Source organism: Callospermophilus lateralis, unplaced genomic scaffold, assembly GCF_048772815.1.
Source record: "Callospermophilus lateralis isolate mCalLat2 unplaced genomic scaffold, mCalLat2.hap1 Scaffold_43, whole genome shotgun sequence".
Taxonomy (NCBI): Eukaryota; Metazoa; Chordata; class Mammalia; order Rodentia; family Sciuridae; genus Callospermophilus; species Callospermophilus lateralis.
In genome coordinates, this window is record NW_027514380.1 from 13,706,893 (window position 1) to 13,851,071 (window position 144,179).

Consider the following 144,179-nt stretch of genomic DNA (forward strand, 5'->3'; position numbering starts at 1 on the left):
TTAGGGACCTTACTCAGAGTGTGGCCCACAGGCCAACAGCATCAGTTATACTTAGGAGCTTGTTAGAAGTGCAGGACCTGATCATCAGGAATTATCTGCAATGTAACAATAACCAGGGGCTTGCATGCCCATAGAAGCACTAATGTAGTATCAGCCTTTTTCTGTCCTTCAATTTTTGTGGGTGTTGACAAAGCCTGTGTTGACTGAACAGCAATCAAGTGTTGTAGCAGTAGGGGGAACAGGTGAGCATGGCTCAGTGAGACAGCAAACCCAGCAGCTCCGGGAGCATTGAGCACCACACTCATACCAACCATCATTGTGTGGCAGTTTCCTTGCATCATGGAGTAGTCAAATCAGAAGAGTGAAGATCTGCAGCTGCATCATCCATATGCTGTCTAAAGCACCTCAGGAAAATATGGCCTGGCCAAGCAAATCTGGTGTTGGGCTCTGTCCCTGACTGGCCCACCTCGGACAATCAGCTCATTTGTCCTCCCATATGTTTGTGATTTTGGTAACACAATGGGCAGAAAAGGGTGAAGCCAACATACTGTGATGTCATTTTGTTGATCACCTGTGGGGACTTGCATCTGGGCCTGCTGTGATGCCCGTCCTATTAAGCAGCATATGGTTTTCATTACTGTTTCAAGCCAGGAAAATGTCCAACCTCGAGTATCACCTGGAAGGAAAAACTAAGAATTTGCAGAGGAAAAGAATCAATTTAAAATAAGCTGCAGATACAATTAATATAAATACGATAAATAGAGAGATAGTAGGGCCTTTGAGATCAGATATTCCTATACTGTGATACAGTGAGAAAGGGCATAGACTCCTCTGTACCTGGGTTCAAATATTAGGTAGCCAGGTAAGATGTCTTCAACTGCAAGTAGTAAAACTCACAATGCAACCAGATTAAATAAGGAGGGCACTGATTCTCTCAAATAACACCTGTTCAGAGGGAGGGCTACTGTAGCCATTGGATGTCTGGGCTCCATGTCCATCTTCCTAAAATTTGTTTTGATTCTACCTCCCTCTATATGTGTTGGTTTTGAGGGACAGCAAAATGGCCACAGGTGTCCCAGGTCATCAGTTCTCATATTTCCTGGGCCCGAATTAGATCACATGCCCATGTCTGCACCAGAAGTAAATAGGTACACCTAATTGGCTTAGACAAATAAAGATATACTTTCTGTTTCAAAGATAAAGCTAGCTTCCCTAGGAGAATAGGATGCTCACAGAAGGAGGAATAAAAATAAAAATACAATTCTATTAGGAAAGAGGACATGGGGGTATGGAGTATAGGGTTAGTGTTAGGCAAACAACAGTGCTACAAGATGTAAGAGCAGCATCTATAGTCTAGAATTTGGGAAGTGACAGTATTATGTAGCTCTAGAGAGGATTTAAGAAGGAACAGTCACCCTGACAACATTCTCCACATTAGCAAAAATGTTCTGCAATGGATTTTCTTGTACAACAAATACAAATATTACCAGAGTGAAAGTTATAACAGAGACACAACAAGGTATTTCAGCGAATGGATCTCACCACATTTTCCTTCTAATTCTTAAGAGGGAGGTAGCACTCTGGGGATCTTTCAGACTAAAGGTGGGATGGATGGATGATGCCAGAGCAGGTGGGGATTACAGGAGTGAATTTAGAGGTTCAGAAGTATTTATAAAAGAAGAACATGAGAAATGTTTGTGATCATGAAAATCTTTTGTATCTTGATTTATTAATATTTATATCCTCATTGTGATATTAGACTATGGTTTTACAAAGTGTCATTGTTGGAATAAACTAAGAAAAAGGAAGCTAGTATTAGAAGAAAAAGTAGGTCCAACCCTATATCACGTCAGCTTAGCAACTGACTTCCTTAGGAACTCGGAAAACACAAGAAGTACAATAAAGAACCAGTAAATGATACAGTATCAAACTAAAAACCTTCTTCACAGCAAAGGAAAAAATCAAGAACGTGAACATAGAGCCTGAAGAATGGAGAAAACTTCTACCACTTGCACCTCAGACAGAGCATTAATCTTCAGGTTATACAAAAACTCAAAAAACTATAACACCAAACCAAACAGAAAAAAACTCATAAAAACAACAACAAAAGAAAAACAACCCAATCAATAAATGGGCAAAGGAACTGAACAGTCACTTCAGAGAAGAAATACAAATGGTCAAAAAATATTTGAAAAATGTTCAATATTAGAGAAATGCAAATTAAAATTACACTGAGATTCCATCTCATTCCAGTCAGAATAGCAATTATTAAAAATACGATTAACAATAAATGTTGGTGAGGATGTGGGGATAACATTCATACATTGCTGGTAAGACCACAAATTGGTGCAACCACTATGGAAAGCAGTATGAGATTCCTCAGAAAACTTAGAATGAAACCACCATTTGACTCAGTTATTCCACTCATTGGAATATACCCAAAAGACTTAAAATCAGCATACTACAGTGATGTGGCCACACGAATGTATATAGAAGCTCAATTCACAATAGCCAAGCTATGGAACCAACCTAGTGCCCTTCAACACATGAATGGATAAAGAATATATGGTATATATACACAATGGAATATTCCTCAGTCATAAAGAAGAATGAAATTATGGTATTTCCATGTAAATGGATGGAACAGGAGACTATCATGCTAAGTGAATTAAGCCAATCTCAAAGAACCAAAAGTTGGATGTTCTCTCTGATATGTGGATGCTAAAACACAATACATGGGGTGGGGAAGAGAAGTTCATTGGATTAGTTGAAGGGGAATGAAGGGAAGGGAGGGGGATGAAAATAGGAAATACAGTAGAATTAATTTCTCATAGCTTTCCTAGCCTTGTATTTGAATACACACACTAGGTATACAACCTAGTTTAATAAATAAAGGAAACACAGGTGACATTGTGTACACATTGTGTACGACCACAAGAATAGTATCCTTTTATTATTATTATTATTCATTAAGTCATTTATTAGCCATATCTTTTATATAATACCAGTTGTAAGACTTAAAAAACCACATAGAGACCCATTAACTTTAGGAGGTTAATACATAAGAGGGAAGCTAGATGTTTTATACAAATATGACTAAAGATGGATACAAAAACTAGGAATTTAAGCATATCTGGCTTGGGGATATAGCACAGTGGCAGAACACTTGTCTAGCATGCATGAGATCTTGGGTTCCATCTCCAACACTGCAAAAACAAAACAAAAAAAGTTTGTCAGGGGCTGGGGATATAGCTCAGTTGGTAAGAGTGCTGGCTTTGCATGCACAAGGCCCTGCGTTCAATCCCAAGCACTGCAAAAAAATAAAATAAAATTTTACAATCAATCAACAAGTACATGAAAAAATGCTCACCATCTCTAGCAGTCAGAGAAATGCAAATCAAAACCACCCTAAGATACCATCTTACTCCAGTAAGATTGGCAGCCATTATGAAATCAAACAACAATAAGTGCTGGCGAGGATGTGGGGAAAAGGGTACACTTGTACATTGCTGGCGGGACTGCAAATTGATGAGGCCAATTTGGAAAGCAGTATGGAGATTCCTGGGAAAGCTGGGAATGGATCCACCATTTGACCCAGCTATCGCCCTTCTCGCTCTATTCCCTGAGGATCTTAAAAGAGCGTACTATAGGGATACTGCCACATCAATGATCATAGCAGCACAATTCACAATAGCTAGACTGTGGAACCAACCTAGATGCCCTTCATAGATGAATGGATAAAAAAATGTGGCATTTATACACAATGGAGTATTATGTAGCACTAAAAATGACAAAATCATGGAATTTGCAGGGAAATGGATGGCATTAGAGCAGATTATGCTAAGCGAAGATAGCCAATCCTTAAAAAACAAATGCCAAATGTCTTCCTTGATATAAAGAGAGCAACTAAGAACAGAACAGGGAGGAAGAGCATGAGGAAAAGATTAACATTAAACAGAGACGAGGGGGAGAGAAAGGGAGAGAGAAGGGAAATCATATGGAAATGGTAGGAGACCCTCAATGTTACACAAAATTACATATAAGAGGTTGTGAGGGGAAAGGTGGGGGGAAACAAGGGAGAGAATTGAACAACAGCAGATGAGGTAGAGAGGGAAGATGGGAGGGGAGGGGAGGGGGGATAGTTGGGGATAGGAAAGGTAGCAGAATACAACAGTCACTAATATGCCATTATGGAAAAATGTGAATGTGTAACCGATGTGATTCTGCAATTTGTATTTGGGGTAAAAATGGGAGTTCATAACCCACTTGAGTCAAATGTATGAAAGATGATGTGTCGTGAGCTTTGTAATGTTTTGAACAACCAATCAAAAAAAAAGTTTGTCAATGTAAGAGAGGAAGTGATTTGTTAGCACCAATTAAAGCAAAAAAAAAAAAAAAAAAAAACCTCAGCATAACCAAGTGAAATGAGAAATTGTGGAAATGTAACATTTTTGTCCTGATTACCTTTCCTCATAATCTAATCTAGGATCCTAAGGCAAATTTAACCAATAGGACATAGGAGTTGGGGCTGGTGAAATAAGCGGTTATAGGTAGTTACCAATATAGACTCAATTACCAATACAGGCTTTTCCAAAATGTCTGTCATTATCTGTTGGTGCTGCCTCAGTTTACCTGAAATTATTGTTTACCTAGTAAAACTAAAAATTAATTGCTTGCTTTAAAGGAATGTAGGTATCTTGAATTTTCTGATGTGCCCTGCCTTCCAAATGGAATTGGAAAGGGGTAGGTTTCCCAAAACAAAGCAAGAATGAAGCCTAGCAGGGACTATAAGGACAAAAGATGGCTAAACAGAAAAGAATAAAACAAAAAGGGGAAATCCTGAAAAATCTATGTATATGAAAACCAATCCAAACAATCTAAACATATACAAGTGTAAAGCTTTATCATTTAAATACCCAAATGATGGACCAATTCATGCTGTCCTCTTCAGAACAAAATACAAGATACTGTACTAATTTCAACCACTAGTTGAAAATGCATGGTTAAGAAGAGGATTTTGGATTCAAAGTCATCAAAGTACCAATTTAAAAATAACTTTTATAAACATATTTTGATAAGGGCCATAGAAACACTTGTCACATTATTCAAATGCTCCATGGCAAGACTTCTGATGAGACTAAATAGGTCTCATGATATCAAGAGAATATCAAAGAAATAAAGCCAGTATGACTAAATCCAAATCAAGTCACATGAAGTGCCTCATGTACAATACAAACCTAGTTTAATAAATAAAGGAAACACAGGTGACTGTTCTCTGGGAGAACCTTCAGTTCTTCATGGCGGGTTCATAATCTTGTCTGAGACTCTGCTGCCACTTGAGTAAGTCTAAGTACGGCCATGAAGATTGTCGCCATCTTGCCTTGCTGATGCCACTGTGCCAGGCTGTACCCAGACACCAGCTGGCACATGATGAGTTCATGCTCATGAGGATTGTGTGTATCACCAATGGAGTCATCTTCTCCAGGCCAAGCTGGAAAACCCACTTCTCAGCTTTGCTTCTCAAAGTAACAGTAGTCCAAAAACTTTCTCCAGAGTGAACTTCGGGTCCTCAGGTTTTGTTTCTTCAGAAATGCACTCAGTTGTTTTTGCCAGAATGTCTCCTCCTCCCACCAAGTCCTTACAGAAACTCTGGATTCCAAATATTGTGGCGTCTTCCACACATCTCTGGGTTCTTCTTACGTTTTCACAATCAGCTACAGCTGTCTGGTATCTCAGTGTTAAATCCTGGACTTCCTTCTCCTGTTTAACAGCTTTTAGCTTTAAGGTTTGTTCAGCAAGAGAGAGCCCAAGCTCATCAGGAGGGTCCTCAGAACTGCAGTCTTCACCAGCAGTTCTCTGGGTGGCAGTGCTGATTGGGTGTGGCCATACCCAGAAAGGTTTTTTTCTTCCTGATCATTTCTTTACCTCACCAACAAACTGCCAAAAGAACTGCTATGCGAGGCCAGGAGGCCAAGAACAGGATCCTGATTAGAATAAGTTATACTCTGCATAATATGCCAAAATACATTCTACTGTCACGTATAACTAAAAAGAACAAATAAAAAAAGAAAAAAGGTAGTTATCATTTCTTTCAATTGCAAGCGAACTCACAGTCAACTCAACATAAAAAGTTTAAAACATTGTATTAAATCAGTATTTTTCTTGATCACTGAGTTGTTTTGTTTTTTTGTACCCACTTTTTTTTTCCTGTGACAGGTGTCTCCTCTCACTTAGGCTGAGTGCCACTTTCTAGTAAATTATCTTAGGCAAATAAGATATCCTCCCTAAGTTTCGGTGTCTTCATATCATATGCAAAATGGGAATGACAGAAGTTCTTATTTGGGGGGTTTTGTCAGGATTTAATGATAACACATTTAAAATAACTAGTTAGTTATATAATTATATCGGAATATGGCAACCAGAGTGTGTAAAAATGGGCACACATGATTATAGGGCTTGGGTTAGAAGAAGAGTTCATTTTGTTTAATGACAAGTGACAGGGCCAGTGTGGGTCCCCAAAATGTAGCCCTCTATGCTTGTTTTAATGCTCTGCTGTCACCACCTTGAAATTCTTATTAATTTTTCAACAAGAGGCCACGTGTGTGTTCACACACACACACATGCTCTTTTCTTTGTTTTTCTTGTTAGTATTTGTTCTGCATCACTCCACAGATAGGTAACTAGTTCTGTTCTCTCCACCACCTTGACTTTTTCAGCACTGGGAAATGAACTCAGGGCCTCAGACATGCTAGGCAAGTGCTCTTCTCTTTGATCTACACTCCCAATTCTTTTTCTCTTTGAGACAGGGTCTCATTAATTTGCCCAGGCTGGCCTTGAACTTATGATCCTCCTGCCTCAGCCTTCAGAGTTACTGAGATTAGAGTCACGCACCACAGCACCCAGCTCAACCCTGTCTCTCTTTATTCAGCAGCCAGGGCTGTTGGTTCACCCTGAGAGGTAGTTATGCTCTCAAATCTGTTCTACATAACTCAGTCCCTTTGTGACAGCTCCTCATTCCGTGATGTTCTTCAGATCCTACCAAAATAACATTTATCTGCAGGTGGAAACCTCACTGGCTTTGTGAGTGTATGGCAAGCGGTGGCCTTGTGTGGGCTTTCCCTCCAATTTTGTGGGTTTGAGTACTTTTGCCTGATCATTTTTCATTAGGTTAAAGAATATTGTGGACAAGATCGGGGCTTTGCTTAGCCACAGTGAAAATAACAGTCTATGGGTCTTGAAGAAACAGAGGAGGCTCAAGAAGAAAAACACAGAAAATCACTAAATTATCACTTTAGTAATATTTCCAAATTGTCAAAACCACTCTGAAGGCTGTCATGCTCATGAGAGGCATTCCTGGGGTTTTACAGACAGCGTGGGGAAGGAATTACTCTGTCAGATGACTGAGGATGTAACTAGTAAAATGATCCGGCAGAGCAATATTGTCTTTGGAGCTGACAAGGGTGAGTAGAGTCCTATTTATCCAGGTGCAGTGCTCATGTGCAAATGTGTCCACTCAGCCCTCGGCCTGTAGGCCCTGCCAAGATGGCCAGGTGTTGCCCTGGGCTAGCAGGTTTTTTGTTGGGAAGGTTGCACCTCGCCTGAAGCTGGGGGAGCCAGGAAGGGCGTCAGTGGCGCCTCATGGTGAAATGATGTGCCTGCGATAACAAAGGAAAGAACTCTAAACCAAAGGAGCTCACAGTAGAGGAGTTCCAACCAAGCTTAGAAGTGATGAAAGTGAAAAGAAAACTTAGCTGGGGTTGGAACTGTGGCAACGGTTGTGACAGTTCATAAATCAGTGGGTCTGGAAAATGTTAAGTCCCAACAATAAAATTGAGAAGTTGCAATACTGTCATTAAACTCGTATTATTTTAAAAATAGTAATTGTTAACATGTGTGTGTGTCTTCCCTCTGCAGATATGTCTTACTTATTCATAGGAAAGCCTGCATTCTCCAGGAGTGTAGTGTATTGGCTCATGAAATGGTTTCTGCCACTGCCAGCCATGTGATCATGGGTGGGCTCGTTAAGATCTCTGAACATCAGACTATGCATGGGTAAACCAGGTTTAATAATAATCGTCTCTATAGATGTGGTTTTCAAATATTTCTTGGAATAAGAAAGACAATTTAATATCACAATACAATATGCTAGACACAAACATATATCCACACAGGTATAATTAAAACAGAGTTTTTATTAAATGATGTGTCCCATTATTATATTTGGTTCACTCTTTTCCTTTTCATTTTATTTAAGAAATACTGGTTGTGACCCACTAATGTGATTTCATAACTTAATGTTTCAAAAATACTGTGGAAGATTAATCTGCATACTAAAAAATGCACTTACATAAAGTGCTTAATTCACAATACTTGGTCAATATGTATAAATTTCTGTTTGACCTTCTTGACCTATCAGACTCAACATTCACTACAATTTGTTTATGTATAATGTTTATGGAGTTGTCGTAATACAGCTAATACAGTAAATTAAAGATGTTAGGTTTCGCATATCAGTTCTGAGTTGATGTGGCTGATGATAAGCTGTTAGACACCTTGACTATTCAGCAAGGATTTATGTGATCCTGGGTTATATTTAGTTTACAACAAAACTAATCAACAATCCAAGAAATAAGCTTTTCAAAATTGCTATAAATGGATTGTTAGGGATAATACTTGTGTTTTCAACTCAGGCTTCAGATTAGGACAATTTGGAGAACTTTTAAAATATGGCCAACGACATTCTTCTAATAGTCTGCATAGAGCCTGAACATTAGGATTTTCCAACATGGCATCAGGTTAACCCAACGTGCAGTCAGGGTTAAGAGCTGCTGCGTTTTACAGTGTTGAGACTAAGACACCAGTAGGATAAAGAAAAGTAGATATAACATAGTGAGAACTTTTCACCACTCCTCTAACACCCTAATCCCATCAAATATTATCTCTGCTGGAAGACAAGTTCTGGCAATTTGTTTGAATCATGGTATGCATTTACCAGATTTAAAGTGAAATTTCCTTGCACATATTCTCAATGCAGATTTCTTGCTAATTCCAACCAGCTGGTGTCTGGGTTGGTGTAAATTATGGGGTCTGTTTGTCATTCTATCTTCCTGAGCCACCTCAGGAGCATAGAGACTGTCCAGCTGCCTCAAGTCTGCTATCTATCACAGTTTATAATAAGTATCTTCTTCCTCTTTGTTCCCATCACCTTGGTCCACTCCCCTGTTGTGATGCCCTGCAGATTATGTTATACTCCATCTTTTTCTAAGCTTTCATCCCTCATAGGCTGTGAGTCTTTAGATCATACTCTGTGTTTTGGATGCCTTTATGTTTTCCCCACCTAACACAGGGCCTGAGTTTTTGCAGGGGTTCAGAACATTTTCTTGAATAAATAAATGAATAACTTTATTCAGAGAAGTGTGTGGCTGTCTGGGAGGCTGGGGCAGAGTTTGGCATTACAGCTTCTCTTGACCTGTTCTTTGGATCACTCCAATCCTTTTACTGGAAATGGGGTTTTCTTTATTGTAATATCAAAGAGAAGCAAGTCAAAACCTGGTGTCATTTGCTCACAATTAAAAATCCATAAATTGGAAAGCCCTGTGCCAGGGACCTCAAACTCTGTGATGGATTTCTGGTTTCTGAGCACTAAGAGCCCTAGTAATGTGGCCAGTTGTCTCCTGTTTTTGAAGCCAATATGATACAGCAGAGAAATTAAATCTCCTGAGAACTAAACGTTTTCAAGTGCATGCTACCCTCCTAGCTGGGGCTGGAGTTCCTTAGCCCAGAGCCTGGACTTCTGGCCATTGGCAATGATCATGATCTAATACATCAGACTGGTGAAGAAGCAGTATAAAAAGTATATTTTTTCAAATCAACCAAGAAAGCTGGTTAATTTTTCTTGGAAGGAATAGATGAGTCTGGGTGATCCTGGTCCTTGCAGGGAAGTAAAGGAGATCATAAGTTACAAACATGAAATGCCTGTGTTTGATCTGTCACCCTTCTCAGAACATTTTTTTTGTGGGGGAGGGGGATGGGGGAGGTATTAGGGATTGGACTCAGAGGCACTCAGCCAACGAGTCACATCCCCAGCCCTATTTTGTATTTTATTTAGAGACAGGGCCTCACTGAGTTGCTTAACACCTCACTTTTGCTGAAGCTGGCTTTGAACTTGAGATCCTCCTACCTCAGCCTCCCAAGTAGCTGGGATCACAGGCATATGCCACTGTGCCTGGTTCAGAACATTTTTATACACCATAGATTATTTACTTCTAATCTTAACATAAGGCTTATATGTACATGTAGCAAATATCAAAAATATTAAGTCTTTGGACGACACTAAAAACTAATCATAATCTCATTCTACAGAGGAAACATTGGTGGTATTTTTGCATGTACATTTGCTCTCTTTTTATTAGGTGTGTGTTTATATTTGTGTTTGTATATAACAATATTATATTTAACTTCATAACCAAGCTTTTCACATAAAATACACTATAAGGGCTAGGAGTATAGTTCAATGGTAAAGTACCTGCCTAGCATGCATAAAGTTCTAGGTTCAATTCCCACTACTGCAAATAAATAAATAAATAAATAAATAAATAAATAAATAAATAAATATCTGTGCTTCTAAACTGTTTATCTCTGCTTTTTTAGCTACTGAAATTTTTCTTAAATAGACCTTGAGAAGTACAGTCTTTACCTAGTCTAACAATCTGGTACCAGGAATTACTTATGATTGTTGGTGCATCTGTGGAAGGACATTCAGGTCATTCTGGGTTAAATCTCTTTCTCTGTTTATAGAAATCAAACTATGTTCTAAGCACAGTAAGTGCTTGATGAACTCAGGAGGTGTTCAGTTATGTGAATGGGATTGAGCAACTCAGGTATATCCACAATTAGGTGTGGGTTTGAAGGTTATATCAAAGAATCTTGTAGAAGCTAAAGTTCATCTCAGGCACCCTTTCATGAGACAGCCTGTCACCCTGGAGTTTGAGGGACATAACAGATATACATGATCCACTGACTCCTGATCTATATAGAATCACAAGGTCTGTTCTTAAGACCTTCAACTCTCTGGGTCTTTATTTCTTCATCCACAATAATGGTGATCCTGACACTTACCTCACAGGGAGGTGACGTAAAGGTCGTGAGAGTTCATGGGAAGGGTTGTGAAAATGAGCTCTCCATGGACCCTCAATTGAGTAGTATTTCTGCCCTTTTTAGACCATATGTCAAATCATGGTTATTTCTAATTCCCTCTGATGAAGAAATATGACTGAATAGGTATCCTGAAAAAGCTCTTGTTTTTCCAGTTTCAAACTGGGGTTTCACATATAAGTGTTTCTATTTATTTTCATGACATATGTAACCAGTGCACCTTTTGGTCTCTTGGAATCTGGTTTGTTTAATAACGTCATTTTCCAGTTGTGCTTGATTTGCTTTTGATGAGCACTCACTCTAAACACTATGCAAACATCAGGTTTAGGTTATGTTTACAGGAAAGGAAATACTGGAGGCCCATGTGGCTTCTTCATTTATTTGTCTGTGTATTGAGTCATTCAACAAACACTGAACATTCACTTTGTATATGCTGCAATAAATGTTGGATACAGAGGTGAAAGGGACCATCTTTGACCCTCAGAAACTCACATTCCCGTGAAAATGGAAGACCTGTCAAGAAATTATGTTGCAATCTGATAGAGTTATAGTAATTTGCTAAATATTCTTGAGCTCCTTCTCTGTGCCAGAGAGTTTTCTGAGGCTGAGATATAATTGTGCATGCACAGCACTTGGCTCCCCAAAGATAATTCACTGGTTGAAAGAAAGTTAAAATTTTGCTGTCCTGAATGCTGAGATGAAGGCATTGAACTTTATGTTTGTGTTTTGAATAAGTTTTCAATGGCAACGAGGAAAATGGATTTCTTGGTGAGGGGAGTGGGCGTGAACATTGTCAGGGAGAAAGGTTAGGAGTCTTATCCAGTTATCTAAGAAAAAAATGAGCCTGGCACACCTATAATCCCAGTAACTCTGGAGGCTGAGGCAGGAGGATTGCAAGTGTGAGACCAGTTTGGGAAACTTAGTGAGACCCTTTCTCAAAAGTTAAATTAAATTAAATTAAATTAAATTAAAAAGTCTAGGAATGTAGCTCAGTTATAGTGTGCCCCTGGGTTCAACACCCACCATCACTATAACATAACATAAAATAAAATTAAAATGATAAGTGCTTGAATTAAAAGCAGCAGTAGTGATTAAAGAGGCAAAGGGATGGATGGAATAGAAACTAAGGAGACAGGATCTATAGATCTATAAAATATAAATTGGAACATTGGATGAGAACTATTGAAGGGGTTGGATTCAGGGATGGCTAGGTTTTGGTTTTAGGGACTTAAGTGATTGATGTGTTGCGATGCAATGGGACCATACAAAATTATCCTGCATGTTCCTTCATTAATTTTTAGGTTGCCGTGTAAAGAAGGCACCACTGTCCATGGTACAGAGAGATGGCTTGCTGACTTGTGCAAGTCCTTTCAGGTTAGGAATACAGTTTTAGTATATATGTGTGTGTATATATATATGCATATTTAGGGTGTGTATATAGATACACAAGTAAGTTTGACATAAACACTGACCTCCACGTGGCTAAGTGATCACCCATGTGTTTACGGACATCACTTTCTTTTATTTTTTATTTTTTTTAATGACATGTTATTGTAGTAGGACAGTACTGAAGTCATGTTCATGGGTTCTAAAGGCAGACTACCTGGGCACAAGCCCTGGCTCCATCTCTCACTTGCAAAGAGACCTGGTGTGCATAAAGTAACCATATCTTTTCTGTGTGTCTGATCTCTATAAAACCACCATTACAATTGCACCTGCCACACAAGAATGTGTGGGGGATTAAATTAGTTGATTCATGGCAATTCATTTAGAATTCAGGCTACCTGGTACATGGCAAGTGCTCTCTGATGGTTATCTCTTATCATTTCCTATTATCTCTTTTTGCCAAAAACATCTCCATGAGAACAAATCCTCTAAGGGTCCCTATTGCTTGAAGCGTGTCTCTGTTGCTGACACACAGGACCCTAGCTCCATGCCAGACTCTGTATCATGGCTATGCATATATTACCTCCTTCAGTGTCACAGCAGAGTTATGTGCACCTGCCTGTAGATCATATCCCGGTATTATGGATGCAGTAATTGGAGATATTATGCAACTTGTCCCAAATAATTACACAGCTGGCAGGTAGAGGAAGCAAGAACAAAAGTGGACCACCTGACTAATGCACATAGTCATAATCCAGGCTGCTGTGAGGGTAACCAGGGACCAGAGAACCTGCTATTTCCAGCAGGACACTGGTAGGAAGGGCCTCATTATTCCAACCTCAGAGCCACATTGCTTCTCTGAGTTGAAGAGCTGAAGCTGTGCCACACACAATGATGAAGTGCCACCTGGGAGGTCTTCCATCATTTAAATGACAGATGGTGTTTCTTCCTTTATCTGGCTCCCAGCCATCCAGCCTGCCACAATCAAGTGCCCCTCTCCTGTTACTCTTTCTGAGATTTAGACTATTTATAGAATCTTTGAAACAAAAGATATAAATGCAAGTGGCAAAACATTGTAACAATGTGATATGAAAAAGATTATTTTAAATGCCAACCAACTCAACTGGGTTGTCTGAATGGGAAGAGCCACTTGGAAGAGAATATGCTTTGAATATACAATGGCCTGAGTGATCCGTTTATCCATTTCCATACCAACACCTTCATCTTGTTGGAACTTGGTAAACATCAGGCCCCATCTTTCATTTTGCCTTTCAATTAGATTCCTTTCCTGCACAGGCTGTTGATGTGAGTTGCCATCTTTCCTGAAGCTAGCCCTGGTGCACAAATGGCACAGGCCATTTGATACAATGTGAAATATGAATAACTCCCTTGTCTTTTTCAATTTCAAGCTGGGACACTCTTGGGAATTTAGGAATAAGCTATTGATGTAGGTTCTTTCCCTGGTTCTGAAACATGGGAACTTTGTCCCATATCCCAGGTCACATATTTTAATCTTAATTCAGGCTTCTATTTCTTAGGGTCCATTTCAGCCTAAAATGTCTTCCACAGACAGCTTTGAGAAGGCTGTGGAAATATTTGAATCTGATTCTGAAAATAAACACATCTTCCCTTTCCCCACCACCCTCTGCAGTCTCTCATGTCATTCTCTGCTGGAGAAAGAAATCTCTTGCTTTCATGCAAGTCAGATGTGCTGTTTTATTTTATTTTATTTTTTTTAGGTGTGCTGTTTTAGCTCAGCTGAATATTTGAGAATCTATATGCTAAAAGCAGATAAAATAGATAAGCTGCACGAATCTAGTAACAATCCATTGCTTTTATTAAAGATTCATTCCTGATATTCTTTATGTTGAGAGCTTCTCTTGAACCACTAAGATGATCTACAAAACCCAATTCACAACTCTTATCTATATTTCAAAAATATGGCCTTTAATTACTACAAAGATTAGAAGTAAATGAGAAGTTCACTAAATTATTGGTTTGGTAAGGATGCATTCTCAGCGACTCAGGTGTGGCTTCCGTATTTCATCTCTGAATACACTGATGCAAGAATGGTGATTTGGAAAGTGACTAGGAGGCTAAAACCTATACAGTGAAACCTTAAAATATTACTGAGAGAAATGAAAGAAGACTTGGTTAAAACTACCATTGTATTCTGTATTTAAAATTTACCAGTTGGATATTTCTCATGGACCAAATGATTTACAAAATACTTACTATACATCATCTCATTTAATTTTCGCATGAAATTTAAATGGCTAAAATTAATTATCTTCACCTTGCCCATGGGAAAACTGAGGTTCTGGGAGATGAAGTCACTTGTCCAGAGTCATACAATTAACGAGTAGTTTTTGATTGAAGTACAGGGCTAACATTTATTGAACTTTTACTATGAACTCAGCCACTATTCTAAATACTTTACATTTAACCCATTTAATCTTTACCAAGCTCTGTGCTTGAAGAAATGAAGGTCTCAAGAGGTGAAGATTACTTGCCTAAGAGCATTCAATTAGACAATTGGAGAGATAAACTAAGAACCTAGGTCTTCTGGCTCCAAAATTTCTCCCCTGACCATTGTGCCTTTGGGGTTCTCTATAAAACCCTGGCTCCCCATTTCTTTCACCTCAACTACACTGCTGAACCCCCTTCCTACTTTTTTTTTTACTGTTACACTTCTTATAGTTGAAATACTTCATGTTTGCTTGAGTGTGTTTCTTGGCTTTTCTTTTGGGGTCATCTCCTCACACAAAAATGTAGCTCCAGGACAAACATCATTATCCTACATACATGCATGATTGCACAAATGTACAACCAAAGAAGTGAAAAATTAGCTCCATTTGTGTACAATGAATCAAAGAGCTTTCTACTGTCATGTATAACTGGTTAGAACTAAAGAAAGAAAAGAAAAGAAAAGAAAAGAAAGAAAGAAAGAAAGAAAGAAAGAAAAGAAAGAAAGAAAGAAAGAAATAAAGAAAGAAAGAAAGAAAGAAAGAAAGAAAGAAATTGTTGCTCCAAGAGAGCAGAGATGTCTGGCTTCCTACTTCACAGCTGTATCCTGGTGTAGTTCCATTTCCTGACTCAGCCATGAACTGATAAATGTGGACCAGTACAGGGCACATAGTAAGCGACAACCAGCTCAATGAGAATGAATGAATCATGGGCATATGGGTAAGCTCCTCAGAACTGGCAGCTACTCAAGGTCTTCCCTGTTCTCATTCTGCTTGCAGTGGTGATTTTGAATCCAATTGAGTATAATGGTAGGTATATAAGACCAATTACTCTGGGCCAAGGAGTGAATCAGAAGTCAAGAAGTAATTCAGATGAAGGAAGGGAAGATGGGGGATGTGGGATGGTTGCTGGTGGGAGTGTATATCTGTGCAAGAAAAGGCTTGAAAACTAAGAGGAAAGAGAAAGAGAAAGGAAGAACTGAGTGGAGATGATTGATAGCTCAGCAAGGGAGACAGGAATTGGGTTAAGCACTCTAGCAGGGCTGGGGGGCAAGCTTCTGAAGCAGAGCAAAGGGAAGGGATGGCTGCTAATTATGAGGAGAAACTTGATGTGAAGAGAAACTGGGAGAGTGCCTATTAATGCCCTTTATCACCCTAGCATAATAGCAGGGTAAAGCTTTCCACAGATCACATTGCAGAAAATTCTGTTTTTTATTTTTTATTTTTAATGATGTCAGATAAAATGATGGTTTGCCATTCCTGAAAGAAGGAACGGCCTGAACTTCACCTCATCAAAGACATAAATTTCTTGTAGGCAATCAGTAACAATGACAGGAAATGAAGACGGGGCTGTAATTAGTGTGAAATTGCTCTCTGTAAAACGGTTAGTAAAAGAGACCGTGGTGATGGAGGAGCCCTGGCTTGAGCTGTTTCATGGACTCTGCTTTTACAGGAAGGAAGCAATTACTTCATGTCGTGATGTTCTCATGAGGTCTAGCAAAGGTTTATATCAGTAGCAAAAAGGGAGAGCCTCCCTGCCCAAGTGACATGGTCCCTTGCTTTCTTAGATGGCAGAACCCCCAGGGGTTCTGGCCACCATGACAATCATTCTGTTTCATTTAGATCTCAGATGGCACTGGTTCAGTCAACATGAGACCTGCATCTGGTCTGCTGCCTAGAACTTGGCCATGACCTTACTGTCTTCCCAGTGCTCTCCAGGGCATTAATCTTTCCTCTTTTTCTCTTACTGATAACTATTTTCATTCTCCAGAAATCCTTCCACTCAGAAACTCAGTCCTTCCATTCATTGTCTATTGCTGAGCAACAAAATCATCCCCAATTTGGTGACTTAAAACAGAAAACATTTACTACCTCACAGTTTCTGTGTCAGGAGTTTGGGAACAGACTAGCTGGTTTTTCTGCCTGGGGGTTGCTCACCAGACTGCAGCAGCGGTTTGTCTTGGGCTGCAGTCTCAGCAGAAGGCTCTCCTGGAGGCAGACCAACTTCCAAGTTGGACCTCGTCCTGGGAAAGCTCACACTATGAAGGCTGCTGCCCTTAGAGTCAGCAAGAGAAGTTAGGCAAAATTAAAGTCAGGGTGTCTTTGTAACATAATCTCAGAAGTGAAATCCTGTCACTTTTTCCAGATTCTATTCATTAGAAGTAAGTTACAAGGTCCAGGCCACACTCAAGTAGAGAGAAAGGCCGACTATCAGGAGGTGAGGATGTGAGGACAAGGTTAGAAACCACCTTCCATGCTCACATTGGCTGCTTCCCCTATTCCATCCTCCTAACTTTCCTAAAAATAATAAGTAAAGGATAACCATGCCCAGATACCTCCTTGTGTCTAATTGTAATCACTGTGCCTAGATGGCATGGACTCTTCTCTCCCCTAAATTTTGTTCACATATTTGAAACCAGTGACACTACTACAATGCACCAAGAGGACATGAAAATGTTTATTTTTCCAACAATGAGGTCTGGGGAGAGCAGGGCTGGCTCCTGAGCTGATCCAAAATGACTTGAGAGAGAACAAGGGAAAAAGAACAGTTTAGGGGTATTGTGGTGGTTAGGGGCTGGGGCTGGGGCTGGGATAGATGTGTAGAGCAGAGCTTGTGTGGTTTAATTGCTGCTGGGGACACTGGAGAACATATGTAGACTTTCCTTTTTTACAATTATTTTTCTTGTGGTGCCAAGGACCAAGCCCAGCGCTCTCACATGCCAGGTGAGTACTCTACCACGGAGCTACATCTCCGGCTTATGTAGGTTTTCCTAACTGATTTTTCCGATGTGGAGCAGAAGGTGAAAGGGAAGTGATGGGATGTGAAAACTGTCCACAGTCAAACATCAAAAGTGGAGTCAGAGTCTTAATTACATGATTGAACTTGGAATTTGGTGGATAAGGTTGGGTGTTGACATTCTCAAACCTGATTCTTCAGTGGATCTGATGAGTGAGGTACTTATCCACATGTGGATACATATACCCCAAATGGGCTTTACATCCTCAGTAAGGAGGAACTATGAATAAATGTGGATGACCTCACTTACATGTGGAATCTAAAGGAGTTGAATTTATCAAAGCAAAGGGTAGAGTGGTGGTTACTATGGACTGGGATATTTGGAGATGGTCAAAGAATACAAAGTTTCAGACAGAAATAATAAGTTAAAAGACATCTGTTGTGCAGTATAGTGATTATAGTTAATAATTAAGTATTACATTCTTGGAAATTATTAAGAGAGTAGATGTTAAGTGTTCTCATTACTAGTAAAGCATAAGTATATGAGGTAATGCAGATGTTAATAGCTTGATTTAGCCATTCTGCAATGTCTACATATTTCAAAACATGTTGTACGCCTTTATGTATGTAAAGATATGTACATTTTTTAAAAGTGTGCCTGATATTTCTATATACATACCCAAACCTTTGAGTACTTGTGTCTTCAAAATAGATATCCTCAAGAATTTTTCTCTACACCCTTGCAGGTGACAATGTTAGGGTTTTTCCATTGTAAATAATTTAGCATTTGGTCAATCCCCCTCAGAAATTTGCATTTTTATAAAAGCAACATAAGTATACAACTTCTTTTTTTTTTATTTTAAGGCTACTTTTTAGAAACAATAGTCTGCTAAGAATCTATTCCTTTATAAAAAATAAGCTTTATTGAGAAATATACATACAGTGAGGTCTATGGAAAGTATACACTTTGAAGAGTTATGACAAGTTATGCACTTATTAAATCACTGCCCAAATAAAGGTACAGAGGATTTCTGTTAAAAGGTTCCCTGTGTCCTGTTGCAGTTTATCCCTTCCTTTGTCACCAGACCCAGGTAACAACTTGTCTGCTTTTTGTCACTGAAGGATGGTTAACATTCTGTAAATTTTTATGTAAATGGAATCATGCAGTGCATACTCATGTGTCATTCTTCATGTAACATAATGATTTCAAGATTCATCAGTGTTGTCTTGTGTCTCAGTCATTAGTTTCTCTCTCTTGCTGAATGGTATCGCATTGCATGGATATACCAAAATTTGTTGATCCACTCAGCTCTTGGGGGACATTGGGGACTTTTCTAAAAAAAATCTAATCATTTTTATTTCACTTTAAATATTTCCATATGTATCTTTAAAAAGTAAAGAGAAAGTTTTACCTAACAAATATAAGTTATCAATACCATAATTATTCAATGCCATTTAGACTCAGTTCACATTTAGATTCACCCATTTGTCTCATGTTTTTTTTTTTAATATTTTTTAATTGTTGAGGGACCTTTATTTTGTGGTGCTGAGAATTGAACCCAGTGCCTCACACGTGCTAGGCAAGCACTCTACCACTGAGCCACAATCCCAGCCCTCACGTGTCTTTTTGTGTTTATATTTGTTTTATTTAGAGCAGCAGGATTTTTTTGTTTTATCCCATAAGTTTTTAGTGTAGAACAATCTTATTTTTTCCCCCTGGTTGAAGAAATCAGGTCAGTTTTCTTGTAGAAATGCCACATAGCCTATAGATACGCACCTACTTTCTCATGGTGTTATGTAACTTACTTCTCTGTCTTTTGGTATTTCCTGTGAATTAGAATATCTTGAAATTTTTTAAATACCTGTATTTTTGTAAAATGTTAAAAGTCCACAATTTTGATTTCAATCATGTGATTTCTTTAGTATTAATTTATTCAACAAACATTTGAGCACCTCCTTTGTGTCAGGTGCAGTTCTTTCTTAAATTTTTTTTTCTAATTTGTTTTATGTGACAGTAGAATGCATTACAATTCATATTACACACATAGAGCACAATTTTTTATTTCTCTGGTTGTATATAAAGGATATTCATACCATTCATGTCTTCATACGTGTACTTAGGGTAGTGATATCCATCTCATTCCACCATCTTCTTTACCCCTATGATCCTTCCCTTTCCCTCCCACTCCTTTGCCCTATCTAGAGTTCATCTAATCCTCCCATGTTCCCCTTCCCAACTTTACTATGAAGTAGCCTCCTTATATCAGAGAAAACACTCAGTATTTGGTTTATTTGAGATGGGCTAACTTCATTTAGCATTATATTCTCCAACTCCATCCATTTACCTGCAAATGCCATGGTTTAAATGTCTTTTAATGCTGAGTAATATTCCATTGTGTCTATATGCCACATTTTCTTTATCCATTCATCTACTGAAGGGCATCTAGGTTGGTTCCACAGTTTAGCTATTATTAATTGCCTGCTATAAACATTAATGTGGCTGCCTCACTGTAGTATGCTGTTTTTAAGTCCTTTGGGTATAGACCGGGGAGAGGATATCTGGGTCAAAAGGTGGTTTCATTCCCAGCTTTCCAAGGAATCTCCATACTGCTTTCCATATTGGCTGCACCAATGTGCAGTCCTACCAGCAATATATGAGTGTGCCTTTTCCCTCCGCATCTTTACCAACACTTATTATTGTTTGTGTTCTTAATAGCTGCCATTCTGACTGGAGAGAGATGAAATCTTAGAGTAGTTTTAATTTGCATTTCTCTAATTAATAGAGCTGTTGGACATTTTTTCAAATATTTGTTGATTGATTGTATATCATCTTCTGAGAGGTTTCTGTTCAGTTGCTTGGCCTATTTATTGGTTGGACTATACAATTTTAGTGCTTAGCTTTTTGAGTTCTTTATATATCCTAGAGATTAGTGCTCTATCTGATGTGCGGGTGGTAAAAATTTGCTCCCAAGCTGTAGACTCTCTATTCACCTCTCTGATTGTTTCTTTTGCCAAGAAGATTTCTAGTTTGAATTCATCCCATTTATTGATTCTTGATTTTAATTCTTGTGCTATAGAAATCTTATTAAGGAAGTTGGGGCCTAATCTGACATGATAGAAATTTGGGCCTACTTTTTTTTCTAATAGGCACAGTGTCTCTGGTTTAATTCCTGGGTCTTTGATTCACTTTGAGTTGAGTTTTGTGCATAGTGAGAGATAGGGGTTTAATTTCATTTTGTTGCATTTGAATTTCCAGTTTTCCCAGCACCATTTGTTGAAGAGGCTATCTTTTCTCCAATGTATGTTTTTGGTGCCTTTGTATAATATAAGATAGCTGTAACTATGTGGGTTAGTCTCTGTGTCCTCTATGCTATACCATTGGCCTACCAGTCTATTTTGGTGCCAATACTATGCAGTTTGTGTTACTATTGCTCTATAGTATAGTTTGAGGTCTGGTATAGTGATGCCCCCTTCTTCACTCTTCTTGCTAAGGATTGCTTTAGCTACTCTGGGTCTCTTATTTTTCCAGATGAATTACATGACTGCTTCTTCTATTTCTATAAGAAATGTCATTGGGATTTTGATGAAATTGAATTAAATCTGTATAGGCTTTTGGTAGTATGGTCATTTGGCAATATTAATTCTGTCTATCCAAGAACAAGAAAGATCTTTCCATCTTCTAAGATCTTCTTGAATTTATTTCTTTAGTGTTCTGTAGTTTTTTGTTGTAGATGTTTTCCCACCTCTTTCATTAAGTTAATTCCCAAGTATTTTATTTTATTTTTTGAGATTATTTTAAATGGGGTAGTTTTCCTCATTTCCCTTTCTGAGGATTTGTCACTGATATACAGAATGCCTTTGGTTTATGGATGTTGATTCTGTATCCTGCTACTTTGCTGAATTTATTTACTGGTTCTAGAAGTTTTGGGGTGGGATATTTTGGGTCTTCTCAGTATAGAATTATATCATTGGCAAATATTGCTAATTTGAGTTCTTTTTTTTTCCTATCCAAATACCTTTAATTTCTTCTGTCTGTCTAATTTCTCTGGCCAGTGTTTCAAGAACTATGTTAAATAGAAGTGGTGAAAGAGGGCATCCCTGTCTTGTTCCAGTTTTTAGAGGGAATACTTTCAATTTTTCTCCATTTAAAATGATGTTGGCCTGGGACTTAGCCTAGATAGCTTTTATGATGTTGAGATATGTTCCTTTTATGCCTGGTTTTTCTAGTGTTTTAAACATGCACGGGTGCTGTATTTTGTTGAATGCTTTTTCTGCATCAATTGAGATGATTATATGATTCTTATCTTTAAGTCTATTGATGTGATGAATTACATTTATTGATTTCCATATGTTGAGCAAACCTTGCATCCCTGTGATGAACCCCACTTGATCGTGACATTGGGGATTTCTTTTTTTTTCAGTCTAAATCCATTGTTCAGTAACCTTCTGTGAATATTTCTATATAAGTTTACCTATGACCGTATGATTTCTTTTCTCTTTGGGAGATACTTAGAAGTAGAAAGACTTAGACATAAGGTAAGTTTTTTTTTTTTTTTTTAAAGAAATCGTTAACTCATTTTCTGAAGTGTGGTTGTACCAATTTGCATCCCCATCAACAGTGAATAAAAAGTTCATTTCCTCCACATCTTTCCCAACACTGTGTACAGGCAACATTTTGATTTTAGCCATTTCAGATGGTACCTATTGTGGCATATTATGATGGTTTTAATTGGTGTTTCTCTAATGACTAAGCATGTTGAACAATTTTTCATATGCAAAATTTATTCTCTACATCTTTTCTTTGATAATGTATCTATTTCAATCTTTTATTCAATTTTTATTAGGTTGTTTGTTTTCTTATTGTGATGTAAGTGTTCTTTATATATTCTACATACAATTATGAGTGTGTGTATGTAAAATCTTTTCCCCTACCCTATTGTTTGCCTTTTCATTTAAAAAGGGACTCTTAAAGACCAAAAGTTTATAATGTTGATGAAATCCAATGCGTTGATTTTTGTCTTTAATAGTTTATGCTTTTTGTACTTAAGAAAACTTTGCTAAACTCAAGATCATTAAATTTTTTCTCTTCTTCCTTTTGAAATTTTATAGTTTTCGATTACGCACTTTGATCTATGATCCATTTTAATTTTTTGTGTATGATATGAGGTAAATGTAAAGGTTAATTTTTTTTGCAAATGTCTAATTATTCCAAAACCTTTTACGAAAAAGATTATTCTTTCCCCACTGAATTATTCTAGCATCTTTTCAAAAAAAAATTAATTGACCATGTATGTATTAGTCTATTTCTGTGCTCTCTATTCCATTCCCTTGACTTATTTGTCTATTCTGATACCAAAATGACATGGTATTGATCATCTTGACTTCATAGTAATGCTTGACATCAAAATTCTTTAACTTTGTTATTCTTTTTCAAGTTATTTTAGCCATACTTTTTTTCCTTTGCATTTCCATACCTTGCTGGGCTTTTGATTGGGTTTATAATGAATTTATAAATCCAATTGGGGATAACTGACATATTTACTATGAGAAGTTCTCCGAGTGTCCTGCAACCTTGCTAAAGCATTTAAAAATGTATTTCTCAGGAGTTTTACATAGACAATCATGTTCTCTCTGAAAATAACTGTAGGGTTTGATAGATGCCATTTATTAGGTTGAGGAAGTTTCCTTCTTGGTTTGCTGAGAATTTTATCAAGAAATATTTTTAGATTTTATCTAATAAATGCTTTTATGCATCTATTGGGAAAATCATATACTTTTTATAATTTTAGTATTATTGGCATATAGTTTCCTTTTCTGGTTAATTTTTCTCTCTTCTACTTAATTTCTCTTTGATTTTATTTTTATTATTTTCTTTCCTATGTTTGTCCTAAGTTTTTTTTTTTAATTTTTTTTTATTTATTTTTTTTTCATCTTTCATACATTTGATTCATGTGAGTTATGCTTTTCCATTTTTACCCCAAATACAAATTGCAGAATCACATCAGTTATACATTCACAATGTTTACATAATGCCATATTAGTGACTGTTGTATTCTGCTGTCTTTCCTATCCCCTACTAATGTGCTCTTCTTGTCCCAGTTTCTTAAGGTAAAAGCTTCAGTCATCAATCAGACATTTATTCTTCAATGATATAAACTTCTTTTTATGTACTTCTTTAACTGAATTTTATACATTTTAGGTGTTTGTGTTTGATTTCTACTCATTTAATGTCATTTACAATTTCTCTTTTGCTTTCTTTGTTGACCCATGGAGTATTATGAAGTCTGTTATTTAGGTTTTAGAGGCTTCTGCACATTTTTGGTTGATTTTGGTTAGTTCCATTTTGATCAGAGAATAAAATTCAATTGCTTTTAATCCTTTAAAAATTTTGAATTTTGTTTTGTGGCCCAGACATGGTGTATCCTGATAAATGTTTTGTGTATTTTAAAAGCATGTGTATTCTGCTATTGTGGGTAGTAGAGTTCTATAACTGTCATTTAGGTCTAGTTGATTGATAGCCTTATTCAAGCTGTTCATATCCTTATTGGTCTTCTGTCTACTTTTTCCTCACAGTTTTCACAAAAGGGATAATGAAGTCTTCAATTCTAATTATGGATTTGCTTATTTCTCTTTGAACTCTATCAGATTTACTTTTTTGATGTTGAAGTTGTGTTATTAGGTGTATAAATATGTAGAATTCTCTATCTTCTGAATGAACTGACCAATTTGTTATTATGAAATAACCCTGAAAATATTTTTTGCTCTGAAGTCAACATTGTCTGATATTAATACCGTTACTCTAGTTTTTGTTTGTTTGGTGTCTGCAGCTTTTATTTGTCTCCATCTCTGTATCTTTAACTTATTTGTATCCTCATAGTGAAAATAGACTTCTGTAGGCTCCAATAAATTTGACTTGCTATATTTTTGATGAGAATTCTACTGCCATTTTTATCCCCATTCCCTTGGGTATAATGTATCTTTATTTTTGGTTGCTCCTTTATCAGTGGTTTTAAATGATTGGCTATGATGTATCTTTGTGTACAATTCATCATGTTTGTTGTATTGGGAGCTTATTGCTTCTTTATGGTTTTCATTACATTTGGGAAATTTTGGATCACTGTTTTCTCACATACACTATGCTCTCTCTTCTTCAGGGACTCTGTTTATATATTAAACTGCCTGAATTTGCTCCAGAGCTCACTGAATCTCTGTTCAATTGTTTTCAGTCTTTTTCTCCATGTATTTTATTTTGGATATTCCAATTGTTGTTTTGAATTTGTTAATTTTTTCTCCTATAGTGCTTAATAGTTTATTAATCCTGTTCACTGATTTTTTCATTTTAGTTTTATATATATATAGTCCATTTTGGTCTTTTAAAGAATATCTTATTTGTTTTTATTTAATATGTTCAATCTTTATTTTCTTCAACATGCATAATATGCTTTTTTTTTGTACCAGGCATTAAGCTTCAGGGGTGCTTAACCATTGAGCCACATTCCTAGCCCTTTTTAATGTCTTTATGTTGAGACAGGATCTCAATAAATTGCTGAGAGTCTCTTGCTAGGTTGCTGAGGCTAGCTTTGAACTTGTGATCCTCCTGTCTCAGGCTCATGAGCTGTTGGGATTATAGGCATGAGATATCAGGCCTGGATGGAATATACTTATAATAACCTTTATTGTAGTTTTAAACTAATTCTATAATCAGTGTCGTTTTTTGGCTCATTATACATTGAATTTCTTTACTCTAGGCATGTCTGGAATTTTTGGATCAACTCTTAGAACATATGAATTTTACCCTATTGGGACTGAATATTTTCAAATCCCCATATTCTTTTTTTTAAAAAAAATCTTTATTTTATTTGCTCATTTATTTTTATGTGGTTCTGGAGATTGAACCCAGGGCCTCACATATGTGAGGCAAGTGCTCTATTCCTGAGCTACAACCCCTGCCCCAAATCCCCATATTCTTGAGCTTTTTTTTTTTTTTACAGGATCCATTATATTCCTTAGAATATAATTTGCCAGTTTCAAGACTTGCTTTGAAGCTTTATTAGGCAAATGCAAAACAATCTTTAGTCTAAGGCTAACTTTTTTCCACTATTGAGGCAACAACCTTTTCGGGACTCTACTCAGTCTCCCTTGATTGTTAAGATTTTCACTGTGGGTGAGAGACCACAGAGTGCCCCCATTTCCTGTGACCCTTGGTTTGACCTGCTGCCCTCTTGGCAAGGTTCCTTGCCCGGGGTTGGGCAGTTTGCTCCCAGGTGGGCACTGATTAGTATGCTACTGTAAGTTGAGGTGGGCTGAGTTCTTTCTTTGCACATTTTTCTTTCTGAAGGTGGTCCTGTGAACCTTAGTCACCTTGACTTTGTTGGGCTCCCAGGTCCATTTCTGATTCAGGGAGACTTTGAGGTTTCACTTTTGTTCCTCTTCTCTGCACTGAAACTGGGAAACTTTTTCTAGTTGATAAGCCAAGTTTGGACAAGCAGAGGCCATATCATTTTGTTTCCTTTCTCTTGAGGATCACTGTCCTGAACTGCCTGATGATCAATATCTGAAGACCACTGCATAATGTATTTTCTCTCTTGTTTTTAGTTTAATGTAGGAGGGTGACTCTAAGTCCTATGCTGCATATTGTCTGGAAGGGAGCATCTCTCTTAAAGATGTTTTAATTTGTAATTGTCTGTTATGTGTGAGATTAAGAATTTTGACAGGGCACGATGACACACGCTTATACTCCCAGCAGCTCAGAAAGCTAAGGCAGGAGGACCACAAGTTTAAAACCAGCCTCAGCAATTTAGCGAAGCCCTAAGAAACTTAGCAAGACCCTGTCTCAAAAACAACAACAACAACCCCCACAAAAAACTTTGAACTATGTTTACAAGCCATTTTAATTTATTTTAATAAAAGTCCTTTCATCCCATTGGGGTTGTTGGGATAAAATGGTCTTTTTCATTTCTAGGACTTCTTCATGAATTATGGAGGTTAGTCTATTTTGGGGGAAATCTTTGTCTCTAATTTGTGTTTTTACTTTGCTTAAGATTATGACAAATTCCCAGGCTGATAGGGAGAAACAACAAGAATGACTCATATGAGGTTTCTTACGATCTTGGTTGTATGGAATCTTGAATTTAAAATTAAATCATTTATAAAAAATAAAGATATAAATTGAGATAAAATCCACTTGCTTTAAAAATATTTTGATCAATGGTTAACAAAGATTTTAGCTTCCTAAAGTGAGGGCTTTGAAGTGTTATATAATTTGTCTCCATGCTGAGGGAATGGGATGGGGATGGTAGAAATGAAGTCAACCAAATTCGTTTCTTTTGTCCCATCATAGGAATTTTTAATTTGAAGTCCACAGGCTTCCAAGGGATATCTGTACTTGAAGGCAAAAAAAGATTGAATCTTTACTAACTTCCAATTGAAATGTATCATTTCCTTCCATAAGAGACACAGGCCACAAACCACAAAAATATTAAAAACTGTAAATTTGTCAACAACTTTTTGTATGATAATGTAGTTATTATAAATATATGAAGGGTTATTTACTTCATACATTATGTTATAGTCATCGTTAATGTTCATTACTATTCATCACTAATTCAAAATTATGTAGTTTTAGATTTGGTGCTATATCTTGTTATTTAAAACGAAGCACTATTATTACCTTATGAATATGTTTTAAAATATTTGGGAAACTATTTTAATATAATTTATTTTCTTTGTAATCATGTGTTTTATTTTCTGTTTAAACATCATTCTGACTAGAAGCCTGTAGACTTTTATAGATGGGCTGAGGGTAAAATAGATGAGGAGTCCATGTTTTAGTTACATGTAATAAAATTCCTGGCTGGAGTCACCTCAAGAAGAGAAGAGGTAGCAATAAGGCAGTCCCTAGCTTTTCATTTGCAGCTCCTCCTCAGCTGGATGATTTGAGGATGTAACCTGACTCTGAGAGAATTTGACCTTCCGCACTCATTTCAGGCCCAGTGAACTGCAGGAGCTCAGCAGTTTGCTTATCTGATGTGATTGTTTCCATCAGGAGCAGGGCTCTCTAGGTCTGGAGGCTGAGACTTCTCTGCAAGGTTTAGCTGATGACAGAATTGCCTCCCATCTCTCCTGATGAGCTAATGTCTAGATGACTTTCCACATCAATGAAATAGCTTTAAATCTGACATTCTTGCCTGGGGCCTTTTTTTTCATTTAATCAGCACCAATTCCATCTCCAGTCTTGGAATCCATCACACTCAGGACACAGGGCTTGTATCATCTCCCTGGTCTCCATCTCCACCTCTGCCCTCGAGGTCCTCCTCCTCCTCCTCAGTCCATATTCTTTCCAGCTGTGGCAGATGATGATGCCAGGAGACTGGAGGCTTCCAGCATCCTAGCCCTGCAAGACCCTGCTGAGACAAGCTGTCAGCTTCCACTCTTTGACAAAAAGAGAATGGTAACAAAATGAAGCCCAAAGCAAAGGGCATGCAGAGTTGGAGTCTCTGATCTTGTCATTCTTTGAGCACAAAATTCTCTGACCCAGAATGCTCTTTTTCTAAGACTAACCAAAGACAAAACTTTTTTTTTGTCTCTGTTATCTGAAAACATTTTATTGCATGCATCTCTGTTTTCTGTTTAACCATAGTTAGGAGAACTAACGTTTCACAGTTTGTGAAGTGCTTTTTTTAAGTTATGAATTCATTTAATAATCAGAGCAATTGTGTATCTCAAGTTTTCTTGTTTGAAAAATAGGATGTCTATCTAGGCCCAGAAAGGTTCAAGGCTAATTCTGTAAATGTTCTAGAACTCGGAGCTAACCTGGGACCCCTGCCTCCAGGAGCAATATTAGTTCTACTGCCCTGTGTTAGTTCTACTTCCCTATAGGAAGAGGTAAATAGGCCAACACATAGGAGAGCTCTCAGTCTGGTGGCTTATATGCATTTTGTGTTCTGCATGTAAGTTTTGTTTCTTTCAAACAGTGTTTTTAAATAATTTGTATAAGTTCTCAGGGTTTAAATATTTGAAAGTTTTTGCAAAATCTAGATGTCTGGTCTTTCTCCCCCTTCAAATGAAGCAGGCATCCATGACCACAAAGCAGCCATTCACTCGTGCTGAGGGTTGGTTCTCCTTTTAGATGGAGTGTGATTTTCTGACTCTGTAGTCCCCACCATTCTTTATTGCTCCCCATGTGGAGGCTGAGTGTTAGTTATCATTTGTTATTGTCTCTGTTCTGTTGTTTTTCTTGTAGCAAAGTTAAAAGAGAAAAAAAAATAAAAACATGGAATATATTTCCATCTTCAAAGTGGGAAAATATCTAAACCTTATGATGGTTAATCTTAGGTGTCTACTTGACTTGAATGAGAAATCTTTAGAAACCTGGAAAAGCATTACTTTGGGTGTGTCTGTGAAGGTGTTGCCAGAGGAGATTAGAACACGAGTCTCAGTGAAGTAGGAGAGAAAGATTCTCCCTCAAAGTGGGTGGGCATCATCCAGTTGGCCAGGCAACAGAATAAATACAGAAAGTAAATCAGTACCTCCCCCTGAGAGCAGGGAATTTTCATGCCTTGCCTTGGAAAGGAGAACTCCAGGCTTACTGGTCTTTGGACTCTGGGTTTTATACCAGCACCATCCTACTCTCCCAGGTGCTTGGAGTTTTGGCCTCAAATTGAGTTATGCCATTAGTTTTCCTGGTTTTGTAGCCTATTTAGACTGGGACTGAGCCATGCCACTGGCATTCCAGGGTCTCCAACCTGTAGATGATCTGTTATGGACTTCTCAGATGCCATAATTCTATAAACCAATGTCTCCCTCCTACATCTGGATACATATTTGATTGGTTCTATCTCCCTGGAGAACCCTATGACTAATTCAGACCTAGAGAACTTTGTGTTTATTATTTTTAGCCTGATTTGCCAGAGACCTGTAGCAATCTGAATTTGTCCTTTCTTACAGAAGCAATTGTTCTCTAATCTGGATGTTCACTGTTACCATTTGGGAAACTTGGAAAAATACAAGTCTCTGGGTTGTTACACAGACCCATTGAGTGATACTTTTCAGAAGTGGGCCCTAGTAATCTGTAATTTGAAAAACTTCCCAATTTATTCTGATCAGACAACCATTGATTTAACTTTCTTGGCTTCTTCTTTGGGATGTCTCTTATGAAAAGCAGATTTAACTTTCCCCTGAACCTCCTTCAACACTCTGTGGTAGAAAACCCAAGTAAGCAGAAATTGACTGAAGGATGGAGACGGTCTGGTGGAAACAGCCCATCTGGAGTTTGTAATGGGTAGAACCTCAGTTACTTCACTGATTTGCCTCTTTGGTCACTAAGAAAAAAGGCATCAGGAGATCATATCAGTTCTGAATCTCTTTAAGGAACATGCTTACTTACAGAAGCATGCAGAAAGGGCTATGGCTTTATGGTGCCCTCCAAAATTTATAAAGGTGGAAAATTAACCCATGATGCAGCATAAAGGGAGGTGGGGCATAAAGAGAGGTGTTTAGGTCACGCCCTCAGCAAGGATTAAAGCTACTGTAAAAAGGGTTTTTCAGGCCAGGCGTGGTGAGGGCTTGCAGGAGTAGGTTTGCCCCTCCTGCCTTCTGCCATCTGAGGGCACAGACTTCCTCCCACTCAGAAGACAAACGTACAAGGCACCATCTTGGATCCAGAGACCAAACTTGCCAGTATCTTAATCTTAGACATCCCAGCAATCAGAAATGGGAAAATTAAATTTCTATTCTTTGTGAATTGCCCAATCTATGCAGTATTCTGTTGTAGCATCCCACAGTGGATTAAGACAGGGACCTAAAAAAGCATTCTGCACTTTGAAATATTACTTCTACTTACTGCCTTTAGCTTCTTCATCTGAAAAACTGAAGTGTAGGAAGAGATAGAAACAGTTAAACAAAGTCAGGACTTGAACAGTGTTTTCCTAAGCCCTAGACATTATTCTTCCAATATGGATTTAATCTCATAGAACTGACCTTTTTTCTCTGAGATTTTTTTAAACAAGATCATGGCTTAGGGGTGTGTGTGTGTGTGTGTGTGTGTGTGTGTGTGTGTGTGTGTGTTTCTGTGTGATTCTCCTCAAAGCAAAAAATAAAAAGTGGTTCTTTCTTGTAATTTACTTGCTACCACTTTTTTACGTTAAAGATGAATTTGCTATAATGTTAAATATTTTGTTATCTGGGCCAACTGTTCAAGGGAATCAGAAATATTCTTTCTTTCAGCCTTTTTTAGGGAAATAAAATTGGTGTTAGTAGCTGTGGATATGCTTTATTGAGCATTAATTTTGTATCAGGCACTCTTATTCACTTTCTAGTTATTACCTTATTTAATATTTATAATGCCTTCTGCAGTAAGTCTTTACTCCCATAATTTACTTATGAGAAGTTAGTATGGAAGCTCTGAAAATAAAGTCAGTTTGTTTGCTATTTATTACTATTTATTGGGCAACTATCATGCCATAGCCACCTCGTCGTAAGAGCTAGGGTTTGAATCTCATATTCTGATTTGCAAACCCATGAAAACTTTGTTTTTCAGGGCATTTTACCATCTTTTCATTGAGACCCAAATTGTTCTTTATTTCAATTTTGGTTCTCATAACATTTATTTTCTTCATATTAATTTCTCTGATTCAATACTGTATATATTCCATCTAGGTCAGGTCTCCTGAGGTTGGAACCAGTGTGTGTGGTGAGGTGAATTGGAAGAGGATGTGACCTGAGAACACTTGCCAGGAACAGTCAAAGGGAGGCTGCTGTGCTGGAGCCAGTGCCCCCGAGATGTCTTCACACTACCTAGATTTACCTCTTGAGAACAGTTAGGTGGGACCATGATGCTATAAATCTAGCAGGTCACTAGACAAGAAATACTTCCATTACTTGGAAACAAACTATAATGAGTGAAAAAATAAAGGTAAATATTAATCTATAATTAATATTTTCATTATATTTTGGAGTTACTTTTTGAAGCATTTTCACATATGTGATTTTATTGCATGCTCAGATAAATCCAGTAGCATAAGCAGAGTCTGTACTTACAAAGTCAGTCACATCACATTGGTAACTACCAAAGCTATGTTCCCCTTATTGCCCAAGAATTGTGTTATCTCTGAGTAAGCAAGACAAATAAACCATGTTCATACTAGCACAATTCCTAAAACCAGTTGAGAAGAATACTTAAATTATGTATTCATCATAGTAGAAATGTTTTCTGGGTGGGAACAAGAGTGTTGTATTTGACAAGAGACAAATTATGGAACCAGCCTCGTTGTTCACCAATAGATGAATGGATTTAAAAAGTCATATATACACAATTAAGTTTTTATTTTCTTCTATTTTGAATTTTGAATTAATTAATTAGTTCTAATCAGTTATACATGACAGTAGAAAGTTGTTCAATCTATTGCATACAAACGGAGCAAATATTTTTACTTCTCCGGTTGTACATGAAGTAGAGTCACACCATTCCTGCAAACATACATGTACCTAGAGTAATGATGTCCATCTTATTCCACTGTCTTTTCTACCTGCTTTCCTTCACTCTTCTCCTTTGCCTCATCCAAAGTTTCTTCATTTATCCCATGCACCCCCCCATATGGATTAGTATCCACTAATCAGAGAAAAATTTTGGCCCCTGTTTTTTCTTTTTTTTTGAGATTGGCTTACACAATAAAGTTTTATTCAGCTATAAAGAAAAATGAAATTATGTCATTGCAGGAAAATAGAAGGAACTTGACACCATTGTGTTGAGTGAAATGAACCAAACTCAGAAGGTCAAGGGTCATATGTTTTCTCTCATGTGGAAGATAGAGAGAAAAAAAGGAAAAGAAAGGGAGTGATCTCTCCCATGAAAATTGAAGGGAGATCAGTAGAGTCAAAAAAATAAAGGGACCAGGGAGAGGGAGGAAGGGGCAGGAATGAGAAATACTGGGGGATGATATTGGCCAAATTGTACTGTTATAAGTTTGCATATACAAATATGTAACAACAAATCCCACCATTATGTACAACCATCATGCACCAATAAAAAAGGAGTGCTGAACTTAAAAATACAAATTTGGGCTGTCACTAGTTGGTGTAAGAATGGAAAGGCACTGAAATCATGGGAGACATTGCTAAACAAATGTAAAAAATAGTTGGAGCAAAAATTTTCAGTGATGTTGGAAAGAAAATAGTTGAAAAGGGATTTATTTATATGCCAAAGGAACAGGTTATTGGAAATAATCACCCAGATTATATTTCACAATATGATCCTTTGGGAAAACTTCATGTAATATAGCTTCTGTAGATGTGGATAAACCTGAATCATTTTAATGGATTTTTGATAGAATACCAAGCTTAGAAGTGTCATGGCTGCGCTTCTAGAAGAAGTAATTCTCTTTCCAATCCGTTTTTCATTTTAATGTGCAATATGGTGGCTTGCTTATCACTCTTTTCTTTTTCATGTTCATCTTAAGTGCATTTTTCCAAAAACAAACCCCCCAAAGAACAACAAACAAACAAACAAACAAAACTTAAAAACATAAAAACAGTCGATGGCAACTCCAAAGCCACTGAGCTGATCTCTTACCCTGCAAGTGTTTTAGGTGATGCCGTCCTTAGTATTCTATATCATCTTTCTTATGCTTTCATTTACTTTCTTGGCTGCCAAAAGTCTCCCATTTATCTGTCTCTTTCCTCTTCTGTCAGACCATTCTGAGAGGTAATTTTTCATCTTGTCTCTTTCCTTATCCCAATGGTCCATTCATTTTCTTCGACCTCCTTTTCCTTCTTCCTCTATACCCCCTTATGACAGCACTTTCTCTTGTAAAGTTTTAAAGCATTCAAAAGTTGACACCTGAAGGTGGTAATTAGACTAGAAAGCAAAAGTGAGCTGACTTAACTATTCCAGGGTTTCAAATCTGTCAGTGCTCTTGGTTGCCAATGGTGGGGACTCAAGTGAGCTTAAGGAAAGGAGAACACATTGGTTCCTCACCAGAAAAGGACATTGGGATAAAGCAGAACTGAAGGTAGAAAATAGGACCTCAGAAACTGAACCAAGATTCAGTGCTACCAGGTCACTGCCTCACTTTTCTCCAAGTTTCTTCCTGATTCTTTTCAAGCTTATGGCCATGGACTTTCAGCTCCAGATTCAGAGCCTCTAGAAGGCAAAGGCCTTCCCACATCCCACTTTGTAGATTACTCCAAGGAAGGGCATCTGATTGGTTTTGCCAGTCATGGTCATATGTTCTCTTCTGTGTCTTAGCCAGACCTGAATCATGAATTGGAATGGAAAGGATTAAGACATGGCACCATGTCTGACAATCCCACTGGAGCCATTGATTAGAGTGGCTTTCCCTAGGAAAGGATGCTAGAGAGACAAAAACAATGTGTAAGTACTGCAGAATTTTTTAAAAATATATTTTTCCCCAAAAGTACACAGGAAGAAGTCTCTTTCTCAGGTGTTACACTGAATTATAGTGAAAAATTACTTTGAGGAAAATTATAATATAGGGGGTTCCCAAATATCTTTTTAAAACCATAAAATTGTATCAGATTCTTTTTTAAATGTCCACTATTATCCCCTTCCGTGAATCCATTATAACTACTCCTTAAGTAGTTGCCTTTCATATTTTTTCTGGGCTTGGAAATTGAATTTGCTTTGGCCATTGGGACAAATATGATGTAAAACAGTTGTGAAACGTGCTTGTGCATTGGATCTTGTTCTCTCCTGCTGCTCTTGACAACCTGGGCACACCTGTGTTAGACTGCTAGATTTTAAGTGGCTCGTTGTCTGGTTATATCCATTGTCCTTGACAATAGTCACCCCAAACCAGGCATGTTAGTGAGGCCAGCAGCTGACAGCTGACCACAAACACAAGTGAGGGCTTAACTGTTTTTATATAAACATGGGTGGCGCATTGTTGCTAAGTTCAAGGAGCCTTGGAGTGTGGTGTGATTGGAGGATCTAGGGAAAGTATTTAACGTTAGCCATAGAAAGTACAAGGACTAGTCAAGGGATTGACCATATATATACACAATATATATTTACATATACAAACTGTGTTCAGAAAGGTGTTGAGTGTTCATGGATTTGAGCAAGGGAAAAAATGAATATTTGATTAAATGTTATATATTGTGTATATATATGTGTGTGTGTGTGTGTGTGTGTGTGTGTGTGTGTGTATACACACACAAAAAAAAATATATAGTAGTTGTAGAACATTCATTCAATTCATCCATTCAGGATAAAAACCAATTATTTACTTTGGTTTAGGTTTTTTTTGTTTGTTTGTTTGTTTAGGTCTTAGAGATACAGACATGAATTAATGAAACAATCCCCAGTCCTCTATGGTTACTTTAGTTATGGCTATGGAGAAAAATAAAGCAGAAGAGGGAGGGAGGAAATGCTGAGACTCTTTTGATTTTTTCTTATGGTGGTCAGGCAAAGCATCTTTGAGAAAGTTGGTGTAAGTGAAGATTTGAAGCAGGTAAAGAGTGAAATTTATGATTATCTGAGAGAAGTCCATTGCAGGTAAAGGAAGTAGCTCATAGAATATATTGGAAGTAGAATGGCCTTGGTTCATTCCAAGCATAACAAAGAGGCCAGAGTGAGTGGAGTGAGCAAGAGGGAGGGAAGGAGGAAATGTGTTCAAAGTGGTAATGGTGGGTAAGGGTAGAATGGGTAGCCTGGGACTTTACAGGCCTTGGTCATGATGTGGCTTACTGTGAGTGAGGTGGGAAGCAACTAGAAGATTTTGAACAGAGGAGTGATGTGATCTGATGAAGGTTTTAACTCGATCACTCTGGCTTCCATATTGGGACAAGTTAAATGGGGAGGAGTGGGCTGGTGGAAAGGGAGACCAGTTGGGAATTATTGCAGTGATCTAAAGAAAGAGATGGAGAGATGGGGACTTGAACTTGGATAGTAGCAAATAAGGGTGGTAAAAGTGGCTGAATTCTGACTATATTTTGGAGGCAAGCACCAGGATATGTTCAAAAGTATGAAACGCTCTGTGTGAGAGAAATTGAGTCAAGAATGATTTGGTGTTTGTGAGTCTGAGCAACTAGTAGCATGGAGTCTCACTCTGACAGTGAAGCTGAAGGACCCATTTGTGGGTGAGCTCTAGTCAAAGCTATTAGACATCCCAGTCTAACAGACAAACTGGCAGCCAGGGGTTCAAGAGAAAACCACAGCTGGAGGGAGACATAATGTTGAGAGTCGTCAACATGTAGATGGTATTCAAAGTCATGAGACCAGAAGACCTTATCATGGAATGTAGAAATAGAAAAGGGAAAGTTCATGGACAAGCCTCAGAGGCATACTAATATTAAATAGTGGGAGAGGAAGAGGATTCACAGAGGGTATCTTGGGAATGAGTTTCTAGTAAGGTAGGAAAAAGAAACATCAGAGAGTAAGACCAAGATCTGCTGCCAGACGCCACATTAAAAATTGGTTTCAAAGATGAATAAGAGGTCAGTTGTATTAACCAAAAATATGCTAATTAGGACAATAAAATTATTATGGCTCATGTGACAATCATAGTTATTATTATATATTAATAAATAAGATTTGTAATGTAAGTCTTCTGTGGGCTAGACCCAGAGAAATGAATCTGCTTTGGGCTTGTTGACCAAATTGGCCAAGCTTGAGCACCTGGACCAAAGTTAATTCATGTCACCCCATGAAGCTGTTTGGCGACTACTCTGTGCTCTGGTTTTAGTGACATTTAGGGTTTGTCACATGCATAGTCTGAGTGGGAATACAGTCTGTACATCTGCCTGTAACCAGCCTGCCTTGTTAGAGCTAATCCATCAGCTATCTTAAGAGTCATCCCCTCTTGGATTGATCTTTCATGGATTCACCATTGTAGATGGTGCAGTACAGACTATGATCTTTGTCCCAGAATTGAATTTGTGTAGCATAAAGAAGGCTTGCCTAGGAACTGGAGCATTTTGTTCTTGGTCCAGGTCACTTAACTGAATCTATAACTTAGGGCAAATTATTAAACTTCTCAAGGCTTCTATATGTTATCAGGGTAGGGTAGGTAACACAGAAGTCATAAAAATTCACACTGAAATCTTAGGGCTTAACACAGTGCACAGTACACAATCTCTTGGTGCTGGTGTAGCTACCCCAGGCCTGATCCTGGCAGTCACTCAGGGACCCAGCCTGAAGGAGGTTGTGCTATCTGGTAGTTTCTATGGCACCCTTATCATCCTTTATTACTGGAGGTGAGAGAGAGAGAGAGAGAGAGAGAGAGAGAGAGACTTACACCTGGGCTTTTCACTACCTTGATTCAGAAAACTGTGCTTCATGGCCTCATCTAATTATAGTCCATTGGTGAGATGTAGAGGAACAAATTGTCATCTTCAATGACAATTATACTCTAGGTCATATGAAATTTCCACATTAATAAAGTTACTGCTGCTGATGCTAATAATAATAATAATAATAATAATAATAATAATAATAATAATAATAAAAAGTTACCTCATAGAGATGTTGGGAGGATTAAATGAGAAAATGTATGTGACGTGCTTAATTTTAAAGCCTGGTCTATACCAAATTTGATAGGGAAAAAAAATCCAGAAATACTTAAAAAACAGGCATAAAATAGATAATAAAATCAGAAGACAAAATATGGATGCTTATTTAATTTACCTTAATGGGACAGGCTGAACATCAAATGAAAATTCTTTATTATATGTGAGAATATTCTTTAGGACTAGAATAAAGACATAGACAAACATTAGTCTTATATCTTATATCTTAGTCTTACATGTTATGTAAGTCTTATATATTAGTTAGTCTTATATGTTATATCTTAAATTGATACTTTTAATCGTATTTTATAGTGTATTAACCACACATTAATATATGTATTTTAAATTCCGAGCTTCACTATCATTTCAAGACTATGCAATTGACTACTGAGTGTCTTAGCAAAATAAAAATGTCCATAGTGGACTGCAGGTACCAGTATTTTCAGAGTACTGTAAGATCTCCAATGAAAATCTCAGAGCCCTCATAGAAAATGAACCATAAAATAGTTCTCCAATGTACAAGGTCCTAGGTGATATGGGGTGAAAAAGAATACCTCTTCTCCTGAAGTATTTTAATTAAAAGATTGATACTGAAGATGACTAATTAAAGAGAAATAGATAATCACATCTTATTCTTTATCCTAAGTAGATTTCCCTCATTACTTTTCACACTGGTAAGGTTTGTAGCAGCAAGGTTATAATTCTAATATTCCTTTTATGATGAAATTTATTATACATGTGTACACACACACACACACACACACACAGCAGACTCTCTCCTCAGGGAAGTCATCAAACAACATAATGCTATCACCTCTTGTGTCCTGGTTGATTACTTTCTGGCATGTAAGCCTACAGACAGATGTTATACAATTCTATCTGTATCTGGAAAAGTATTTTATGAAATTTATTGTTTCATTTCCCAATTTATGGGTTCCTAGTGACTACCTGCAATTGTTTCAAGATGAATATTTAGCATTATTAATTGGACAATGCATGATTTTTACTCTAATTACTCAGACTTTAATTTTGGAGTCTTGCAGATTTGAGGTAAAAGGAGTATGGCATATTGGATTCCTAAATAAAGAAATTCAAAAAGAACAGGTTGTAATTACATTACTTATTCCAATAGGAGTCAATCATCCAGTGAGAAAGAAGTTGGAAACTTGTACCTAGATTCTCATTACTCACTCTTAATTCTCTCTCCCTTTAGCTCTTCCTCATCCTTTATCTCTTTCTTCTTCTCAACAAATGCATACCGAGTACTCACAATGTTCCAATCACTGCTTTAGGTGTTAAAGATACACAGTAATCAAGAACTCATATTTGGACCTTAGACTTTACTAAGGAAAAGTAGACAATAAATATGCCAATAAATAAACAAGATAATGTAAGATGTGATTAGTGGTATGAAGGATACAAACAGGATGCTGTGTAAAAGCAGAGAGAACTTGGTAGAGTAGCTAAGGTAGACAGGGTGCCTTTTGAAACTAAACTGTAAGAAGACATTTGAGCCAAGACCTGAGATGAGAGGAATCATCCACAAGTGGCTCTAGCATAAGGGCTTCCCAGGTATTAGAGAACAGGCTGGAGCAACAACAAAGGTTCCAAGTAGGAAACAGTTTGCCTTATTCAAGGCATAGAAAGGACTGTGGGAACTTAAGTCTGACAAGCAAAGGGGAAGCAGCAGGAGATCAAAGTAGAAGGTTTAAATCAAAACCTAGCCCTACAATTACAACAATAACTTGAACATTTACATAAATACTCTAATCTCCCCAGTTCTAAAATGAGAATGCTACTTCCTTTACAGGCTATTGAGAGAATTACAGCCTAAATAAATGTATACAAAATGGCAAGGGAAAATCTAAAATGGACATTCACTCTCTCCATGACCTTTTTGATCTAGTTGACTAGAATCCTAATATTTCTTATCTTACTAAGAAGTACTGTTTATTTTTTAATACAAGAACATCTTTTCTATACTTCTGCATGATCATTGTTACTAAACTATTAAATCAACTCAATATTAATAAGTACTATTAATAAATATTGATCACTTACACAACAATGGAATAGATACCCAAGAATGGGGAGCAGGTAACAAAAAGATCATGTCTCACTCATATCAGAAACAAAAACACAGAAATGATCATATTGTAATAAGAGTTAAATGAAATGGGCAAAAAAATCAACCATTAAAAAATGTATATAACAATAATTTTTAAAAGTTGATCCTGTTATGGTGGCATGTGTCTGTAATCCTAGGTACCAAAAGCCTGAGTCAGGAGGACTAGAAGTTCATCTGCCTAAACAATAGGGAGACCCTGTCTCAAAATAAAAATAAAACAATAAAAGGGCTGGGGTTGTAGTTCAGTGGTAGAGTGCTTGCCTTGCACATGTGGCACTGGGTTCAATCCTTAGCACTACATGAAATGAATAAATAAAATAAAGGTATTGTGTCCATCTACAACTAAAAAAGTTTTAAAAAATAAAAAGGACTGGAAATATAGCTCATTGGTAGAGCACCCCTGGGTTCAATCTCCAGTACGTCAAAAACAAACAAAAAAGTTGAAAAATATCTTGGTTATTAAGAATATCTTGGCTGAGTGTGGTAGTGCACACCTGTAACCCCAGAGGCTTAGGAGGATTAAGAATTCAAAGCCAGCCTCAGCAAAAGTGAGGCATAAGCAACTCAGTGAGACCCTGTCTCTAAATACAATACAAAATAGGGCTGGGAATGTTGCTCAGTGGTTATCTTGCATATTGTAACAGAATAATTAAATAGTATTTTCTTTTCTTTAGTATCAAAGCTCTGAAGAGGAAGTATTTGCTTTAGAATAATAGCTTTGTTATATTATTTTTACAAGTTAAAGTATTTTGAAAACATTTCATGTGCACTTGAAAAAAATTTATTCTGAAGTTATTGGATGCAGTGTTTTACAAATATCTCAAGTAAATACAGTTGGTTAGTCATTTTGCTCAAATATTCTGTACAATTTTTCATGTTTGTTATCAAGTTTTTTCTCTTGTGTCTAGTATCAGACTTAGGTGTATTAAACTACCATTGGAGATTTGTCAATTTCTGATTTACTTCTATCAATGTTTGCTCATATTATTTGAAACTGTTATTACAGATATAAAAATTTAGGACTAGTGTAATTTCCTGGTGAATTGGCCTCTTTATCTTTATGAAATGCCACTATTTATCTCTAGTATGTTTCCTGCCTTTAAGTTTACTTTCTTTGATATTAATATGGTAACATAGAATTACTTTAAGTTAGTGTTTTCATGATAATATTTTTTTCATTCTTAGGATTTTAATTACTTTATGTATTTATTTTTAAAGCATAAGAGAATACACTTGGGTTGTTTTTTTAAAAAATTGGTCTAGTAATCATGGCCTTTTAGATGGGGTATTCAGTATATTTGCATTTCATGTAATTACTCATGTAATTGACTTTACCATCATGCTTATTTTATTTTTGATTTATCTTATCTGCCCCCCCTTTTTTCCTATTTTGGGGAGATTGTTTAATTATTCCATATTAATTCTTCCATTAGTTTTTCTTAAATCCAGGTTTATTGAGATATGATCTCAATAAATAATCTCTACAGTTGAAGATTTGCCATTTTAACTATATAGTTCTATGAGTTTTGGCAACTTCACAAAATTACATACTACCACTATGATCAAGATATAGAGCAGTTCTATTATTCCTCCAAATTTGTATACCCCCCTGAGTGATCCACCCTTTTCCATCCCCTCAGACCCTGGCAACTACAGATCTTTTTTTATGTCCCTCTAGTTTTGCCTTTTAAAAAATGTCATATAATGTCAGTGAAATTACATAGTATACAGAGTCGTGTGCTTAGATTCTTTTATTTAGCATTATGCATTTTAGTCACTTATCATTCATTTGTGCTATTTACTGCTGAGTATTGAATCATCACATGAATTATGAGTTACTTATTCATTCACCAGTTGAAAGCCATATGAATTGGATCCACTTTTTGCTACCATGATAATACATTTGACTTACTATGAGTTTTTGGTGATTTTGAATAGAGGGGGTGTAAAAATAATCATGGTGAGATTTTTAAAACATTGTTTTAATTAGTTATACATGAGAGTAGAATGCATTTTGACACATTGTACACAAATGGAGCACAACTTCTTCCTCTGGATGAATATGGTGCAGAGTCATACCAGTAGTGTAATCATACATGTATATAGGGAAGGATAGTGCAATGAGATGAACATTATCACCCTATATGCATGGTCAGGTTTTTATGTGGAAACATATTTCTCTTTTTCTTGGGTAAATATCTAGAAATTAAATTGCTGTGCCATATAATATGTTTATTTAAATTTGAATTTGAATTAAAAATTGAGAATTTATTTTCAAAATGCATACCATTTTAAAATTCTTACCAATAATGCATAAGGATTCCACTTTGCTTCATATCTTCACAGGCATTGTTATTAACTAGTTTTGTTTGTTTTGAGGGGGTTTCTTTTTTGGTCATTCTAATAGTTGTGTAGTAGAATCATGTTATGTTTTAATTTGAATTTATCTTAGCACTACTGATGTAGAACATCTTTTTATGTGCCTATTTATTATCCATGTTTCCTTTTTTATATGTAAAACAAATATTCACATCTTTCACAAAACTTTTTTTTCTGAGTTGTTTGTTTCTTCTTATTGAGTTTTTAGAATTCTTTATATATGCAGAACATGAGATCTTTTTAATAATATATAACTTTCAAATACTTTCTCCCAGTCTATTGCTTATTTGTTGTTGTTTTTTAATGTTCTCACCTTAGTCTTTTGAAATGTTGACGTTTAAATTTTTTTTAATTTGATGGTAAATTTTTGTCAATTTTTTCTCTTATGGTACATGAAATTATTGATGAAGATATCCGAGTATGAGATACTTGCATAAACTAAAGTCACAAAACAGTATCTTTATAGATTTAGATTTTTCATATGTATTTATTATCCATTTTGACCTAATATTTTTGTTTATGGTGTGAAGTATAAGTTGAGATTTTGTTTTGATTTTGAAATGTATCTGCAGCTTTTCCACATTATTTGTTGAAAAAATGATGACTCTTTTGTCTGTTGAATTGCTTTTCTATTATTATTGAAAATAAGTGGACTGTGTTATCCAAGGACTTTTTTTGTAGTGTTGATTCCATTGATGTATATGTCTATATTTCAAGCAATAATATACTATCTTGATTACCTGAGTATTTATAGTACTCTCAAAATCTTGTAGCAAGACTAACACCAGACAATGCATCTGGGACAGGATCTGTTCTTTACTCAGTAAAATCCTACATTTCTGTTCACTGACCCATTTTAGTTTAGTAAACTATACAACTGTTGTTTGATTTTAGTAGACGTGCTGCCAAAGCAAGTACAACAAAGATAATTGGTGTAATTCTCACTTCTTTGGGAGTAAAGAACACTCTCATTTTATTTTTGTGGTGCTAGCGAGATGAGCCTGGGATCATCTACCACTGATCTATACCCCCATTTCTCCACCCCCTTTTTAATGATAGGGTCTTGCTAAGTTATTGAGGGTGGCCTCAGATTTGAGATCCCCTGCCTCAGACTCTCCAGTTGCTGAATTACAGGCATGCACCACCCCACTGGACTTGACTCTTCTATTAACACAACATGCTTTTTTCCACCTTGATACATTAATATTAATGGGAATACCCTGAACTTGAAACCTTTTTTTTTTATTTCTTACATACATGACAATAGTGGAATGCATTACACTTTATATTCTCTAAAATAACACTTTAATGCTCTCTAAAATTACACAAAATCTAATTCCAAATAAGCAGAACCACTTTGTGAGAAAGTATCAGTGACCATCACTAAAAAAACAATTCTTTGTTTCTTAATGCACCTTCTGAAGCTTGGGTTCCATTATTTTACCTCCCCATCAGTCCCCAGATGAAGTTGGAGGAAGTGAAGATCTCCTAACTTGACACTTCTGCCTTTTCTTTTTTGATAATTCTAGTCTTTCATATCCAGTCTTTCATATCTTTGATTCCTAGGAGGGTATATTCCCTAATCCCAAATTGAGCTTTTTACTAAGATAAATATAAAACACTGGCTTTGCTTCATTTGTGCATGTGAAAATCAAGGTGTTACAATGACAACACTCTAGTAAATTTATTTAGGCCCTCTTTCTCTTTCAGAACATTCCTGGAAAGTCTCTGCAATTTAGGTGAAATTTTGGTGTATGGTAAATAAAATGCCACAATCTCTCTGGTAACTTGCCATGGTTCCCAAAGTTCTTTTATAGGACAGAATTATCAAACAAAGGGATGGGTAACAAAGTTGTGGCTCAGCGGTAGAGTGCGCGTCTAACACATGTGAGGTGCTGGGTTCAATCCTCAGCACCACATAAAAATAAATGAATGAATGAATGAATGAATGAATAGAAATAAAGATATTGCGTCCAACTACAACATTAAAAAATGAAATAAAATAAATATAACAGGGAAAGGGGGTGAGAGTTTCCAAAGCAGAGCATCCTAATTAATAAGAATTCAGTTCTTAGAACTCTATTCTTTTTTATGTCTATACTTCTTGTAGCAAGTGATTTAAAAAAAAAAACAAACAAGAACTGTTAGAACATGTTAAAGAGTTAAAGAGAAAACATAGTGTTGCATACAGTAGTTCTCTATGTCCAAGGTTTCACTTACCCTGGCAAACTACAATTTCAAAAATAGTAAATGGAAAATTATACAATAAACAATTAATTAACTTTTAATAACTTTTATTACAAGTATATCTATTATAATTGCTCTATTTTATTATTGGTTACTGTAATCTCTCACTGTGCTCAACTTAAAAATTCAACCCTCTCACAGGTTTTATGTATATGGAAAATAAGTGTGTACAGAATTTGGCCTTGGAATAATGTATACTCTGTAGATAAAGGTGATATGTGTATAGATAATATTCCTGGTACAATTTTAAGTGAACCAGAATATTTGAAAACAGAAATTATGCATAAAAATTTAGAATGTTCTGTTCATTCTGGGAGAAAATTTCTTATTAAAGTTTCAAATTTTAAGAAAGCATCTGCTAACTTGGAAAGTGTCATGTAAAAAACACTTTGTGATCATCTTTCCAGTATCACCGATTACCTATGAACTATGTACCAAACATTTTCTGTGCAACCAACACTACAGAGTGGCAGACAGAATTCCTATAAGACCCAATCAAAAAACAAAAGCTTCTATTTACCTACAAAACTATTCACCTACATTATAATGGTACATGAAACTGCAACTAATTTCATGAAAATTATATGCAAAAATACCACACTTTCATTGATTGTATAATGAAAACTTATTTTGATCAGTCCCATTCTAATGAAAACAATCAGACACAATTGATTCTTTGTATGACTGAATTTTCTCATAGCATGATTAATATATTTGACTTCCACGTTATGTTAAATACATTTTGTAAAAGAAAATACAGAAAAGATGGGTGCTAGCGACAGATAAATCTCAGGCAAAATTTAAAAGATATGAAATTCTCTGAAATCATATACTCTGTTTATTAAGTGGCGCTAATTCCTTCCACAGAGAAACATGAACATTAATTAAATAAAATAGTTATTAATTAGGTAATTGAGCCAACAGCTAAAGAACACTACATATCACTGCTCTTGGATGTGGCAAAGGGCTTAAAGGATGCTATAAAATAACAAAGATCTGGCTAGGTTTTAAAGTCAGAACTCTGTACTTTTATTGTTAACATTCAGACTCCAAGTAAATGGTCGTGGCTGGCACTGACAAAGACGCGAGTCATTTTTTTGTATCAATGACTCTTTTTTACTGAAGACAATAGATTTATAAACACAGAAATATGACATGAATAATAAAGCGTTGAAAGCTTTAGCCTAAGACCAAGGTAAGTAGAAGAAAGAAACTGAACATAGAAGATGAACTTCTTAACACAGATATTATACAAATCAGTCAAAATCTAATAAACAAGTAAATACACCACAATTACAAAACAGTGATGAGGAGGGGCAACATTTCTGTTAAGATATATCTGAAAATATATCATTCCCATGTATTTTATTTCATTGTCATGTCTAGTACAGACATGTAAATTAAATAATTTTGGAGAAGTTAGCTCCTTTACAGACTTAAATAACAGATTTAAGAGAAGGCTAAGGCTTAGAAATAACTGAATGATAGACATAATTAGAGTATTGTTAGAGCTTTCTGGTAAGTTAATCTGTCCTGTTTCTTTTCTAAAGGATAATCAAGAATTTATATACAAATTTAAATATTCCTTTCCTTTTAAAATCTTTTACATAGAGAATCTCTTAGTACCTGCCTTTCTGAATAAAACCAATTTAAACAAAACCTAATATGTTTTATTTCACATGCTTCATTTTTAAAAAAAACATGCTTACTTTTATTTTGTATTTTCCAATAAAGAACAAACATGGGATTTGAGGCTTCATTTTTTAAAACAATGATTTGTGAATTTTATGAAAGCAATCTGCCTCCTTTAGTAATTAAAAGCAAACCAGAAACTATAAACATACCAATATTTCTCTCAGAGGTTGGGAGAAGGAACAAAAAGTCAAAACTGCATTTTCTAGATATCAGAAAGTGGGCTAGAACTCTAGCTCAACAGTAGAGTGCTAGCCTATCATGTGTGAGGCACTGGATTCAATCTTCAGCACCACATATAAATAAATAAACAAAATAAAGGTATTTGCCCACCTATAACTAAAAATATTAAAAAGATGTCAGAAAGTAATATTCTTTGAGGACCAGATAGTCTTTATGTAGCATTAAATTACTCCCTTTTCAATTAAAAAAAACTCAGATACAGTCTACCTGCTTCTCTTTCACTGCCATCACCACCACTACCACCATTTGTTTTTGAATGAGGACTCTATCTACAGTCAATCATAAAATCATCTCTCAGCTTCAAAACCATTTTTTCCCCCTCATGGTGCTAAAACAGAGTCCTTCCTAAAGGCTTTTCTAGGTTTTCATCCATCACCAAAAACTGGAAACAGATTCCTTTTAAGGGAAATGATTTTTGTATGCCCTAAACAACTGCTTTTTCCCCAGAGGCCCTACAAACAAAGATTATCAACACTACAGAATTTAAAGCACTTCAGGGAGACATCACTCAAGATGCAAACAGGTTCAGACAAGACCCACCTAGAGGTAAAAAGGTTTGAAAAAATGTGCAAAGCTGTTGACACAACAACCCGTTTTCTTCTACTACTTTTCCCTAGAAAACCGAACACTAGGGAAAACAGAGAAGGAAGACTGGAATTGGGAGAGTTTACCAAGCTGAGGAACAATGAAAGGAAGAAAGAGGGACATAAAAAAGAACAAAGAAAGGAAAGTGGTACATCCCTACAGCAAAGGCAGTGAGAATAGCAAGCCAATATGGCCACAATGCTTAGGCACCATGCATTAGACTCCAGCCCTGTGGAAGAGATACATATGGAGTTGGAAGGAAGAGCATAGGGGTGCCTATACAACTCAATCTCCTCAAACACTGTCTTTTCCAGCAATAAAATTGAGTTTTTTATTCTAGCAAGTAAAACATATTTGAAAAATTGTAAACTCCAGCACTGTCACAAATAAGTGAAAAGTAATATACATTGCAGGATTATCATCTGCTATAGGGAGATTCAATAAATGATTTGATGAAAGAAAACTGATTGGAGATAACTGTATCTGATAAACAAAGCTATGAAAGTGTCTGTCTTTGACAGATTCTTTATTCAATTGTTCATTTAGTAAGATATTCCTTTACATAAGATTCAAAGGTTGCAATCAACTTATGTAATATGCATTTAAAAACCTACCACCAATATTTTTTATTGTAGTTTTCAGATTTTAAATACACGTGAAATAATCTATCAATTTGTTCTTCCTGAATTTCACTGCAACACAGGATAAATTAGAATAGCAGGTTCTTTGTTATTATGCTACAATTATTAAAAAAAAAAACAAAAGGGGAAAAGGCTAGGGAAATATTAATGTCATAGAGGAATTTAAAGATATGCTGCCTCATCTAAGGTATAAAATGTGTTATAAAGTTTTTGTTTTTATTTACAAGAGATTCTGTGCAATAGACTGTCAAATAAAACAATCTAATTTAAAAACAAAACACATGTGAGATATTAAGTCTGTAAAAAGATTAGAAGGAATCATCCTTTCAGGTCACCTTTTAAAATTCAAGCACATTTTTTGTTTGGCATTGTTGAAAACAAAGATTTACAAATACAGATTCATCGTAAAGTCTTTAGTGACAATATACAGTGGAATATCATACCAAATGTCTCATCAACATCATGGCCAATTTTGAAAATAATCTCCAAAGATATGCTATTGTTAATAACCACATTATTCTGACATAAAGGCCACATAAAGATTTAACTAAACATGAAAATCTAGTGATTTAATTAATAATAATAAAAAAAGAGGTAAGATGCAGGGCAGTAAGGAAATGTTGAGTCTCTAAGAAAAAAAATAGAAACCATCTGATGGACAACAATTGAAATTAACAAGTTCTCAGAAGACAACTTGAGGATTTTTTTTAATATTTATTTTTTTAGTTGTTTTTAGATGGACACAATACCTTTATTTTTACATCGATGTGGTGTTGAGGATCAAACCCAGTGCTTCATGCTTTGGGGAGCACTCTACCACTGAGCCACAACCCCATCCCCTAATTTGGGGATTTTTTAATGAAAACCATCTAGTGATCTGGTAGAGATTTGCTCCATCCAAAAAGATATAAAATTACTGAACTATCTCTGAATCTCTTCTTGAAATAGCAGTCGAGTTTCTGGTAAAAACGAAGGGCTTTTCCACTGCACCTGAGAAGCAAGTATAACACTGGGTCAAATCCATTCATTCCTCATTTGTAATTCTCTGCTACTCCAGGAATGATATCCACACTCCAGAGCATGGTCTCAATCTACATTTTCAGCTTTAGTACTTATTATACCCCTTCACAAACTCAATGCTCCATCCTCAAGACATTAACCGAATATTCCCTAAACATGTGAAGACTGATCATATATTTATATTCTCCACTAATTCCTTGCCCTAGAAATCCACCCTAATCTTTCTCCTACCTATTGAATTTCTGTAATTCAAGCTAAAATTAAATACCCTTACCCTAAAGCGTTCTATATTAATTAATTCTAAATCAGAAATTAATTTGCATTTATTTTGTCTTAAACACAAATGACTCTTTTCGTGTATATCACATCAACAAAACTTTATAGCATGTAACATACTTATTCATCTCTACATTCTTCTGGTACCTAGTAGAAATGTGCTACTCTGCATTCAGATGACTACTGCATAATAAAGGAAATGTAAAATTAGTGCATTCACATGACAATCTGTCATAAAAATTTAGAAACAAAAAAGAAAGCTTAAAAAAAAGAAATCAGCCAGGCACAGTGGCGCACACCTGTAATCCCAAAGGCTGGGGCAGCGAAGACAAAAGGATTGGGAGTTCAAAGCCAGCCTCAGCAACAGAAAGGCGCTAAGCAACTTAGTGAGATCCTGTCTTTAAATAAAATACAAAATCGGTCAGGGGATGTGGCTCAGTGGTGCCCCTAAATTCAATCCCTGTTACCCACCCCCCAAAATATCTAAAATAAAACAATGATGGCAAGCAATCTAAGTAAATTTTTAAGAATGAGTGAAATAATTATTATTATTTTTAAAAAAAGTATTATCTTTAAGGGCAGACTACAAAGATGTAGGGGAAATCCTAAAAGTGACGAGAAGAACTCTGCTTTCAATATGGTACAGAAAGCTCCTACAAATAGCTTCAATAAATCCTGGAGGGCAGGGAAGGGGGAGAGGGAGGGAAGGAGGGAAGGAGGGAGGAAGGGAGGAACACAGTTAATCCTCAGTATATATGGGGTACCAGGATGAGTGAGTTGCTCTTTTTAATAGGTCTTAGAGACCAGAACAGTTGAGTTTCCCATTCCAAAAACTTTCTCCTGCAGGCAAGCATCCATAACCTCAAGCTATTACAATTACAACAGAAAACCCATTGTCTTCCTGGCCTGAAGAAAAAGAGGACCCAGCCAGGACAGCCACAATCACCAAAAAGTCAGGACAGAATTCCAAAAGGAAAAAGACATCCCCCACCAAAAAGGAAGCCAAATTTCTGGCATATATTTGCCCCAGTCTTTAAGCCCACATTAAAGGACAGTCCCAAGCCAGTTTGCAGCTTAGGACAGACAAACAGAGATCTGAGCAGCTGCTATCTTCAGCCAAGTTAGAATTTGAGTTTAACAAAATTAAAGGCTCACTAAAACAAAGAAATAAAAAAAAACCTTGAAAAAAACCTTTGAAAAAAACCAAAATTTCCACAAATAACATTGATAATATTTTAAATTCCTTGGTAAAAAATGTGATTCAATCTCAAGGGAAAAGATAGTCAACAGAGGGTAAGTTCAAAATGATAGGTTAAGATTTTTAAACAAGGACATAAAAACAGATACTATAAATGTGCTCAATGAGGAAAGGATACATGAAGGTAATGAATGAAAAGAACAGTAATCTAAAAGAAAACAAAAACATTTTTTAAACAGCAAATTAAATATCTAAAATAAAATTTCCTAGAAGAGACACAACAGGGAAAAGAATAAGTGAATTTGATGACAGATGAACAGAAATTATTCAACTTAAGTTAAGATTAAAATAACCAGGGCTTCAGAGACCTAAAGGGAAGATATTAAAAGGCTAGCCACAGATAATAATGACATAACAGAGAAAAGAGAGTAGGAAAAATGTTTTCATAATGACCCCCCAGAAAATTTACAAATGTGACAAACTTGCCCATTAAAGACTCTACTCAGTCCAACTCATACAGGTCAAATACAAAGAAAACCAAACACAGGCATATCATAACCAAATTGCTGACAACCAAAATTAAAGAGAAAACCTCAAAAATTACTAGGAAGGGATATATTTCATAGAGAGGAACAATTCAAATTACTGTAGACTTGTCTTCAGAAACTATGGATGCTAACAGATGTGGCAAAACCATCCTTAAAGTGCTTGGAGATCGGGTTGGGCATGGACAGAAGAACAGGGAGAGCAAAAGTATCCTACAAGAATAAAGGTGAAATAATGACAATTTCAAGTAAAAGAATATTTAAGAATTAATTCCCAAGTAACTTCAGTACAAAAAACACTAAAAGAAGTTCTTCAGGCTGACAGAAAATGTAATCGGAGGGAAACCTGGATCTTGAGTAAGGAAAAAAAAAAGCATCAATATAATAAGTAAAAAGACTTTCTCCTTTTAATGTCTTTAAAACACAGCTGTTTAAAGGGAAAATAACATTATCTCATAGGAGTCACAGTGATTTTAAATATAATACACAAGGTAATAACAGCATAGAGATGAGCAACTGGACCCATAAGGTAAACAGACACGTAGGTCAAAAGATTTCTGCATTTTATGTGAAGTTGCACAATATTAACTCTCAATAGTCTGTGAAAAGTTAATGATGTATTTTAAAATTTAGAGAAGCTAACCAAAACAAAAGACAGAGGCATTGTTAAAAAGTCAGTAAAAAACCTAAAATGGAGTCCAAAGAAAATCCAAATGTCAGAAAAAGGATGGAAATAGAGTCAAACAAAATACACTTACATGAAACAAACAAAAAACAAATAAATTAGAAAGACCTAAATCCAGTCACACAAATAAAATATTCCATTTTTATCTAGAAGAAAGACAGAAAAGCAATCAAACGTATTCCTCCTTTCAGTAAGAGTACACCTCATTGCTCTGTGAGCTCATAAAGTTCTTGCTGCTGCTCTTCTTGAACAAGGCAATTATATTTGGGTTTGGTGGTAAGAAAAAAGGTGAAAATATTACAATTGCACTTACACATTAAACAAAAAAGATACAATGCTATACCAGTGTGAAAACTGCATACAAAGGGTTTTTGTTTGTTTGTTTGTTTTTATAATACCCATTACAACCATAAGTCAGTACCAGTTTCTGTATAACTATCAAGTACATTTTAGTGAATTTTTGCTGATTACCTAACACAATTTGCTATTTAAAAACAGCTGTGTGAGCAATTACTATTCTTAACTTAATTCCACAAACAATTCTATTCATTTCCCGTAATGAGGTCCATGTACTCCCTGTGTTCAAGTCTTAGACCATTAATTCCTATAATGGCAACACACTCTGCCTCTCCAGAGGAACTCTGTAAAAATATTCCTTTCATATTTTTCCTATATTTAAAAAATTTCTTCCTTATATACACTTTGAATTACTAATAATTTATTTCTGGATTCATAAAATAAAATTCTACATTCACCATTTCCATTTTTGACCATTTACATACTGGTTAATTAATTTCCTGCTACCCAGCCTCTTCCTAGATTATACCAGCAAAACCCAGTGTCAGACACAAAGCAGGTTCTCAGTGGATATTTGTCCACAGGATAAAACTGAAATATTTCCGGTTACCAAAAGCATTTATATATATATATATATATATATATATATATATATATATATATATATATATATATATATATATATATATAATAAAGGCTATGCTCTTGTTCTTCATTTCTTACATTTCTATAGCAGAGGTCAGCAAACTTTTGCTGTAAAGGACCAGAGAGCAAATATTTTAAGCAATCAGAATCCAATTGCTCTCCATACCAACTCCTCAATTCTACTACTATACCACAAAAGCAACCATAGACAATATGTAAACAAGTAGGAGTGGCAGTGTTCAATAAGTTTTATTTATGAAAATAGACAATGAACCATGGGCTATATTTCCCCCATCCCTTCACTAAGGCATCAAACCTTATTAAAAACTGTCATACTTTGGGGATTTATTGTATTTTGTGTTATTTCTGTATTTGAACTTGCCTGCAGTACTCCTCATGAAATCTAGAGGAGCTCAGAGTGCCTCTTTGTATTTATATAGTCATGTTTCTTTGTGCTAATTTGATTTGAGAAATGGCATTAGCTTTCAGAGCACAGGCTTTCAGCCTCTCCTCTTTTAGTCTTATTCCACTTGCCACCAGCTATTTCTGTGAGGAACTATACAGCCCCATTTCTTAGAAAGATATCAAAACAGAGATGACATTTTTTGGTTGACAATTAAGAGAAAATAAGACAAAGCTAATACTGTTCTACATACAGAAAGTTCAAAGATTAGAACCTTTTTTACAGAAACAAACAGAAATCTCAAAAAAAAGGAAAATAAAAAATTAGATCAAAGAATTGCAATGAAATTATGCACTATGTTCCCAGACTCACTTGTAAACTGGTGAGTTTAAGAGATAATTTCCCAAAAGGCCATATTTAAATGAATAATGAACTATTTCTTACTTCTCTCAGAATTAACCAAGAGAAGATAAACAGGCATAAAATTTATCAGTTCTTAGCCCTTGAAGTGAATTGGTTTAAATAGAAGTAAAACTGAATGTGTGATTGGAGTTCATAGTCTCAGAATGGATTATAGCCTTTTGCATTGAAAATGCTCTGTTAAAGTACTTCTTAAAATAATGAGGTTTTGCTGTTGTATTTGGTCATAGTATGTTTTATTTAAACACTTTGTGAAGAACTGGATTAGTTATGTGGAATCTTAGAGATGGCAAAACATAGGATTTTAAGTTTTTCCTTTGGGAATCAGTGGCTGAGAAATCTACACTGCAGTGTAAAGAGTCCTGTGCTGCCTATCTGAAGACTTGGATTTTACTGTTGACATCACTATTAACTAATGAAAATTTAATCTTGGACACATTATTATTATTGGGGATTGTTAACCAGATGGATATACACATTTCTTTCCACCTTTAAAAGTTTATGATACTTTGAATAATATTGTGAATAATATTATTATATTTAGATTTTGGAAATAACAGCTTTATTGGTGGGGAATTGACAATATGCTATTTATTAATATTAGAATATTTTCTTTTAAAGGCTTGAGTTACTATGTAATAATAGGTTATTTCTTAGAGTGCTTTAAATGGTGCATTTGTATTTGATATTCATTTCCTCCTCAAAGTTTTTTGTTTTCCTACCTGAGCACTATATAGGATTTTAAAAGAACATAATAATGTATCTAAACATTTATGTAACTTGTGATCCTGGAATTAAGTTTGGCTTCAGAGATGGGATCCAGAGAAAACTCTGCCTTTCTTCTTGCTATTTGATTTATAGGTTAGATGTGTAATGCTGTCTTTTATTCCTACTTTATTTTTTTTGAGTATAGGTTATTTGCAGTGCAATGTTAGAATTGATTATATAGTGAAGTAGTTTTCTATTTAAAAAAAAAAAAAAGATTAGTCTCTAGGTATTCCCAGCCTACTGTACAACCTTATTTGTATTTCACCTTGTTTATTTGAGTGATCAAATAGGATGATGATCCAGTGCTATCCTTCTTTATTTTTGTTCCTACTGAAATCCACTTTTCCACCAATTTCCTTCCTTTTATTGTGGTCATAGTCTGACCCTAAAATGATTTATTGAGCTAATGAAAGAGCCATGTTGTTTGTTTGCTTGTTTTTGTTTTCTGAATCCAATTTTAAACTTTCATCCCCCTTTAGCTCTTCTCCCTCAGAGAGATACTCATGGTTACTTTTGAAGCTTCCCTCAGGACTAATTTTTATAGGAAGATTATCAACTTTTAGTGTTTCATCATTAGATACTGTTTACTGTCTTCACCATGTTTTTCATAATTTTAAGAATAAATGGTTATAATCGTGTTAATAAAACTCTAATTTGTCCAAAGTAATTCATTCTTCTGCCTATTTTATCATGTTGAGGTTTTTAAATTCCTGTTTTATATTTTAGTACATTTGGGTTTTTAAATTCAGAAATAAATATTTGAGGTTGGCTAAAATCAAATTTTGATATACTACTAGTAAAATAGTTAACTCAATGTAAATGTTAACAAAATTACAAATACTTCTATAAAAATCATGTGAAAAATTAATTTAGACTTCATTATATTGTATTGACTGTACATTCCATTACAGAAAGTTCAAAATTGATTTGATTTTTATTAACATCACTGAATAGAAAATTTTGTTATTTTAGTTTTCAAAAAATTTGAAGGGCCTGGTATACAAAAATAATACTGAAAAAACTACAGAGTACTTGGATGGAGTTATGAAACACACACTTTTGATTTACATGGGTTAAACTATATAAGCTGCTGTTTTCCCCCCTTTGGGCCCAATTCAATGCTATAAGAGAAAAAGAATGATTTTTTTTTTTGCAGTAATGTAAAACTGTATTTGGCACATGAGCCCTATTAATACTGTATGTCATATACATAGTTGTATAGAAGGGGCTATGTAGGTTGAATTTAACATTTATTTAACAACTTTTCAAAGGAAATCTTTGTGTGCACCATACATGGGTCCTAAATTTACCATATAGATACTAAATTTAAATCTGATTCTAAGGTATTTTTCTAGAATAGTAGACTTGTGCACATGAGCTCCAGAAAAGTCAAGTAGTGAAGAGGCACAGATTTTTCTTTAGTATATTAGTCTTACATCCCTTCTTTGAGCATGAAAATGTCACTTAAGCAGCTCTCCAGTTAGCTGTGGCTATCCCTCTTTTTACCAAATGCACCAGAAATAGCCTCACAGTGTAGATGTAGAGGTAGTTAAATATCTGGTCATTAGAAATATCCACACAGAACCATTTAGTGAAGAGATTTTATGAGGTAGACAAGAAATATAAAGTGTTTTTAGAAGAAATAATAGACATATTCAGCTTTTTTGGGAAATATGGATTTGAAACAGGACATGTTTGAGGCAGTCAGAGGAAAAGAGCACTGCATTTTACCCTTAAATCTTTCTACCCTTGAGTCTTGGTTTCTGTACTTTTAAATGCCTGCTTACTTGTGCAGAATAAAAATACACACATAAAAAAAGAAAAAAAGCATCATAATGTGAAAGATACTTTCAATTTTTAGAAATTTTATAAAATTCATGATCAAGGTACACTTGAACTTAGCCAAAAGGCCGAGAAGCGATCATGATCAAGGTAAAGCATCAGAGACAAATGAAGGATTTAAGTCTAAGGTAGTATAGACAGGGCAAAAAGAAATTTATTTGATGAGTTTGTCCCCTCCCTTTCTTATCCTTTAGTGCAAAGAAATGCTTTCTATATTTGCTATTGTACCAGGTATAAAAGCCAAATATAGCATAATTTTTCTTTCTTTCTTTCTTTTTTTTTACTACAAAGAAATGATGACTTATTCTAGATTCATATTTTTCTCCCTCTTGATACCAGGGTGATTCTGACAAGTTATTTAAGTCCACTGTACCTTAGTATATTTATCTGTGAAATGGCATAATGATACCTACTTCATAAGGTTGTTTTGAGTATTAAATGAAACAATATACATAAAGTGCTTAGATCAGTGTCTGGTACATAGTGCAGGAGTAAATGAGTTTCAACAAAATTTTATAGCAAACCAGGCCTCAACCTACATTTTGCCACTGGTCCATAGTTTAACAAGTCTTATCCTTTCACTGTTTCAAGTTTTAAATAATTATTTCATATGTCTCAAGATGACCATGATAAAACTAAAAAGAAAACTCATAAATCTTCATCTATAATTGAGACTTTCAACAACCTCATCTTTTCCAATTACTCAAGAGACCAGACAGAGTGGAGGTAATGGTTTCTAAATTGGTCACAGAAAAGTCTAAATTAATTGAAGGCATCAGAAAAACATTATATAACCAATAACTGATATAAACCACAGAAACAAAAGATGACAAGAATCAAGAATCTGTAAATTTGAATGTTAATTAATTTCTTGTAATACATAAAAGCAATAACTAAATAATACACTAACCAGATCTCTAAAATTACACAACTATATAAATCACCATGTTTATATATACTGGACATGCAAAATTATATGTAATATCTCCCAAAGTTACATGTAGTATACTTTATAAGCATTTACAGAATTTTGACAGAGATTTTGTATTTATAGACTGTTGTTATCATATGTGCTGGTATTGGGATATAAATTCCAAAAATGTGTCTTCTTCATAATGAATAATTTTTTATCTTTTTAAAATAAAAAAGTATATATTTATGTTAGAGTTACACATCTATATAAGAGCACAGAAGAACTAAAAAATAGACACCAAACTTACCTGCTTAATCTCTCCCAGGAAAAGATGTGGGAGTTGAGATGATGAGGCGATGGAGGGAGTTCATAGTGAGGGCATAAAGTTGAACAAGATAAAAAATTTGTGGCCAAATTCTTAAAGGCTATGGATACTCCGTTAAAAGAGTCTATACCCTGCCACAGATTTCTCTTCTAGGATTTCATGGGTACTATATGTCAATAACACCAATGAAACTAATATCTTGATTGATAATTTTCAATTTGCGAGGGATGATGTATCTCTAAATGACAGTTAACAAAGGAGTCTGTATTTGTCTGGCTGGCCTAGAAGGAAGCTGTATATCCCCATGTGTCTATGTCTGGCAGAGCTCAGCAAAGGCAAATCTGTTTTAGAGCCTTTAGTTAAACTCTTTCCCTAAAAGCAGATCTATGTTTTTACCACTCTATGTTTTTACCCCCCATCCCACCCCACTTGGTTCTAATAGTATAAAATTTGCTACTACAGCTTAGACAGGAGAGTTTACCAACTATTATATTTGATTTCCAAAACAATTCTTAAAAAACCAAGTATCCCAGGTCGCAGCATCCCCATTTAACAGATAACCAAGGTCTAGTGAAATGATTTGCCAAATAGTATGACTTGAATCTGACAACAGTATTTGCAGAAGCAAAAAATAATTATTGAGCATTTGGTATGTGCCAAGAACTGTGCTAAGTGCTTTTATTAGTCAGTTCATTAAGTTGCTAAAATAATTCTGAGGCAGATTAAGGCCCATTTATAGATAAGGAAATGCTGGCTTAAAGAAATTAAATGACCTATCCAAGAAGATATTTTTGACAGTCATGAGACTATCACATATAATAATATATGCCTCTTGAATTTCAGAATATAATAAGTAAATATAAATAATCATGTAAATAATTTGAAATGGACATATGAACCAAGAAAAAATATTTTACAGAAAAAGATTTCTAAAGGTAGGATTGCTTTCTATGGTTTAAGAGAAAAATTTCCAACTGAATACAAAAAACTCAAATATCTATTTTTTTAGAAATTATTGCACCACTCAATTCAGTCCTGATCCTATGACCACACTAGTAGTTTACTGATCATTCTGTAACTTAAAAAATATCTTTCAATAATACACTTATATCAAATGCATAATTCATAAAGTCCAATTGTACTAAGTATCTCTATGCAAAAAGTATGCAAAAATAGGTTTTTAAAAATAAATTTAAATTCAAAATGTAGATATTAACTCGAGTCATTTAAGTGCACTTGTCTAATAATATTAGATGATATAGATAAATCTTTCCATAACCAACCACTAGGAAGTGCTGATGCAGCTCAATTCAGAAAATAATTGAACTCACCTATCCTTGGCCCATTTCCCTTTTCTTAATACCTACCCCTGATAATTTGCTTAGTATTATAACCAGTAAAAATACATGCTTATTTTCAAACTAGTAATCTTATGTTGGGGTGGCAACAAAAGGTGGATGAGATAAAGAGAAGAGAAAAATAATTTAGATTATTGAGGAGAAAACTGTGTGTCTAGTGGCTTACTTAGTTTCTCATTAAATACGACTCACCTCATATTATACAAACAACCTTTTTCCTCAGTTCTCTGGTTAAATGGAGATATCATTTAACTAATTTCCATCTCAGAAGGAATGTCCTCAAAAGAATAATACATAAATGAAAATTCATTTAAAAAAGACAACAAAAGATCTGGAACTGGGGTTTTGGTTGTAAATCTTTTGATGAATTGCAATATGATTTGAGCAAAACAATATATTTCTGGGCTTCAATTTTTTCATCTAACATATCATGAAAATTAGTTTGTTATTTCTTTTCCAATTAAGTCATGATCATGATTAGCCTGTATTTCTATTTACACACACACACACACACACACACACACACACATGGAAAATAGATAAAAATGGTACTGGTTTCCCAGGAATAATACTAAGCAGAATTTATTTCAAAATTGAAGAGAGATTTCCTTTACAATATCTGATGAACATTGCAGTAGAAGTATGTATTGAGAAAATATTAGTACTTAAACCACATTTTATCATTTATTTCCTCAGTAACAGCATTTTTTCATCAATAGAAAATAGAAAGGCACTGAATTTATCAAGACCTTTAAGAGCAAAAAGAAAATTATGAAAACTAAGTATTTTAAGTATCCACTGGTCTAACAAGTGATGTCCCAAGTTTAATTAGGGTGAATCTCATGAAATTACCATTTCAAACTGTTAATATAGCAGCTACAAACTGGAAATGTCTCAATCTAATAATTGAAAACTGAATCAGATTAAATTTCCCATTATCAAGAAAGGTAAACTAAAACACTGATTTTAATCAACAAAGTTTCCTTAAAATATGTTATCTCATGTTTAGATCACAACATCTATGTTAATATCAACATCATAAAATCATTATACATTTGGGAGCAAAAATAATTAAGTAATTCAAAATATTAAAATGAAGAATCTTGAAAAAAAAGGAGATAAATTCATGTTTCCAGAAAGTCTATTATTTATCAAGCATTGCACTCTATACCATGTCATTTACGCACAAGACTGGCAGGTAATTATTTTACCATTCATACAAATAAGTAAACTAAGTTTCAGAGTGTTTAAATGACTTGCCAAACATGTTGAAGTACAGTTACCCTGTTAGGGTTAGGAAATATAAGTAACTCAAAAGAGAGTGAAACACATTTGGCCAACAGATGATCAGATGTGATTAATGAGCTGAACTGTTGATGGTCCACTGCCTTCAAGATAAGGCTTACTTCAAGTCCATCATCAAAAAACTCTAATAATCTCTCCAAATTTGACACATGCTATTGTACTTTCCAGACGCAAGAAACTTTCCAGCCTAAAAACAATATAACCTAAAAGAGAACAACATATTTGGAGTTTTTTATGGTCCCCCTATTAATATCATCTTTGCTCTTTCAGTTATCCAAATCTTTTAGGATATACCTCAATCTGACTCCTTAATGAAGACTTTTTTTTTAACAACTCTATGGTCACAGCTACACTAATAGTCGTATACCATTCATCTAACACATCTTGGAAATCAGTTGGTTATTTCTTTTTGAAGCAGCCTTGCTTTTCCAAATGGCAATGACTGTGATTACTGTATACCAACACCTGGCAAATCATCCTTCATTCTGGCAACTCAAAAGTTCATGGAGATCACATGGAGACATTTGATTTTTGCTCTGAAAACTTTTTAAATCAGAAAAGCTATTTTATCACTATGCTGGTTTTATTCATCAATGGTTATCTCAAGTCAGAGCTCAAAAAGTTTTTTTCTTATGCAGTAGTAGGGACTGAACCCAGAAACACATGTATGTGAGGCAAGGGCTCTGCCATTGAACTACATCCACCACCCATTTTATTTTATTTCATTTTGTGAGTGGGTCCCATTCAGTTGCCCAGGCTGGCCCTGAAATTACAATCCTCTTACTCTGGCCTCCCATAGTAGCTGGGATTACAGATGTGCACCACTCTATCCAGATCTTAAATGTTTTTAAATATGCCTACTTAAAACTACCATGCATCAGATCTATGTGCATGGGCTTTAATATATTTTAAGTTGTAGAAAAAAAATAATAAATCAAGCTCCAAAAAGGTTAACACTTAAAATTCCTGACTTAAAGTATAAAAGTTAATAACAAATATCATTGTAATAAAAAAAGCATGCCAGGCATGGTGGCATATGCCTGTAATTCCAGTGTCTTGGGAGGCTGAGACATGAGGATCATGAGTTCAAAGCCAGCATCAGCAAGGGAAATGTTCTAAGCAATTCAGTGAAACTATGTCTATAAATAAAATACAAAATAGGGCTGGGGATGTAGCTCAGTGGTAGAGTGGAGCACTGGGTTTTATTCTCAGAACCACATGAAAATAAAATTAAGGTACTGTGTCCAACTAAACAAATTTTTTTTAAAAAAAAATAAAAACATTAATTGAAATAAAAATTTTCCATTATTCTCACAAGTAGTCTTACTGTCTTTAATATTTTAACTATCCTCCAAACAGAAGAGATTCTTTGTCCAAAATATGCCAACACAGAAAACCCTTTGAAAGCTTTTCCCATTATCTTAAAATGCAAAGATTCTACCTTGTAATTTAAAGCTAATTGGAAAAGGTTAAGTGTAGTAACTGGAGATAATAATAATGGTTCACTGTGAAAAATATCATTTCACATGGAACAGATTTAGCATATAGGAATAGTAAAATAATGCTTTACAATTTTTGATATGGGAAGCTGGTGTTACAAGGACATGTATGAGACATCATCATAACTAAACTAACAAGAGTAGCTTATCGTATTTAGTAGCACTTCTATAATTACTTCTTTTTTCATCACAATTACTATTATTAACCTACTAGATATCAGGTTCTATAATACCTGGTACACACTGTATACCAGATTGCATGCAATTCACTTCTATATATGGTCTATAAGCCACACAAGCCTCTATAAAGAAGTTATGGAAGCTTATACTCACTTTACAGAAAGAAAGTACTTTACTGAAATTTTGCCCTATCTAGAAAGAATTGTGACCAGGAATCAAACCCACATTTTAAATTTCATAAAACTACAGAAAATATAAAACTAGAATACAGCAGTGTTGATAGCTAAAGAGATAGGATAAACAAAGGAGTGAAAGTAGAGAAAGATAAACGAAAGGAGAAAAACCGGAGAAAGACATATTAGATTGAGTTTTCAAGTAAGAATAGGTGGTTAAGAAAATCATTAAAATATCATTGAAATATATTGCTTTAATTCTGTTAATATTAAACTGTAGAGGGTCCACAAGATAAAGAGCTTACAAGTATAGTAAAAGGTGTTAAAACTCTATTGAAATATCAAAGTATCTAATTTATACATATCTATTCCCATACTTGAATTTCTTTTCTCCAACTATTTCAGCACCTTCTGCAATATGTGTTTCTGTGTCTGCACCAATATTTTCTCTAATAATCTTATAATTTTTTTTTACCCATGCCTAAATCAATTCTTTTTTAATATCCTGCTATATAGACTTACCTAAATTTGGGGCAAGTCAAGTAACTGTTAATCTGACTGAATAAAATTAAAAAGGAAACAAAACCTGAAAACAGAGAAGGTGGTATCTTCAGAATTGTATTCTACTGTGAACTATTTCCTTCTCTGAATTCTCTGACATTTCAGTATTAACCACTTCCACTTATATGACCAAAGTATCAGAAATCACATTTCCAATTCTGGAGTTCCAATGAGTGGCAAATTAGAGTAACAATATTAGGAGTATTTTACATAACTAAAAAGGTTTTATGCTTGATATATAATATATCAATAATTCTAAAAATAAATTTATAAAACTGTATACTCCCATTGTATATACAAAGAAACTGAAGGTTACATAAATAAATTACTTCCTCATAGTAAAAAAAAAATGTTTAAGGTAGAAGTTAGATTAAAATACTATTGTCTCTGACTTGGACTATATGCTCTAGGAAGAATTTACTGCAAAGTTTGCCTCTTGGCTATCCAAATATTAAAGATTAAATCCCTTATTTCAAGAAAGTACTGGGGGGATGAGTTTTAATGAGGTCTTATTGTAGTAAGAATACAAACTTATAAAGCTTAAAGGTATGCTTTCTCATAGAAGTGACATCTAGGCCACATCATTTAAAATTTTCTAGTAGCCACATTAAAATAATTAAAATGGGTAAAATTAATTTTAAAATATTTTGCCCAATCTAACAATAATATTATTTGAACATGCAATCAATATGAAATTTGAGATTTCACCTGCATCTAAATTCAGAATAGCCACAAATGCCTAGTGGATATTGTAAGGGACAGTGCAGAAAAGAAACAGTTACCTATACATGAAAAACCTGTTTTGGTACTGTGGGTTGAACCCAGGAATTCTTAACCACTGAGCCATATCACCAATAATTGTAAATTTTAATTTTGAGACAGGGCCTCACTAAATTCCTGAGAATGGTCTTAAACTTGTGGACCTCCTGCCTTAGCCTTCATACTCTACCACCTTTCCCAGTACTCACTTAGTCATTGTATATAGCAGCACATAATAATCACTAATTTTTGGAACAAATTTTCAACTATAATTTTCTAGCCTACTTTAAATCAAAAGGTTTAGATAAAGAAAACTAAAGTTGTATACAATAGTGAATAAAAGTAACTGGAGAAATAAAATTATAGTATTTAACTGTTAAATAATCTACAAGTACAGAAAACACAGGTTTTCAGTTTAATAAAATTATTAACAAGCAATTATCTATAATATACCAATATCACTATTAACATATTGCAAAATCCTAATTTAACTCTTTTTGAAAGAATGTTCTGAAAGTTACACAATGAACACATTTTCTTTAGGACATGGTCATCTATTCCACAAAACCATGTTTGTTTTTATGTTGTGTATGTGCTTGAAGTACCATGGGAAAATACCATATGTAATTTATAACAAATAGTTAGGAAAGATATCAAAGATGCCTATTATAGCCTATATTGAAGAGATCACTAACAAGTTCATGTGAAATATTACTAAGTAGATTCACTATTCTTCTCCATTCTGTACTATATACTTTATTATAAATAGTGGCAAGTAAGAATATATGCAATGTGTAAGGACAGGCAGAAGACAAAACTGAGGGCAGGATAAATTCCTAGGAAAATAAGAATCAAAAACTTGATTTTAAAAATATCATCATATCTCTGTATATAAGGTATGTTGACACCAAATTCATGTCTTCATACATGTATTTTGTATAATGATGGGGGCAGAGTTACAAAAAATGGTGTTGTGAATGGATAATTATACTAGTAATGCATTCCACTATTGTCATGTATGTAAGAAATTAAAAAAATTAAAAATCAAAATAGCATCAATTGTTTTCTGATGGCATAAAACGATAGTATTTAAAGACACTTTTACTGTTGAATGACCTGCACTTGTCATAAATCTCTACTCATCTATGGGATTTACACTCAGTATCTGCTCATTTTCTACATTCATTTTTATACTGGTTTTTAATTTCACTTGCACTGATTAAACAAATTACCAAATAGAAGAGTTCCTTTAGTATCTATTTTTAAAACACAAATTTTAACATTTTCTAAACTGATAAAACTAATGTAAATCCAACATATTTAAGAACATGGTAAAAAATTACATAAATCTATTTTGGGGGGTCACTGATGATGGAATTCAGGGGTACTTAACCACTGAACCACATCCTCAGCCATATTTTTTATTGTTATTTTTAGAGACAGGGCCTCACTGAGTTGCTTAGTGCCTTTCTTTGCCTGAGGCTGGTTTTGAGCTTGTGATCCTCCTGCCTCAGCTTCCTGAGCCACTGGGATTACAGGCATACACCACTGTGACAAGCTCAGTTCTATTTTTAAGAGTTCAATTTATATTCCAAAAAATAGGAATAAATTAATTAACATTTGATTCAAATTTTCTTGACAAGTGTAAATATATGAAATACCACAAGATTTCAGTATGTCGCAGTGCACCCTTTAAACTTGGAATTAAAACATACATTTTCTGTATGTATATATTTCAAGTTAAAGATATACACATATCCCAAATTTTTAAGAATACCAAATCCCCAAATCTGATGTTTACATACACACACATACATAAATATGGGCAAGCTCTCTACCAATTACTTATGTGAACTGCTCATTATTTTAAAGAAAGACTTTACAATTTTGTTTCTTGGTAATATATTTTAAAATATTTTGCCAGATTTCAAAACTGAGGTAAGATTTCAAAATCTCTGGATATTTTTTAAAAAAGTAGTTTAAAGTACATAAGTGTTGTATACTGTTTAAGTCATAAATTCTGGATATTAGTTCTTCCAGTAATTTACAGAACCTGGGATGGGAGCTAGGACAAGACTGCCTTGCACCAGCTCACCCATTCTTTCCAGAAGGCGGTCATCAGACTCGGCTGAAGACAGGGTTTTGGGCTTTCTGAGGGCCCTAATTTCGTTCCGGACAGCCTCAGGGGCATAACCCCAACTCTTCAGTTCCTTCTTTCAGTGGCCCATGCTCACTCCTTGGGTGTGTGAAGTTCCCATTCTAAGAAGTTTCTCCTTGTGAATATCCACAACTGTTTGATATAGAAATAGTTTCCCTTTCACAGATAAAGAGACTAAAACAAGCTTTGAAGTCCCTTAACAAATTAGGCAGGTTGCTGGAATTCAAATGCACCCATATGGAATTTCAAGGCTGTGGTTCTCAACCATGCAGGCGGTTTTTGTATTGAAACAGTCTCCTGTGGCTGGTCTCTGTGACTTTTCCTCACAAGATGTCTGATGGGCAATGTTTGAGTGGTGTGTTGGTCTCTCCAAAACTAACTGCCTCCTCCCCTACCAGCTGGCTCTTTTTCCTGTCTTTAAATCTCACCATGCCTACATATCACCTCTAGTGCTACTATTTCTCGGCACAAAATAAAACACTCTTCACTAGTTTCTCATCAATTTCTGGAGTGTCAGAACCTCAGCTAAACTTTCAAGAAGTGCAGTGAGGTTGAAGGCTTTCTGGCCATTTCTCTATGCTCTTTCCAGTACATACCCACCTTGACTCCAACCCACTTGCATCAAACACAGCTACATATACTTCCCCATTTTCTTCATCATATCACCTTGAAATGGGTCTGCCCTACTCCATCTCTACCTGGTGCAATCCTATCCATGCCTCATGCCACACCCACTTAGTCTTATTTTGCCTCATAATTTTCATGATCTGTTTTCCTGTTCCCTGATTTCTCCCAGTACCAGAGGCCCTAATCAAATTTTACCTAGTGTTATTTTATATGATTCCCTGTCTGAACTCTTCGCCCTAACAAGAATGTCACCTTGAAGAGGACAAGATTTGTCTCACTCATTATTATTGTGGTGCCTAAGTAATTGCCTCATCAACTTAATGCACCCATGCAATGAATACATCTTGATAAGAGATCTTAAATGTTCTCAGCAGTTGGTAGTCTTCCCCATCATTTAGACAAAGGCATCGGAATTAGCCTCATGGGTCATGTTTACATGTTAAGATCACAGCTTTCCACTAAGTTTTATGATTTTATTTCATCATCTGCAACCATTCTTTCTTCTCTCAGTCTCATTTCCATCGAGAGGCTCTTTTTTTCCCCAATCCTCTATTTTTTTTCATATTTTTCCTTCTCACTTGATTTCATTTCTTGACCCTTTCCTTCTTCCTTCCTGTGATCAACCTCCTCTTAAACCCTTCTAGGAGCTTTCACTTCCATCCTCATTTAGCATATTTCCTAAGTACCAGTGTCATAGCCATGCTGTGTTGGGCAGATATCCTAAGATTTATTATATAAGAATAGAATATAGATACCATTTTTAAAAGAACATCCAAAAAACTCTGTTTTAGCAAATCAACCCAAGAAGAACTCATAAGGGAGTAAGAGGTTCACAGCACTACTCATGATGCCTGGCATCCTAGGACCCATCTTAGGGTACAGATGACCATTTAGGCCAAATAGTTAGAAGATGGGGTTCTAGTTTCAATGTCCCCTCTAACATTCTCTAAGAACTTCAGCCCCTCTCAGGTGTCTGTTTCTCCATCAGTAAAATTCAGAATTGGGGTTAGGTCAATAATCCCCAAGGTATTTTCTGAAGAACACAAATTTTTCAGAAATTTAACACATGTCATGCAAAAAATGGGGTAAGGATTGTTCCATGGCCAAAATCTTGGGAAAACTTCTTTCAACAAACTTAAAACTTTCTGTTCCCCTAACTTTTCACAATATCTTTATTAAACTATGCACCTTAAGACTCTTGGGGGACAAGATAGGAAACAATGCATTGAATGGTAATTCTCTTTTTAATTATAGAAATTATTTCCAGAAGTCATTTCTGTGCATATTGAAGACAATAAAGACAGATATATCAGAAGATTTTGAACAAGGAATAATCTACAAACCTATTTCTCCTTTCTAAAGCCTTAATGAAACTAACAATTTAGAAAATTTCAATACTTCCAAGATATGGGAGGAACAAAGGAAGAAAAAACTTTCTAAAACTGAGTAAACCAGTTTGAGAAACATATTTTTGAGTAGAAAAATACCTGCTTACTACCTGCTTACTACCTGATTACTACTCAAAAAACATATTTTTGAGTAGAAAAATACCTGCTTACTACCTGCTTACTACTTCTAAGACTAAAACCAAGGTTTTGGTTTCATAAACTCTGTGTTGACACTCTGGATATGAATCCAGTTTCAGTTTCAGTTGAGATGAATGGATCCATTTTCTTGCTGATGTCAGCATGAATTTCCCATTGTGTTGCTGGACATCACCTGCATTCTTTCTCATGTTGTCTTCTCCATCTTGAAGCCAGCAGAATTGTTAAGGCCTTCTCATGTTTTGAGTCTCTCTGCCTTCTATCTTTCTCTATTCACTAGCTCTGAAAAACAATTCCATTTCCATAGATAGTGCTCATTCGGCTAACCTGCTATTTAAGCTTACCTGCATCAGGTAATGTAACAGTTGTGATAGTAATATCTCATCATATTCATAGATTCTGAGGATTGTTGTCTTCATCTTTTCAGTTCTTCCCACTACAATTCTCCTTTCAGGGACTTCAATAAAGGCTGTATAACATAAGCAGATAAATTGAGAAAATCTAGATGGTGGAAAATCTAGATGGTGCCATATATCTATTTTTGTCAGTTTTCTAATAGGAAAATAAAGAAAGAGAAATATGAACAGGCAGTTACTTCTTAGTGTTCACAAATTAACAAAAACATATGGTTCCCTTTACTAGGGCTGAATAGAAAATCACCCTAAAATCTACTCATGTGAAAATAATCATTTATTATGTCATGGATTCCTGGGGTCTGGAATTCTGGAAGGTAGCTGTGGGGACAGATTATCTTTGAGCTATGATATCTGGGGCTTCAGGTGGCATAGTTTAAGATGGGGATTTGGAATTATTTGAAGAGTTGTTTACGCATGTGTTTAATATTGGATGCTGGCTGTCACCTGGGACTTTGGCTAATACAGTGAATTGTAAATTTCTCTCTTATATAGTGTCCATATACATAAGTAAATAGGAAGCTCAATTCAGTATGAATTCAGGCATCAACATTAGTTTCAATTCACAAAGTGTCTGTGGCAAAAAATGTTTGCTAATACTATAATCTACTTTCCTATTTCTCTATAGGAAAAAAAATTCTGTGCATTCCCCACCAATATGCACTTGAGGTATTCTTTTCTTATATAGATTTTTAATTCCTAAATATTTTAGGTAATTAATAAGCATAACACTTATGAAGATAAGTTATGGTTCTTATAACATTGTTACTGTTAAAATTGTGCTTTCCAATATGATCATGTAAACCTATTGGTTCCACTATTATGATGTTCTTTGAGAGAGTTGTTATGTTATGATCAAAACCAGTTCTGGATCCCTAATCTCTTTAGTTAAAAATCTTTTTCATGTTCAGTCCATTAATAAATTATTTTACCATTTTTTTGTGTGTGTGTGTGAATAAAAACATCCTGAAACAGAGTTGATTTAATTGGACAGAAAAAATATATATGAAATAATACAAATACATAGCCTAGTTTTGTGGGATGATTAAATATAACAAATAAGTGGCATGTTTTTAAAGAAATGCTTCAGTAAACATACATAAATCTGAGTAAATACTATTTATGTATAAAATATGTTTATATTCAAATAAACATATATGTACATATGCATATAAATATAAATATACTTGCAATGTGTCATACAGTTGTATTTGCATAGTATGTGACACTATGGAATTTTTTTTTCATGAAAGAGATTAAAACTGAAGCCATTTCAGACTTCACTTACATTGTTGGTTTGTGTATTACATAGACAATACCATCAGTCTGAAGCAAGGAATTGAAACTTATTTAAATCTAACTAACACAGGTAGGATGATAAACAAGGTCTTATTGGAAATGTATGTGGGTATCATACAGAATCTAAACCCAATGGCAAAACAAACAGTAAGTTTACAGAATATTCTTTTACCAAGAATTGGATAGATAAAAACCTATAATATAGGGTAAAAAGAAAAATTACAGAAAGGAAAAAAAAGTAACTGGTTTGTGTTGGTTTTGTATTTGATTTTTTTTTTAATCTGTCATGGTACTTGCTTCAGTGTAATCTTTTACTTGTAAAAGATTCCAACTGTCTGGGGCAACATGACATAGGTCGGTTTTTCTACTTCTGTTTTTGAGCAAATTTGTTATACTTCAACATGCATAAAGAATAAAATTGTCCCAGAAAATGGCCCTGACCAATTCACCCTCGGCAATACTATTTATAGATTATCTGGTATAATGAAACAAAGACTTACATGAGGTCATGGCCAAAGTTAAATTCTACTTGGATTAATTTACTTTGATCTCTATTTCTGTGAAGCATATTATATTGAATTGTAGAGAGAGTTTATTCCATTTTTCTTAAAGTACTATAAGTTACCTTTTCTAAGAAAAATGCCCCCCTACCTGTATTTGTAGTATTGGCTTTTATTAACCCACAAAAGCTTGTTTTCTGTTTTTAAATTTAATTTTTAAGATGACTATTATTTATCAAGATTACTTTTAAAAATCTATTTCAATTTATTTCTCAAATAAGTAAAGCATTTTTTATATATCCCATCACATTCTCACACCAAAATAATGAAATCTGTGGCTAATATTATTCTATCTTTTCTTCAGTACAGAGGTAATACCTTTAGTTATTTGGGCGTCAGAGCAAAATGAGAAATGACAAAGTAATTAACAAAATTGAAGTTAAAATAAGTTTGGATTTCATTTCCTACATGTAGTTTTTCTGTTGTTTAAGAAAACAAACAAACAAAAAAAGCCACACTCTCTTCTTCTTATAGGTAAAATGAAGATAATTTCTACAATTAATATTGTTAAAATAAAATATTATCACTGCCTTAACTCATTTTATATCATTAATTTACTAGCATAAATACTATTATAGGATTATAACATTCATTACAGAAAGTGACAACATATTCAAATCTTATTGTTTCACTTAATCACATCTACAAGTAAACATGGTATGTCTTGGTAAATTTTACATTTTGATTACACAAAGGCTATGTCTTCCATTAGTAAAAATGTGACAAGAGCAATAATATTCATTTGATGATTTTTAAAGAAGTAAGTAGGAGGCATCTATCTCTTTCTTTAACATGTTCAAGGTATCCATTAATTTTTAATTATTAAAATCAGTCCAAGAACTTAAAGCATTCTTATTGGTCTTCATCCAAACAGAAAATCTTAGTGACATGATTGCTAAGATAGGGAATTCAAATTCCATTATCTACCATTATCTTACAAAGCATTTTACTTCTGCTAGCTTTAATTAATTTAAAATCTGTTTCACATACATTACAGATTAAATCTAATTGAGTTTGTCGCTTAATCCTATCAAGAAAGTCCCCTATTGCTTAGAATAAGTTCACTTCCAAATAGAATTGTTATGGAAGGAAAGTAATTGCAATATCATGACTAGATTTTATTCCATCTATTTTATTAATATATTCTTTGAATTTATGCCACTTTAGAAAATTTGTCACATTCAAAAACTGGAGCATATTTCTTTAAATTTAGCAATAATAACTTTTCAGAGTGATAACACTTAATCTTTGCAATTTCATGAAAAAATTGGTAAAATGAAAGTTTTAGTTTGTTTCAAATCAGAGAATAAACACTGGCCTGCTTTACCCTCTTCTCATGTATTTTTTTAAATTGTTTCTATAATTTAGAGACTATTATTAATAAATGCTCAAAGCACCAAATTGTAAAATATTGCATAGAATATCAAATATTCTAGACAATATTTGTCATAAATATGTCAGCTAAATTTTGCAAGAACCAATAAAAAATAAAATTACAGAAACCATTCATTTTTCTCTTCTGAATTATAAAAAAATAAGACCTTAAAACCAATGAATACTGTTCCAAATTTACATTTGATGCTATTTTACAAATTTTCCAGCTCATGTAACTCAACTATTGTACTGCAGCCAAATCTCATAGGAGCTCTTTTAATCTGTTGCAACCACTGAGAAGATGGCAAGAATTTAATCCTCAAAGCTCAGTACAGCGAGGATAAAACACAAGTCCCAAACTCACTGGCCTGTGGCTCACAGTTGGCTGAAGTCAACACAGTCACTCTTGGGTTTCTCTTGCCTTCAGCTCTGTCCAAGGGCAGTTATACCTCTGGCAGAAATGTGATTTATAGATAGTCAAGGGGGAATAATAAGATCTAAGTCATATCTCTGCAGATATCATCGAAATAATTTTCATAATTATGATAGCATGATTTTTTAAAAAAGCTACAATGCTATATTGGAAGAGTAAGATTGAACACTTTGTTTTCATGTCCTCAAATATTAATGACTTCTTGTCACTTAGGCTATTACTATGAAGTTTCTGTGAATTTTATTCCAACTTGCTAGTGAAAAAAGAACAGCTAATTATATAGCTCACATAATGTTTGCAAAGCTGTTATTGGATGATTCATGCTGATTTTTTTTAAGAGCAGAACTTGATTTGTTTTGCTCAAATATGTTCTCCCAGGGAAATTCCATTAACAATATTGGTTATGAACATAAAGAATATGTGATACAAATATTAATGAATGGATTCTATTTTGGTAGTGGAGGGGCATGTTATTATCATGCCTACTCTGTGCTCTATGAGAGAATAAGAAAAGCTGGCCAATTAGGAAGTTTTAGACAATATTGTATAGCAATGCTTTCAAGTGTTAACTATTTATAAAGGTATTTTATTTTTAATTTTTCAGAATAAGAGAAAAATATTTGCACAATGAACAAGTAGTTGACTAAATGTAGTAGTGAGTTCACTGCTCTTAAATTTAATCTGCAATTAAGTTTGATATAAACAGAATATTTTTATTGCATGTTACTATCAATTATGAAAAACACCAGTGAGAGTTCAGTTGAACTGATAAGGCTACCTTCAGGTAAAGTTAATGTCATGTTATTGAAATGACAAAAGAGAAATGAAACAGTGATAGTAACTTGTTAATTTTTATGTTTTATAAATAAATTCAGTTCACTAAAAGGAGAATATACCCTCAGTGAGAGATTGCTTGCCCTTTTAAGAGGTTAAGATAAAAAAATGACAGAAAAGAAATTGCCCATATATGACACTTATCAAGTGGCAAATGCATGAACTTAAAAACTTCTGTGAGGCCCAGCAGGGCTTATGAAGCTACTTATGAGACTGATGCAGGAGGATTGAAAGTGCAGGCCAAAATGGACAACTTTTTAAAACCCTGTCTTGGCAGAGCTCTTAACTAGCATGTATGAGGCCCATGGTGGAATGCCAAGCAAAGGGGGACAGGGTAGTCTGTGAACAAGATATTTATTTGATTTCAAGTATATTTAAAGACACTGTTTCTTGAATAATTATTTTAATGCATATTATGATATATAGTAAAAATTAAAAGATCTGATATATAGTACTTTTTAAATGAAAAAAAAATACATGGCCATTAAGCAAAATCATTGTTCTGTTTTCAAATGTATATAGTTTGGGATTTGAACATTTTAAAATGTACTTCAGAGTCTAAAGAAAATACTAAGAGTATAGAAAATTGAAAGTGAATTACTAAGACATAGGTTAACAATGTAACTAAATTTACAATGGTTTTACAAACACTACTTCTTGTGTTAAACATAACTTCCTAATTTGCCATTTTCATTGTAAACTGCAGTCTCATTTCAAATGTTTAACTTATTTTTAAGTAATGCAGACATAGATATAAGTACATTTCTAAAATTAGTTCAGGAAATATAATTGTTAATTACTACATAATTGGTAATTATTACACATTAAAAAATAATCCCTATTTGTAGAACGTGATTTTCTGCATTTATAATGATTCTTTCCTAAGATTACTAGTGCTCTAGTGTCGTATTATATCTCTCAGAGCTTTCACAGCTAGAGAATTCCCTATGTATCAGTGACTGAAAATAATCCTGTGCTGAATTTCAATATCTCCAGTTCTAAGTAACTCAGTGGAGAGTAAGATGTATGCTAGATGTACTTTCCTTCAAGCAATGCCATATACTACAGTCACTCAAAACCTCAGAGACCAGTGACTCAGCAGTATCTAGCTCAAGTTGCTATATGCCTGTAGCAGCATTAGCTTTTGATTTTTCCGGATGCTGTTTTCTATTTTTAATATTACACATGAGTGACAGAATCCGGACTGTCACAGAAAGGGTAATATACCAATACCATGGCATCCGTGACTCTATAGCAACATTTCTTTACTTCCTTTGTCCCTCCTTAAGCATATAATTAATCATTAAGAATTAAGATGAAAACATTATCCCTTAATAATTGTTAACAGTTTGAGGGGACAGTGAAAGCCCGGGTGGTGAGAAGTCCTTTAAAAGAATAATTACAGTAAATAAAAGTTCTTGCTCTGAACCTGTGGCTTTTGACTGTCTGTGTTTGGTGATCTAAGAACAGTTTTACCTTTATTGCAGGTTTTGTCTTGCATTGAAAAATAAACCAATGAACTTATAGTAGTCATAATGGACTGTTTCTAGTGTCAAAAGAAAAGAATGATGAAATTTAAATATCCCTTTATTTCTTTACATTTTAAAGGAATATTAAACTAAAAGTCAACCAACAAATTTTAATACAATTGAAAGGGTTCCTGGCATAGTAGAGAATAATACCTACAGATATGTTTGAATGTGCATAGTTATACATGAAATGAAATGCAGCAACACATCACCCTAATAAACTCAGCTTAAAAATTGATTCTGCAAAGGCAAAAAAATGCTTTAAAATTCCTTTACTAGACCATTATTTTATCATATTTTCTTTCAAACCTTCAGTAAAAGATTTTATTTTCAATTTGTAGATATTTTCAATAAGCTTAGTAATTTGATTCCCAGAAAAATTAAAAGAGAGAGAAAAATTCTAGATAGAAAACAAACTATACAATTAGAAAGTAATCATTGACCACAACAAAACATGAAAACACTAATATACAATACAACAAAAATCTGATATAATTTTGTAAAGATTAAATGATCCTGAACCACATGATTCACCTCCAGGCTATAAATACAGTAATTTCAGCACAACTGCATACCTGTTTATCAATATTATAATATTTAAGAATAATTTCAACATTCTTCCTGAAAAAGTTGAGAAAAATATAAGGCTCTTTCTCTGTATTTGTCTAATACAAATAGCTTTACTTGTTATTATTTTCTGAACAAATATCCAAGTATCTAGCTTAATAACAAATTTCAAATAGACAATCATCCCAAAGGGAGAGGAAAAAAGTTTGAGATTCTCTCAATATTTATTTGCCAAATAATGAATTTGGAAAAAATCCATTTGATGAATGATCATCTATAGGTAGTTAGCTATACTTTTGTTATTATTCCAGGACAATACTAGAATAATTCATAAAAACTTAGCATTTTAAAGTATCTCAGTTATTGAGGTGAAAAATCCTAATGATAACATTTGAGCTCTATCAGGAAGGTCTAAGTAGTAGGTGGACACCACCATAAAGTAGCCCCTGAGTAAGAAACTACTAAGCTGAGAATAATTTCAGCCCACCTGCATTTTGTTATGCCATTCAAGCAGAAGAAGCATAGAGTGGACATTAGAGCCATCAACTGCAAAGCAAGACATTAGACAGAGGACATTCTTTAGGAAATTTCAGGGCAATTCTAGTATTGTTACAGAAATCTCTGTAGCAGAAATCCACAAGATTGCCTCACACAAGGAGAAAGTCTCAGGATGGTCTCAGGCTTTGTTCCATAGAAAATAACAAACAGTATGATCAGGATATTCTTCCATCAGCTTCTTATCATATCTTGGTTCTTCTTTTCTTTGCACTGTGATTTCATGCTTTTTTGTTGTAAATTTCTTCCTCCAGTGAGTTAGAAGTGATAGTCACTTGAAGCCATTATGGGTGAAATCACTTCACATTTCTATTAATGGGCCCTCAAAAGCACTATCTGTCTTAATTTGTTGTAACACAATAGAATGGGAAAAGACTTTCATTATCTTGGCAGAGTTTATACATCTCTAGTTGAAAAAATCATTATGGTCCAAAGAACATTAAACCACAATTAGGAAGAATAAGTTAAATGTTCTCTTTTTGAATGTGTTTGGGATCAGAGCAGTGTCTCAATCAGAGTTACAAGTGAGAAAAGAACAATTATCCAAAAGAAATCTAGGTAGGTGCAAACTTTGTGTATTTCACGATCACTTGAAACAATCATACTCAGGAGAAAAAAAATAAATGCTTTAAATGGAAAGGAGACTGTTTGATTCTTTATGGGAGATCACAAGCCCATATTTTATGGAAGCAACTGAGAGATAGACCAAATAGGTAGGAAAATATATGACAGAACAAAATTAAAACAAACAAGAATGATCGATTGCAAACACTGAATCTCAAATAACCAAATTCTACAACAATAACAATAATATTATTGTTGGATAAAATTTATTTAGCACGTATGCCATACCCACCAAGTGATAGACTTTATCTCATCCAGTTTTAAACATAAAATCAATGAGACAGATATTATTATGCCAAAGTAATAATTAGCAAGACTAAAACTTTCCTAGTTTTATTAACTTGCCCAAGTTCATCATTAGTAGAAACAAGGGTTAAGATTCACATTCTAATTTGATTTTAAATGCTGCATTCTTAACTAAATATCCTATGTTAAACATATATAGTTTGTTTCTCCAAGCAAGAAATGTGGTTTTAAAAATCTATATTCTCAGTTCCTGTGATTTTATATGTCATGCAGTATATAAATAAGTAGAACATATTTTTCTTGAAATATCACTAGATTCACTTACTCTTTCATTATAAATATATGCGCACAGGGTCGAAGAAGTACTAGGTACTTCTTTGATCATCAGAACTGAAGAATTTATAACCTGATGAGGAGAATAAGATAGACATAAACAATGAACATAGTATAAAATAAATTATTTTTCAGTGCCTTGGAAAGAAAATTCATAGGACAAAAGGTGATCAGATATGCAGAGGGTGAAAGTGGGGCAGGATGTGGGGATATAAAATAGGATTGGCCCTGTGGACATTCAGCTGTGATCAGTAATGGACTTGAAAATGGCAGTGGTTATAAAAATAAGTGAGAGTTTTTTTACTTTTGTAGAGTCCATTTAATGATTCTATTTTATATCATCTTTGAATTTTTAACCCATTGTATCACATAAGCACAAGTATCATAGCATATCTTCTAAAAATATGATGTAGAAGATAGATATTATGAATATAGATTGTTGTACATGCATAGAAATATAAATCCTATCTAACATTTACATAGTAATAGCTGAGATTTGAACTGTTAAACTCAGTTTAAATGTTAACACAGTGGATAGAAATAGGGGAAATGTGAGTTCAATTCATTTTATCATGGTTCTATTTCTGCCACACTAAAAATAGAAAGGTAATGAAAACACGTTTCTGTGTCTAAAGGAAGAACAGGTACTTATCTTTATTTACCTGCTGACTATCTAATAATTAAGAAATGATTTGATATTTTTATTGTTTGCAGAACCTAAATTATCACATTATTAATTTATTTTAGAAAACATTTATTTTCTTGTATATTAATTTTTAAAAAAAAATAAAGAACAAAAGGCAATATAATGGAAAAATGCAGATCATAGTAGTGTTCTTTTATTACTTTCTCAAAGGATGATAACTGAAAGAGCATCTTGGTTATAAAAAGTTTAATAAGTATTAAGAACATATTTGTAGTTTGCTATAGTTGGATCTTTTTAAAAAAATTATTTGTTCTTCTTAAATACATATGATAGTAGAATGTATTTTGGCATATTATTCCATAAATACAGTATAACATATTCTAATTAGGAGCCTATTCTTGTGGTTGTACATGATGTGGAGATATCCTGGTGATTGGACTCTTCCCTGAAGACCTTTAAAGAGCATACTATAGAGATACTGCTACAACTATGTTCATAGTAGCACAATTTACAATAACTAGACTGTGGAACCAACCTAGATGCCCTTTAATAGATGAATGGATAAAAAAAAATGTGGCATTTGTACACAATGGAGTATTACTCTGCACTAAAAAAATGACAAAATCATGGAATTTGCACGGAAATGGATGGCACTAGAGCAGATTATACTAAGTGAAGCTAGCCAATCCCTAAAAAACAAATGCCAAATGTCATCTTTGATATAAGGAGACCAACTAAGAACAGGATGGGGGGAAGAGCATGAGAAAAAGATCACCATTAAACAGGGACAAGAGTGGGAAGGGAAAGAGAGATAGAAGGGAAATTGCATGGTAAAGGAAGGAGGACCTCATTGTTATATAAAATTACATATAAGAGGAAGTGAGGGGAAAGGGGAAAAACAAGACAGAGAAATGAAGTACAGTAGATGGGGTAGAGAGAGAAGATGGGAGGGGAGGGGAGGGGAGGAGAGGGGGGATAGTAGAGGATAGGAAAGGTAGTAGAATACAACAGATACTAGTATGGCAGTATGTAAAAAAGTGAATATGTAACCGATGTGATTCTGCAATATGTATACAGGGTAAAAATGGGAGTTCATAATCTGCTTGAATAAAATGTACGAAATATGATAAGTCAAGAGCTTTGTAATGTTTTGAACAACTAATAATAAAAAATAAATATCAGAAAATAAAAGAAAGAAAAGTTATTTCCACTTAATCCTTCTGCTCCTCCTATCCCTTTCCCCTCTCCTTCTCTTTATTGCCCTTTGTCATGCTAAGTGAAACAAGTCAATCCCAGGAAAAATAAAAACTGTGACATCTGAATTTAAAAGCCTTTCTCTTTATTTGTTTATTTATTTATTTATTATTGTTGGTTGTTCAAAACATTACATAGTTCTTGATATATCATATTTCACACTTTGATTCAAGTGGGTTATGAACTCCCAATTTTACCCCGTATACAGATTGCAGAATCACATCAGTTACACTTCCATTGATTTATATATTTCCATACTAATGTCTGTTGTATTCTGCTGCCTTTCCTATCCTTTACTATCCCCCCTCCCCTTCCCTCCCCTCCCCTCTTCTCTCTCTACCCCCTCTACTGTAATTCATTTCTCCCCCTTGTATTATTTTCCCCTTTCTCCACGTTTCCTCTTGTATGTAATTTTGTATACCCCTGAGGGTCTCCTTCCATTTCCATGTAATTTCCCTTCTCTCTCCCCTTTCCTCCCACCTCTCATCCCTGTTTAATGTTAATCTTCTTCTCATGCTCTTCGTCCCTACTCTGTACTTAGTTACTCTCCTTATATCAAAGAAGACATTTGGCATTTGTTTTTTAGAAATTGGCTGGCTTCACTTAGCATAATCTGCTCTAATGCCATCCATTTCCCTCCAAATTCTATGATTTTGTCATTTTTTAATGCAGAGTAATACTCCATTGTGTATAAATGCCACATTTTTTTTATCCATTCGTCTATTGAAGGGCATCTAGGTTGGTTCCACAGTCTTGCTATTGTGAATTGTGCTGCTATGAACAGCGATGTAGCAGTGTCCCTGTAGCATGCTCTTTTTAGGTCTTTAGGGAATAGACCGAGAAGGGGAATAGCTGGGTCAAATGGTGGTTCCATTCCCAGCTTTCCAAGAAATCTCCATACTGCTTTCCAGATTGGCTGCACCAATTTGCAGTCCCACCAACAATGAACAAGTGTACCCTTTTCCCCACATCCTCGCCAGCACTTGTTGTTGTTTGACTTCATAATGGCTGCCAATCTTACTGGAGTGAGATGGTATCTTAGGGTGGTTTTGATTTGCATTTCTCTGACTGCTAGAGATGGTGAGCACTTTTTCATGTACTTGTTGATTGATTGTATGTCCTCCTCTGAGAAGTGTCTGTTCAGGTCCTTGGCCCATTTGTTGATTGGGTTATTTGTTATCTTATTGTCTAATTTTTTGAGTTCTTTGTATACTCTGGATATTAGGGCTCTATCTGAAGTGTGAGGAGTAAAGATTTGTTCCCAGGATGTAGGCTCCCTATTTACCTTTCTTATTGTTTCTTTTGCTGAGAAAAAACTTTTTAGTTTGAGTAAGTCCCATTTGTTGATTCTAGTTATTAACTCTTGTGCTATGTAACTACATGTAGTCATCATTTTACTTTCATATTATCGTGCCTCACCATTTACATCTCTTGCTCCAGCTGATTGACTTTCATTGTAGTGCCACTGGTCTCATGGATTCTTTTGCCTGGAATCATTTTCTACCTTCTTTTTACTAAACAGATATTGTATGTTATCTTGTGTGCCAATCATCCAACAGAGTCATTTTCACATTGTAGATTCCCATTAATTAGAAAAGTTAATCAACAAAAAATGTTTCTGTTGAATTCATGAGGTGTCAGGCACATGTTATATTCCCAGCTACTTTGATTATCACAATACCATCCTGAGGATAGAGCTGGGTCTCAGTGGGGTCTGAAAACTTACTAAAGTCAAATAAGAAATGAGCCTTGTTGAATGAATGAATGAATGAATGAATGAATGAACAACCACATATTTTCTTGACTCCAATTGCATTCAATGCATTTCATCTGTTTTTAACTTTGCATTTCTTTGGAAATACCATCTCTCAAAAGCATTTTTTTTAATCATCTTTGAACTATTTTCAGTTGCTGCTGTTGTTTCCAATAGGAAAAGTTGTTATACTTCATTATAATTACCTGCAGATGCCTGTCTTCTCTGACAAGTTACATGCTTCAGTGAGACAGGTATCATGAGGATTTTGGTCACACATTCAGCCTTTGTATAGTGTTACAGATTGAATCAGAAAAGGTCCTAACCTATTTTAGAAGTTTTTAACCAACCATGATGGCTGTGGATCATTAGACACATCATTCTCTAATAAAATGCTTTACTTACTTGAGACAACTTTGTGCCTCTTTTGTCATTTGTAAGTACTCCAGAGTTATTCTTTATATTTCTCTTTATATTGACTATTTCGGTCTATGCCAGTTATTTATATAGGAGCCTCTTTCTTTGTCAGTGCAGGTGGAACGCTTGCAGGACTAAATATAAATGCAGTAGAAGTACATGCCCTCCCCAACTGTTTAAATCCAGTTAAACATCACTGTCAGCTATGCCTGAGGTACCTCCTCTCTTTGTTAAAGAGGCATACTGCCAATGATTAGACCAGTTTTAAGAGCAAACTAGCACCAAATTATTAATTTTGCCTAGATTTAGTCAGTATTGAAAAAGTACTGAAAATGGACCCATCATTATCTCTACTTGATTCTGTTTAGCTTAATGACCTGCTTTTGTATCTCCTAAAATTATTCTAGGTCCTATACCAGATGGGTCTCATAAAATGCTTATTCTGTGCCAGGCACATTTCCTGCATTCAAAAAAAAATCAATTTTGTATATCTCATACTTTTGAAGAAATAGCTATTAATAAAAGTATCTTGCTCTTATGGAACAGGATCAAGTGAGATCCTTGTCCTTAGAGTCATAGTTCATTGAGATTGCCAGACCCACCAGCATGAAACTTAACATTTATAATATATAATATTTACATTTCTGCCAGAAAGAAAGCACTAGAAACTTCTGGAAAGTGTTTAAATTGAAAAAAAAAAAAGTATGAAGAGGAGAGCCGCATTGAGTTTGTCTCAATGAGAAGACAGAAGCTACTGGATCAATGACCACCTTCAGCAGAGTCAGAGTTAAGCTTGTCTCAGGATGTCACACTATTAAGCAAAGAGCAATGGTATGTAACAATGTCTAGAAACTGAAAGGAGGGAAAGGAAATTGGGCTTTTGGCAACTTGCACTGTTGTTCACAAAGTGGATTTTCTTGATGCTCATAAAGGAATAGTAATTAAAAGTTTATTTCTTGATCCAACAGGTGATGCCAAGAAATTTTAATTACCCCCACATTTACTATTTACTAGGAATATGGTCATTAACAATGTCAGTTCTCTCAATTCTGTGAATCCCTTCTTAATATGGATGAAAAATAAAATTACTACTTACTTAATAGTGATAGAGCCATTACACTTTTACACTTGATCAAATGTTCTTTTAAAACTGAAAAGTAAGAAGTATCAGAGTCCCTATAGATATGCTAATTTATGGAAATCCCATGCCCACACAAGGATAAAATTAAGCACAATAATTAGTGGATTCATTATAACTACCCCAGTATGTACCTAAAGATATGAATATATAACCTTGGTTTGGTTAATTATCACCATCCCTACAAAAGATGCTGCCAGAACACTCTAGAGTGGGCATTTAAAGTTGATATTTGAAAAAAATCGAGGTGTTGACATTTGTTATAATGACAACACACTGTATTATCAACTTGCTGTATGAACTATGCCTGTCATTTAACATACAAATGCAACTCATGTCAGTGCATTGCTATCCAAAGCCTAACATTGTCATAGCCTGGCTTTAGAGAAATCAGGACTCTATGAAATTTGTCTTAAAATAAAGGACAAGGTTGTCTCTTCTCAAGAGAGTTCATATGTATGGGATATCCAGAATTCTTATTTATTGAGGAAGTCTGTCAAATTCTCTGGGGACTAGTATCTGTTTTGGATACTTCTGATGAACTATTAGCAGTTTTGAAAAGAAACAAATATCTAGAAAGTTTTTTTTTTCTTATATTTGAAATATAATGTTGCAATAAATAGTTACTTATTTCTTGTTTTTTTAAATTTTGTAGTAAAATATGCATAGATTAAAATTCATCATTTTAACCATTTTTTACATGTACCATTCATTGGGATAAAGTGCATTCACATTGAGCAACTATCACCACTAAACAGCTTGCAAAACTGAAACTGTAACTATTGTCAATTACTTTACTCATAGCACCATTCTGTTGTCTTTCAGTATGAATTGGACTACTCTAGGTCACCTTATATAACTGAAAGCATGAAATATTTGTCCTTTTGTGGCTGGCTTATTTTCCTTGGCATATGTCTTCAAGGTTCATCCAGGTTGTAATAAGTATCAAAATTTCCTTTTTTAAAAAAGTCTCAAATATATTCCATGATATGTATATAGAACACATTTTATCCATTCATTCGTGAATCCACGCTTGGTTTGCTTCTAATTCTTGGTTATTGTGAATAATGCTGCTATAAACATAGATGTGCAAAAGCCTATTAAAATTCCTCCCGACAGTGTGTATAGAATTGGAGTTGCTGAGTCATATGGTGTTACCATGTTTAATTTTTTAAGAATCCACCAAACCATTGTGGTTTATTTTACCCAAAATAATCTATAGTTTTTTTTTTGCTTTTCTTTTCCTTTCTACTTTCTCTACACACATACACACACACACACACACACACACACACACACACACACACACACTCACACACTCACCCTCCCTCTCCTCTTTATTCAGATTGCCTTTAGCTGGGGAGAGTCATTATGGAGCCCATTAATCTTCATTTTTCACAGCAAGATTCGTTTTATAGAACTGGAAGATGCAGAAATGGAACCACACAGCACTTTGTCAGCAGCCAGGATTTCTGAATGTGATGTGCAGTGAAAATTAAACACAAGAGACCAGACAGCAGCTCTAATAACTCAGTAATTTCTAAATAAATAGATTGAGATTAATGGAACTGAAAACACTTTTCTCTAACAAGGGAAAGCATGCAGGGTAGTAATATTTGCCTCAAATATGCTTTGCATAGGGGATTAGGATTCCTGAAAGCATCTCATTTCCCCATCACAGAATGTGTTTCTTCTATCAGTAAAATGGTGGTTAATTATCATATTTCAAGGAACAGCTCATTAATTCATTAACTAAAAATAACTAGATATTTATGGAGGAAGATAACACATAATAAGGGATAACTTGAATAGCTCTGCCAATGTAAATTGTCTTCCAGTTTCAAAAAAGTTTCAAGAAGTGATTTCATGTGAAAAGTTTTTATCAGTTTTTCAGTTTAAACTTCAAGAATTAAACAAACTCTAATTTTTGGAGAAAATAAATTTAAAACTACATCCCTAGGGGGAAATCTTTCTTTCTCCATTTTATCAATTTTGTTTGGCTGTTATGTTGACAAAGAAAAGTATAATCAAGGGAATAAGAAACTGGTGAGGAAAGAAATACAGCATTAGAATGCAAGCCAGGTCAATGATTTTTAGGAAGGAAATAGAGAAAAATAAAATAAAACAAAAACACTGAGAGAATTGGCAACCTTATGTTTTCTCTCCTCGGTGCCAAAATATGCTGCTAATTTCAGGGAAAAAAATAATGAAATGCTTATATATGCCACATGTAAAAATCTGCTGTTACTGAGTTAAATCTTTCACATTTAATATATCAGTGATTAAGAATCCATTACTTCTTTTTAATTATTTTATTGTAAAATACTTACCAATGAATGTATATGTCATATTTTAATGAGTTGAAGAGTAGTGATTAAGGAATGCCTCCATTTCTCAAACAAAAATTATGTAACTTTTAGAGCAAACTTGTTGTATGTTACAGGTACAGATGTAATTTTATCTACACCATTCCTTTTTTGTATAATCAACATTGTTGTTATTCGAAAAAGGGAGATTTTTAAAGAAGGGTTTAAAACTTAATCTACATAAAACTTACTTCCTATAGTGCATCTTAACCCACCTCCCTAATGAGATACAATCTCCCCAGATGTATCTGTCATCCTGCACAGACACAAATGTCTTTGACTTGTCATTGCACCCATGCTATCCTTGTGCCTACCTTTGAAGAAGTTTAGAGATATAGTTTTAAATATAAAGATTTGCAAAATATGGGTATGATTAGGTAGATTGGCTCTAATTCAGTAAAACTAATCTGACTTGGTGTTTCAGTTTTCTTCTGTACCCATGCTACAATCACGGAAGCTGAGACATGCGTTCTGTAACCTATGAGCATATGCTGTTTCCTATGCCAGGAACATTTCCCCTTACTGGGCTCACTTCCTCTTCCATTCTCAGGTCTCTGCTTAGTCAGCGCCTCCTCCAGGAAGCCTTCCCTGGACCTGGAAATGCAGATGTGTTTTCATTCCTCTGTCCTCCTATCACGTCTTATCTCCTGCTCTCAGGGACAACTGGTACAATGCCATACTGTCGGTCCTCACTAAAGCTCATAGCTCAGCAAGGATAAACTATACATGCTACAAATTTCTACCTGGTACCTAGGATAATGCTTGTTTCATGGTTGACACTTTTTATTTTGCAATGTCATTAATCTCTTCTGAACAAAGACACCCATTCTATATATGCCTTCATTTGGCATTTAGAAAAATTTATGTTCATCAGTTTTTTTGAAACATAGACACATTTAAAAATAGCATTATATTTTCCCAATATTGTAAGTATATGGTACTCTAAAATGAATGAATTTAATCTTGGTGTTACTTAACCTTTAATGGGCATGAAAATATGATAGGGAAACTCTTAAACTCAAGATACTGATATTATAGCTCTGGGATGGGCCCTGAAATTCTCTAACAAGTTCCTAGTCATTACAATGCTGATTTTCCATGGCCCACACTTTGAGGAGGATTATTTTAAAGAAAACTGTTATTTGCTGTGTTAACATCTGTAGTTATTGCCCCAAGATAAAGATATAAAAATGTCTAACAACGAAGACAAGGAAGAGGAGGAAGAGGAAAAAGAGACATCTAATTACGTGCCAGCAAAGGCAGCAAACTTCGCTTGGTGACATATTTATGTAGAATCGTTGCACCTAGAAGAGGAAAAGATTGAGAACAAAACTACCAAAGTATGTACTCTATGGCACAGACCAACAAATGTTTTTCATAAGTATTGATAATTTAGTGACCAGACGATCTAAGGAAGCACTGCTTTTAGAGCACTGGATCCAATTGAAAACCTCTGTGTCAAATGATAAACTTCAAAATAGTAGGAATGAAATGAATAATTAAAAACAAGTGGAGGAAGCTGGCAAGATAAAACAGGTTCTCAGAAAAGTAATTCCAAGCTACCAAATTATAATAAAATAAGAGAGATTGATGCACTCTGAAAAGAAGGAGAAAACTATTTTGTAGTAAAATGATATACAGAAGAAAATCAGGGAAAGAATATGTGTAAAGGATTCATATATCTAAATTCACTTGTTAAGTTATATTAAGGAATTATGATATGGCAGATGTTTTACTAAGTTCATGGCAAAGTTGAATATGGCATTAAGTAATACAATTTAGTAATATATTAGTATTAATTAATACATTAAATGTATATTTTTCTTTGGATGGTCTTCCATGTAAATGAAAAATTGCAATAAATTGTACTATAAAAGACATATGAGCTGGGTGCGCCACTGCACTCCTTTATTCCCAGTGACTCAGGAGGCTGAGGCAGGAGTACTGCAAATTTAAAGCCAGTCTAAGCTAAGGGGAGGCACTAAGCAACTCAGTGAGACCTTGTCTCTAAATGAAATACAAATAGGGTTGGGGATGTGACTGAGTGGTCGATTGTCCCTGAGTTCAATCCCCTCTCCCCTGGAAAAAGACCTATGAAGCAGGAATTTTGGAATTAAAATAGGAAATATCTAATCAACTGGTTGGTAACTTTGATAGGAAGGGTAACAAAGAGAAGATATTTGACCTCTTGTTAAAGGATGAAAAATGTCCCATTCTGTGCTTCCTCCCATCCTCACCCAGAGAAAAAAGAACATTCTCGTTAAGGCAATATACATTCCAGTTAGATAAAATGTAGGTAAGCCAAGCCATGTAACTTACTTGGGCCAATGACTGGAGGTATTACTAAGGCAAGGTGACAATTGGTGTGATTATACTAGTATACCCTGTGTGTGTGTTTGTGTGTGTGTGTGTGTGTGTGTGTGTATGTGTGTGTGTAAGAAGAGAAATGGAAAGGGAGTTGGGAAGGTGGGGAGAAAAAATGAATACTATGCATATAAATTCAGTCTTGGGGAAGAAGAAACTTTTGATTTTTCTTTGTTGGCTAAAGAAGGAGTAGAGAAGGATATTTTCATACTTAAAGCCATTTGAGTCACTATCTTTAAGCTTTTTGAAGAAGAGGGTTGCTAATACAAAAATAGGCAAAATAGAGAAAAGAATAAGACTAAAAATATAATTTGATTAAAAAAAAACATTCAGACATGAGCACTTTGTAATCTATACAAATTAAATTTCCAGAGAGAGAATGCAAAAAAAAAAAAAAAGATAAATATTGCTAACAATATTACAAAGATTTTGGCCTGAAATCTCTTCTGAGATGTAGGTCAGAAGCCAAATTGCAAAGTGAAATTTTATTAGAAAGTTTATGTTCAACTTTTAAGTAATAAAAATTAAAAAAATAATAATTAGGAATATATAAACACATATAAACATGTAATTTTGATTAAAACTTTTCTTAGTCTAAAATACTCTATAATAAGCTGGATGATAATAATGGTGGACTAAAGTTTGGTTTGATTTTGGATTCTCTTATTACTTCTATATTTTTTTTCTCCACAAAATTAAAAGATTAGGCAATTGCATAATAAGTTGAGGAGGCTTATAATTTTTAAGTGAATTCTCAAATAACAATAACAGGCATGAAAACAAAGGTGTGGAAATGCAAAGCAACAGTTTTACCATATATGGTTTATCTTGTCTTTACTCATCTATCAACCAATATATTCCAGCATTTGACACAGAAAAAGGAAATGAATCTGGCTTTGCCATTGACTTGCAAATAGGATCAGAGTCAAGCAAAATTCAATGGAAAACTACAGCAGGTGGATATTTTTGTTGACTTTCATTAGACATGTAACTTGATATATGAGTAAGGACTGTGCCTCAGGGTTTGACCTTGACTTTCTGCAGCAGGAAAAGGGGAATTGAGTGGTTTCACCTAAGTGGAATGCATAAAAGCGAATCCGGTTAACATTTTTTCTGACTCATTTCAAAAATGAGTAGAATAAATAAGGGAAGATTACAAACTTTTCAAAGCTATCTTTTTGAAAATGAATAGCATATATATTTGTACACATAGATATAAAATAGGTACATATCTATACACACATATGTCTATATATGTGCACACATAAATGTGTATATATATATATATATATATGTTTTTTTTCTATAGTATGTATTATCTGCCTTTTAATTCTGGACACTGACTTTTTTTTTTAATTGGGGATTGAATTTAGGGGCACTCAGGGCCCTCAGCCATTGAGTCACATCCAAACCCCTGTTTTGTATTTTATTTAGAGAAAGGGTCTCACTGATTTGCTTAGTACCTTGCTTTTGCTGAGGCTGGCTTTAAACTCACAATCCTCCTGTCTCGGCCTCCTCAGCCACTGGGATTACAGGCATGTGCCACCATGCCTGGCAGGACACTGATATTTTATTAGAAGATATGTTCTTGGAGGACTGTTATAATTCAAATCTTCCAGAAAACTCCAAAAACATTGACAACAGACACTTGCCAGTGGATCTCTGGTTATCGTTATTAATATCCACATCATTTTCAACTTGAAATGATTCAATTCCTTGTATACTTCACATTATTTCAGATTTCATACCTAAAATCTATTTCATATAAATTTTATATTATGCTATTTTATTTTTATTTTACATGATTTTAGTTTAACATAATTCAAATTAATGTACACAGAAATTTTAAAAACACAGTTGGAAATTATATTGTTAAATACTTTATTTCCACATCTTTGCCTAATCCAAAACCTCAACTGATTCAGCTATGTTCTTTTCTATTTGTTGACCCTCTTGAGATTCTCAAAGAAGTTAATGAAGTGCTTATGTGAGATGATCATAGAATACTGACCTCAAAACTGTCCTTGCATATAAAATTTTATTAGAAATGTTGCTTATCTTCTATCTTGTATCATTAAAAGTTAGATGAATGGCTTTAAAATTTTATGTTATTTGAATAGTCATGCACGGTTTGACCGTACGTGATGTTACCATAGTTATTATTTTAGTCAGCTTTGTATCCCTGTGATTAAAATATCTGACAAGAACAACTTATAGGAGGAAGAGTTTATTGGGGGCTCAGTGTTTCAAAGATTGGGTCTATAGTTGACTGATTCCATTGCTCTGGGGAAGAGGTGAGGCAGAATGTCATGGTGAAAGGGTGTGAGAGAGGAAAGCTCATGGTAGCACAGAAGCATAGAGCCAGAAAGAATGGGAAGAACAAGATAAAAAGTATAATCTTGAACGGTGAACAGTATGCCTGGAGGGACCTACTTCTTCCAGTCATGCTTCACCAGTGTACAGGTACAATTTGGTGGACCATTACTCTTATTATTTCATCAAATGGATTAATCCACTGATGAGGTTAAAGCTCTCATCATCTAATCATTTCACTCCTAAATATTATGTCATGGCTTAACGTGATCTTTTTGTATGACTTCTCATATCCAAATCATAACAGTTATTTTGCACTTGTTTGTGACTTTTACAGTATTAATCTTTAGAGTATATAATTGCACAGAAACATGACACATACTCTAGGCCTATTTAGCATATTTAATAATCAAAATCATGTTGAATTGATGAAAGTGTAAATTCCAATGAAGAGAAATACCTATTAAATTTTTTAAAATTTTTATTAAAAAAACGGTCCTTTATTTTGTACTAAAGACTTCAGGGTGCTTTATCATTGTGAAAGACAACACTGTATCAATTTATAAAATGATGAGTGCATAATCAAACTACCAAACAACCCTGACATAGGAAACAAAAACATCTGTCTTTCCAAAGGTTATTTTTGCAACATTCTAGATTATAAGTTTACTTTTGCTGTTTTCTGACCATAATAAGAAAATTATAGATGTAAGTAGTAGCAAGTAGAAAAGATGTTTTTCATATAACTGATGCACTGATTGCATTCAATTTCACCATGAGGGAATCTTTTGTAGATGAAATGACTTCAAAGTCTCTTCCTGTAAATAAGCACTTTTAAATTCAAGACCATAACTAAACTAGGGCTTTGCTCAATTTCATCACTAAGAATGATAGCGTTATTATGAATTTGTATAATGAGCTCTTTAGAATACATGACTATGGTCCTCATTTATTTCATCTGAGAAATCTAAGCTGTTATTACCAATATTAAATCTAATCATATTATGTCCTAAAACATTATTTGAATTCATTGATATGAAGGCAAATTATCAGAAAATGTCCTCTTAAGTACAATATTGAGGAAACAAACACCCTATCCATTATTTCTGACAGAGGACAGAATATTAAAATGCTCCTCGATGATAACCCAGCTTGGGTTTGCAGAATTAATGAAGAACAAATGTTCTAGGTGACGTGAAAGCATGACATTCTCTCTGTGGGATGACCTTCATTCTTCAGTTAGCTAATTAGGATTTCTTTGTTATCTTCCGTGCTGAAGGACCTCAGGGCCTTGTATCATTATTGAGTGAATACAATGTCACCTCAGCTGGCAGGAATGCTCTGTCTCTTGTCAGGAAGAGAAGTTTCCTTCTGTCATCTGGAAGGAAGTACAACAGAGGGACCAGCAATAGAGAAAAGACGTTTCCATCAGTGAGCTCAGCCTAGTGCAGATATTTAACTTGCTGGAAGTCAACAGATCAGAATATTTAAGTTCTGGTGTGTCTCTCTTGGAATTTAAAACATTTGTTATGGGTAAAGAAAAGGAACTTGAATTTATGCTTAAGATGACACTTACCAGGTAGTCAGCATTATTTGATTAGGGGAACATTATGTTTTTGGTAATAGTTAACACAGATATAGTGTATGGGCATTTTTTAATCTCAAAATTACATTGGCACAATCCCAAACCCAAATTTCCATATTGTTCCCACTGATGAGGATGAAAATGGTGTAGAAAAAACAGATCAGAGAACTATGTAGCAGTTCACAAAATGAGGTATAAGAATGACATGTCCCTCTTAATGTTCAGTTAATTTTAACAAGAATGACAACAAAGTACAGGCAATTATGAATAAATTTGTACTGTGTAAATAAGCACACAAGAAGATGTCATGTAAAAGGATGGGCAAAGCTTCTATCAGCTTCTCTTTTGGAAATTTTCAGGGAGCTTAAATAATGTCTCTGATTCTGCATTGAAAAATATCAGAAAATTGAGATCATGGGTTAGTTTCCAACTTTTAATTATTGAACATTCTCTATCCTTATAACTGCTCCTTAGGAGCTTTTCATGTTTAAGTAGCAAGAAAAAGAAAGACTGAAACATGATTTTTGATAATTAATGACATCAATAGTTAATTCAAATTTAGCCAAGTTTGCAAGTAGGAAACAGTACCATGTTTATTTTTACTTTTTAAGGACAAACTTCTGAGAATTTACTAGTAAAGGGGTTCTATGACACTGCTCACAAAGACAATATTTAGTCTTTAAACCTGTCCAACAGAGAAAACTTTTTTTTCTTTGTTTGTTTTTACGATATTGGGGATCGTGTATTAAGCCACATTCCACACCCACTTTTTTTTTTAACTTTTTAATGTTTTTTTAATTTTCAGATAGGGTCCCACTAAGTTGTTGAGGTTCTTACCAAGTTTCTGAGGCTGGCCTCATGCTTGCAATCCTCCTGTCTCAGCCTCCCAGTCACTGGGATTATAGGTGTGCTCTGGTGCATTCAGCTAACAGAAAAGTTTTCTGTGCCTTACTTTACTCTTTCATGAAAATGGAGATTTTTTTTAAAAAGTTGTGCTTCAGGTCCGGACAATTGGTTAAAAGATATGCAGTATTTGGAAGTGATCTAAAGTCTTAATTTAGTGTCTAACATTTTTATCAGTATCTTATGATCAGCATATATAAATTTTGTCAACCACCTGGATGATTCCAGGAAATGGAATTAGTTGACAGTTTGGGCTAAACCATAGAGAATTTGTAACTCATTTATAATATCATGCTAAGTGAGTAATTCACTTGGGTATACTTACCTTACTTTTACTTCTATAAACATGATGTGTTTTCATCGGCCCTTCATGTAGTAGCAGACCTTCTCTTGTCAAACCATAGAGTCAATGTCTCAGTCACCTTATACCAGCCACCTATCTGCTTTGCTCTGTATTTTCCAGATGTGCTCCCCCCCATGTGCATTTTTAAAATAAAAATCAACCAGTCCAGTGTTCACATCCCAATAACCCCACTTATAAGCCCTCACACTCAGGCCAGTGTTCCAAAATGCTCTGCTCACTGCAAGTAGGTTCACTGGTGCCTGAGCCTCTTGCTGCAGAACTTGCTGAAATTATTCGAACCAGCTGATGCTAATCCTGCCTACCGCGGCAAAACTTTCCATCATTCCCACAGGAATCTCAATTAAATTTCTGGTCCAGAGTTCTTCTCTTTCTCTGTGACTCATTTTTTAACCTTGCTGCTTTCCCGTGTGTCCCCAAAGGGGTGCCATGCCCTACCCTTTCAAGAATTATGAGTAAAATGCTGACTTTGCAATGACAATGGTCTGCTGATCTGTCAGCCTTAGAGCATGTCAAAATTTCTGTTTATATACCTTATTTTAAATCTCTGGGCTACTTAAAATAAAAGCCAGTCATGACTTAGTTAATTACAAAATACATTATTTTTAATATAACTTGCCTTTACCATATCAGATTGTCTAACAAAAGAACTAAAGGAATATTCTGATAAACATGTTTTGAGATAGTTGTTATTTAGGTTGTTTTGCTTTAATTAACACATGCACATTGTTTGAGCCACTCATTGACATATTGACAGGTATAGGTAGCATGAACTCCTTTCTTTTAACCTGTTCAACTTTCATTTAACAGATATGCATGGAAGTCATTATTCAAGGCCTTGGAACAATAATAATGATCCGACTGAACAACATCTCTGTCCTCACAGAACTTCCACTTTAGCATGGAGACAATGAATAAAATACACACCATTATGTTTTTTTGTTTGTTTGTTTGTTTTTTTGGTGTGTGTGCGTGCATATGTTTTGGCATTTGTTTTCTACTTTATTTATTTATTTATTTATTTATTTATTTATTTATTTATTATTGTACCATGATGTTTTTAACATGAAATAGAAAAAAGTGCTCAGACAAAAAGGTAAAGTAATGGAGAGTTATATAGAATGTCACTGTGTGTGTGTTCCTATGGGAGATGAGTGGACCCAGGCAGAGTGAGCAGACCCTGGGGATGTGACTTCTGAGTAAGCCTCTAAGGGAACCAAAGGGGCTAGCTTTGAGAACATCTTGGGGAAGGCATGCCAGCCAGTAGGACTGCAACAAAGATCCTGCATGGGGAGCCAGGTCAAGGACCAGAACTGAGCCTCCTGTCACTGGGACATAACAAACTAGAGGAAAAATAGAAGGACCTGAACTCAGAGGGGAAATAGGGAGAGAAGAGGACGAGGGGGTCTTGGAAGCGACACCTAGAGATTGAAAGCATCTGAAGCAGCAGATGGATATTTTACTAGGACCACTCTGTTCTGTTAAGTGTATACTACGGAAGTTCAAGGGGAAGAGAAGAAAAGCCATTTACAGAAAGCTACAGCAATCCTTAAGGCAAAGACCATGGTGGCTTGGGCAGCAGAGAGGAGGAATGAGTGGTAATTAGAGGTCAAGTTATATAGAAGGAATGGTCAAATAGACCTTTCACTTATGTAGTTAGTTTATTGACAATTAAAAGTTAAATGCTGAGTGGGGTATTATCAGCTGTTTCAATACATGTGTACATTGCATATATATCAAATCAGAGTAAATATCACTTGTGGTTAAAATAGTCAAAAGCCTTTCTTCTAGTTTTTTTTTTTTTTTTTTAATATATGATACATTTTGTTATCTAATCACCCTGGTAGTAACAGAACAGAACACTGGAACTTATTTCTCCTATCTCACTAAAACTTAGTAAACACCAACTTATTTTTTCACATTTCTCCTTCACTCCTACTCTACATGTATTTTCTTTGATGTTACATTTTAGTTTTTAAATTTACAAATGAAATTGTACTGAAAACAGAATTATTAAAAATGTATTTATCTTGTGGGATGGCTAAAGTAAACTAATTGGCATACCTATTACCTCACAGGATTAATGCTGGGATGTGAAATCTCTGCATGTTTGAATACTACACTATGTTATTATTAACTGTAGTCACAACGCTGTGCAATAGATCTCTCAATATCATTTCTCCTAACTTAAGTTTTGACTCTCTTGACTCTCACCACTTCCACCACCATAGCCTTTGTTAACCACCATTCTACTCTCTAGTTCTACAAGTAGAACTTTTGAAGATTCCAGATGTAGGTGAGATCATATGGTATTTGTCTTTCTGTGCCTGTCTAAATTCCCTTAGCATAACATCCTCCACGTTTATCCACACTATCCCAAATAAAATGGCTTTCTTTTATATGGCTGAATAATATTCCATCTGGCACATAGACTGCACTTTCTTTATCCATTCATGTATTCTTAGATAGATTCCATTTGTTTGCTATTGTAAATAATATCTGCAATGTGTCTCTTCAACATATAGGTTACATATCCTTTGAATTGTACTTTTTAATAGATTGTATGTAATATGTGAGAAAGAGAGAGTTAAGGATAACAATTACATTTTAAGCCTGAAAGAATAGATGTAGTATTAATTTCAAGGATAATATTGGTGTAGTTGAAGTCAGAAGCTCAGTTTTGGAGGTGTCGAATTTGAGATATGTATTGGAAACCAAACTGAAGATGTAAAATAGATGGTCTGATACATAATGTGCATTTTGTGGAAACATCTAGATGAAATTATGTGTAATTTGGAATCTGTTGATGAAAAAAAAGCATAAGATGTAGATGATCCGACCTGAAGTAGAGGAGATCACTGAAAGACTAAGCATACATGGTACACATGAATACATTCTCATAATATGAATACATATGTATACACTACCCATGTCAGAAAAGAGAAATGATATGAACAGAAGCTGAAGTACAAAACCATCCCTCAATGTCTTTGTATGCTCCCTATAAATGTATTCAGCAGCAAAAAAGCAGAAAATCTGACTACCAATGGCTTAAATAAAAGGGGTTTGCTTTTCTCACATATCTAAGTGGAATATGCAGGCATTTCCCAGTGCAGGTCTCAGAGAATCCTGGTTTATTATATTGTGGGGCCTATCATCCCTCGAATAGTCTTTTGCTTGCTGCCCCATGGCCATAAAATCGCTGCTTTACCTGTAGACACCATGTTTTAAATGAAACAAGAGGAGAAATTGTAAAGGGATTTTTTTCTGTTCAACCTTCACCATTTTATTCAGGAAAGAGCCTATCTGCCCAGTAATTATAGTTTGAATGTCACTGACTATGAACCATGTCAAATGCCTTCACCTAACTTCTAGGAAAAGTAGAAGCTGAAATTGTTTAAGGTCAAATCTTGGTGGCAAAAGACAAGATATAAGATAGGTGATAGTAAATTCTGAACGTTAACAACTCTGCTATCTACCATAGAGCACAAATCTAATGGGAATATTGACCATGCTTTTCCCACTATATATTATTATCCTAATAGAAGTGGTAGAGCAGAATTCAACTTAAATCAATACCAGGCAGAAATCTGTTAACTTGCTGCTCAAGATGCATGATGATTTCAGGTATTCCTCTGGGTAACGAGGATACTGGTGGTTCTGCCTGTGTTCTCTCCAGATTATTGTTCATGTGTCCTATGGAACATTTTGTTTTCAGTTGGATTTGAGTGGATTAAATCTGGGTGATCTGAAGTTTACTGTTGTCTAATGCTGTCACCTTGCTTTTTCTTGGAATGGCTTGAAATTGTTCTCCATATGTGCTATATGAATATGCACAGCAAAGAAAATTATGATAGAATAAAATCGTATTAGGAGTATGATAGAATTAGTTACCTCTTTATAATGGAATCTATTGAAAATTTTTCATTCCATTATTTTTGAAAACAAACAAAAATGTTCAGGCGGAGGTTAAAACATAAAGCTTCCTATTTTTGTCCTTGTCTGTTTCGTATCATTAGGTTATCACAAAGCCATGGGATGATACAGTACATTACTAGAAGTGTAATCCACTGTAGTAGGCAGTGTGTTAGGATATTGGAAATTGAAGAATCTTGTTCATTCTTTCATGTTGGCCACCTGCTATCATGTTAAGGTTAATAACCTGAGACTGAAGAATGAAAGAAAATACAGATTTTAAAAGTACAGAGATTTTGTAATTTTTATTACCTTCTGGATAAAAATGCTTGTTTAAAACCATCCAAATTAATATAGTCTTCTTTCTGAGTCAATCACTGTCAGAAAACTTTCCAGTAGTCAGGTGGAATTATGTTTGTTTTATTTTATTTTTAATGAGCTACTAATGAGGACCCTGTCTTACTCCCACATGTACCTTAAATGTGACTTAAGACGCAAGGATTTCAGTTCAGGAAAGAACCGTTAGAAAAAAGTACCAATGGATCAAATAGAAATAAAAAGACTTGAATACAAAAGAATTAGTAGAAAAATATGTAAAACCTATACATAAAATATATCAAGGCCATCTGGTAGTTAAGTGATATAATAACAGTAAATTAAGTTACAATTAGTCTCCACAAAAGTGCTCTGGGTTTAGAGTCATTTTGCAGTCAACTCAAAGTCACTTTTTTTTTCAAAGTCTATATTGAATCTGGCTCTGGCAAGGATCACTTAAAGTCTTTGCCTTTTGCTGTGGTGTTTCACAAGCTGGTGGATTCTTGTCAAGTTGCAAACCTATTCAAGAGCACATACAGCACTTTATAGCCATTTCTACACACTGACTTGGAGTAGGTGATGCTTTTGCTGCTTTGTTCTTCATATTTTTTTCCCATGCTAAAAAAAGTAACCAGAATTGTGTATACAATTCAAAGAGGCTTAGATGCTTATAGTCTATTTTTGCAATTATTTCTTAAACATGCTAAAATCATGAAACTATTTTTGGTCATTATATTTTCATTATTATTATTATTTTTTTTTACTTTATTGTATTTACCTAAAAAATAAGTCAAGAAGACTGGTTATCTACCAGCTATTAGGACACACATGTCTGCTATATATTAATTTTAGTGTGTTCTTTAGGGGACACATTAATACAATAAAAAACAGATGAGTGAGCATATGGTTTGTTAAGCCATGTTTATAATAATTGGATCCAGATCACGTTTAAATAAAAGGTCAGTGGCATATAAATTGGAAATTCTAATTTAACACATTTTAGTATAAGAGGTTAGAGGCATTATTACCAAGGCAAGCAGCAAAGCCATGTGCCATGAAACAAACAAATCCAATTATTAAATTGCTCAAACAGTGCTGCATGAGAAAGAAGCACATTTTGCATGCATGGCTGGTGTTACCATGAAACCTTCACCAGATGGTCATAGTTGCTACAAGTCCATCACAGATAGGAATTTACTTCTTCATGCAGAGGACATAAGCAGCATCCACATGGAGCAGATTTAAGCCAAAACAGATATTGTTAAAATACACATGTTCTTATACCTTCCCTGGCTGGAAAGGTTATGGTTTTTGGCTTCCTAATAAATGAATGAAAACACATTTCGAGTTTTAGGATACAGACCCCTCTATGATTAGTCCATTGGAAATCATTCCCACAATAGCACTGGATCACTGTAAAAATGCTGAATTGGCCACGTGTGTTTTTCTCTATTGTAGACTCTGAGATATTAAGGAGGAATGTGAGATGACATTGCTGTCACTGGATTTTTCATTTCTCTGGATAGATATAGTAATCAGATAAGTTCTTTAAGCTATTGTCTAATATATAACTATTTATAAAACCAGATATTAAAAAACCCACAAAAATATATTCCATGTTTCCTATCAGGTTCATTTCTCCTTAAGGTGTCTGCCACAGCAGTTAGTGGTAATCATCATCATCATCATCATCATCATCATCATCATCTACCTTCAATGTTTAGCATACATGATAACATCAGTATTAGTTTGTCAAATATCCTTAGAAGTTCAATTTAATGTCAGCTGTAAGTTGTTCTTTAATATTTCATTCTATTTTATAGTACTCAAAGTATACAGATAGTCTAGAATTTTTAAAGTTATGTATTTATATAAAATTTGTTTGGCAAATTATCTATACTCAATGCTCTTCTTGAAGAATCACAGTAGAAATTACCATGTTAAAGTCTTCAAGTAATATTGTAAGTAGTGTGTGGTCTAAGCCCAAATGTATTTGCCTACAGAGGCTTTTTCCATTTCACTGCATTAGCATGTCCTTATATTCTAGTAGTTTATGAAGCATAATTGGGGAAAATTACCTTGGCTTATAAAATCTTTCTCTTATGCCTACACTTAGAATAGTTTATATATTCATCATGTTCACAACCATGTGAATCTGGCTTCTCTCTTAGACTTGCCAAATGTGGGTTTCTCTGGTCTATTTCAGTTCTAGTGAATCCCCAATATGAAATTGGGACCTGGAAATAAATCCTTGTTATTAAGTGAGTATTTAATTTTAAAAATACTAATAAAGATAGTTGAGGTCGGTGCATAAGGAGAATTTGATATGCTTTTTAACATTCCATATTAGAAGCAGCTGCTCAGTTTTGAGAACTGTGATCATTTTAAGGTTTGCCAGCAACCAGGCAACGATAAAATTTTTTTAAAAAATGATAAAACCAGAAAAACAAGAATAATTGACATGACTTATTGATTACTAAAGATTCCAGATTAAAAAAAAAATAACTATCACATTGCTGGGAGCCATCAGCCAAGTAGGTATGACAAATTCCTTGCCAGCTTACTCCCATGCTGTCTAGTGGAAGGACTTCTGAAAGGTGACCTTGCTCAAGGACCAGGGCAGGATCCGTGTTTAGGGTGTTCCCCCTTTAGAATAGGGCGGTTTAGCATAATAGGAGATTAGGGTGTTCCCCCTTTAGAATAGGGCAGTTTAGCATAATAGGAGATTAGGGTGTTCCCCCTTTAGAATAGGGCATATCCTGCTGCTGAGTTCCTCTTGAGTGCTTAGGGTCAGACAGTATATTTTGGGAAACAGAAGCCCATGCGGAGTGGATTTGGGCAGAGAACGTGGATTCCCCCAGAGCGTGTTTGTAGACGGCCGGTGTGAGTTCGGGAATAAAGAATTGCTGTTTGAATCTACAAGCTGTGTGGAGACTCATGATTTGTGCCCAGCCAGAGACTGCGGCAAAAGGGAAAAGAGATCTCTCCTGAAGAGTAAAATCCCCCAGGCAAAGGTGAGAGGGGTGGAGTGTGGTGGGGATGGTTGTCCAGGGAATTGGACATCAGCATAGGAGACTACAGCTTCTCTGTGGAGACTGGGGGTGGGGTTCTAACTAACATCTATTGAGTGAGATTAACCTCTATTTAGACTAAACAGATGTGAGTCTAAGATTTCTGTGCCAGGTAAGCTCAATGAGGTCCTTTGAGTGAAACATGACATCAATGCTACATCCCACAGGTGTGATTATTGCAGATTTTGAATTCCAGTAGGATTGACTGTGTTACCGAAATAGACATAGAAACATTTATACAAATTTCATTCATGACAAATCCTGCTAGACCAAAAGAATGGTAAATTAGTTACCTCTATCTATGTTCTTTGAACTCAAGCAATTTTTGGTGTCCTATTAAATAGTAGAAGCTCTTTGGAAGAAAGACATGAGTAGCCAGGTGTTTACTGGTGACTTGATGAGATAAACAGGTAGAAAATTAAGGAACTTATGGTTGATATCAATTAAGATCTAGTTTTCTTTGGAGGTAGGTTGTCCTTGAAAAGTGAATGTGTGTCTGGCATTGATAAGAAGGGGAGTTTTTGCAAGGAAAAAAAAAAGAGTGTATTTGTAGCAGGCATGATGGCATGATTTTCTTAGGAAATACCAGCTTCTCATGTTGTAGCACTTCTACTATTTATCCCATCTTCTTTCTATTCTATTCGGTACCCTCTGTCAATCCCTCCTAGGTCAAAGATACTGCCAGCCCCAAAGGCCTGGCATCCTCCCAGTCTCAGAAACATTTTCCCTTGGAAAAGGGAGAAGTAGAGGAGGAGAGTTTGAAATGGTGATTCTGAGTAACACTTTTCTCCTATGCACATAGTGAATATTCAACAAGTTGCAATTAAATAAAATAATTTTTAATATTGTGAGTGGATTGTTGTCATTAGGGCATTTACTTGCTCACCAAAATGATGGCAATTCCTCTAGCTTTATGTATGAAGAAGAGTCAAATTTGTAGATGCTCATGTTGACATCCATGATGACAGAGGATTCCAGATGGCATCCTGTTTTGCCTTTTATTATTTTTGATGGAACAATTGCAGATTTCCCTTATTGATTTTCAGCAACATTTCCAAAGGAAAAAAAATCAAATAAATGAAAACAATAATTTTATCATCTGTACATGTGTTTTAAATCATCTTTTGCATTCTGTTTATCTATGCAAATATTGCTAGTAAGTACAGAATTTTAATATTATCTGATCTTGCCTTTGGAGAATCTTTTTCAGAAATATAATCAGATTATAGCCCCTCAGTCCTAAGGTAAAAGAGAATCCTTACTAAAAAGAAAAAAAATAGCAAACAAAAAGATTGGCAATATTTTGGAAATACAATTGGTCATTTAAAAATTCATCCTGAATGTTATAGAGATAACACAGATATATTCTTGCCATTGTCAGGTCAGGTCTGAGTTTACCCTGAGGCTGAAGAACCTAGAGAAACTCTCTAATTTTTTCAATTACCTTCAAGATTTCAATGACAACATTTTGACTCAAATGAAACAAGGTATAAAGCCTTTCTTTTCTGTTATAAAGAATTTCTGTGTGATTATTTTTTTTCCTATTGTAATGTACTTCTTTTTCCATCTTTAATCATAGAGTTTAAATAAATAGAAAAAAAATTTTGACTCTCTTGCTTATAAAATATGAACATAAAATATAATTGAAAATGTGTAGATTTTCATATTATCTGCTTATTAACTGGAATAAGAAGTGGTGTGTACAGTTATTAGATATAGTGGTACTGAGAGCCTTCAATCAGTTCTACATTTCATTTTAAAATATTTTAATAGCTTCTGAGTCTTCTAACACCTATATTTATAGTTTCTCTTTCTTAGACCATGGTGCTGTTATAAGAAATAAATGTTATAGATGTATCTTACACTAGTACATATAATATATATGTAGATATATCTACAAATATATCGAGATTATCTTCTAGACAAGCATTAAATCTATAGCAAGAATATAAACCATTGATTGTCAAAGTTTGGGGGTATTAAAAACAATGAATACCAATTCTATTCGGTAGTATCATTGGAAATTTGGATATACCTTTGTGATGATATCCAAATGAACTGCCAGAATATGGCCACAGCCTGGCAGTGAATATAGTCACACCATATTTTCTTTTGAATGCATATTTTAAATGCATGTAAAAAATTCCATTGGAATTGTCTCCCAAATAAGATTTCTCTCTTAAATGGATGAATTGAAATTTATTGTCTTTTTCTGACACATTTGTCATTTTCCAGTAGAGGGAAATAAACACAATTATAATCATTACTAGTGTTGATTTTATTTTAGTTCAAATGTATCAAAACTGTGTGAGACAAGAGAGTAGATATTTATTAAAAAGTGTCTCAAAAATGAAATTGAAAATATGACTCAATGGAAATAATTAGGTAATGTAGAGGGAAATTATTAAAATGATAAAAAGATAGAAGTCATGTATAAAGCCAAGAACACTTATTTTCACATTTTAATATTTGTCATTTTAAAGCATTTGTTTATTCAGCACTTTTAAAAATTTAATGTAAATTCAAATTCCCTGGGTATCTTGTTAAGATGAAGATTCTTATTCAATTGATATATGCTGTAGTTTGGATCTTGATTATTCCCCAAAGACCCAGATGTTGAAGACTCTGTTCCTAGGGTGGTGGTGTTGAGACATAGTGAAATCTTTAGGAGGTGGTGCCTACCAGGAGGTCTTTTGCAATGGGAGCATGTCCTCAAAGGGGATTGTAGAACCAGCCTTCTCTTCACTTCCTTTTCTTTTTGGCTGTTGGGGTAAGTGGTTTCAATGCTCCCTTCATGATGTGCAGACTTATCACAGGCCAAAAGCAACTGGATCAATTAATTGTGGACTGGAACTGCTAAAACTGTGAGCATTTTCTCAGGTATTTTATTACAGTAACACAGTGTGGGGTGAAGCTTGAGATTCCAGCAACCTCTTGTTGATTCTGTATTGTTCAAAACACTTTGAGCAATAAGGGATTGGAGCACAACATGAGAGCAAAATTCTTTATTTTTGTAATCTCATAAATTTAACTCAAATTTTGGTATCAGAATCAAAATACTTAGAATATGCTAGACAAAAAATGCTATTCCTGTAAATCTTACACAATATGCCATGAATGGCAAGTCAATATTTATATAGAATAAAGACAGAAGACAAATGTTTGTAGAGTGTTTGAAAGGTAAAGGATTGAACATCTGCATTTGATTTGATTTGTTGCTAATCTAGCTTCTGAATATACTCTATTTCAAAGTGTTTATAACCCCCTCAGCAATATTTGAAGAAATGCATTTAAACCACATGTGATTTTAGAAGAGGGGGCTCCAGATTCTACGTTTCAATTGCTTTAAGAAAAGAAGTCTGAAAAGAATCTGAATCTTGATTCCTTAGTTATCAACTTCAGGAAGAAAGAAGTTGCATATCTTTATATCTATCTATATAAATACCTACACACAGAGATTTCATATATTTGTAGATACCTATATTTTAATCTATAGATATATATTCAAAACATACTATTTTATAGTTAACTGATATTCTTAAAGGAAATCATTTATTGTTTTTTAAATGAAATAGGTAAAATAGTAGTTGAGCTCATTTTGAACAATAAATGATTTATTTCTTGATTTCAGTGCATCTAAAACAGGAAATATCTATGTCTACACTCTTGTTCACATTGATCTTGAATTATAATCATAATAAGTATAAATGATTTAACTTTTTACAATAATTACTATATTTCAATTTCCTTTGTGAAAAAAATTACATGATGAAAATATAGAAGAATACCATTCAGAAATTGCATTTAGTCATAAAAATGGAAATAAAAAGAAATCAAACTATATCAAATTTCATGTACTGAACAAAGTACACAGCATTTCTTCTTCAATATGGTTGATATTCCTACAAAATTTTCTGTAAAAAGTTATGTTATTTAGTTGCCCTAGAAGCTAGGAGAAATAGCTATGAAAAGATCTTAGATGTGTGTTTTGAGAAAGCAAAACAAAATTAGCAACAGAAAGGAAAGCATGAGACTGTTTTGATGCATCTTTTCAGGTGATAAGTTATTTTTCTTTAATGATTTGTTCTGGACCTCCAATGAAGAGGATGTAGGAAGTCAGCAGGAAGCAGAAGTAATTATATGAAGCAAAGGTTTTATTTAACTTAAAATTAATTACTCTTCCAAGGAGAAATGTAAAATAACTCAAAGGCCATGATCATTGTCCTGCTGATGACAATATTATTTCAGTGGGAACTAGACTGGTTGTAATTGACAAAATTTTATATATCTCATATTGTCAAAATTTCAAATATATATATAAATACCATTTAAATATGTATTAATTTTAAAATCCCTATAGGGGACAGTCTTGTTATTAATACAGTGAGGAGCAGATGCTGTAGCATATGGCACACTAACTCATATTTATGTTAATTTTATGTAAATAGGATTTTAATACAGTAACATTAATCTGTTGTTGCAAAGGTTTTACTGATGTATCACTTTACCCTCTTTTTAGATGAGATTAATATAGGTAATTTTAACTGCTCAAAAGTCATTTTAAGAAGAATAAAGAACAATGACTTATTTAAATCTTTGACACATATGTTAAAATAGAATATCAGTTCCACTCAGAAAATAAAGATTTATCTAAATCTTGTTCTGTTGCTCAAACTTGGGAAAATAAAAATAAATACAAGTGAGAAATAGCATAATATCAGTGTAGGAAATAAAGCTTAAATTTAATTTCAGTTAAATAGCTGTGAATTGAATAGATTAAAAAAAATCAGAGAAAAATTCCTCAATTTCTGTACTTAACTTGAGAATGCTATTACAAGTGAATGTACATACCTTTTTGACTTTTAGAAGTTAATATTTAAGTACTATTTTTATTAAAAAGAATTTACATTATTATATTTTAACATTTTATCTATTTTTTAGGCACTGAATATAAAAATATGTCCCAGTTTAGTGTTCAAAGCAATAAGCTTTTGAGAATAGAAATAACAATATCTAACATGTTAATAGATGAACTGTAATAGAAGAAATTCATGTCTTTAGTTTTCTCAGAATTATATTAACATTATAGAAGGAGACAGAATATGGGCTGATACCATTTTGGTATTTTTTAACATATTAATATTACTGAATATTAAATTATCCACATAATAAGTTTTAACCTTGTTTCAAATTATATGATTAACTGAAATGTTATACTATATTTTATATATCTTATAATCTAATCTTGAAATACATTTAACTGAGAATATAAAATCACCCATATCTCACCACCATAATAAAATTGTGTTGTTTTGTGACCTGGATTAGAAAGAATCTTAGGAAGCAAATTGGTTCTAGTGTTTTCCCACTTAAAAATAGTAAAAATAATGATTTTAATATGTTTAAAGTATATTTTGTTAAAAGGTCAGATTTATACTCATGTAACTAGGGAGCAGAAATATATGCTATTTTACTTTTGTGGTTTGATCAATCAAGACAATGTAAGATCTAAAAGAATATAAATTCTCTATTGTGGCAAAGTTAATACACTACAGAGTCAGTTTCCAAATGTACAATAAGCCTTTAGGGATCTAAATATGATAACATTTGTATAGGAAATTGATAGATATTTGAGTTAAACGCTAACACTATAATGGAATAGAATGAAAACAAGCCCCCAATTCCCTAAGTTTATGGATAAATCCAAATTGCAACAAGTGAGTTTTACTCTTTTGGACTCATTAATGATGCATGCAAAATCTCCCTTATAAATTAAATTTACATAGAAATAGTTTTAAAATGAATGCTTATAATTAAAACCTTTAATATTTGATAATATGGAAAATATTGACACAAAATATTCCCAGATTCATTTTGAAGAAAATATTTGGGCACTATTTTAGTAATTAAGACTATGCTGAACTTTAATTGATGGGTGACATCAATTTATCTTGATTTGAGCAGAATGCGTTGTATTAATGAAATATTTGTGACTCAGTACAATTTTAAGAGAGATAAATTGTACTTTCCAACATAACCTCACTCTCTCTTAATACAGCAATGCTCTTTCTGCCTGTTCAAATTACCATGGACAGTGCAATCCTAGATGACTGGTAAATGTGGAAGTTAAAGTTTGCTGCCATAATGCAAAAACTGTTTCAGCTGTTGAAATAGGACCAATCTTCGAACATTCAATGAGACATGTAAAATGTGCTAGTTGGAATCCTGGATTTTTAAGAGTGGAGCTATTCATTACAATTGTGGACAATGTTCAATTTATTTGTTTTAAAGAAAAATGGGATGCCCCGAATTTAAGTGGAAAGGCATAGTACCATATCACATCCTGTCTTATGACATATCCAATATTTCCTGAAGTGAAGAAACGACATACTTCAGGAAAAATCACAATTCATTTTATGTTGGGTCTTCGGAAGTTTGGCACTCCGAGTGACATTCCTGACAATAGGTTGTCATCTTGCCTTGTGCATGTGTGTGTGTGTGTGTGTGTGTGTGTATTACTGTCAAAACAAAAATAGTAAGCACCAAAGTGAAAACAGAAATTATTCAATACATAGAATATTCTCTATAGATGAAATAGAAAATAATTTCTTGAGAGACACACATTCATGACATTTAATTTGTTTTCTACACAGGGGTAGAAAACAAAGCATGTGCAATCCTCTAAGTTACCTGGCAAAGGTGTTGATAAATGTTATACAATAAGAACACAGATATAAGGGTCATATTGTTAAGATGATTAGATATTTCATTCAGGGGAGGATCATGCTTTTGAAAGGTCAATAAATTCCCTTTATATGCTCAAAGACTGAGGTTACTGGGATGTCCCAGGAATTTACAGTGCAGCCATAGTGTAAGAACAGCACATGCCCTCATCAGGAGAGTATGATCAGATCTTATATCTTTACTTTGACAAGAGCTGGCAATTTAATCTGACAAGATTCTTGCCAATGAGGACAGCTTTAAGGGTTCAGCTGCTGTGGTAAAGATTTGAAATGTCATTGAGGGATGTTTTGCAGAAACCTGACAATAAACTGGGACTTGCTAATGCAGTTTAGGATTGCTGTAAAAATTTATTAAAAACCAGAGAGTGTAAAATTACTATACTTCTTTAGAACTGTTTTTCTTTCCCTTGCTGAATATTTATGTGATGTTTAATGCATGACACATGTTTTAAAACTTGTTTCCTGATGGTGTAAAAGAAGTCTATTATAATGCATGTGAAATTGCACAGAATTCAATTAAATGCATGAGAGAGTAAGTAGAATGTCCACCTGTAAGCCCATTTTGACAAGATTTTTTTTTCATTGATAGTTTTGGTGTCTATAATTTTAAAGAGTTTCAATAATGGCACTTATGTGGTAAAAAAAAAAAAAAAAACAGAAGATGTTAACATTCAATTGGGAACTAATTTAACCACAACTTAAAAGCTTGTATGATTGGGGTAGCAGCATTCTATGTGTTTCAATCAGGAAGGAGGAAGAGAATGTTTACATCCAAAGTGTTAATAGACAAGGCTGTTGCATCTGTGGTGCTTCTTTATGATCCATCTGAAGTTATCAAAGAGCCACGAAAAGAGGCAAGGTGGACACTCCACAGTTTGGTGTCTGTCTTTGCAGTAGACACATTGATTAGATGGCATTGCCAAATAGGAATGTGGACCAACTAATTCCTAGATATAAATCATGAAACAACCATATTTTTTTTACGGTTCCAGATGGGTCTAAACTAACACTTAAGTAGAAATACTGTCCTCCTATCAACAAGTAATGATAAACTTGGTCACCCAAATCTCAGCCTCCATCTATCACAGTCCAGGCTATAGTGAGATGGAGCTACAAGAGACCCAGGAAAGCTTATGCAGCATGACAAACAGGAAGTTGAATTAGAAGGGATGCAACCCAAGAGAGATAACTTCAAGATGCCTAGCCTGCTTGGTTAGTATGATTAAAGAAAGGGATATATTGATTTGAAATTTTGCAGACCTACCTTCCAACTCCACTTACAGGTATCTGTTACCTGAAAATTTCATGGTATACATTCAGTCAAATAGCTTTAGCCATTTTATTTTCTCCTTTATGTTATGTTATTTCTTCATACTTTTCAGTAAAGGATGAACCCTATTCTAGTTAACCTCAACAGGAGTCTTTAACTCTGTGTCACTTTTCCCTGCCATGAGCACCTGGGGAAAGGCTCATGACACTGCTCAGGAGGAGAGAATGACATCAGGCACACTCTGAAATGGTTGAAAGAATGACAGAGCCATCAAGCATACCCACACAGAGAATCTAGCTTAGCAGTCAATCTTCCATTGGTTTTTTCCCTTTTAGGACTGGAACAGTTTTTGCCTTGAGGATTGTGACTGCTCACCGATTTGTATTTCAGACCTCCCTGTATTTCTTCTGCATTTGTTTTTGCAGACTTGGCACTCTTATTCCACTTCACACTAATTGTGATTGCTGACTCGTGCCTGGGTGGGAGACTTCCAAAAGGGCAGGTGTCCCAGAGAGACATCATTACCCAGGTTGGCAAATACCTGAGAGCCCAATTTAATGATACAATCTTATTTTTACTGCATGGGGCAGGCTTCCAGTCTCACAGCATTGGTTCCTGGCTGTAAGATTGCTTGGCAAAAGTCTTTCATATTTTTTTCCAGAATAAAAAAGGAATAAAACATGGCGGATCAAAGATAGAAGATCAGACACCTGGGAAGAGGGGGGAGGTGTGAATATCTCTCAAGTATACATATTAATCTAATTTTTGGAAAAATAAAATTAATTTGACTGCCTAGAATAACTTAGAAAATTATATCCATAAAAAATGACTATATTTAGATAACTGGTACTCTTCTTCAGTAGAATTTGCTCTGATCATCATTCTAGAATTGAGGTAGGTGAACATCACTGAAAACTAGATGGGACTGGTATGATGGGGAGAGGGTCTTTGTATCACTCAGAACAATATGTAAGACAATCTGTATATTCATTGTTGTATTTTAGTGCTGCAGGCTCTAAAACCTAAAAGTGCCTTCTTTTTATTTTGATTTCATAAAGACGTTTGAAATAAAAAACAACACATAGAGTGTTAAAATTTTTCTGTTAAGTCCTTTTCCTCTGGATTCTGAATCTCCATTACCAATGGCAACTACTGTTACAAATCATTTCTGGATATTTGGACATGGTCTACATATGCAAAACATATAAATATGTGTGTATATTATGCATACACAAAACAACTCTTCAAAATACACAGATCAAATCAGAGTATGCACCCTACTTATTTAAATTTTTTTTGTAGAGATCATGTATATCAATCCATATGCGTGTCTGACTCTTTTCCTCCATGACTAAAGAGTAAAATTCGCTGTAATTTCGCTGTGCCCTTAAGGACATTTATTATTTACACACTGCCAGAATAAATCTTGAACATTCCTATGAACACTAAAAGAAGAAAATATGTTAGATTATTTTCAGGAAAAGAAATTACTAGTCAATTCTTTGATGATTTAAAAATTTTAAACGTATTATTTAATAGCCCTTAAAATTGCCTCATTTACTGTTGTCCCAATATGTATGAAAGCACCGGATTTTTTTTTTTTTACACATTTGCTAGCATTCTATTTTCAGATTTTTCAAACTTCACCTTTGTCATTCTGATATGTGAAAAGGAGAATCCCATTTATATTTTTTAAAGTGCCAGGCTACTGTAAATATGAGAACTCGGGCAACATCTTAAAGTAGGTGATTCTAGCACACCTTAATGGCTCTAAAAATTCAGAGATCCTATTTCAAATTCACGAAATTGTTCACTATGTTAATAATTGTGCAAGTGATTCTCTTCTAATCAGATTAATAAGAATATAAATTTTATTTTTATAGACAATAATCCAGATCACCAACTAAATTTATTGCGGATAATTATGTTTTTGAAAATTAAGGGTTAAGTAAGGGTAAAATTTTTTAGAGTCTAGCCATATAATTATACTCAATTTAAATCAGTGTTAAGTATGATAACTTAAATATCTAGCTGTAGGCAAGTATTATGGCAACAGGATTTTTATAGCATAAATCCTGGAGTGCAGAAAAGTTTCAATTCATTCAAAATATTTTTCTTATTATGAAATTAGAATAGTTTTCTCACAAAAGTGAATTTTGTCAGTGATAGCATCATAGTTATTCATAAGTCCGTAAGGTTTCAATCTGGAAAGCCAAAATACACAGTGGAAACATACATTGTCCCAATTTGGTTGCTAAGAGATTCATTTAAACTAAGTCATTCATGTACATTTTCTTTTTATTATATGGCACAGCCCAAGGTTTGACTGTCTTTATTCTTTCCAGATCTTCAGTACAAAAAATATACCTTCAAGTCTCTAGTTTTTACAAAAGATTTTACAAAAATTTTGGTATGCAGAAATGATTTAGTATACAGAAAGAAAGATAAAAGAAATACCTTAACATCTGTGCAGGGTGCAAATCTTACCTATTATTAATCTATAGTCTTTTCTATGTGACACATTGTAATCTACCACTTTTCACCCTGTTTTCTTATGTTTGGGGATTTCTTTGAATCTTCAACTGTATATTTTGGGGGAGGTAAACACAACCAGTGAAAGACTTATAGATGCTTCATGCAAAGACAATCAGATTCTTGATTCTCCCATCTGCTGCCTGTGCTCCCTTGCTATACCAAGCCTTCCGAATAAAAATGAACAACCCTCAATTTAAGTCTTTGGTATAGAAATACACAACACAGGAAGAAAAAATCCTTGTATACTAGTTGATGCTAGCACCAATGTTTTTATACTTATAAAAACTAAACAAAAATGAGAGAGAGAGGGAGAGAGAGAGAGAGAGAGAGAAGAGAAGAGAAGAGAAGAGACAGAGCTGTTTTTCAGTATGAAGTAAAATGCCATAAGGATCTGAACTCATAAAATCCACATGTGGCAAAATGCAATGACAAACAACTCCAAAATATCAATATCTTATTTATTTAAAGCATACTTTTCTTTTGAGATATATGTCCTATAGGTGATCCTTAGATTTGATCATGGATCCAGGTTGTCTAGGCCTCTGTCACAATATCTGTCTGAAACACAGTTAATGGACATCATGAAAAGGAAATAAGAGGATGGAGCAGAGACATTTTCTTGGCTCTGGAAGTGACTCATATGACTTCAAACAAAATCTCATTTGCTAGAATTCATCCCAAGTATTCGATCAACAGAAAAGAGCTGTGAAATCAAATATTCTGTTTGCACAGAGAAGGTAAAGGAGGACATTGGGTGATTCTGGTAATTTCTACAATATGAAATTTCATGATATTTGAAGCAGTAGTAATTAAAATAATATGATATTGGCAGATAGGTCAATGATATAGAATAAAGAATCCAAACAAATTCTCTGTAAATTGGAAATCCAATGTCCCACAATGGCAACTCTTACCTACTGGAAAAAGGAAACACCATTTGGTGTACGTGGAAGAAGAGGAAACCAAATCCCTATGTCATAGAAAATGAAGTCACTATACATCAAGAATATTGCATGTAAAACAGGTAAAGCTCATTGGAGAACATTAGATAAATATCATATGGAACTTGAATAGGAAAAATGTTTTTAAAAGAAGAAGGTTTAATTACAATCAAGAAGTTTTGTTCTTCAGGCACCCTAAAAATCACAAAAAAAATTGTAAACTCATCTTTAGTTTACATAAACAGTAATGGGAGAATAGCTAAATATATGGTAATCGTTATACAATGGGTCATCTCCAGAGGAAAAGTAACCAATAACATAGAACAACAGTAGATGAATCTTAGCAACTTCATATTAAGTGGATAAATCCCACAAACTAGGTACAGGGGCTGGGGCTGGGGCTGTGGCTCAGTGGTAGCACGCTTGCCTAGCATGTGTGAGGCACTGGGTTCGATTCTCAGCACCACAATAAAGAAATAAATGAATAAAGGTCCATCAATAACTAATAAAAATTTTAAAAAACTAGGTATAGCATGATTACTTTACATAAGGTAAAACATTGAAATAAAATTTGAATCAGAAGACTTAAGGAATACATAAAAATACAATGAAACTGTATCAAAGAGCAAAACATGAGATTTTGTGTCTTGAGATTGTCTTTTCAGTACATATTACATTATTAAAAGTAGCTAAATAATTAACTAAAAATGAGAAAGTGTGTAGCAAATCTAATCTGTGAATCAACGCACTTAAAAATTAATAGGATCCAAAGTTAAATTATACATAGTTATAGATAAGAAAGCATTTTCACAAATACAGAATGCTAGATTTAACAATAACTTCCATTGGGAAAAAAAGCTTTAATTCACTGTTAATTCCACATGAGGTAGTGATATATCATAGTTATGTAATAGGTAAAAAGGAATTCTGTAAAAATGAAGAATTTCAGTATTCCTCTTTTCTAAGGGTCTTCCCCCATCCCCACAGCCCTCTATCATGATCTCAGTGAAAATTTTAATTACTTAAGCATGTGAAAGCCAACATTGAGTTCAACTATTTACTAAATATAATCAGACAAATTGTCTTTATCTCTGTTTCCTCCTTTATATAATAAGAATACAGACATTGGGAATACCACCATCACACCTACTGAGCAGGAGATAAACTGGCAAGAAGTGTTTATTGACATCAATTTTATAGTTTTCTTTCTTTCCTTTTTCTTTCTTTCTTTTTATTTTTTGGATTTCAGAGAATGAGTTTTACAGGGATCACTGTCACATGAAAGATACATTTTGCTTACAAATGATTTCTAGGATAAGGTGGAATATTGTGAAATAGGGAGGAGTTTTAAGACAGACATGACTTTTTATTTTTATTCTTTTTACAAAATTATTTTGTAATAGGAATGTTTCAACACATATACCTTTTGGGGGCTGCTTAAGAGAGCAAAACTAGGACCACTGGAAGGAGAGCACATGAAGACAAAACAGACCAGAATAAAAAACTTACAGTGGTTTACTCTATGAAAAAACATGTTTTGTGGCTAAAACATTACAAAAAGATGGGATATCTTGAATGCAGAACCTAATCCTGGGTCATAAATCACCCCAAATCTATTTTCTCATTTAACATGGACTAATAAAAAAAAGTAAAGATGTCAAAAATTAGCAGAATACCATTTCTTCACACAAGACTGTGAATTCTTCAAGTTTGTAGGCACTGTCCTGAATAACATAAAACCACATGCTTGGGGGCTTAGAAGGAATATGTATTCTCACAAAATTTTAGAAGGCAGATATCAGGAAACAATTCCACAGGGCTAAAGTTGAGGTTTTAAAATAGCCCCTCCAGAAACACTGGTGGTGGCTACTGGCTTTCCCTGGGTCAAGGACAGATGGCTCCAGTCCTGCCTCTGAGTCTCATTGCTTCCTTGGTGTTATCCTGTGTCCTTCTGCCTCTCTCAAATAGAAACATTTACTGTGGCATTTAGAGCCTGGGTGAATAATCCACAAAAGCATCAGCATCTCAAGATCATTAATGAATGGCATCCACAAAGTTCTTCTTTAATAAGAAATAGCATTCACCAACTCCTTGGGAGAGGGTGAGGAGAGAGTTTGGATGGGAATGTAATTTAATCTAGCACAGGTGCCATCAATTTGAAACTGTTGATTTGATCATATCTGTTTTAACTGCTCCAGCCAACATTTTAGAAAGCAAAGCTATTTTTAGATTTGTTCAAATTATCAGTCTAACTTTGGCATATTTTTTTCAGGAAAGTTTTTTGAGAAGTTAATGCTTCACATTTAAGTCAATACACATAATGATTAGCATAATCAAGATTACCCATATTCAGCATTAAATATTACAGTGTATTGCTTTACTTAATCAACACAAGCTTAAAAGTTTTTGGCCTCACCCTATACAGGCCTCAGCTAAGCTCAAATATGGTTGGAAAAAGACAGGAAGCTTTTTTTTTTAAATTAGTTGTTCAAACATTACAAAACTCTTGACATATCATATTTCATACATTTGATTCAAGTGGGTTATGAACTCGAATTTTTACCCAGTATACATATTGCAGAATCACATCAGTTACACATCCACGTTTTTACATACTGCCATACTAGTGTCTGTTGTATTCTGCTGCCTTTCCTATCCTCTACTATCCCCCCTCCACTCTCCTCCCTTCCCATCTTCTCTCTCTACCCCCTCTACTGTAATTCATTTCTCTCTCTTGTTTTTTTCCCTTTCCCCTCACTTCCTCATATATGTAATTTTGCGAAGCTTTGTTCATTTTTTTATCACTAAATTCATTTCTTTCATTTCCATGTTTTGATTCATAGTCCCTCTTAGGTAAGTGATGACTCATAGTAAATCTTTTCAGACTTCCCTATTATCCCTTCTAAAGGCCGCTGTTTCATCTAGCTTCAAGCTAGAAATGGGTGGGTAACCTTCTGAGTCTTTTGCTTTTCAAACCTCTGCAGAGGTGGATTTCACTTCTCCTTGACCCTCCCTAATGCAAGTTGGCATTCATAGAGAGACCCCCAATCCCAGGGTCTGTACACTGTTCTTTTTGTCTTGTTTTTCCTGTAGATTCTGGGTCTGTTGTCTTTCTCTAAATCACTTCTGTGCACTTTTTGTGGTGGTATAAAGTTTTTACCAACAGTTAAGACATGGAGTTTTCTCCAAGGTTTGGGTTTTCCTTTCTATGTCCCGAGCAGCCTAAAGTATAATCCCTTCTGCTCTCACAATTCTTCTGAAATTTATGAGACTTTTATTATATTAATTTTGCCACCTCTTTGCACTTTGAATTTTCTGAGAGGGCTAGAATGTGGATGACTGCAGTCCAGAAGCTTTTCTTCTCTTCTTCAAGATTTACAATATAACTCTGTAAACTCCGGTCCATGAGTGAAATCCAGCCACTGCCCGTTTTTGTAATGTCCTCAAGTTAAGATCGATTTATATATTTTAAGATGGTCAGAAAGATAAAATAAAAACTTTCACGCAAAATAAGCATATACATTTCAAGGTTCAGGAGTCCTTAATGGAAGTTTTACAGGAACACAGTCACATGCCTTCATTGAGGAATTATGTGTAGCTCTTTAACAAACCTAGCAGTCACTGATTGTTTCTGATGAAGTGTAACTGGAAAAGGGTAAAATGTTTACTATTTGATCTTCACAGAAAAAGATTTGCTGACTCCAGGTTTAAATGGTTTACTCTCAGTCCCCCAAGATTCTCCTTTCTATATGTAAAGGTGATTTTATGGAATCATAAAATGAAACAAAACTTCTCTCTCAAATGTCTGCCAGCTACTATTGAAAGACTTGTATTTTAAGAACATTTATTTAAAAAAAAATACCATATAAAGGGCCACCAAAAGAAAAAATGTGTCCTCATTGTCCTTATTATTATTACCCTGATGAGAGTAGAAGAAGATCTTCAGTGAGGTAGACAGTCAAGGATACAAGAAATGGAGAAGTCACAGTGTAATATAGAAATCTCTGCCACTACAGCTCAGAAACAAGCCAGGATAGTGTTAAGAATAAATAAGCTAATTAAAGATAATTAAGAGTTTTTTATGTTTCTGAACTTTTGTAACCATTTAGTTGTTTTCATATACTTCAGAGGAAAGTTCTATCTGCACATGATCATATTGAAGTGATGAATTAATAAACACGCTTATTCTGTTGCATTCTGTAGGAGGATGAGTAGGTAACACATATGTACACATTATATTAATATGCGTACATATTAAAATGCACACCTTATATCTCTATCGCTAGACAGCGGGACATCTTACTTACATATTGCTGTGTGTAAAGACAAAGAAGCCCAAAACTTATGCTACATATGACCAAAATTGCGATTTGAATTTCTAACTAAAAGTTATCAAGTTTTGGTCCAAAGGCAATGCTATTTGTGTTTTCTGGAAATTATTACCCTATAAATATAGAAATGGCTGTACTCTTTTCATATTTCATATTCAAATATAATTCAAAAGGAATAGATTAAATATTTATAGAAATACTGAACTTATTATGCTGTATAAGTGTACCCTTTTTTAATATGGCTTAGAAAATAGGTATTCAAGGGTGAATTAGCTAGAATTTTTTTAGCTCCTATTTGAAAAAATATTATATAGAAGTTGTTCTCCTCACCTTAGTTTTCAGTCTCACTCCTATTTTAATATATTTCCTTATTGAATCTCTAGCTCACTTTTTTTCTCATTCTACAAATCCATTTGAGAGAGATTTAAAGAAAATATTTGTTTTGGCAGGAAGAGAGTAAAAAGGATGATAGAAAATAAAATTGAATTTATGCATTTATGTATTTTCTTATATACAAAGTATTAATATTCTTTGAGTTCAAAAAAAATGGTTTTATTTTTAAAACATTTCTTCCAATTCATTTCCAAGATGTGGATGTCTTCAGTTATATTTTCTCAATAATTTTCATGCAGCTATCAAAATTTCTACTTTTCTTAGACATGAAATAAAACGAAACTCCTTCAAACAGTGATTTTTTTAAATAATCAGAAAGAGCGAATAATAGTCTTTGTAAACTACTTCTCCGTTATATTATTTTATATATTATATATTATATATTATATTATATTATTATATTACATATAACAAAATTAATGGTGGTTTGTGTGTTCATGCACAGGAGCATGGAATAGCAGTAAGAAGCATGATCTTTGACAGAGATCTGGGTCTGTTTCCTATTTATCTCTTGTCATCCTTAAATATACATTTTTGAAATTCAATTTCACCATTTAAAATGCCAATTGCATAATATTTTCATGATGATTCCAAATTGTATGAAATGCATATCACAAATTGAAGGCTTAAAAGTTAGTGTTCATCTATTTCTCAGATCTCCAGTGTGTGCTTTAAATAACTGTGCTAAAAAACAAACAAACAAACTGTGTTAAAAAACAAACAAACAAACAAAAATCAAAAAACAAAAACAAAAACAAAAAAACCCATACTTTCCACTTAATACAATCTTTAAATTTTGACTCCTCAATTGTGTCCTAACCAAATAACCTATTATCCCTGTAATCCTTCTGTGTTCTTTTTCTTTCTAAGTAGCCTCATTACAGCTCAACAATTTGAGAGTAAGTCTTATTGGCAAAATAAACACAAAATTAGAGTAATAAAGACCCTCATAGCCTCCAGTTGAAGCTCTTATGAGAGACAGAAACTCAATGCACAGCTTTTATGATAGTTGTGCATGAAGCCTTTGCTTCTCATGGTTCATCAAGAGGCAACTCATCAATACAGAGATAGGGATCCAATGCTAGATAGTTCTAATTATTTGCCATTTTTACCCAAAGAGAGCAATGCACAGCTCTGTGTAACTTTATTCAGCCCACATTTCATACAAATACTAAATCACTCCTTCTCTCAATTCATCTCTTCTCTGCACTCAAGAGCCTCTTTGTCCCTTATAAGGAGAAAAATTTCCATTTTCTTTCCACTGAGGTTTCTGTGACTGCTACTGAGCCCAGTGACTGCCCTAAGCCCTTATTCTCACATTTAATGATCATGACAAACCTCTGCCCTTGTCATCTCCCTCACGTGGTATTTTAGACATGGAAACAAAGCAAAGAGTGTTTAGGAACTGGGCCTAAATTACATAGCCAGGACCAGGTGAAAATTGGCAGTTGGCCTCCATCCCCTGAACAATGAGGCACTGCAATAATGGAGATGGGCTGGATTTTATAAATGCTCCTTGAAGATTGTAATTAAATAAAAACTGTACTACAGACATGCTTTCACCAAAGCAAAGCACTTTTCTTTGTTCTGAACAGTTGAATGGAGATTAACAAATAATATAAATTTATTCTTTATCTATAACACAATCAAGAATATTAATTTTGGGAACAAAGTACCTATAGTTCTTTAAAGCTTAATATATTCCCCTTTGAATTCCGGAGGGACTTGAAGAGCCACCTTCAAATCTGACAGGTTCCATATTTGTGAGAGACGTAAGTGAAAACAGAGAACATCTTTCTTTCTTTCTTTCTTTCTTTCTTTCTTTCTTTCTTTCTTTCTTTCTTTCTTTCTTCCTTTTTTTCTTTCTTTCTAATAAGAACACTGAAGAATAAATGGATGATTTTCCTCCTCTCTGGAATGTAAGGCTTGGGTCTTCCACAAGAAAGGTTAAATCAGAAAGAAAATTTATAGAAAATATGATAAGGATTTTTAAAAGTAGATTTAATTACTGTGCTCTGTTTGACCAACTGGGAATGCCTACCCGGACAGATACACTGAGGTCTCCAGAGCTGAAGCTGGTGTTAGCAGGAAAGAACACCATAATCAATTATCATGCCTGCCCTGGATTCTGCTGTGAGTGGAAGGAGAATGCAGGCCCTGTATCTGCCATGGTTGAATATAGTAGGGCCTAATCTAATCCTATTTAGTTTTCTGTGAAATCCCAGCTCACAACTGCTCTTACTTGCACAGTGTCAGCAGGATTCTTCTGAAATAATATAAAGATGCCTCCCATTACTTTGATTCTTGTTGTTTGCACACAAAGGTAATAAGTCTTCTCTAGGAGATCTAACTCCTTACCTCTCACTTCATTTTCCATTCACCTCTGCTGAAGTCCCAGCAGATGCACTCTACACCAACCTCTTTCTTCTAGCCACTGGGAATCACTTTTTCCCCTGGGAATTAATTCTGTTTATCTGGAGAGTATATCCTTCTTGCCTCGCCCCAATCCTTCCTCTCCTCACACATATTTGCCATCACGTTCTTGAGAGAAACTTGCTTCCCTGCGTAGTTGAGGGGAGGCAGTACTTCAACTCCCCCAGCTCACTCCCAGGAGCCTCTTTAAGACCTTCACTACTGTATCCTCTAGGCAATACCCAAGCCTTTCAGAGCTTTGACACCAGCAGTTGCTTTTCTCCGCCCCATTTTTTATCTATGAATTCTATAATCAGCTTTGCTCACTCATTGAATATTCTGGCACCTTTTCTACAGTTTGTTTTTCCTTTTTTTAAAAAAAGTGCTCCAGCCTTCATTTTGTTTTTAATTTTAATTTTTTATTGGTTGTTCAAAACATTACAAAGCTCTTGACATATATTTCATACATTAGATTCAAGTGGGTTATGAACTCCCATTTTTACCCCAAATACAGATTGCAGAATCACATCGGTTACACGTCCACAATTTTACATAATGCCCTATTAGTAACAGTTGTATTCTGCTACCTTTCCTATCCTCTACTATCCCCCCTCCCCTCCCCTCCCATCTTCTCTCTCTACCCCATCTACTGTAATTCATTTCTCTCCTTGTTTATTTTCCCCTTTCCCTCACAACCTCTTATATGTAATTTTGTATAGCAGTGAGGGTCTCCCTCCATTTCCATGCAATTTCAAATTTGTTTTAATTAGTTATACATGACAGTAGAATGCACTTTGATTCATCATGTATAATGAAGTACAATTTCTCATTCTTCTGGTTGTACGTGATGTAGGATCCCACTGGTCGTATAGTTATATAGGTACCTAGGGTAATAATGTCTGACTCATTCTACTATCCTTCCTACCTCTTTACCCTGTCCCTCCCTTCACCCCCCTCTACCTAATATAAAGTAACTCTGTTCTTCCCTAGCCCCTCCAGCATTCTCAATGTTGTAAATACGACCCTGCAGGCTCTGTTTAGTATGTTTGCATTTGTGATTAAGTGATATCATCACTTTTCTACTTCAGATTTCCATTCTGATGTCACACAATTAATAGTATTCTCATTCATTCCACTTCTGAAGTGTACCAGCGCCCCCAATCCCACTCTTTGATAATTGCCTGAATATTACATTTTGTGGTTACTCAGGATTTTCGCCTTGTTATATGTGCCTCAGTTGTTCAACTTCATTAAGAATACCAGCCCCTTGACTCCTCTTTCTCCCTAGGCTTTTTTGCTCGCCTCCTTAAACAGCTTAATCTAAAATGCACTTGTCTAGAAAATAACCTCAGTTCTCATGCCTTATTTATTTTTCCAGTTCACCGTCCTGAAAAAAAAAAAAAAATGGGAGGGACCTTGGATGACTTCAGTGTCCTTGTCTGCAATTGCATAGAGGACACACACTCGCGCGCACACACACAGAGTTTTGGTGTTATCAGGTTTACTCTCCCCAGCTTCAAGTAATCCTGCAAAGCCACAGATAATGTTTAGATTCCATTCTCCTTCACAGAATCAAACAGGAAGCATAGATTATAAACCAACATCCAGATTTTTCATGTTCACACTCATCTCTCTCCTTTTCCAATTTAAATGAAAATGGTGTTTGTTCTTCACCCAGCTCTGGATTCCAAGCTCTCCACCACTGTCTCCATGAATGGCCTTCACACTGTAAACCTTTCTCTGGTGACTTCTTCTCTCTAGTCCTTTCCCCCATATGTAAGAAAATGCTCAAATCTCCTTTAATTTTTAAGCTATTTTCATTCACTGTATACTTGCAATTAAATTAACACCTTCACTCTCTATTGGTTTGTATTTCTGTTTGGTTTCCTGAGGGACTTGTCACTCAGTTGCTCTTCTAGTGCATGCACTGCAAACTGACTTTACACGTGTTCATACCTTCAATAGCAATTTAAAGCTTTTCTCAACAAGGAGAGTCTTGCTCTTTAGTGACAATAGTCAGTACTCATGCATGATCTTTGAAGTACTGAAAGTGGCTTGATTCTTTTCAGTTGTTATTAAGGTGTGATTTACATAAAGTAAAATCAACCTTTTATTGTATAGTTCTAAGAGTTTTGAGAAATGCATACAATATTAGTACTAATAAAATCAAGACACAAAATAGTTCCATCACCTCCCCAGCAATTCTCCCTGTGTTTATTGTTAACAAACCTCTCTTATCTACTCAAGCCTCAGACCACCATCAATCTCTTTTTATGCTCCTATAATTTTGCCCTTTATAGAAAGGCTTGTATGTGAAGTCATAGTGTATGTAACCTTTTCAGCCTAACTTATTTCATGAATATAATGCACTTTGTTACACATTTTATCATGATATTGTAGTTTGTATAAGTAGTTCTTCCCTTTTATCGCCAAGTAGTATTTAACTATATGGATTTACCTCAGTTTGTTTAACCCTTCACTGATTTCAGGATATTTGGGAGGATTCTAATTTTTGGTAACTAAGAATAAATCCTACATAAACTTTGGAGTAGAGATATTTTTGTGAACATATTTTTTTTTTTATATTTAGGATATAAATATCTAGACTTGGTGGGATAGCCACGTCATATGCTAACTCTAGAACTTCATAAGAAACTGTCATATTGTTTTCAACATTGTGTCTTTTCAAATATTTTTAATTCCCACTATTATAGTAGGAGTTTTGGTTCTTTTGTATCCCAGCTATTATGTGGTTTTATTAATTTTCTTCCTTTTCCTTTTTCTTGGTAAGTTTAAAAGGCATAAAGCGGTACAAATTTCTTAGTTTAAATTTGTTTTTCCCTAAAGAGTGATATGTTTTAATACATTTTCTTATGTTTGTTTACCATTTGAATGTCTTCCATAAAGAAGTATCTGTTAAAATATTTTGATAAATTTTGAAATTGGGTTTTGTTTTCCTTGTTAGTGTTTTCGGAGTTCCTTATTAATAATCATAATATTAAATATGAATTTAGAAATATTTTATTCCCATATTTTTATGATTTTAACAGTATTTCTAAGAGTATAAGTGTCTCATTTTAATGTCACCCCACATATCATAATTTATTTTTATATATGGACTGTGCTTTTTGGTGTCATAACTTAAAAAAAGTTACCCATTTTAGGTTTTACATTTATATCTACAAAAATTTTGAGGTTTTTTTTGGTGTACAATTTGATATAAAGTGAAGGTAGATCAAAAAATTTATTTTTCAAGTACCATTTGTTGAAGAGACTAATCAATACCTTTTGCCTTTGTGACTTTGGTCAAAAAATAAAAATAAAGAATAAACAAAAAATAAAAAGTAAACATGGAGGTAACCATATTTTTGTGGATTTCTGGATTATCCTTTTTCATTGATCTCTATCCCTTCTGATATTTGATAATATCACAGCCTCCTGCCATCTTGATTATGGCAGCTCTGTTGTTTGTCCTGGAATCAAATAATATGAGTTCTTCAAACTTGTTTTTCTTTGTCAAAAATATTTTGATTATTTTAGCTTCTTGTGTTCTCACATATATTTTAGCATCAACTTGCTTTGAAACATAACCCTGCTGGTATTTTGATTGAAATTTCAGTAAAGAGATCATTTTGGGAAGAACTGACATCTTGTTAATGTTGGCAATAGTAAGTGTTCTAACCAATAAACACAGTATATCTTTTCATTTCTTTGATTTGTATTGTCAATTAGTATTTTGCAGTTTTTAGTAGATGTTGAATATACTCTTTTGGTTGTTTGCTTTATATATATATACCTAATTTTTGTGTTAATATGAAGAATCATTGTTTTATAATCATAGGTCACAACTCTTTATTATTATTGTATAACAATATGATTATTTTTTTAAAAATCAACATTTTACCTGCTAACATATTGAACTCATAATTTCCACAAGTTTTCTGAAGATTATTTGCAATTGTTTTATGTGCATGATTACACAATCAACAAAGAAAGATCTGCATTTTTTTCTTTCCAGTCTGTTTACCTTTTATTATTTTTTTCTAGCTTGATTGCATTATATATGTCCTCTAGTAAGATAATGAATAAAAGAGCTACTCCTGTTTGTAATCATCTTTTCTTGGCTCCTCTGATATTACTTTCTAGTGAAAAAAATTTCTACCTCCTTTTAGGTTTCTTTCCTTTCTCCTTTGAAACATTCATTTTTCCTCCTTTTTTCTTTGTCCTAACTCAATTCACGTAATTTTTGATTTATATCTAAGTGCTGTTTACTTCTGATACCATCCTTATTATGAAACTGGTATCTACATATCTAATTATTCTGACTGATCAGTGGGACTTAATTTCTGAAAGGCATTTAAATTTCTGTTGCTCTTCGAAAAGACATATGATTTTCTTCCTGCATTTATTATGATAATGAATAAATCCAACAACTACTTCAGATACTCAAAGCAGAAATTTGAATATTTTGAATGATAATTCCTTCATGCTTAGCTTCAATGAAGTTAAAGGAACTTTTAATTGTATTCATATTCTATTGTTTCATTTATCAAAAGTAGTGAAAAAGACAATTTCATGGCATTCCACATAATATATTTATTCTAGATTCTCATGAGTATCTAAAATTGTTCCAGTCCTCTTCAACTCATGACCACTATTTGTCCCTGGACTTCATCAACTCTATAATGGTTGGATGATAACTGCCACAACCTGGTGTCTCAACTGGTCTTTGTCTAGTTTCCCTCATGTAGTCAACATAAAAATTTGTTCATACTATCACTATTGGTTAAATACTTCAATTTTTCTCTAATTCCTTTAGTAAAATCCAATGACTTTATGTCCAGTATGACCATGAGTGATCACCTCAGTTTACTTTTTATCTTCACCCTCATCTCCCTCCATGTGCACCTCTCTTCTTTCTCAACTCCTGTCCTTCATATCACTCAGTCTTCCTGATGACTCCAGTGAAGGTATGAATATTTTCTAGAGAAATGATATAGCAGAACTGTCAGATAGGTTGAGATAAATCTTAAGTCTACTACTGATTTACAGATTTTATCCAATATCTATTTTTCCTCTTGCTCACAAAGATAAGTTTCTCAATTGACCAGCTCCCAATTTTTAAATGAGTAATTTTGCATGTTTTTGGTAGCATGGTCTTGTTGACAGCCAAAAAATAATTTAAAAGTCATCTTGATTTTTGTCCTGGCTACCTGTTTTATTTATTTGTGCATACACCAGAAAATCAAAGATTCGTGAGCCTCCAACTTTTCATCCATGTGCTGAATATCAGAGTTTATTATCTGGTTGTTGTGAGGCTTAATGAGAATATGTATGAGAGGACAGTTTGTGAAATATGATGTTTAAAAAATGCTTGTACAAAACAGTACCTACTATGGATAAATTCTTTCATTTCTTATCTATGAATTAATTTTCTAACCAAACCAGAAGAACAACCCTATTACCACTACAAAAATTTAATACTTTGAAGTTCATTACTGTTGTAATGAACAGAGATATTTTATTGCCAAGAATTACTTGGGTATTCTGTAATAAAGAAACTGAAACTTTGGAAGAAGTTTACATGACTATATTTCTTCCATGTTGGAGAAAAAATGTCCACCCACTCAAACAGCTTTTGATTGAGAGATGGAAGCAGTTCTTCTACCATAGTTAATAATCTCAATATTAAAAAACCTTAAAATATAAAAATACATAATAATAGCTATTCATATTATTCAGCATGCAAAAGATTATTTTTATAAGGTTTTTAATAGTTTTATAAAAATATTTAAGTTACTTGTTTTGATACTCTCTGTTGAAATGTCTTTATGATATCATAAACTTAGAAAAAAACAGTGTCAACAAATACAATTTTGTAATTTTTTTAATATCTAAATATTTGGGATGGTAAAATAAAGATAGATGATATCTAAATTTCTGTTTTACTTTGAGCTCAAAGACCAGGACAATGGCCAAGAAAAAAATATCTTCATGTTAAAGATGTTCATGTTGCTTACACAGTTTATCCATTGAAAAGCAACCAGTTGCTGGGAACAGTGGCACACACATACATATAATCCCAGCCACTCTAGAAGCTGAGGCAGGAGGATTGTGAGTTTAAAGTCAGCCTCAGCAAAAGAGAGGCACTAAACAACTCATTGAGACCACATCTCTAAGTAAAATATACAATAGGACTGAGGATGTGGTTCAGTGATCTAGTGCCCCTGAGTTGAATCCCTGGTAGCACCACTCCCCAAAATTAAAGCAAATATATATTTTTTCGCTTTAAGTATATCATAATTTCACATGATACTTTGATTCATCATTCTAGAATAGGAAATTTGAAAAGTGGGAAATTTGTTAATAAGCCCCTCAAAAGTTGGTGAACACCAACTTTGTTTTTGTTTTCTAAAAGAGCAAATAAATGAATAAATTAATAACTTAGATGTTTAACAGATTACAATTCAAAAACCTCTATAACATCTTTCCTGAAGCACCTTATCTTTACATGCACATTTTAAAAAGGGCAAATTCTTAAAAGATCCCCTAACAACTTGAATTTCATTTTGCATTCTGTCTCAGTGTCTGTAAACCATAGATTTATAGTCCATTCTCTCTCAAAGTCTCAAATTACATAATTGCTTCAAAGTGTGATCACCTGACCAGGTGCCTGAAAATTACCTGATCTATTTAATATAACTTGTTTAGCTGAATCAATTTAATTTCCAGGCCATATGTTCACACAATTATTTCACTTAATCCATTTCAAGGTGGCTTCCTCTTTTGCACCTTGCTGATTTACGTCCCTTTGATTGATCCTACTCTGGAATAAGTAATGACCTCCATGAGCATTTTAGAATAACACTGCTACAAAATCAAAAGGCACATTCTATTCATCTTCTCAGGCCAACCATCCTAGGAATAATAAGTCTTCTTTAAATTCTATGTCTTGTCTGTTCTTTCACAGAAAATGAAAGGCTTAAAACAATGTATGTCCTGATCATACCCACAAATTAAAATATGAATACCAGATTATCATCAAAGGCACAGTAAATTCTAGTTAAATCAAAATATGATCTATTACATTTTCTGTAGTAATTTATCAAAAGTCCCCTTTCACTTTTTCACATGCAGTGCCAAACTGAACATTTAACAAATATGACAAAAGACATGGATGTAATTAACAAATTCCCACACAGAAACAGAAGACAGTTCGGTTTTCTTAATCTTTCACATTAGTGTGGTTTTTATTTTATTTTATTTTTTTATTGTACCTGACTGTACTCTTTAGAGTACCAAAGTTTGTTTTAACTCATATTCTTAGGGAAAAATAATGGATATTTGAAATAATACCATTCTATTCTGCGTCAATTAATTTGGAGTTTACTCGTATGTGTCTCATTTTAAGGTGGGCATGTAAGTAAAAGAAGTGCAAGAAATAGAGAGACATTCTTTGCATGAACCTTTTCCTCCCCTTGCTCTTCCTCATTCCTAGTATCATGATTCAAGCACATTAGCCTTCTCCTATGAAGTTTCCATAGAAGAAAAATATTCATTCTGCCTCTCTGTGTTTTTATTATATAATACATACTTAATTAGATATATGTGATAAATAGGAGAAAATGATAATTTCTTATACTTCCATATTAGATTCTGATCTATCTTTGACATAATATTTCTTTACTAAAAATTTTGAATAGCCTAACTTTAAATTTATATGATTCTTTTTTTTAATATGATGATGTCTTCAGTCTTTCAAGTAAGTGCATTAATTATAAAATTTTGCTTTTCAAATGCTGTTGGCATTACATTTTATATTGTTGATTATTGATTAATTTTAAGAAAGACTCTGACTTATGCAGACTGATTTTCAGTGAGAAATACTAGCCCTGGTTCTGGAATACTGTAACCTTGGTAGGTCATAAAGCCGTTCAGTCTAATAGATAGGTTAAATTCATTAGGTTTCATTATGGAGTATTACATTATTTAGGCTCTGTACAGATTTGGATATGTGAGACCTGTTAATTTGAATTGGTTTACCTATTTCCTTTTGAATGTTTAAAATGCTACTTGTTAATGGAAAGCACAATCCTCAACCATGTTTTCTGTGACATCAAGCAATGAGAAATCATTTGTTGATTCACTGTAGCAACAGATACAGATGGAATTTATAGAGGACCGCCTTGCATTGCATAATAACATTTTGATCGATGACAGATGGCATATACAATGGTGGTCCCATAGGATTATAATGAAGTTAAAAAATTCTTACCACCCAGTGACATTGTAGCCATCATTATGTGTATAGTGCAATGCATTAATCATGTTTTTGTTGGGATGCTGGTTTAAGAAACCTCATTGCATTGTCAGTCACATAAAATTGTGACACATAAATAAAATAATAATTGATAAAGGTCATGAATGACCATCTTACTGGTTTCATGTGTACTATACTATACCTTTAATTGTTACTGTGGAGTGTACTCCATCTATGTATAAAACACAAAGTTTGCTCTAAGAGAATATGCCATCATGAAAGGAACCAGCCTCATGTATCTTGTGTTTAATGTGTCTCTTCATTGCATCAATAAGCCACACTGAGTGATTGATCTACATCATCTTGGTTTCTGTTAGTACACTCTATGATATTAACACCATCAAGAAATTGCCTGGTGATGCATCTCCCACAAAATACCTCAATTGTTAAATGATACATGACTGTATTTATAAAAATAATATAATCTAAAAATACAGGTTATGCCAAAATACATTAAAATAACTATAAATAGTTTTAAAGAAGCCTATCTACAAGATATATATATATATATATCGTTGTTGTTAGGAGTACTAGGGATTGAACTCAGAGGCACTCAACCATTGAGCCAGACCCCAGCCCTATTTTGTGTTTTACTTGGAGACAGGGTCTCATTGAGTTGTTAAGTACCTCACCATTACTGAGGCTGGCTTTGAACTCACAATCCTCCTGACTCAGCCTCCTGAGCTGCTGGGATTACAGGTATGTGCCTCTGTGCCTGGCTGCATATATTTTTAACTCAAAAGGTGTTGTTAAATTCCCAACATACACAGAAAAATATAGGGTATATACAGCAGATGTAGGGAATCTGCCAGAATCTACTCACCTTGGTTATTTTACTATCTATTTGCCAACTATCAGCTGTCAATACTTGTGTTCTTAGTCTGAGCTCTTTTTCTGGCCAGTTAACTACTTTATCATCTGTATCCCAAGCCAAACCACTATATTCCAAAAAGTATATTATAACCACAAAGTGATGGGGGACAGGTGAGTCTATAAATACTCATGTTCTCAAACCTCAGGTGGGACAACTCTAAGGTACATGTTTTATTCAGTGTCCCAGATTTGTCCGGCAGGCTCAGTTCCATTTAACTATGACAGTAGGCTACATAAAAAGTACACTCTAGTGGCTCTCTTCCCTATCTTACTTCTGCTTCTTTTGTGTTAATTGCAAGAATGACTTTCCATAGCAATTATTTCAAGACCCACATATATAAACAGAGGTAGGTATTTAAGTATTATCATTATAACCTTCACCATAGTCACATCAATATCATCATCATCACCTTTGGCAACATCCCTCACCATCGACACCACCAATGCCACAAGAACACTACAATGTTACTTCCGTGAAATCAGGCAAGAGGTTCCTGTGCATTAAGTTGTGTGAAATTCTCATGATGATCCTGAGATAATTACTGTTCTCTTTTTATTTTACAGATAAGAAAATCGATAAACAGAAAAGTAATTTTCTGAAGCTCATTCAACTTTGAGTGACAGAAAATTTACATAGCTATGGTTCAAACATTTAAATCATATCATGAGGATTTTCTGATGTCCTATATGCTCTCATAAAAATGTTATTGGAGAAAAAAAGATAGAAATGAGATATAGAGACGGAAAAAATTTGTGAAAAAAATAGCAAAACTAAATTTTGATATAGGATTGCTTTAATTGGAAAAAAAGTAAACATTGCCAATATTATCATCTCATATTCTGGTGGCAAATTGTCACACATGTCCATAGAGAAATATGTAGCTTGTTCTTTGCAGTGCTATATGTTGCAGCAGCAATGTGGGTGATCAGCAATCGTGGATGAAAAGACCAAATGAGCTGGCCATACATCACAGCCCCTTTGGCAGCACTCAGAAGCCAAGATTCAAGGTACTCAATGTAGTTATGTGCGCATCATGCTGTGTCAGAATATTAAGAAGCATGATGAGAATTATAGAAAAATATCATTTATATATGCTTAAAACATACTTTATAATAATATATCTATGGAAAAAGATGAACTAATATTAGAACAATTATTTTTGAGTTTGCAGAATGAAGTGGAACATAAAAGGGAAAAAGTGATCCGAGAAACAATGTACTTAATCATTGGATGATGATGTGTTAGTAACTGTTTCTGAGGTCTAACCACCACCACCTCAACCAGAACTATAATACCATAAAAATATAAACAGATACATCACAGGAGAAGTGTCTTCCATTTCTGAGTCTCTGAGAGCTGAAATAATGTGAACCACCCACATTGTGAAAAAGGCAGAGATGAAAAAAAACCCATAAGTGTGTCCTCCAAAGTTTTCCCCTATGCTGATAAATTTACATATTTTAATAAGATTTGTAATGTCATAAAGTTTGCAAATTCATAAAATTAAACTTTATAAAAATTTCAACTTTATAATGTAACAAAATTCATAATGTGAATTTTTAAAACATTATTTCAACATTAATGTTTAAAAAAGTACATTCCTCTCTGCACTTACATCAAATTGCGATATTAACATCTTAATAACAACACAATGTGCAACATGAATTTTTTTGAAAAATCAAAGATTACTAGAATTGGTCTAAATAGTATTTTTCAAAATAAAAATGGAGAAAATGTCCATTTTAATTTTGTTTAGTTAATTACTTTAGGGATCAAGTATTTCTTATTTTATAAAGAGGGACTATAAGAATATTTTATGTAGACTACTTGTGATGTGTTTAAAGCACTACAGGTACCGTACCTGTTTGGAATTGCAATTCAAAAATAATTAATTGTACATATCAAGACCACAGTTTATAATCAGCATTTTTTTGTGTTTGAAGTCCACTGGTAACTTTCATTAAATAAAATGGTGGTTATGACACAGAAAAGTGTATTATATCAGGTAACAAAAAAAAGGAGTCCAGCAATACTAATTCTGTGTTGATAAAACATTTTTGGTAGAGGAGTATCTTTTTTATACACTTCAAAGCATTTTAAATAAATTTTTTTCCTCCATTTTTATTATATCCTATGTCTATAGTCTTATTTCAAATTAATGTTTCCACCATTAAAATGGTTAGTTTATTTCCCATACTTCAAAAGTTGAAACAAATAAAACTAAAGGTCTGGACACTGTGATAAGCTAGTTAAATGCTTTAAAAGTATCCTAAGACTTTATAAAGGGTTGGCAAAAAATTATGAATTTACTACTTACACTCCCAAACACATCATACAGCGTCACCTAGTGATCATATCTTAAATTTCTGGACACACTGTCAAAACCAGGAAATACTGTGATGATAGAGATATTATTCATATTTCTCCAGATCTTACCTGTGCTGTGTGTGTGTGTGTGTGTGTGTGTGTGTGTGTACTTTGATACATAGTAGCACAAGAGTGGATTTCAGTAACTATCTCCATAATCAGCAAGCAGAGCTGTTCCATCACCATAAAGGAACTCTTGATGTTACCTCTGACAACCTTAGCTCTTGTTAATCGCAGATCTGTCTCTACCACTATAACTTAATCACTTTGAGAGTGTTATGTAAATGGAATAATTCTATATGCAACGTCTTTGGATTTTGGCTTTTTTCCACTCATAATTATGTCTTTGAGATCTCTTCAAGTTAATTGAAGCATTAATAGTTTTTCATTGCAGAATAGTATCTCATTATATGGATATACCATAGTTTGTTTATCCATTTACATGTCAAAGGACATTTGCTTTAAACATTTGCATACACAGTCTTTTTATTATTATTATTATTTTGAACATTTGATCATTTCCCTGGAATGAGTACTTAGGAATAGGTCTTCAGGGTAAGTATATGTAAGCTTTCAAAGAAACTGTAACAATGTTTTTTCTATTTTGTACCCTTACCAACGAGGTTTGTGAGATTGTTTCTTTGCTTTCCCAATATCAGTTAAGTGCTTTTTTTTACTATTATATAAATCACATAATTGTTCTAGAACAGTGATCCTTAAACAGTTTTAGTATGCATAAAATCACTTGGGGAGTTTAAGATGCAGATGTCCTGATTATTATTAATGATAATAGCTGTAGTTTATTGTGTCTATAATGGGCCAGGTTGGCTCTAGGCTATTTAGTTCCCACAGCAACACTTTGAGGGAGGTTATTTTTACCAACTTAATGATAAAACAACATTTCAGCCTCAGAGTGATTTAATAACTTATTGATGACCACATACATAGTTAAGGAGAGCGTCAGAGTTTCAACTTCAGTCTGAATTCAAAACCAAAGCTACTTCATTAACCCACAGGAGAGAAAAGAGAGACTAAATGTTTCTATGCCATAATTAGAAGTTGAAAATTACATAAGTTCACAGACAGGAACCAAGCACCGAAGAATGACAGCAATTAATTTGTTGAGATGAATTTTTCTCTGTTAAGATTAGTTTTTAAACTGCTGATGGCTAATTTGTGAGGTGAAAAAAGTCCAAGCCCCATCAAATACCTATGAAATATAAAGATCAAGGTGCAATTTATAAAGAATCATGTTAATCTTAGAGAAAAGAATGCCTATTTTTAATAAAAATAATGTCTCAATATATACAAGCTGTTATATCTAATGTCAGAAGTTTACTAAAATGATACTAATAGACTTTTTAAAGTAACTGAGATATGATTCTCTTTGCATTAAAACTTGGAACTTCAAGTTTTAGAGCAAACTTGAATCTTGCAGAAACTAAGCTTTCTAGAGAAGTGCTCCTATGAACATCAGAGAATCCAAAGACCATAATTTCATTCAGGATGAAACATGTTTAATAAAAAATAATATAGTAATATTTTTAATAAAAAATAATAGAGTTCCATTGATTTCCATAGACTTTATTTCCATTATCCACTCACATAATATAAGAAGCATGCCACTTAAATATCTGTGTAAACATTTTATGTACAGAAGGATGTTGGATTTGTACTCAGCTTTCACTGACATGTCAGCAGCTGTTTTCAATCTGTTTAGAAGAAGGAGCTCCCAGGTTGTTGTTTATTTATAATATTGCAATGTTTTCCCATGGCAACTAGGAATTTATTGAAAAATTCGCTTTCCTCTAAACTTAAGAATTATAGTCTAAGATATCAGATTGTAGACTCATTTTTTTGTGAATACATACATCTCAGTTACTTAGACTGGAGTAGTAGGGTATCACATCATTATACAGATATAATAAATTGTTCTGCAAAAAATACCATTACTTAAAAATTTGTATGTGAAATGTGTAATTTCTCCTCCACCCTAAGTCTGAAATGGATGTTCACCAACTCCTTCCTAAAGACAAACAACTCAAAGTACTTTTGTGGCTGTATTTCCCTTCCTTTTGCCTGTGCTTCTTTAGATTTCCCCCAACGTGAGACTCAGAATGGATGGCAAACCCTTTCTAAAACTGATTTCATTGAATAGGGCAGAAGTGTAGACTATCAGTCTATCTTCATTGAGCCTCTGTTCTGGTGTTCTTCAGTACCCTTGGGATACAGCAGACACTATGTGGCTCCTGCACAAGGGCCACCTCTGTCTGTCATGTCTCCACTTCTGCTGGAGAGGCCATTTCTCTCTCTCTTATGTCACCAGAACCCTGCTGTTCTGTTGGGATTTCACTGTGTGTATAGCTCTTTGCTGCCTCCTGAAACACATGTGAAATTCCCTCTGCTTGAAATAAGGTTTGCTGAACTCTATCAGTCCTGAACACTGCATGCCTACTCTGATTTAACTCCTCAGACTGTATATCCACACCAGCATTTGATTATACTCTCTAATATATCCTCTAATGTTGCTGACAAATGCAATTATGAAATATGATCAGTGTTATTCAAATGATTATTTTTTTAAAGGATGACATCACCATTAGACTAGAAACTCCACAAGGAAATGAAATTCTTCTCAATGATGTATTTAGTGACTTGCCCAGCACCAGTCATAAAGAAAAGGTTTAATACAATTTTATTGTACCCATCAATACTTGCCAGGCTAGCTTATAAGAAATCTCTGAAAGTTTCACTGTGAAGCAACCTTTTGGTTTAATATAAAATTAAAGTCAGAGAAGGTCAAGAGTAAAGAAGTGGTTAAAGTAATTAACTGAATAAAATTGTACTCTACAGTTCAGAAATATTTGTTTATAAATGTAATTCATGGATGATGCCAAGATAATTAGTATTATGATTTGACCAATATTTCTTTTACAGTCCTCAAAAAATAAATTCTAAGTATGTGGACCACCAAGATCTACTACAAATCCCAGTCTAAAAATGACATAAGTCCCATTGGGATCTCATTTTCACCTTATTTGGAGAATTGAAGCTATAGTTGAGTCATTGTAAAACAAATATTATTTGAGTTTTTCCAAAAATGAAGGGTATAAAACAGATTTTGTAAGATGTTGCTGTAACAAAGACTACTGCCCATATTTTACCTGAATAATAGGTTGAAGGTGAGAAAGGCATTGATTTTAGAATCCTTTCGTGTGAGACAATGTGAACCCGAGGAGGAGAAGTAATCTTGGAATACTCTGTGCAAAAATCATGATGCAGAAAGCAGATAGAAATCACGTGATCTTGCTTGTATGTGGTATTTAAAATAGTCAAGCTGACTGAAACAGAGGGAAGTCATTTTTCAGGGACAGGGGAAATGAGGAAGTGGGGAGATGATGCGGGAATGGTCAATATCTAAGTTGTGCAAGATAAATAAGCCCCAGGGACCAATTGTACAATGATAGAGAATAGCTGACAATAATATGTAGTAAAATTTACTATGGAGGGGTACATCTTAAAAGTATTCTCAACACACATGAGTCAATTAGCTGAATTGTGGTAAATATTTCAGTATACATATGCATGAAATAATTAATTGTATACCTTAAAATATTTAACTTCTTATTATCAACTCTACCTCAATAAAGGTTATAAAAAGTTATGAAACAAATAAATAAATAAAAGATATTGATCATTTTATTTGAGTAACAAAATACCTTAACTTTCTGTAAATTTTAAAGGTTCAATATGACTTGGAAAAAGTATCAGAATCTATGAATAAAATATTTAACTAGCATAGTGTCAGTATATATAGCAGCACTATTCAATTAGTTTTCTAAAATATCTAACATTATTAGTGTTTTGGTTTGTTACTATTCACATTTTTTGTTGAATTAAGAAATGAATATGGATATCAAACACTTTATTTAGTATTTTCACCCTAAAAATCTCTTTATATTTAAAAGTTGCCTTGGGACACTTTATCTTGCGCCACTATGAGTACAAGGTCCTTTGCCAGACCACTTAGTATGTGTAGTCATTAAAACCAGAAAGTTTGCATTGATATAAGTTAGAAATTTTAGGTATTAACTTAGATACTTGATACTTGGGAATCTTGTAAACTAAAAGCTTATTTGAAATATAGTTATACTCACTTAATATAATAAACACAAAACTATTTCTAAATGACTCCAAATAAATCATAAATACTTGGGTCACATTCTCAAAATATAGATTTAATGTGGCCTTACACTATTCTAGGAAGTTCAAATGATTAGGGACATTTCCATTGGGACATATAATATGCATTCTCATCAAGAGCCTGTTCTATGTATAAACATATTTTACCTTTTAGATATTTTTCTATTTCGAAGATACTTTGGAATAAGATTTGAGATCATCCACATTTGTATTACGATGAGTGTGATTACTTACAACAGCATGAAAACAACTTAAATATTATGGAGGTGTCTGTTGAAACTATTCTTTCTAACAAAATAATTATATCTTTTAATTAAAATAAAAAGTGTTCTAACAGTCACATTTCTGTTTCTTTCAAGACGAAAATGAAATTAAAGATATGAGTTTACTTCTTTTAATATATTAAGCCACATAATTTTCTACCAGAAAATATGCAACTAAATAAAAATGTTAATGGATATTTGATTTTCCTACATTTTTCTAGTTGAATACTGAATAGTCCTTGCTACAAATAACTATACAGTACTATATATTACTAAGGGGATGCTAAACCATAAGGTAGTTGGGATAGTTGGAATTGAATTATGGTCAGTGTGCAGTACATGAAAAATCACATTGTGAGACCCTAAGGGAGAACCTCAAAAAGAGAGCATCCTGCGGAAGAGTAGCGCATGTTAATTAGAAACCCAGGTACATCTCAGGTGAGCAATGGGTCAGGAACAGTAGTAATGTTTATAGCATTTGCTGGTGATTTTTGTAGAGCAAAGTCATCCTTCTAACAGTACAATCTCGAGGCAAATCCAACAGTGTGAAAACTCCATACCTGGGAACATGTTAATGTTTAGAGATGAGAAGAAATGTCAGCACTTCACTAATTCACTCAATCCCCACACACAAAGAGGGTGTCCTAATTCCACTCCAGGTTTGATCTTAGGGACTCGTTTCCCAAGCTATGTTGCGGATCCCATCCAATTATGTAATCAATATTCTTGTCTTGTTTCATGTAGTTTTGACTTGACATGCTTCTATCATTCAGAGTCTATTGAAAGCTGAAAATTGCTGCATTTTTTTTTGTACCATTTCAAATTACTGAACTTGGGGAGCACACAACTTTTAAATTAAATTCAAGGTAGAGTTGTTTTTGCATAAAAATATCTGAACAGATGTAAGAAAATGGGATTTAGACTATGAAGAAAGTGGATGTTTTATAAAATTTGAATTGACTCACAACAATCAGAGTACAACTAGCAACAGCTTAGGGATTAGTATTCAAGGATGACTTTGGGGCTGGGGTTGTGGCTTAGTGGTAGAGTGCTTGCCTAGCATGTGTGAGGCACTGGGTTCAAGTCTGAGCACCGCATGAAAATAAATGAATAAATAAAGATTCATCAACAACTAATGAAAATATATTTTTAAAAAAAGATGACTGTGGCTGTACCATGCTGATACATAAAAGCATCTCCCAAGAATTGACTGGCTTCTGTTTGTTTAGTAAAGATTCCCTGTGTTATTCCAGTTAAGCTTGATAGCTTGTTAACAAAGTGTTCCTGCCCAAGGGCACCTCATAGACATTTCACATTGTTCTAAATAGCAACATAAAACCTACACTCTTAGACAGAGAATGGTCCCTTTATCAAACCTTCCTGGGTTTCCCACCTTAAATGCATATTTTCAAACCAAATTTATGTCACATTATGTGTTATTTCTTGACTTAGATATCAGGACAATATAGTAGGTGAAAATCAGACAACAGCAAAAAAAAAAAAAAAAAAAAGATAAGTTTACCTTTAGGTGTAATTTCATTGTAATTAGCATGAACTCTGGGTACATTTCTGTCACTATTTTCGATATGCTGCTAATTCTCGATTAGCATACAACACAATATATGAATTGCTACTGGAAGATTTTATGGTAATGATTTTGTGAAAGAAAAAAAATTATACTCTTGTTCTAGCTTAAGAAAAGAAAACATTATTTCCATATACACAAAGTTTGTTTTATATTTTAAATATTAAATCAGAGCATGTCAAGCTTGTACAAATTTATAATTTTGTTTTCTTTACCTCAAGGAGAAATTGGACCCTTTGATGGAGATTGAGAGTGCATGTTAGTAGACGTAGGTACATGAAAATTAATTATGCAGACAGAGACTCTAAGTGTAAGGGTTAAATCACCTCCTGTTGCTGGCTTAAAATTTTAATTTCTAAATATTGTTGGTATTTTAAAGAGCCCTCAGTATAGCTGCATGATATTTAACATAGAGTTAGGAAAAGAGGATGGACTGGAAATACCACTAAGTGATTGAGGCAGAAGCTGTGTTAATAAATAGTCAGAGGTGAGATTAGTTTTACAAGATACCTAAGAAAAACAAACAACACAAAAACAAAATGCACTTCAACCACCACAAAGCACATCTAACTTAAGAAAAAATCATGAAGTGAATTTCAAAGTGAAGGGCACCTGCAAGAATGAAACACCTTGGATATTATAATCTTAGTCTAGCTTTTGGTCACCTCCTTTCCATATACAGGAAAAGCTTTGGTTTATAAGAGTATGCCTATACCACAAATACCAAAGCTTAATCTCATTACTACTACCATAATCATGAAAAACATCACCACTAACAACCACCACCGTGGTCACAAAACCATCACTACTGCCAACTACCACCACCATGATAACCAAAACCATCTTCACCACCAAACATCACCATACTCACTAGAACCATCATCACCACCAACCATGACCACCATCATGATCACCATCACCATAACCATTACCACCAGTACCATGATCACACAACCATCACCATTACCACCAACACCTACCACTGTGGTCACCATAACCACCTCCAACCACCAACTACCACCATGATCACCATAACCATCACCACCACCAGTATGTTTCTCTCATTCCAACCTCAATGATTTGAAGTCTGTTGTGTACCACCACTCAGCTAAGATATAAGAAAAATAAAAAGTTACAATGCCAAGTCGATTTCTCCTGAGTTCTCAATTTTTTACCTTCCTAAAAATCATGGCCCTTCAATTCCAAATGTGCTAAAAAATATTTTAAGACTTTTATAAGTCATAAGTAGGATAAAAATGGTATTTCAACTCTTAGTTCACATTGTTTAGTTTTATAATTTTAATCGAGAAGATATTTGGATTGAAAAATACATTTGAGTCAACTTTTGGTTTGAAATTGTCGATCATATGCAGTTGTAAGAAGTGATGTGGAAAGACCCTTTATAATCTTTACCAAGTTTTCACCATGGCAAATTGGAATAAAATGTCATGTCCAGGATATTTACATTGTTGAAGTCAAACTGTAGAACAGTTCATCACCATCTAAAATCCCTATAATAGTCCCTTTATGGCCACACCTAGTTCTCTGCCCAATCGCCCCACCTCATGCCCAACTTCTGACACCTACTGATCTGTTATTCAATTCTGTAGGTTTATCATTTAAATAATAGTGCATAAATGGAATGATGAAGTATGTGGCCTTTGGGAATTGTCTTTTTGTTTCCCACCCACCATAATTTATCCCATGGGGAATCTAAACCATTTTGTGTATCAGGTAGTTGACTCCTTCTTATTGCAGAGTGGTAGCAAATAAAATGGATATAGTAGTCTATTTAGTCATTTACCATTCAAAATACATCTGTGTTATTTCCAGTTTGGGCTATTGTGAATGATGTAGCCAAGAACACTCCTTTTCAGGATTTTGTGTCAAAACAAACATCCATTTCTCTGGGATAAAATCTCAAGAGTGCTAATGCTGGATCATATGGTACCTACATGTTTAGTTTTTAAAGAAATTATCAAAGTATACTCCAAAGTGTATTCTGAGTTATAGTTTTGCCAAAATGGCCACATCGTTTTGTATTCTGACGAGCAACATAGGAATGGTACCATTTTTCTACGTCGTCACCAGCATTTGGTATCTATTCTCTATTTTAGACTTTCTAATATGAAATATTTTAGTTTTAATTTATGCTGCTCTGGTGGTTAATGATGTTGAATATTTTTATGTACTTTATTTTCAATTACCAGGACATATCTGTTCATATCATTTTCTTATTTTTTATGTTTTTTTTTTCTTATTGTTTCCTATAGTAGAGTGAGAATTTTGTATACATGTTTGATACTGGCCCTCTGTTGGATAAATTCTATTCAAATATTTTCTCCTGTTTCAGTTTACATCTTCTCTTTGTAGGGTGAGTAGAGAGTTCCTTGTGTGTTTACCCTTTAAGTAGAGCTTGTTGCATAGTAAAAACTTTTTAATTTTGAAATGGCCCCGTTGTATCTTTTTATGCATCATGTTTTGAATGTTAAATCTAACAATACTTGCCTAGCCTTAGACCTCAAAGATTTTCTCCTATTTTTCTGAAAATTTTACAGTTCATATTTTTACGTTTTGAAACAGCCATCCATTTTGAGGTCATTTTTTACTCAAGATTTGAGACTTGTTCTAGTACTTTGGGACAAAAACGCTATTCTACTTCTATTGATTTACTTTTGCTCTTCTGTCTAAAATCATGAGACTGCTTGTTTGGTTTCCCTTCTGTTCCCTGTACCATTCCATTGTTGTGTAAGGGTCCGGCAAAGCGTCGGAGGGAGAGACCACAAGAGACTGGCTCCATGCAATTGGCAGAAGGGGTTTTATTGATTCAGCATGCTGAGGTTCCAGGCTCACTCAGGAAGATAGAGTAGCCCAGAGCTCCGAGCAGAGGTCAGGCAGAGCTTAAGTACACTTTTTGGAGAGGGCGGGGGGGGGGGGGGGGCTTTGCATACATCAGAACAAATCGTCAGGAGGCGCGGGAAAATTGAACAACAACTCTGAGTCATTCATTGGCGGGAACAGATTGGACAGGGGTGACTGGTCACTTCTAAGCGGGGTGCACATTTAAACTGATTGCTTCTGGGACTTGTAATGTCTACGTGCCATTTTACACAGAGTCCCAAGTTATCAGACCACCAGAGGAGCCAGGGAGAATGTTTACTGGGGCAGCTCCAGTATTGTCCTAACAGCTACAGAGATCAAAGGCTCCAGGGTAGCCGAGGAATTTAGCAATAATAAACATATCAATGGTCTCTTACTTTACAACCCAAGCCTTGCAGTTTAGAAACTTCACAGTGTCAGGTCTTTTACCCTTTAACTCTGGCTCTGCGGCTTAGAATCAGCTTAGAAATTTTACCTTTACAGTTGCATGTATCTAACCCTCCACCAACATTTAGCAGCAAAGAATCAAACATTGGGTACAGTGAGTCTTCTTACATTATTCTTCCTCTCCAGAATCATTTGATCTAGTCTAGGTTGTGTGCTTTTCTGGATAAATTGTAGAATAAGTTTGTCGATATCTATCAAAACTGTTTGCCATTAAATCTGTATGTCAATTTGGTAGAGTCAGTATTATCACAGTTATTTTCTGATACATGAGCATGGTATTTCCTTTTCAATGAATTCTTTCATTATCATTTTATAAATTTTTGTTATATAAGTCCTATAGAACAAATATAACTTTGAAGAACAAAATATGTGTATGTGTTAAGTACTGCATTCTCTTCATGTGAACTTTTCATGTGAATGCATTTTTTTGTATTCTTATTTATTTTTTAGTTCTCGGCGAACAATTCTTTGTATGTGGTGCTGAGGATCGAACCTGGGCCGCACGCATGCCAGGCGAACGCACTACCGCTTGAGCCACATCCCCAGCCCTCATGTGAATGCATTTTTCCCTTGAAAATTTCTATTACAAAAAAAGAACTTAATGTCAACAGTATGAAAGATGAAAATCAAGGTTCTCTTCTAAAAAATAGCATGCAGAAGTTTCAGTTTTTATATGGCATGAAATTATATTGCTCTTTATCCAAGGTACTAATTGACTGTTTTGAGCTTGCTGCCAATTAAGAATTTAAACTTTTGATAGAAACCTTCTGAAAGCATAGGTTTCATTCTGCCAAAGGTGGGCATGTCAAGCAGATCAGTTTTCTAGCTCCATGCAAGTGTTTTGTTTTGTTTATTTTATTTTATCCTGACCATTCTAGACATTTTAAAGCATGTTTTATAAAGTGTATATACTGAAGGCAGAAATCACTTTGAGCCTTACTTCTATGGTAGATGATTGAATGTAGCCACTCACCCTCTTTGAACAGTTTCTCCATCCTTAACATGGGAATAATGGCCTCTCCTTCCTAGGAAGGAGGATCCTAATTTAATTGTGGTCCTTGGCATATGAAGCATTCAGTGACTGGTACCTCTCTCCCAATTAACTTGCGTGAATTGAAAATCTAATCACATTAGGAATGTCAGTTTACAGATGTACAAAAGGATAAAATCAACAAGAAGGTGGGTTAGATATTTATCAGTATGGCCTCATTTTAGGGGATCTAGTTAGGTCTTTCATCCCCAAATTTTTCTGTAAACTTTGAAGCATTTAAATTCTTCTGATGTTAACTTCTTCTTCTATTACTTTTTTTCCTGCTAAAAATGAAAATGCTCCTTAACAAAATAGTCATTAACTTAGATAATAGTATTAATAGTATTAATAATGTAATGATTAGATGCCACTAATGATATTGCAATGTTTTATCAAGATATTGTCTATAAACAATGAATTATCATTTGAGAAAAGATGTTTGTAATTTTGGAGAATTTCTCAGGAAAAGAAGTTTTGATTGGAAAATCGTGAAGGTGAGAAACTGGCTAAACAAAGCAAAGAATAGGGCAGAATACAGATATTTGTTCATTTTTTAATAAATCTGATGAAAATGTGACCCATAGTATCCCCACCCTGCCTGCATTTTTAAATTTGATTTTTTTAATCAGCACATAATTTTACTGATTTATGGAATACAGTGTGATGTTTCCATAAATGTACACATTGCAGGATAATCATTTTAGAATTATGTTGAGAATGAAATGCACACACATATACATACATGCATACACACTCATGTGGAGGCCTCACACTACACATTACAATCTGCTTTAACTGGTCTCTGGTGCAGCCTACATAACAATATTTTTCATCCTGTTCTTTAACCTTTCCATTCTGGCCTGTGATTTTTATAAGAAACAACATTTAAAATGTTTCTGTATTTAAACCCCAGAACTGACTGTGAGACCATATTCAGATATATTGGAATGCTCTCTGGATTTAGAGTCAGAAGATCGAGTTTCCAAATCTAAACTTTGTGGAAAAAACTTGACTTTTCTAGATTTCCTTCTTCTCAATAGGAAAATAAAATAAGCCTATCAGAATTAACTCTAACAATCCTTATGATTCTAAAGTAGCATGGTCCTAAATAACAAAGCCATTTTACATTTCTCTTTCCTTTGGCTATTTACGTCAACATTTGCACATAGACTTAATATGACAGATTTCCCCCTGAAGGAGTATTAGATTAATGGATGGTTGGAGATAGTTTATATATCCCATCCCTAAAGTAAAGATTTATCAGACATCCTGAAAGGGATCTGGGTACATTAGGGAAAATAACATTTCCATTCCAGATTCAATACTGATCCATCAAATCTGTTCACCTGCTGTCAGCGGAAGTTAATGTCAGATGCTTGGGAGGCAGGCTGGAACATTTCTGAATGCCACCAGTTAACTGTGTAGAACTCAGCTGTGGGAAACTATTCTCCCTTGTTCCTCCAGATACCGCTCAGACATTATGAACTGTTAGCTTTAATTATGTTTTTAGTAGTGTGGCTATGTGAGTAAGGATCAGCTACCCTAAGTTCTCCCTGAAGAAGTTGTAAAAACTCAGCACACAGTTGTTTGCCTGTTTCAATAACAGAGAAATGTTCCAGTGTGTTCTAAATAACCCCAAGAAATTACTCTGGAATCTATGCCAGTTTATTTCTTCCTTCTGGAACTGTTGTGTTTTAATGATTTCCACGTTTAAAAAACTAGAGATTTTCATGATTGGTCTAGGAAAGGAATCCAAGTAAATTCAGGTTTGGAAGGGCGAGTTTAAATGCATGTGTTCTTTAAAAAATAAAATAAAAATAAAGAAGCTTTAAAATGTTATTTTCATTTAATAATGATTAAAGCAAGGGTTTTGCTAAAATTATGGCAGTAGACCCAATACCCCCTGCCAAGGGTGCTTGTTTTGGCTTCTCTCTGGTTGAAACTAGCTCAGAGCATGAACAGGCAACTTCATGGGAGATGGAGTGCCAAGTGCTCCGAGGCCTAAATCAAATAAAGATCTAGTTAAGTGCTTAATGAACCTTTCAAGCAGATGTGGACAGTTTCAATATGCTAACTATTACATAAGATTATTAGATAAAGAGTACAAAATAAAATCATATTAAAGCATAATACAAGAAATGGAAAATTGACAAAACCAAAAGAATTTTCTAAGTGCTTTTGGACTGAACTTCAGTTCAAATATTCAGTATATGTATGTGCTGATGCCTTAAAAAATGAAAAAAAAAAAAGAAAGAAAAATGTTTCCAAAGATAATCTAACCTGAAATTGAATAAAAATTTCCAGTTGTTTCAGAGCCTTTTCATAGTCTTATTTTTTTTTAATTTGGAGGAAATAGAACTTTTAAAATTCTTACATCGTCCATATGTTAGAGGTAAATCTGGTACAGCAGAAAAAGAAACAGCTATCATCTTTTAAAGGTTTCCACCTAGTGGCAAAGTTATTATGAGCAAGAAGAAGGACCTCAATGATTAAAACAGACACAAAGAGTCACATTGTACAAATGTTTCAACTTCCATCTTTTGTGAGTGTGATAACCATGCATTAAATGCATTCAAGATGCTGAGGGTAGGAATCCATTGAACAATATCTTAGGATAAGGTCACCTTCCTCCTTCAGGTTTACTTGGAATGTTGCCTAAATCACTGTTAGAGGTCAATTGACTCTGAAAATCATAAGCATGTTTCTGTGTGCTTTTAGGGGCTTTACAGAAAGATGAAGCATGGGAAGCAGTAATTTTCGTAAATATTAAAAATAAAAATTGTTTTTTTTTATCAAGTAAGATTACTCATAGTGAAAAATATAACTCTGTTGAGCAAAGAGAGATAAATTCTTGCCACTAACTAACTATACACATCTGGTCAAGATCCCCTTTTTAGGTCTTCATTTCATGCTGTTTAATGAGGCGTTGAAATTAAATCTGGGGCTACACACCAGCTGCTGTGGGCCACTCTGTGACATTTTAGTGCATTCTGTTTGATTTGTACATATTATGTGCAGAGAAAATGGAAGGATGAGAGAAGGAGGAAGAGAAGAAGAAAAAAGCAGAGGAGGATAGAGACTGTCCTTTTTATTTATTTATTTAGAGAATTATATTTATACCTAGTGCCTGGAATGCCTTTTGACATAATTGTACATCAAGGAACGTGATTCTAATCCCCATTCACCGCCTCCCTTCTTCCCTCCTCCCTCCCCGTTTTCTCTGTCATCTATACTACTGATACTCCTTTAGCACATTTGTTTAGTTATGTTTCATTGATCCTTTTTACAAATACATACAGGAGATATTTCCTGGTCATTTATACATAATGAGATTCTGTTAGATTTGTTCCATATTTAGTTCTCTGTCCCTTCCTTCCATTTCTTCTCTTACTTCTACTCCACTGATCTTCTCTGTATCTTTATAACATGAGATCCCCTCCCCCACTGCCTTCATCTCTTTCCTCTTGGATCAAGAAAATGTGGTATACACACACGCACACATACACACACACACACACACACACACACAGAGAGAAAGGTGTTTTACTCAGCCATAAAGAAAAATGAAACAATGGCAGTTGCCAGTAAATGAATGGAAATGGAGAAAATCATGCTAAATGAAATAAGCCAGACTCAGAAAATCAAGGTTTGAATGCTTTCTCTCCCATGTGGAAGCTAAAGCAGAGTGTTTTTAAGCTTTTAAATTCCATAGGTACTCTATACAAGGCCCTGGTCACCATGAGTCTCTGAGTCACTGTGAGTTCCTATCCACACTATTTTTATTTCCAATGTGGGCTTTGAAGACATTTTAACCCGCTTCTGTTCTGAATGTTTTCTTTTTTTTATATGCCTATATAACTTTATATTTTTATTTTCTTTATTTTTATTATTGGTTGTTCAAAACATTACAAAGCTCTTGACATATCATATTTCATTCATTTGATTAAAGTGGGTTATGAACTCCCATTTTTACCCCGTATATAGATTGCAGAATCACATCAGTTACACATCCACTGTTTTACATATTGCCATACTAGTGTCTATTGTATTCTGCTACCTTTCCTATCCTCTACTATCCCCCCTCCTCTTCTCTCCCCTCCCATATTCTCTCTCTACCCCATCTACTGTAATTCATTTCTCCCCCTTGTTTTTTTTCCCTTTCCCCTCACATCCTCTTATATGTAGTTTTGTATAACAATGAGGGTCTCTTTCCATTTCTATGCAATTTCCCTTCTCTCTCCCTTCCCCCCCCCACCTCGTCCCTGTTTAATGTTAATCTTCTTCTCATGTTCTTCCTCCATGCTCTGTTCTTAGTTGTTCTCCTTATATCAAAGAAGACAGTTGGCATTTGTTTTTTTAGGGATTGGCCAGCTTCACTTAGCATTATCTGCTCTAATGCCATCCATTTCCCTGCAAATGCCATGATTTTGTCATTTTTTAGTGCAGAGTAATACTCCATTGTGTATAAATGCCACATTTTCTTTTATATCCATTGATCTATTGAAGGGCATCTAGGTTGGTTCCATAGTCTAGCTACTGTGAATTGTGCTGCTATAAATATGGATGTAGCACTGAATGTTTTCTAAGATGATATGAGACTTAATGTATTTCAGAGTTGTTGAAGTTTGTTGTAATATCAAAATTAATTCATTAATGATTAATCTTTGTTGAGTTTTCTATTGCTTTTTTCTTTTCTTTTCTGGATTAGGAATTTAGCCCAGGGGAGTTTAATCACTGAGCCACATGCCCAGTCATTTTTATTTTTTATTTTGAGACAGAGTTTTGCTAAGTTGCTTAGGGCCTCCCTAATTTGCTGAGGCTGGCTTTGAACTTGGGAACCTTCCAAATCATTGGAATTACAGGTGTATTCCATGCCCGACTAGAGTTCGTAATACAAACCAAACAGTGAATATTTTGTAATCCAACCTCACAATCAATCACCTTAGGAGCTAGACATCTAACATTGCTCTTTTGCCAATAAATGAACAAACCAAGGTTTATAGAAGTTATGTTATCTTCCTGAAGTCACATGGCCAGCAAAGATCTGTGACTTCAGTCAAGTCTTTAACTTGCTCATATTCCAAACCCAGAGAGATTGTATCTTTATCCTATAGCTGACTGGTCATTGTCTGTTTACTTTCTTGATATATCACAATTTTAAAGACACATGTGTGAAAACAAAGAGGAGATCACATTTTTCTTTGTAGTGCTAGTTTCATCTCAGTACCAGGTGTGATTTAGACAACTGAAACTTGTTTTTATCAACATAAGAGAAAAGAAGAAGGTGGACAATTGACTTCAGTTGTTCCATGTTTTTTTTTTCACAACTTCACAATTAACTTGTGCAACAGAATGTTCCAGAGCACCAAGAGTACATGTTGAAATTTATCTGAAACAAGTGCAGCCTTTGATTGTGACACTGGCCCCATGGATGTAAGAATGACATTCTAGTTAACCACCAGAACATAGTCATATCAGTCATGGGATGGGATGTAAGAAATGTAGGATTTAATTATTTACTTTATCTTAGACTAACTCCTCTTCTAGATATACATTTTTAAACTTCATTTAGGGGACACTGTGGTGAGAAAGAATGGAGACAAATTAGCTAATATAGACACTTCTTGTGGACAGTCATATTTAAGAAATCCTAAATCATAATGGAGAAACTGAAAGGGTGACCATAGAGACTTGCATGTAACATGGCAGGATATATTATTCAATTTGTGTCATTT

At 34.3% G+C, this 144,179-nt stretch overlaps 1 pseudogene; it reads right to left on the reverse strand.

Annotated features, from left to right (window-relative positions):
- Positions 1 to 5,306: 5,306 nt before the first annotated feature.
- On the reverse strand, positions 5,307 to 106,382 carry LOC143389094 (grpE protein homolog 2, mitochondrial pseudogene; annotated as a pseudogene).
- Positions 106,383 to 144,179: the final 37,797 nt, after the last annotated feature.